This window comes from Pyrus communis, chromosome 7, assembly GCF_963583255.1.
Source record: "Pyrus communis chromosome 7, drPyrComm1.1, whole genome shotgun sequence".
Lineage (NCBI taxonomy): Eukaryota > Viridiplantae > Streptophyta > Magnoliopsida > Rosales > Rosaceae > Pyrus > Pyrus communis.
This window is the reverse complement of record NC_084809.1, coordinates 7,637,319-7,740,993: the sequence shown is the minus strand read 5'-3', so window position 1 is coordinate 7,740,993 and position 103,675 is coordinate 7,637,319. Positions and strand designations below refer to the sequence as shown.

At 35.8% G+C, this 103,675-nt stretch overlaps 10 protein-coding genes, 1 long non-coding RNA gene and 1 other non-coding gene across 12 annotated transcripts; 9 read left to right on the top strand and 3 right to left on the bottom strand.

Annotated features, from left to right (window-relative positions):
- The first annotated feature begins 2,500 nt into the window (after nt 1-2,500).
- Nucleotides 2,501-3,727, top strand: LOC137740466 (ankyrin repeat-containing protein NPR4-like). Its single transcript, XM_068480326.1, has 2 exons — nt 2,501-2,842; nt 3,122-3,727. The coding sequence occupies exons 1-2, from the start codon at nt 2,501-2,503 to the stop codon at nt 3,725-3,727; spliced, it is 948 nt and encodes a 315-aa protein (XP_068336427.1).
- Nucleotides 3,728-7,417: 3,690 nt separating this feature from the next.
- Nucleotides 7,418-8,622, bottom strand: LOC137738810 (uncharacterized). The gene has a single exon (XM_068478282.1). It carries the CDS (start codon nt 8,348-8,350, stop codon nt 7,418-7,420), a length of 933 nt encoding a protein of 310 aa, XP_068334383.1. The 5' UTR covers nt 8,351-8,622.
- Nucleotides 8,623-17,977: 9,355 nt separating this feature from the next.
- Nucleotides 17,978-19,486, top strand: LOC137738835 (uncharacterized). Its single transcript, XR_011069062.1, has 3 exons — nt 17,978-18,245; nt 18,973-19,141; nt 19,246-19,486. It is a non-coding gene; the product is annotated as an uncharacterized lncRNA (long non-coding RNA).
- An 11,865-nt stretch (nt 19,487-31,351) lies between these two features.
- On the top strand, nt 31,352-36,383 carry LOC137740906 (uncharacterized protein At4g26485-like). The gene is made up of 4 exons (XM_068480709.1): nt 31,352-32,212; nt 32,314-32,518; nt 34,387-34,932; nt 36,086-36,383. The coding sequence occupies exons 1-4, from the start codon at nt 32,062-32,064 to the stop codon at nt 36,135-36,137; spliced, it is 954 nt and encodes a 317-aa protein (XP_068336810.1). The 5' UTR covers nt 31,352-32,061; the 3' UTR covers nt 36,138-36,383.
- Nucleotides 36,384-50,738: 14,355 nt separating this feature from the next.
- LOC137741148 (heavy metal-associated isoprenylated plant protein 16-like) lies at nt 50,739-52,263 on the top strand. Its single transcript, XM_068480950.1, has 3 exons — nt 50,739-50,851; nt 50,965-51,043; nt 51,166-52,263. The coding sequence occupies exons 1-3, from the start codon at nt 50,846-50,848 to the stop codon at nt 51,453-51,455; spliced, it is 375 nt and encodes a 124-aa protein (XP_068337051.1). The 5' UTR covers nt 50,739-50,845; the 3' UTR covers nt 51,456-52,263.
- Nucleotides 52,264-55,808: 3,545 nt separating this feature from the next.
- Nucleotides 55,809-56,624, top strand: LOC137740465 (heavy metal-associated isoprenylated plant protein 16-like). The gene is made up of 3 exons (XM_068480325.1): nt 55,809-55,814; nt 55,928-56,006; nt 56,125-56,624. Exons 1-3 carry the CDS (start codon nt 55,809-55,811, stop codon nt 56,418-56,420), a joined length of 381 nt encoding a protein of 126 aa, XP_068336426.1. The 3' UTR covers nt 56,421-56,624.
- Nucleotides 56,625-68,816: 12,192 nt separating this feature from the next.
- Nucleotides 68,817-76,593, top strand: LOC137738912 (subtilisin-like protease SBT5.3). The gene is made up of 11 exons (XM_068478381.1): nt 68,817-68,968; nt 69,107-69,216; nt 69,310-69,407; nt 69,512-69,676; nt 71,788-71,896; nt 74,046-74,580; nt 74,843-74,940; nt 75,028-75,273; nt 75,409-75,523; nt 75,621-75,834; nt 75,944-76,593. Exons 1-11 carry the CDS (start codon nt 68,882-68,884, stop codon nt 76,480-76,482), a joined length of 2,316 nt encoding a protein of 771 aa, XP_068334482.1. The 5' UTR covers nt 68,817-68,881; the 3' UTR covers nt 76,483-76,593.
- Nucleotides 76,594-78,812: 2,219 nt separating this feature from the next.
- Nucleotides 78,813-82,210, top strand: LOC137740869 (uncharacterized). Its single transcript, XM_068480673.1, has 3 exons — nt 78,813-79,299; nt 79,593-80,305; nt 81,159-82,210. The coding sequence occupies exons 1-3, from the start codon at nt 78,927-78,929 to the stop codon at nt 81,897-81,899; spliced, it is 1,827 nt and encodes a 608-aa protein (XP_068336774.1). The 5' UTR covers nt 78,813-78,926; the 3' UTR covers nt 81,900-82,210.
- Nucleotides 82,211-82,448: 238 nt separating this feature from the next.
- LOC137740868 (uncharacterized) lies at nt 82,449-86,803 on the top strand. The gene is made up of 13 exons (XM_068480672.1): nt 82,449-83,192; nt 83,306-83,377; nt 83,511-83,591; nt 83,731-83,762; nt 83,863-83,950; nt 84,051-84,203; nt 84,785-84,976; nt 85,055-85,134; nt 85,239-85,311; nt 85,380-85,487; nt 85,660-85,765; nt 85,872-85,959; nt 86,331-86,803. The coding sequence occupies exons 1-13, from the start codon at nt 82,494-82,496 to the stop codon at nt 86,503-86,505; spliced, it is 1,947 nt and encodes a 648-aa protein (XP_068336773.1). The 5' UTR covers nt 82,449-82,493; the 3' UTR covers nt 86,506-86,803.
- A 3,946-nt stretch (nt 86,804-90,749) lies between these two features.
- On the top strand, nt 90,750-94,475 carry LOC137739464 (zinc finger protein CONSTANS-LIKE 9-like). The gene is made up of 6 exons (XM_068479036.1): nt 90,750-90,971; nt 91,605-92,318; nt 92,456-92,674; nt 92,913-93,217; nt 93,542-93,677; nt 93,778-94,475. Exons 2-5 carry the CDS (start codon nt 91,731-91,733, stop codon nt 93,675-93,677), a joined length of 1,248 nt encoding a protein of 415 aa, XP_068335137.1. The 5' UTR covers nt 90,750-90,971; nt 91,605-91,730; the 3' UTR covers nt 93,778-94,475.
- Nucleotides 94,476-94,928: 453 nt separating this feature from the next.
- LOC137739465 (uncharacterized) lies at nt 94,929-97,723 on the bottom strand. The gene is made up of 8 exons (XM_068479037.1): nt 97,107-97,723; nt 96,914-97,015; nt 96,728-96,809; nt 96,581-96,600; nt 96,409-96,469; nt 95,731-95,789; nt 95,306-95,413; nt 94,929-95,165 (listed from the first exon to the last, which is right to left on the bottom strand). Exons 1-8 carry the CDS (start codon nt 97,575-97,577, stop codon nt 95,106-95,108), a joined length of 963 nt encoding a protein of 320 aa, XP_068335138.1. The 5' UTR covers nt 97,578-97,723; the 3' UTR covers nt 94,929-95,105.
- LOC137741244 (small nucleolar RNA U19) lies at nt 96,036-96,145 on the bottom strand. The gene has a single exon (XR_011069271.1). It is a non-coding gene; the product is annotated as a small nucleolar RNA U19 (small nucleolar RNA).
- Nucleotides 97,724-103,675: the final 5,952 nt, after the last annotated feature.

Genomic DNA, 103,675 nt, shown 5'->3' with positions numbered 1-103,675 from the left:
CCTCACAATCTTCATAGCAAGGAGCCTTGATCGAGTAATTGAAGACGTCTTCGAGGAAGAAAAGATCCCGCATGAACGATCTTTGTGTTGTAATTTCATCATCCTCAATATTTTCGTGTAGCTTTGAAGGTTGACGGTAGCTGCTTTGCCCCCTTTCCGATTGGTGCACTTGCGGAGAAGACATATGTTTCTCGTGCAGTTTCTTCGGAGTGACATGAGTCCATCCTTCAATTTCACTTGACTTGGAGCATGCCCCCAACAATCGAGGTGAAGATTTTGAGTCGAAAGAGCCAGAAGTGACATCTTTCTTAGGGATTTCATCTTCTGTGCCGTTCTCTTGGGTTTGTTGGCATGAAGATTTGTCAGTGTGGACGATGATGCGCCTCTTTACCTTCAGTGGTCCTTTTGTGTCGACCTCCAGGATTGCTTGGCGCTTCATCCTTGAAGGAATCAAGCTTCGAACGTCGCCTTTTTCTGCTAACCCATCGAGCTTTTCTTCCTTTGGTGTTGTCTTCCTCTTTCCAAAAGGCTTCTCATTATCTTCAAATCTTTCCGAAGCTGATCGTCGCAGAGCAGAGATAGCTGTGTTGCTTTGTTTTTTAGGCTTTAACAACCTTTCAAAAACAGAGCTTTGGGATGTTGGCGCGTTAAGCCTCTTGAAGACGGAAGTTCGGTCTTGCCCACCAATACGATCAAGTGCCGAAATTCTGGGTTTTGAATGATTCAGCCTATCGAAGACTGACACTCGAATAGAAGGTTTAGGCTCCTCTTGATTTTGTTCAATGCTCACGCTGATGTGTTGAGCGCTAGCGTTTTTCGCTTTGCTTGAAATCTTCACGAGTGCATTTGGTGTGAAGCCAAGTCCAGCTTTGTTGTTGTCAACTCCGTAATCATGCTCCTTCAACTTCTTTTGAGTCTCGGTGAGGTCACGATCTTTGTCATTGACGGTGTTTGAAACCTTCTTTCCAAGATTTGAAGAGGAAGCAAAGTCATGCCTAGCCTTTGACATAAATTCGTAGGCATTTGGGTTAAAGCCTTCTTCGGTCTTCTTAGTTGGAAGAGAGCTTGGTTTCACTTTGACGCCATGCTGTGCCTCCAGACGGTTGATGAGTCCGGCGGTTTGCAAGTTTTTCTCCTCTGCAGTCTTTATCAGCCTTGCAACTGTTTCCTTCATCTGAACCAGCTGTTTTTCAATGGAGGTAGTGCCGATAGTCATGACTTGTTCTTTGTTTGAAGCCATGGACTGTGCTTGAATATCTTGAACGGAGACAGAGATGAGAGGTAGAGATGGTCCCACTGGGCGTGCCAAATTTGTGAACACGAAAGATTCCTTGAAACAAGAAACCAGAATAACGTGTACAAAATAATATTTTTGTGTTTATGATTTTGGGGTTACGATCTCTCTCTAATTTGGTCCTCTGATTCTATCTTCGTAGGGTGTAGGTTTGTGGATGAGTTGTTGATCCAAAGGGCCGTCGGGGCTTGATCTAAGGATGAACAATTGATGAACGGTTGAACACTTTCTTCAAGGGCCGTCGGGGCTTGATCTTGAATAATGGTTGTGTGGATTTCTTCAAGGGCTTTTGGGCTTGATCTTGAAGGTTGATGGATGAGCGGATCTTCAAGGGCTTTTGGGCTTAGTCTTGAAGAACGATTGGATGTGTGGATTTGTTTGTGCTGTTGATCCAAGGGGCCGTTGGGGCTTGATCTTAGGATGAACGATGAACACTTTCTTCAAGGGCCGTCGGGGCTTGATCTTGAGTTGGTGGAAGTTCTTCAAGGGCCGTTGGGGCTTGATCTTGAAGGAGGATTTGACGAAGAACGAAGAGTGCTTTCTTGATCCTTCGGAATTCTTGGGAATTTGGATGCTTGAGAGCTTTGGAGTTTCAAAGCTTCAAGGATTTGGGGAATTCTCTTCCAATTTGGGAGTAGAGAAATGTATTTGTGAATTCCTTGATGCTTGATACCTTGATGGAGAAGCCTATTTATAGGCTTTGAGAATGAATCACCACCACAAAATATTTTTTTCCTTTCCAAGCACCATTGCCTAATTTTCCCACTTAATGCAATATTGAAATTGAAGTGGTGTAACTTATGGCCTAATTTCCCACTTAATGCAATATTGAAATTGAAGTGGTGTAACTTATGGCCTAATTTCCCACTTAATACCATTTTAAACTTGAAGTGGTCTAACTTATGGCCTAATTTCCCACTTAACACCATTTTAAACTTGAAATGTGTATGCTTTGTCATTGCCCAAAATGAGAAAAACTTGTTTTGATCCTCAATGGATTGAAATGTACTTGCCTTGTCATTGCCCAAAATGAGAAGAAAAACTTGTTTAGTCCTTCAAGGGTATTTCTTCCTATTTTGTTGAGTCACACGCCATGTGTACAATTTGTACAACACGTGGCGTATGCCATGTATGCCTTGACACGTCAAAACTTTAATGCATTGGTGAGCATTTGTTTTACTGAAATTTCGATGTCTACAGTTGGACATGGATCAACAGCTGCTGAGCACTGTGGCTTCGGCAATGCTCCGAGCTGTTGATAAAGGGAACGTCGAGTTTATTACTAAGATATGTAAAGCAAATCCAGAACTTCAGTTCGTCTGGAATAATGAAAAGTCAAAGATCTTATTTCACTATGCCGTCCAATGTCGTCAAGAAAAGATTTATAACCTTTTGCATGGGATCTCTGCAAAAGATTGGTTCATAGCTCTTACCGACAACGATAAAAATAACATGCTACATATGGCAGGGTTGCTTGCCCCATTTACACAACTTAATTGTATTCCGGGTGCAGCTTTGCAGATGCAGCGTGAACTACAATGGTACAAGGTTAGAATTTCCCACTCAGCATAAATAATTCAAAATTACTTGCCCTAATCATAACATAAACTGGAAGAATCAAATTAACTCTCTGGAAATTCTGAGTGAGATCGAACTCAGGACCACAGGTTGTCCTTCTTAAGTTGTTTAGGCAACTATACAACCCCGATGTATAATTTTTTTTTTAAAACCATCCCCAAGCCTTGGAGTGTAAATTGCAAAACGGTATTATATCAAAATATATTTTATGCTCACATGTCTCAATACTTTTTGTTTGATACAATGTAGGAGGTAGAGGAGGTTGTACCTCCCAAGTTTCTTGACTCTACGAACAAGGATAATTTGACACCAAGGGATCTATTTACAAAGAGTCACAGTGAATTGCTACAGAAAGGTGAAAAATGGATGAAAGAGACAGCAACTTCTTATACTGTTGTAGGTGCTCTTATTATTACCATGATGTTTGCTGCTGCGATTACAGTTCCTGGAGGAAATAAAGATACCGGCTTTCCCGCATTCATCAATGAAAAATTGTTTATGGTGTTTATAGCTTCAGATGCTATATCACTCTTTTCTTCCACTACTGCAACTTTAACGTTTCTTGGAATTCTCACGTCACGTTATGCAGAAGACGATTTCCTGAAATCCTTACCCACAAAGATGATAATAGGGCTTGCCACTCTTTTTTTTGCTATTGCAACCATGATGATTGCTTTTTCTAGTGCCCTTCTAATTATAAATCGTGGACATTCCTGGATTGTGATTCCGGTCATACTTCTTTCAAGTGTTCCAGTCACTTTATTTGCTTGGATGGAATTCCCCCTCCTAGTTAGAATTACCATTTCTACTTACGGTAAAGGAAAATTTAATAGGAATGTGAAACGTTGGTTGTAAAGGTACTTCAGTAATTTACATTTATTACTGTATATATTTATGTGGGTGTTGTAAGTACTATTAATTATGTGGCCGTCCACTTCGGGGCAATGTGTAACATCTTGCGGGCCAGTCACTTTGTTTTTTCATCCCTATCTCTCAATTCTCTCTGTCTCTATATATTTCATAGTTTATTTCCAACACCTTGTTAGCACGTTATTTTATTTTCTTCATCTGAGCTAGAGTGATTGCGTGGTTTAAAATTTTTCTATACTCAATCATTAAACTTCATCATGCTCTTAATTTCTTTTTCTTCTCTTGAGTATCTAAATTATATATACATATATATATATATATATATATTTTTTTTTTGGTCCAAAGTCATTGTATTGAAGAAAAACCAACAGGGAATAAAAGAGGCCAGATCAAACCCAGAAGAAAATATAAAGACCTAGGAAAGTCGATACCGTCTAGGCAACTGAAAAGTCATCATAGAAATCTGACAAACGACCCCACTACTTTTAGAAACAATTGTCACCATTTTTAGATAGTGACACTTTTTTAATAAATACTGGTCAATATTTCTAAAAACAATAACACTATTTTTAAACAGTGGTCACTATTTTTAGAATGGGAGATTATATTCACACACATCTCAAATTACTTATCTTACACTTTTTTAATTTTTTAATATTTTTCTATCAAGTGTTAGTGTTGTGTAGAAAATATTAAAAAATTAAAAGAGTGTGGGAAAAGTAATTTGGGATGTGTAAATATAATCTCTCTTTTAGAAATAGGGACCATTTCTAAAAACAGTGTTAGTATTTCTGGAAATAGTGGTCACCATTTCTAAACAGTGACACTATTTTTATAAAAATAATTTACAAAATTGTACTTTTTCAAAAAAAATTAAAAAACAAGTAAGTGTTTTTCATGAATAAAAATTCATAAAAAATAATTTAAGATGTGTGTGTGTGTGTGTGTGTGTGGAGAGAGAGAGAGAGAGGGAGCCTTTAAGGGAATGGATCTCTATTTTTTTATAAAAATGGATTAGTTGTATGGTCCACACCACTTCGAATTTTAACGATTCGAACAATTCATTTTTCAAGTTGTACCTCATAGATCATCCTTACAAAATATTAGCCAAATCGGAAATATTTAAGACATCTAATTGGGTTCAAATAAATGAATGAATACTTTGTTATATAAGAAAAAAAATGAAATTTGATCTTAATTATTAAATAAACAAATGGTTTCGGATTGAATTGAATTTTTGTAAGGATGATCTATGAATCGAGACTAACGTAACAAAATAGACGGTTCGGATCGTTGAAATTTGATGTGAAATGGGCCCCACACCTAATCCTCATTTTTTTTTTTCAAAAAATGGGGATCCCTTTGTATAAAGGGTCTGTGTACGTGTGTGTGTGTGTGTGTAGGAAGCCTTTAAGGGAAGGAATACTCTTTTTTTTTTTAAATGGGAATTAATTGTGGGGTTCACACCACATCGAACTTTAATGATCTGAACGTTTATTTTTCAAGTTACACCTCATAGATCATCTTTGCAAAATATTATCTAAATCAAAAATATTTAAGACATTTAATTGGGTTAAAAAAAAATAATGAATATTTTGTCATATAAGAAACAATGAAATTTTATCTTGATAATTAAATAGGCAAACGGTTTCGGATTAAATTGAAATTTTGTAAGGATGATCTATGAATCGAGACTTACAAAGTATATGGTTCAGATTATTGAAGTTTGATGCGGAATGGACCCCACACCTAATCCTCAATTTTTTTTAAAAAAAATGGATTCCCTTTGCATAAAGGAAAGAGAGAGGAAGTGGCAGAGGAAAGAAGAGAGATTATGAAGAGAAAAAATATTTTTGGGTTTTTTAATTATTATATTAAGCTTTTTTTTTTTATTTAGTAAAATTAAAATCATATTTATTAAATAAAGTTAATAGGTTGTTTTTGGTTAAGAAAAAGTTTAGAGAAGTCCTTTTTATTAACAATAATGATATTCATACTATGTTTTCGTATCACATTTCATACCACCTTAGGTGACATTTGATGTGGACAGCTACATCATTTGAATTAATCAGATTTTTAAATTTAGTTCATTATTTAGTAAACTAATAATTAAGAAAAACTAGTTAATTAAATTATGATTGTGGTATACGAGGAGTCTTTCTCCTTCATTTTCTTGGGTTTTGCAAAATTTTCAAATGATATAGTTGTCCACATCAGATGCCACCTAAGGTGGTATAAAAATGTGATATAAAAAAATGGTATGAATAACATTACTCTTTTATTAAAGCTCCATGCCTATTTAACATTGAATTTTGTCTAAACTATTAAATAAAGTTACTAGGATGCTTTTGGTTAAATATTCAAAGTTCGAAACCATTTTCATTAGTTTTTTTTTTTTTTAAATCAATGGCTCATTAGTTTTCTTTTAAATCAATGGTATCTGTTTTTTCCTTCTTCTTGGGGTATGGTTTATGACTTGCCTTTGATTATTCATTTACCTCTAAAACAACACTCGAGTCTCACGTTTTCATTCGAAACAAAAAATTATTCTTGGAAGTCACATGATCTAACTTACTGGGATGGCAGATGGAGAAGATGAAAGGAAGACAAATTGAGATAGAATTTAACTTTCAATGGGTTAAGGGTCGATTTTTCAATAATAGGAAGTAAAGTGAGAGTCAAATCTTGTTTCAGGCGGCAGATGAGTAGAAAGAATAAATTTCTCTATCAAAGCAAGTGTAGAATTAATGAATAAATTTCTCTACTCTTTTTACTTGATTTGGGCTACAATTAACCTCCAACATGTGTTCCTTTAGCGTCGTGATGCCTGATACTTAAGCATTGACTTGAGACATTTTCTCTACCCTTTCTTATTTTAAAAATAAAGGGCGCACCGCATCTTTGAATCGACAAATATGTTTCGGCTACCCTAACTTCCTTTGTCCATCGGAGCCAACAAAGGGTACTTCGGGGTCGTGCAATGACGAAACAAGGTGGTAAATAAGAAGGTTCAGTGTTGGTGTGATTAGGGATATCATGACTTGGTTAGTAAAATGGCGTATAAACCCTATATATTGGGACATCATTTTCTTTCTGCTCTTTTTCATCGATCTTGTTGATTTTTTTCACGTCAACGGATTTAACACCAGTAAATAAGAAAATTAGGAGCAAGTGGATTAATCTATCAAAACAAGGGTAGAATGAATCAATTCCTCTACTCCTTTTTCATGGTTTGGGCTACAATTAAACTCTAGAACATGTTCCTCATCGTCGTGGCGCTTGATATTGATACTAACTTCATTCATTTTGTTTACCTTTCTTACCCTGAAAAATTAAGAGCAATATCGGTCCTTAAACCCTAGCCGTATCCACATTATACCAATACCCTCTCCAATTTTCTACATACAGAAAGTAAAAATGGCAAGAATAATAATTAATCCACTTGAAAAATGGCAAGAATAAGTAGGAGATCATGGAATAGCATTTCTAGACCTTAATTTTCTTTCCTGCATATATAATATGAATAAAGTTTAATTTACAAATTATCAAATGAGTACTAAAGTACCCATAATTAATCCTACTACCATAATTTACAATTTTACAACCATTTTCCTTTTCTTTTTTTTTTATTATTATTTTTTATTTTATTTTGCGTGTTTTCTGCAAGCTAGTCCCTTACTCAATCTTATAAGCATGAAGAAACATGCAGAAGTCAGAAGATGTTGAGTTATTACTTGTTTGAATTGAATAATAAGCACTGCTATTATCACTATTTATGCTGCCGTTGCCATCTCTGTCGTGATCGCTCTCTGATTCCGGTGCCCCTGGCTTGAAAATAAACAGCCCGTGCCCCGTCCCAGGGCTGCTGAAAAGCCAATCGTGCACGTCCCAGAAAACTTGCACCGGTTGCATGTTCACCTGCACGGTCTGATTCCCTCTGAATTTCCACTGCAAATTCTTGACATGAATCAACACGATCCCGTCTACACTGATCCACATTTCTGGGTCTTTCAGGCCGGACGTTGAGCTCTCCACGACAATGTCATGCTCTTTTCTCTTCTCATCAAACTTCACTCTTGTGGCAAAACTTTTCTTGGCAAACACGTTTTCTTTTTTGTAGTATAAAAGTGCCTCCACAAGGGCTGGTCTGGATTTTGTTCTCTTGTATGCCTTTTTCTTCATGTCTCCCAATAACAACACAACCTCCTCATCGCAAACAAGAGCAACATAAAAGTCGGAACACGGTTCTGGGCTGCCGCCAAATTTTGCAGACCGAAGATCCCAATAAACCTCCACTTGATTCCCTTCGAACTCGAATGACTTGTACCCTTTTTTGCTCCAAAAATGCCATGGCTTTAGGTCGAATTTGCACGTATAATGAAACTCGCCGTCTAAGCTATCAATCCGAATGCTTAGGGAATGGTTCATGAGGTTCTTACACCATATGATCGTCACCTTCCGCCAAAATGTCGCAATATTGGCAAGGAAGACGCAAGTCACCGTGCTTTGTGCGGTTTTTGTTGTCACAGGGTCGTCTGTGATCTTCTCTGCAAATGGTGGAGACTCATGAAATGATTTACCTCGCATCGATCGACTCAAAGACTGCATCTTTGCAAAATTTGTAAAATTGTTGGGTTAGCAATCATTGAATAGGTATGGGTAAAAAGTTTCACATTGATTTTTTTTTCTTTCAATTGTTTGAAATCTAATGCTAATGAGAATGAAGGGTTGGAAATTTGGAACTTACAACTTAGCCTCTTGGGATATTTGGGAATCTTGGTGCCTTTGGAAATGGCCTATTGACATGGATGGAGATTGATGAGAAACTGGTTTGAGAGAGAGAAGAGAGAGGTGTTGGTGAAGAGAGAGAGAGAGAGAGAGAGAGAATGCAAGAGGCTATGACAGTTTGTTCCGTGGAGAAAAAACTCTCCTTTTTAGAGGCTACAATCTAAGAGGTTGCCGAAACAGAAGGGTTAACAAAAACACATTTCAACAAGCGTTTTACTATTTACAGCTTCCTTCTTGTCAATTTGCTCACTTGGAGACAGTTGACATTGAATTTAAAAAAATCAATGGAAGTCAGAACTGCCAACCATGAAATCTGAACTGCCTTTTGTATATTGGCATTTGATATTTGTACCTTTACAATTGTTCTATCGTACATCGTCTTTCTATCTCAAATTTGAGATCCTTGTTTGCTTTCTGTTTTTTGGTTTTTCTACGGAGGAAACTAAGAAAAGTAAAATTTTTTTTGGCAGGAAAAGTAAATTAATTAAGAAATTATATTTTTATTGGACAAACGATCTACATAAATTTATTTAGTCATAATTTCAATATATTTTTTAAGTGATTTATTGACACCCTATAATTTGTCGAATAAACTCCACTGAACTTTTAATATCAAATGACTTAACTCTACATACTAAGGGAGAGGAGAAAAGTGGCAAATCATTTATAATACCAAATTTTGTCCTTCCTTATTTGGAACCTCAAAACATTAAAATTGATTAGTCAAGGTTAAACTAGTAATTTCATAAACCCACTTAGTGGGTAGTTACTTTCATTTGTTATTTTTAATTAAAAAATAGATCCAACAAAAAATAAATAAAGACAAATTGGAAAACGCGTAGACTATATTTGATGTTTCTTGAAGTGTTTTCTGCAAGAAACATATATTTTATATTTGCTTTAAAAAGCACTTTAAGTTCTTTTGAAAGAAAATTAGTTTCACTAAAAGCGTTTTCAGTCATTTTAAACACCCTTCCAAACGAGTCATTAGTACTTTTTTTTTTTTTTACAAACGATATTATCTATACTAAGGGGGTGGGGGAGTAGGCTAAGCCTCACAATGGGTTAGCAATAATGTGGTTCAAATTTGCCTCTGGCGATAATTGAATTTAAGACATCCCACTTACCAGTAAAGAGAAATACCATTAGACTATAATATTAAGTGTCAACAAGCCATTACAGCTTATAGTCTACTTTTCATGTGGGCGTACTCTTTGTCCATTTTCATCTAAAATTTTGTGGAGAAGTATGCATTTGGTCAAAATTTTAAACTAAATCATGTGTCAACAATAGGAAATAAGTACGTTAATCAACGTTTAAGTAATAATCCAGTTATCAACAACCACATCATTTGGTTTGCACATTTAGTTTAAAAAATTTGATCTCCCTAACATTACCCTTAGCCGTCACATTTGACCCAATAAATTAGACAAAATGATTGAGACCGTTATATCAAATCCAAAATTTGTGGAGAAGTATTATACTCTTTGTCGGGTAATACTAGGGAGACCAAAATTTTAAACCAAAATTGCAAACCAAATGTGTGTCAATAATAGGAAATAAGTACGTAAATCAATGTTTAAATAATAATCCAGTCATCAACAACCACATCATTTGGTTTGCACAGTTGGTTTAAAAAATTTGGTCTCCTTAACATTACCCTTAACCGTCACATTTGATCCAATAAATTAGACAAAATGATTGAGACTGTTATATCAAATCCAACTTTTCAATATGTTTTAGCACCGAGTGCCCGCAAGCAAAGCCATCTCTGAGCTTTTGGGAGCCGTGTGCAAAATTTATAAGGAGGCCCTTCTTAAAACAGTATTCCAAAAAAAATTGAACAAAGTATTGATGCTAAAATACAATAGCTAAAACTGAAACACACTTAAAAACTCACACTAATTATTAGTTTTCAAATATCATTAAATGTAAAGAATGTTACAAAAATAACCATATTACTAAATAATCAATAATTAGTTTAACTTAAGAAACCAAATGGACAGCAGGTGGCCCTTTACTATAGTGATGGAGATGAGTGTTGCCCTTGCACCATGGTGTGGGTTCAAACCCCATCGGCTGTCTAGTCTAACATCTAATCAAACAATTAAACCTTCATAATTAATTTTGTCTAAAAAGTTACCTTCAATCGATATCAAAGCTAGCCCATTTAACCTTTCCTGCAACATGATTTATCGCAAATATGATTTTAATAACTTTAACTTTGAGAACAAATCAACCCGTAGGAGCATCCTCATGATTATGATTTTCATCAAGGTCGTCAACAATTTCATCATGGCCTAAATCACCAACTAATTCCTCATTGTCATTGTGTAGTTCATTAGCTAAATCCTCCATTCTCCCTTTGAATTTCAGTACAACCACCTCCACCCTATCTTCCTATTCCTCATAGACGAACAACGACGACAACCCAGATTTCCAAATCGAAAAATAACCAATTCCAATTGGAATAAAAACCCATTTGGAGCAATCTACCTCTGTATTAGAGAGCAATCTCCCTCGTGTTTCTCTCTCTTCTTTTACCGTGCTTCTCTCTTTTTCCACCTTCTGTTTCTCACTCTTTCCTAAGGAGATGCCACCAAGCAACTGTCAAAGGTTTTGGTTTTTGATGGGGGGTGGAAGGAGATTCTGCCATTCTGGTGCAAGCTAGGGTAGGCAATTAAGGAAACATGCTGGTTTTCTTTAAAAACATATTAATATTTCTTTGAAAAAAAAAAACATTACAGGTTATTTTAGGAATAATGATAGGTGGAGAAATAACATTTTAATTTTTTATGGCAGGTGAAATTATAACATGAGTGTAAAAATAGAACAATGAAATGGATTTATTAGGATTCTTATTAAATTGCTTAAAAGAAAAAAAGTGGGTAAGCTTTTTTGAGAAAAAAAAGTGAGAAAGTTGGAAAAGAGGCAATCGTATTTGTAAGTCCCACTTGAACTTTTTTTGTTGGGGTCCCCTTTTGCGGTCGAACACTTTGCTCCCCAAAAGACGCCTCTGCTCACAAGTCCTCAACAAAAATCGACACACATGACACCGCTTTAATGGGCCTTATGGCGTTACTTTCGGGAACAAACTGAAAGGACCAACATACCAAAAGGCTCAACAGATCCGTAAGCCCAAATCTCTCTTCTATAAAACAAATAAATAACTGTTGCACTCTCTGTAAGGGTGTCTGCTCCCTCATGGGGTTTTGATCACTGGGGAGTCCTCCTTCTTTCCACTAACATTGACCTTGTTTTACTTGAAATCTGCAACTAAGCAAAGATGGAGAGGTGGATTGAGCACTACAACAGCTCTCAAGAGATACTGCTTGTTGGGGAAGGTGACTTCTCGTTTTCTGCTTGCTTGGCTCGAGCTTTTGGGTCTGCTACTAACATGGTGGCCACTTCTCTTGAATCCCAAGGTAACATTTCTCAAACCCTAATCTTTTATGCATATGGGTACTCATTAGATGTAACTTTATGCAATTTATAATTTTGGGTTTCTTGAGTTTTCTGTTTTTCTGTGATTTATTTGATGAAAGTTTCTATCTTTAGGTACAATTTTCAAATGGGTACTCATCGGATGTGTATAAAATTGTTCCTCTGCATTTTTTGGCAATAAATTAAATTTTGGGTTTGTTTGATTTTCTTGACATGTTTTCCGTCGATGATTTGGTACAAGATTGATCGATTCGACTCGATGTTTTAGGTTCTTTGTTGGCAAAACACTGGAGTAGTTGGTCACATTTGGAAGAGTTGAGGAGGATGGGGTGCTTGGTGCTGCATGGAGTTGATGTGCATAAGATGGACCTCCATCCTGTCCTCAAATGGAGGGAATTTGATGTCATCATCTTCAACTTTCCTCATTCAGGTCATTACTCTTGGTTACGTGAAAAGGACTATGAGCTTATTCAGTAAGTCACTAATTCAATTAACATTTCTTTTTTTTTTTTTTTTTGTCCATCCTTTTAATGTCACACTAGGTAATTTTATTTGCATTCATCATTTATGTAGTCTAATTCATCATAGTATTCAATTCATGGGGAGTAAGGCCTTGGATTCGCTGACAAATACGAAAACATTCTTTGGTTACAATTCAGGAAGATGTCCAAAGTTCGAACCCTATCCTCCAATTGCATAATACACAAGTTCCCCTTTCTTGCGAAACAATGATGAATTGATTGTGTTATATAGGAACCAACCTTTTGCTCTTTTAAGACAAACGATATTGGGGAAGGGGAATCGAGTTTGGGACTATAGATGTTGGGGCTCTTAACTAACCGAGTTACAAGCCTCTCACATGTGTGAACTAACTATATATATGGTAGAATATTGCACATTGTTTTCAGCTAGTTGAATTTGGCATTTTATTGGAAAAGAAAAAAGAGAAGTGTTGAGTGCTATCATCCAAGGCATGCTATAGTTCCAAATTTTTATGAAGTATTTCAGGCATGGTTAATCAATTTTGTGTAACGGGCTGCAGGGAGATAAGTATGGTAGCTCTATAAACCGCAGATTCTTTAAGCTTTCGCCTATTCATATCATTAAATTTCATATACCATCATTAATGCACTAATTAGTTACCTAATTGCTCTTCCCTTGATGTTTATGGATTTTGGGGTTCAATGGATGTAGAATGCACAGGGAGTTGCTGAAAGGATTTTTCGAAAGTGCCCGTTGCATGCTTAGCTATGGTGGGGAAATTCATGTTACAACCCGGGATGACTACCCCTATCACAGATGGAATGTGGAAGGACTTGCAGAGGAAGCTGGCCTGATCTTGAGTGATAAAGTGATCTTCAATAAATCGGACTACCCTGGCTACCAGAATAAGAGAGGCGGCGACATCAAGGGCAACAAAACATTTCGTCTCCGAAATTGTTACACCTTCATATTTTCTGTGCCAGATGGGAGCACTTCTGATCAAATGTCTCTTTGCAGTGAAATAACCAGCAGTGGCAGTTATTATATGAACATGTGAAGTGTTGGTAAGCAGAATGTGGTGCCATTAGGCCTATGGAGAGGATCATCTTATATCTTTTTGGTAACTGTACTTTTGGAATTCTGAATAGTTTCAGCTTTGTGCATATGGCTTTGTAAAAGATTTGATCCTTAACCTTTAGAAGTATGCAAGCTCTGTGCCTGTAAAAAAAACCTTTTTTTGATCATTAGTGTGCCTTGCCAACAAGTCCGTTGCTACGATTTTGCTTTTTAATGTAGTAGTTAAGCTTGTAGAAATTCCCTGTGCAGGATGTTCGACAAGATTTTGTATTAATAACACCTTGATTAACATAACTCCTTGAAGTAAATTTATACTTAATTGGATCATAACTCCATAATCTCCAAACACAAAGGAAATGAAAACATTGAAAGTTATTACTAGTAAGCCTCATAGAATGACAACAACAAAACTAACGGCACCCTTAAGTAAGAGTAATGGGAATAAAAATAAAAAAAAGGAATTGAATTCCGATTACAGATTACACCGATGTTTACTAACGTGAGAGGAATCAAAAATCGTGTGGGACCCAAATGAATTCCGGAATTTCCCGGAGTCGGATTCTCTAGTAACAGGTGGTAATTGAATTCCTTGAATTGGTGTCCTCCAAATGGGAGGCAGTGGCAGGGTCTGTGGTTATGTGAATCGAGACTTCTGCTCCTGCTCCCGCTCCCTCAGTATTATGAAGGGCCGCCCGTACTCATCGAATGCCAGCGCCATTGCTGCACCAACACCCTCTTCGCAAATCGAACCGCAATGCTTCTCGATTCACTTATTCCCCTCACTCTCACTTCTCTTCTTCCCTCTTCGGACTAGGTCTAGGCCCTTCTCTGTTTAAAGCATCTGCTTTTATATGGGAGTGCTCTGGAAGTCGGTGAAGAAAAGATGGGGATGAGAGGATTGGGGGGAGAAAAGATAAAAGTTTGTAAAGATAAATTTAATTTTATATACATAAACTTAATTTTCAATGATTATAACATTAAAATAATTTATTTTTAATAAGGACAATTTAGTAATCAAGTTAGTTTTAATTTCTATTCCAATGAATTAGTAAACAATCTACATGGAACTAATATCATTTGTATTCCGATTCCAGTTTAGTTTAGTAAACAATTTTAACAAGAATCTAATTGTTAAATTATTGTTAAATTATTAATTAATGTACTTATTTTTTATTTGTGATATATTATTTATGTTATAAAATATAATCCAATTTATTCGACCTAGGTTTACTCTTCTTGCATAAGCCAGTCTACTACAATCCTTGAAGCCATCTGCAAATACATCCGCTGGCAGGCATGAAGCCGACGAACACAATGATGTCTCCATTTTATCTTTTTCTTTTTCTACTGCTTTCCCTTTTCTTTTTCCTTTTGCTTTTGGTGTTCTCTGATTTTCTTGAGATTATCTTCAACTTTTAAATTAAAATCTAAAACTTTAAGTTTTAAATTAGTTTTAAACTAATGGTTGGGTTTAAAATAAATTTGAATTAAAACCTAAAATTTAGACAAATTTAATCCAAAATTTAGGTCAGGGTTAAAAGGCTGGCCCATCAAAAGTTAGATTTTAAACTAACACAATCTTTCTCTAATTGTTGGGTTTAAAAATAAGTTCTGAGTTAAAACAGAAAATTTGGGCAATTTTAAAAATTCATATACATTAAATCCAACGGCTAAGATTGAATATGATCAAATTTAATAAAAACAATAATCTATCGACTCAAAATTAAATCTAACAATTAAAACAATTAAAAAATATTTAAATAAAAATTCATCTAAAAACTCTATAAATACATGTTTCATAGGGTTTGTTTAGTGAATTTTCAACTTTTCTCGGAATTTAAATATTTTTAAAATGTTTATAAAAATAAATTATGATATTTTACAACTATTAGAGCAAAAGCATAGTTTTGTTTTAAAGTTTAAATGTTTTAGATTAAAAATTTTAGATTTTAATCAAAAAGTTAGAGATTTTATGATTAACAAGACTCTAGTTTTCCTCCTCTCCGCAAGGAATGGTCTTTCATAATTCAAAGTGGGAAATGTTTGCAATCTCATGATCACGTCTGGGTGTGATGTCATTGCCTACATAGGCGCGATAGTTTTCAGGCTGACTGTCGGTTGTTAGAAGTGTAAAAAGAAGGGTAATGTTAGAAAAGACTACATTTACAAGCGTAATGATATTCATACTATATTTTTGTAATATATTTTAGATGATTTTAGGTGGTATTTGATGTGGACAGCCATATTGTTTGAATTAATCAAAATTTTAAATTTAGTTCATTATTTAATAAACTAATAATTAAGAAAAACTAGTTAATTAAATAATGATTGTTGCTGTTCACATCAGATGTCATCTAAAGTGATATAGAAATGTGGTATAAAAACATGGTATAAATAACATTACTCAATTTAGAAAAAAAAATTTAAAAACTAAAGGACATAGAAATTAATGATTGGTTTATTACTTAAACGTTGATAAATGTGTTTATTCCTATTAATGACACATCATTTAATTTACAAATTTAATCTTTAAATTTAATCTTTATAGCAATACTTGAAAAAGAAATATCTGATTTACGAGTTTTGTTGTTTGTGGGATTGTTTTCTACGAAGCAAAGCTTTCACTCTTTGGGAGAGGAATCCTCTTCGGATTCCTTCTATTTAATTCATCAAATAATTTGAACTTTTAAAATTTGATGCAACAGTAAAGTTATTATAATTTTTAAAATAGACTCCTGTTTTTAATCCTTAAATTTCAAGAATTCAGATTATTTGATGAAAAGAATTAAGTAAAAGAATCCGGATAAGATCAGTTTCCCACTCTTTGGGGTAAGGTCACACTCATCCAATCAAAAGGCTTCACGCCTTCTCTCCCTCTATTAGAGCAATCCCAGCGTTGGGTTTTGCTCGGGGGACAGGGGAGAAACCAAGGGCCCGAGGGCCAGGGGATGAGGTCTAGCGTAGCCCAGCCCGATGGAAGGGGGAGGCCCGAGCTCCGGGCCCGTGGGGGATTGCCAACCCTTGAGCCCGAGGTGGGGGTGACGTAAGGCTGACGCCAGGGTGGCATCAGCGCAATATTTAAATTTTTTTGTGTCAGGCGCGTGCACCACACCCGTGCGTGGGGGCGCGTCGCCGACACAAAAATCAGAAAAAACAGAATCCGTCAGTTACCGTTGGGAAGCCACGTGGCTTCCCACGGTGCGTTAGATCTTAACGGTCATTTAATGTGGACCGTTCGATCTCAACGATAAAAAAAAAAAATTTAAGTCAGATTTAATATCTATCGTTCGATCTGAGATCAACGGTGGATATTAAAATGCTTTATAAATTGAAAAATAAATGAAAAAATAGTTTTAAAAATCTGAAAAGTTACCGTTGTGACACGTGGCACAATCTGGAGTGTTGGAATTCAAATTTTTTTATATCCAACGGCAGAGATTAATTAATTGAATAAAAATTTAAAAAAAATTGTAAAAAATTCAAAAAAATATTTGAAAAATCTGAAAAAAAATTGTAAAAAAAATTGTTTTTTACTTTTCTATAAATACCTTCTCATTATCATCTACCTTACACAACAATTTCATATTTTCTCAACTATTTTCAACCTCTCATTTGACGCTCCTCATCCTCTTCCCTCTCATTTCTTACCCCCTGGTGATTGAACATTGCTTCTGATTCGTTAAACAATTATTCCTCTTCCTGATTGAATTCCCACATCATCCTTGAGGAAGAAGAAGACATTGAAAGAAAGAAACAGAAACTATGAATAATGATACAGATTTTTGTGAATAAGGAAGCAAAAACTATGAATAATGATAGAGATCTTGAGAATTTTGGTGTGAGATTTGTGAGGATAGATGGTGGATTATATAGAGGATTCAGAAAGGATTAGGTTGTGCATAATGCCACGTGACATGCTGTCATTCGTTACAAATCTAATGGAAATCTATCCTCAAAGATTGTGAACAGATTATGACACGTGGCATGCCGTCATTCGTTAAAAATCTGATGGAAATCTATCCTCAAAGATTGTGAACAGATTATGACACGTAGCGCGACGTGATTGGTTAATAATCTTATCAGAAATCCATCACCAATAATTGTATTATTTTGTATTATTTAATAATACTTCGGATAATGACACGTGGCGCAACGAGAACGATTAAAAATCTTATCCGATATTACAATTAAAATTATTTTGTATTATTTTATAAATAAAAAAATACTAATATTTTATTACCTATTGCCAGGGCTATTGAAGTGTAACGGTGGATATGCAAATTCTATTACCAGAGTTACTTACTGTTCATTAAGAGCAGTTACTGTTCATTATCTGGATTGAATAGTGTACTACCAGGGCGGAGGGCCCAACGCTGGATTTGCTCTTAGAAGCTTCTCTCTCCGTGTCCGTTCTCTCTCCTCCCTCTCGTCGTGTCTCTCTCTCCCCGTTATCTCCCTCTTCTCTCTGCAACGCAGAGAATAGCCGTCTCTCCGACGAGCCAACATCCCTCAATCACCACATCTCCACCCCTTCACCGCCTGAACTCAACTGAGTTTTGTTTCTCTGGAAAACCAGAGAATCCGAGAGCCGAGTTCGGTTCGAAATCCAAAGGTATCCGACGGTTTTCCCGACGATCTCGACGGCGACTTGCCTCTGGGTTGCCACGAATCGGCTTCCCGTCAACACAAGTAACTTCTAGACCCCTTGCAGGTGAGTATCCACTTCGTTTTAGTGTGTTTCGAATGAGTTTTTAACGGATCTGTTTCCGGCTAGTTTTGCAGTGAACCAAACTATCTTTCCACCCATGCTACGTCTTTTTGGACGAGTTTGAGGTCGTAGTTCAACTCCCGAACCTCCCGAAGCCCAGTTAATAGCCGGTGCTTGAAACCATGATGGAAAATCGGACTGAGTCTCCTCCGTTTGAGTTCGAGGCTTTCCAGCCACCTTTTGACCAAAACCAAGATGATTGTCGAACTCTATGCCCTCTCCTCAAATTAGCCTAGGGTGTAAATTTTGGCAAATATAGCCTACATGTACATCCCTTCAAAAGAGAGATGGTTTTCTCCTTCAACAACTTAGGTTTTACAGCTCCCTGGTACAAATACGTATTGATCAAAAACTGAAAAAGAACAAGGTTTTAATCAAAGATCTCTAGCAAGCAAGGATCGGATACAAAGTGTCCCCTTATTATAATCACCGATCAACCACCATAATTAAAATACTCTGCAACTTCCCAAAAGACCACATTTTCCCGAAACCACCAGCTGTCCTGTCCATATTAATTCAGTGTGAGAGTAAATTTGAATTTACTTCAAATTCTTATTCCAACAAGAGCTTTTACTTTTCTTTCTTCGTTCGTCTATGTCTCTGTTATCACCTTTAATCTATATATATATATAGTGAAATAGTTCAAAGAGAATACATATAATTTTTAAAGGAACTTGAGCAGAAATCAAGAATGGGTAAAAAACAGAGACGGATAGGACACTACTCTAGCTCGCAGAAAATGCTCTTGGTTGGTGAGAGAGACTTCTCATTTTCTGCCTGTTTGGCTAAAGCATTTCGCTCTGCCACGAACATGGTTGCTACGACTGTCAACTCCCAAGGTAAAATTTGTGGACTCCATGGATGTTTACAAACAGAAATTCATTATCTTGATCTTTTTGAATTTGTTTTACTTTAATTAATAAATTTTCTTGAAAACTTTCAGATACTTTATTGACAGAGCATAGGAGCAGTGAGAAGCATTTGGAGGAGTTAAAAAAAAAACGAGGGTGCTTGGTGTTGTATGAAGTCAATGTATATGTCATGGACCGTCATACGCCACTTATGTCCATGAAATTTGATGAAATATTAGGCTCCTATTGCCATTAGTGGAAAGATAGTTGTTATTGACATTCCAAAACAGTTGTCATGTACTTCACTTTAGTGAAAGAAAAGTGGAGGAATGAGTGTAGGATGAGTATTTGCAGTGTTTATAGCAAATATATAATGATGTAATTAGTAAATATTTTGATGGACGTTAAATTTAACTAACATGACCGTTGTTACAAGTTTTCAGCTAAGCAGTGACGGGTAACTTATCATTACTTTGTGAATGATAAACAATAATGAAATTCATGTTTCACACATGTTAGACTACCCTTATGATCAATGGAAGTTGAAGGAGCTTGCTGAGAAAGCAGGCCTGTTTTTGAAAGAGAAAGTGCGGTTCAACAAGTCAGACTACCCTGCTTACAACAGTAAGAGGGGTGCGGCATCCAGAGCAACAAAATGTTTCGTCCGAATAAAAAAACATGTTACACATTCAAATTTTCTCTGAAACAAACAAGTTCTCAACTTTCAGTTTGTAATCCCACAACCAGCATTGTTAGTGATGGCCCTTCACCACCTGGCTATCAGGGTTACCTTTGTCCTCCAGCTCCCCCAAGCCCCACACCCTCTCCCCGCCTAGACGATTATTACCCCCTTCCTTCCAAGAGGATGATGACCCTCTAGCTCCCCCGACCCCACCTTCACGCCAAGTTGATGAAGACATCGGCTGCTACTCAGTCCTTTGATGCTGGTATGTGCATGCTGTCCTTCTCCTGCTACCCTTACGAGCTTTCAATTGCAATTGATTTACAAAAGTACCTTACGTACTATACCTGTTCCATATTCTGTTAGCTATGATGGGTTATTAACTTATTAGCTCCTGATATGTCTTTTGTCGAACTCCTTTTGCACAACTGAAATTAGTGACCAGTGTCAATTACCCAAGTTTTCTTATAATTCTCCTTATGCTTTGATTTTCATGTTCGACATGAACTGGGTATTGTGTGTTTTACTGTTTGTTGTTTTCTTTCTGTCTTTTTTAGGACAAATTTTTAAGAATAATACTTGAGTTTCCCCCATTGGGAATGCACATATCCCATATTTTGCTAACGTATCTTTTTTTTATTTTTTATTTTAATAAACTCCATAATTGGGATCATCCAATTTTTTAATCATTATTCGAATATAATGTTATTTAGTCATCTTAATGTATCATATAAATGAACGGTTCATTATGAATATTTTACTTGGTGCTCACATCGGTGATTTGTTCCATGCTTTTGGATGACAATTTGAATAATTTTTTGTAGAGATGATTTTTAAATGAAGACTAGTTAAAATGGTTTTGATTATAAAATCTGTATGATAAATATACGTTATTCAAAAGAAATGGAGTAGATAAAGTGGAGGATCCATTTTTTTCTTCTTCTATTAAAACTAATATAAGAGACCTTAGAATGACTAAATTTAAATATTGAGATGTCTCTTAATAATAACATAAATATCAACCTAGAATCAATTCCGTAAGGCGTGACAATATCACTGTACTCTTCTATGTACTCTTTCCTTTTTTTTTTTGTTGGCAAAGTACTGTTCGATGTACTTAGATTAAGCGTAAACACAGTGAACAGGATGAAATGATTGTCCAATTGAAACTAAGATTTGTTGCAATTGAATTATTTTTAAATGCCTTGTAATACTATAGGACAACTAAAATTGCATTTTGGTTTCCGTTTTTCTTCCACTGCTTCACTGACCCCAGCGATCTCTTGTTTAATTTTGCAGTTTGTGTGCAATTTTTCGCTGCTGGCCGGATATTGGACTTTCGCTGCTTTAGTCCATTAGATACATTTGCTCTTTTATGAACGGTGCTACTGTGTGGTGTTCGGTTATAATTTTTTAATGGTTGAGATGTCATGTTTCATGTTTCTTGCTTAGATTTTAAAGAATGTAGCATTGTATTTGGTGTAGGCAAGATTTTGGGGCAGCTGGATAGGTGTAAATAGTCCAAGAAAAAACGGTTATGAGAATATGAAATCAGGGCCCTGGTCTCTGGTTTGAGCTTACACGGCAAAACAGAGTAATCTCACCACTTTGTCATCATTTAAATTTTAAACTTTTAGCCCATCTTTAAAAATATTTCATAATTTTTTTATGGGTGATTTTGTGAAAAATCAATAAAAAGTTACAATATTAAAAATAGATCAACAATATTTATGTTAATTATAAATAGGTCAATCATGTATTGTGATATTTAAATGTATTTAAAATAAACAAAAATTACAAAATATGCCACTACAGCTGTCATCCACTTCAACCAACACTCCCTTTCTCATGGTTTTATATTGGCAATAAGTCAATACGGATCAGACATTGCATTGCAGTGTGTTTCCTTATTCCATTTTTAGCATTTGAATTTAGACACTGTGTTGCAGTGTCCATTTATTGGTTTCGTTTTTTCATCACTCACATGCATCCTACATGTTCTTTTGTACATTTGAATTTAGACACTGCAATACAATGTCATTTTCCTGGTTCTGTTTTTTACTTTTGGATTCAAACTCTGTGTTGCAGTGTTCGTTTTCTGGTTTTATTTTTTCTATCACTCACACATCTCCTACACTTCACTTCTCACGCAACTCCTGATTTTTACATTCAGATTTAGACATTGTAATGTAGTGTTCGTTTCCTGGCTCTGTTTTTTACATTTGGATTTGGACACTGCAATTTCCTGGTTCGCTTTTTTTTTAGTTGCGCAGACTCCTCCATGTAAACAAGAGGCGAGAGAGAGTGATAGAATATATATGTTCTAACTATTTATAGGATTCAGATCATCTCAAGATCACTTCCATAGGAATAGAAATCTAATGGCCAAAGCCTCTTCCTCCGCCTCTCTTCCCCGTCAACTCCTTCTTTTCCCTTGTACCCCCACACCCCTACTGTTGTTAACAAACCCCAAATTCAATTGCAGGTCATCTATGCTTTAAGTCTGATTTATTTTTTTCACTATCCCTTATTGTTTTAGCTTTTTATTTGTCATCTCTTCCTTTTACTTCTTCATCTTTGAGATTTCTTTCTATATAATTCTTTCATAGTTATGAAAAAGATCTCTGCAACCAAAAGACATTGGTTTGCACGACCCCTCTCTTTGTTGTTTCATTAACATCGGCTGAGATTTTAAGGTCGAGGGACTTGCAATTGAGGGATAAGGCGATGCGTATAAGGCTATGCTTAGGCTGATTTTGGAGAGGGTAAAGTGAGGGATCTGCAATTGGTGGTTGTGGATTGGGCGGGTTGTGATTGTGTTGGGGCCGATTTTGAGATGGGGTTGAATTTAATTTGTAATTTGGGGAGTTGGTGGTTCAAGGTTGAGAGCTTCGAAGTGAGGGAGAAAGAGAAGAGTTGAGGGGAAAAGAGGAAAGATAAGGGATTTTGCCCATTGGATCCATTGGTCTGGAGGATCTCCACAAAATTGATACAGAGAGGATCTAAATCCATATTTATAATAGCTTAAACCCATATAACATTCATAGAGAGAGAGAAACAGAGAGAATGATAGAAGAGTCAAATTCTAACTATTTATAATGACTTAAAGCCTATATGATACTCATCATTGACCTATGCCTAATTAATAAAAATAGATCATTGACTAAATCCAAAACAAAAATATGTCGTTGATATATGGCTTAATAGTAAACTTTTTATTGACTTTTGGCTAAATTACCTTTTTTATTTTTTATTTTTAGGGTTAAGTACAAACAACTATCCAACATTTAAAGGTTACATTAATTGACCTCAATCTTTTAAAACACTTTTTTTTTTTTTTTTTTTTTTTTCTTTTTGGGACCAAAATTACGTTGTCATAGAACAAAATTGGCAAACTAATATAAATCTAGTTACGATTGGCACAATCCGGGAGGGAAAACACGAGCATTCTCTCTGTTAATACACCACTTTTCCTCCCACGTCTCAGTCTTTTCCTCAAGAGAACAAAAGACACAACATAAACAATAACCCAAAACATTCTGCGCAAACAAGGCCTTGTAAATTTAACGCAGACGTAAATCACTCGGCCACCCCTAGCCACTTTGTAAAGTTGTCAAACTCGGTGTAGTCACTGTCTGAGATCATAGTTTTAAAACATTTCAAATTACGTAACTTTTTGAAAAATGAACACTCGTTAGATAACTAGCATTAAGTGAAGACCTAGACAAGTATTGAAGCGAGACCCCGCTTCTGTATTATTTATAGATCTTTAAATCTCTAAATTGATCCCTTTTAACTAGACAATGTTAGTGTTTAACTTGACTAATAGGGCTCCATTTGGTTTCAGAACTCTATAAATGACGTGTTAGTGAAAATCAGCTTCATTATTTGTTCACACCATTACCAAACATTAATGACACCATCAATTAACATAGTGATGTCATCACTCAAAGTTGGTAACCTAACGAGTGCATGCCTATTTCTCAAAATGTTAGGTAGTTATTTGGAATGTTGAGATCAATTCGGAAATACTCCTAAAGGTTGATTAGTTATTTATACTTAACCCTTACTTTTAATTTGAAACTAGGTCTTTGTACGAGTATTTAAACATCTTTTATGGTTGCTACTTGTTATCGCTACAATAGAGTTTTTGAGTTCTCTCGTATTCTCTCTTGTTTTAGGACTTATCGTTGAATAATAAACTCTATTGTTATTTTTTCATGCTTTCGCCTTGCCTTAGTATTGTCTTATAAGTGTGTATCAGATTCTTTTAAGTAGGATTCAATGCATGAAGTAAAGGCATCTACCCAGACATCTATTTTCTTGCCTGGTCCACTTATCAGATCCCTACTTATCAGGTGTGTAGATTCTTAGTACTGAAGAAAATTACTACTGTGCGTAGATGAATCTGAACACTAATTGTTGCGAGGCCAATACCGTTGAGGTGCGAAACTCGTGTTTTAATAATTTATGAAGTTTACAATTAGGGAATTATTATTGGCACTCCAAAATTCTCATTCTACATTCCAAACTTTCTATATTTAGAAAGAAAAATGTGTTTGTGAGAAGTGTAGAATGAAATTTTTGAAGTGCCAATAACACTTCCCTACAATTAAATGCATATTTCACATTAATTAATAATAGATGATCATTAGATGATAGTTGTATGAAATATATGTACACAAACGATAGTATCTATACTGAGTGTGGGAGTGGGTTAGGCTTTACAATGGGTTTGTCATAATAATGTGGTTCAACTTTTCATTTGGTGAGAATCGAACCTAAGATATCTCACTTATAAGTGAAGAGGAATAGGTATTCTACACCGTAATACTCGGCGGCTTCTCCTTAATTTGTTTAAGTGCACAAAATTTATTACAACAATCCTTCGTGTTCATTCCAAAAATTCCATGTCGGTTACCAGTTGTTAATTAGAAGATGCCAGCTTATGCTGCTGTTATGAGTGACAACATTTTTCAAGCTCTCTGGATACTTATTCTATTCCAGTATACACCTTCATATTTTCTGTGCCAGATGGGAACACTTCTGATCAAATGTCTCTTTGCAGTGAAACAACCAGCAGTGACAGTTATTTTATGAACATGTGAAGTGTTGGTAAGCAGAATGTGGTGCCATTAGGCCTATGGAGAGGATCATCTTATATCTTTTTGTGAACTGTACTTTGGAGTTCTGAATAGTTCCAGCTGTGTGCATATGGCTTTGTAAAAGATTTGATCCTGAACCATTAGAAGTATGCAAGCTCTGCCTGTAAAAAAAAACCTATTTTTGATCATTAGTGTATGCGTTGCCAACAAGTCCATCGCTACGACCTTACTTTTAAATGCAGTAGTTAAGTCTATAAAAATTCTCTGTATAGGATGTTCGACAAAATTTTATAGCAATAACACCTTGATTCACATCACTTCTTGAAGTAAATTTATACTTAAATTGGATCATAACTCCATAATCTCCACACACAATGAAAACATTGAAAGTTATTACTAGTAAGCCCCATAGAATGACAACAGCTACAAAACTAAAAGTAACAATAGCACGATGTTACGAAAAGAGCAACCTAAAATGATAAAAAATAAAAGACCTTAAGCTGACAAGGCTCAAAGTTTTACGAGAGTCGGAGGAATGTCTAGTCTATAGTACACAGTTTTACCCATGCTTAACAAACTAAAATGATTTTGACTTCAAATATTTGTTCGACTTCCAGTTATAAGGGAACTTCAAGCCAACAAAGCTCACTGCTTTATGAGGGTCGGGGAGAACGTCTAATCTATCGTACACAACTTTACCCTTACTTAACAAATTAAAATGATAATGACTTCAAATATTTGTTCGGCTTCCAATTATTGGTGAAACTAAAGTCTACGAACATATCTACTCTATCACACTCAATGAGATAAGAGTTAGAAATGTCAAGAACAGTCCTTAATGCCTTTTCTTTTGGATCATATAACACAAAGTGTGTCGACCAACGAAAATAAAATCCTCCTAAAATGTGTTTTTGCCTCAAAGTCATAAAAACTTCACCATTCTCGAAAATGCAACTCACCTTCAGCTGTGGATCAATCCTTTCGGCTAGAACGTCCAGAGGAATTTCTGCAAGTTTTGTCCATGATTACTTCATCTCCCATATTTCAAACTTGCGTCTCTTGATCGCATGGGTGTATAGGAAGAGAGAATTTCCATTAGTCCAGATGCTATCATATCTATAACATTTTCCGCCGTCATCGACGACAGCATTGGGTAATGGAACGAGCTCCGGGTTAAATTTCTCCTCTAAATCGAAAGAGACGATTCTTGGTTTTGAAGAAAATCCCAAATTTCCATAATCATCGCGTTCAAGCTCTAGCCAATGAAGATCTCCATTTAATAAGCACCCCGCCGGCCCAAATATTAGACAGAAATTGGTGTCTTCGACTGTCCTCCAGTAACCGGTTTTTAGTGCATAGACGACCACAACGACTTCTGTTTGAGATTTCGCGCACGATACGACCTTGTAATCTTGAGTGGTGGAATCATAACCCATGAAATGTCCGCTGCCAACTGAAATCGATACAACTAGGTATGAACGGAAACTTGTTGATGCCATTTGTACAAGGGTTCCATAAGATGAAGTGTGGTCTGATGAATGAAAACATATAAGCCCATTGCACGAACCCACAAATTGCAAATGAGAGGAAATACGCCTAGGGTTTGTTCTCGCAACAACACCGTCGCCATCCTTGTGGTGTAATAGTGCATTATTGTCTAGGTATCGGAGAGGATTGACTGAATAAAGGATGTTTAAGGCAGTGTTGGTGTTGATGCCTTTCAGTGATGAGCGACTACAATGCTTCGTAATAAAATAGGAACTGGAGATTAAAGCACGCCATGACTTGCAGACACAGCAGAATCGTAATAAAGATTTGGCTGGTAGTTTTGATAGTATGTCGGCAAGGATGTCGTCTTCCATGTTAGGCAGTTGGCTAGTTTTCCTTCTCGGGTTACGAGCGTGGAGAGATTTTTCAATCGAAACACAGAATGATACATTATATGTTATTATATAAATTATGGGATATATATGTTAAAAAGTTAATAACTTAAATATTAAAATTTTCCACCATTTATATAAAAACACATGGTATACCACTCGTGTCATATCCCGGCCCGGGACGGAACCACTTCCCGGGCCCGCTCCACCACCGTAGCACGGTATTGTCCGCTTTGGGCCCCGATCACGCCCTCACGGTTTTGTTTTTGGGAACTCACGAGCAACTTCCTAGTGGGTCACCCATCATGGGATTGCTCTAGCCCCCTTCTCGCTTAACTTCGAAGTTCCTACGGAACCCGAAGCCAGTGAGTTCTCAAAAGGCATCGTGCTAAGTAGGGATGAGAATATACATTTAAGGATCACTCCTCAGGGCGATGTGGGATGTCACAATCCACTCCCCTTAGGGGCCCTACGTCCTCGTCGGCACACATGCGGCTAGGGTTAGGCTCTGATACCAATTTGCCATATCCCGGCCCGGGACGGAACCACTTCCCGGGCCCGCTCCACCACCGTAGCACGATATTGTCCGCTTTGGGCCCCGATCACGCCCTCACGGTTTTGTTTTTGGGAACTCACGAGCAACTTCTCAGTGGGTCACCCATCATGGGATTGCTCTAGCCCCCTTCTCGCTTAACTTCGAAGTTCCAACGGAACCCGAAGCCAGTGAGTTCTCAAAAGGCCTCGTGCTAAGTAGGGATGGGAATATACATTTAAGGATCACTCCCCAGGGCGATGTGGGATGTCACAACTCGTGTTTCGGTTACAATGAAAAATTTCTCATGAGCGTGAGGGCTAGGTTTTTTTTTTTTGACAGACGATAGAATAATCTAGGATTTAGACTATGAAACGTACTAGGTTGGATAGGAAAACCTATCAATATCCACCACCCAGAGAAATATTTTTAGGGTGACAGGAGCACGCTATATCAAGTGTCATAATATATTGGATGAATTTTTTTCTTCAAGTTTCCAACTAATCAATCTTGGTACCATTATACTAAATATAATAATATAATTAGTTGGAAACTTGAAGAAAAAAATTCATCCAATATATTATGACACTTGATATAGCGTGCTCCTGTCACCATAAAAATATTTCTCTGGGTGGTGGATATTGATAGGTTTTCCTATCCAACCTAGTACGTTTCATAGTCTAAATCCTAGATTATTCTATCGTCTGTCAAAAAAAAAAAACCTAGCCCTCACGTTATATCAATCTTAGTACTATTCACTTTACCCTTTATTTTGTCCTTATCGTTAAAACTCAAAGTTTTCAAGTCATTTTCATTAGTTTTTCTTATTAAAAAATCTCTCGACCACTTAAGTTGGATTTTCTAAGAGTCGTACAACTTCCTTACTATGAAGGGAAACGAATTAGTCGATTGGGAATTTCATTTTAATTAAGGGTTGGTTTAGAAATGCATTTAAAACGACTGAAGCATTTTTAGTGAAAATGTTTTTTATTTATTTCAAAAGTACTTGAAGTGTTTCCTGCAAGAAGCACCAGTTATGCGTTGGAGAAAGTACTGTAAGAGCTTTTCCAGGATTCATTACATTTTTTTATTAAGAAATAATTCTAAAAGCACTTACTTTAAAAGTGCGCTCATTCATTTTAAAATGACTTCTAAACAAGTTATTTTCAGGATTCACTACTTTTAAAATGCTACGTAGATATGTCTCTAACCTAACATGTGATCCAACCCTAGCCTTTGGAGATTAACCAGCATCTGACTTAGGATGAGGTAACAATGATAGACTAGAAGCGAGTTGAGCTCCCAATCCATGTTTGTTCTTTTGATTGTATTCTTTTGTAATGAAGAAATTTTGGAGACGAATTTTTCTTAAGCAGGATAGGTTGTAACAACCCGTTCCTAAATTGTTGTAATTTCTTTTCTTAAAATTGTAAAATGACAAAAAAAAAACTCCTATATTGGGTAAATTTGAAATCCTACGTGGACATTTGAACTCAGTTTATAATTTGTCTCAATTCTTACTATATTTGAATAGTGCTCGACAACACGTACGCGTGAGCGCAAACTGGACCCAAATCGAACTTGAACGAAGTTTTATGCTCGTTTAAAGTTCAATAACAAATTGGTAAATGTTGGAACAGATTTTTCACAGGTTATACGAAATATGTATGCAGTTTGTAAAGTAAATAAGACATGAAATTTAACGAAGTTCGACAAATTATGCTTACGTCCTTGATCATTAGCAATTTCTCATGATATGAACTGTAATTAGAGGGAGGGAAAGGACTGGGGAGGATTTTTTTTGTATAACCGTGGGTTTTCTCTGACTAAAATTGTGCTTAGTCTTCTCCTTTTCTCTCTTGGTTTTTAGATGTTCCTTTCCTCTTCTTCCGATGTTTCTTATATGGTCAATGCTAGTGAGATTAATTGTGTAGGCTAAATTTTATAAAGTAAATGATATGGAGTTAATGGTTAGATTATTACTTGCATATTGATTAACGTGCTTATTTTTTATTTGTGACACATCATTTAGATTGTAAAATATAATTTACCAATTTATTATAAGGAAAACTAATGAAAAGTCCTCAAAAACTTTAATTTTAATGAAAATGACAAAATAAAGGTGTAAGTGAATAGTATCAAAAGTGGTTTTTCAAGATAAAAATGTCCTTAACGTTAAAAGTAAACAGTACCAAAAGTGTTTCGTTCAGATTCTATTTATTCTACCTAGGTTTACTCTTCTTACATAGGTCAGTCTACTAACTATAATCCTTGGGAAAATGATCCTCGTTGGATCTTATTCCTGGGGATCGAGGAGATCTCGTAATCGTGTCCGTTCATTATACATTATGCGATAAAAAATTATTTATAATTTATAATTAAATATAAATAATATTTATTGAAAATTGACCGCATGATGTACGATGAACGGACATGATACAAGATCCTCGAATCCCAGAAAAAGAATCTTTTTCCAATCCTTGAAGCAATCTGCAAATACATCCGCTGGTAGGCATGAAGACGATGAACACAATGATGTCTCCTTTTTATCCTTTTCTTTTTCTTTTGCTTTCGCTTTTCTTTTTTCTTTTGCTTTTGGTGTGCTCTGATTTTCTTAAAATTATCTTCAACCCTTATATTAAAATCTAAAACTTTAAGTTTTAAATTAGTTTTAAACTAATGATTGGGTCTAAAATAAATTTGAATTAAAATCTAAAATTTGGATAAATTTAACCCAAAATTAAGGTCAAGGTTAAAAGACGAGCCCACCAAAAGTTAGATTTTAAACTAACTCAATCTTTCTCTAATAGTTGGGTCTAAAAATGAGTTCTGAGTTAAAACAGAAATTTTGGGCAATTTTAAATTTTTAAATATATTAAATCTAACAGTTAAAATTGAATATGATCAAATTTAATATAAAAAAATAATCTATCAACTCAAAATTAAATCTAACAACTAAAACAATTAAAAAAATATTTAAATAAAAATTCATCCAAAAACTCTATAAATACATGTTTCATAGGGTCTGTTTAGTGAATTTTCAACTTTTCTCGAAATCTAGATATTTTTATGTTAAAATGTTCATAAAAATAAATTAGGATATTTACATATATTTTATTTTGAACAAGAAAAATATAGTCCAAATTCTTTTTTTAGTAATTTCGAACTAAAATGTTAGGTCAGAAGTATTAAAGCAAAAGTATAGTTTTGTTTTAAAATTTAAATATTTTAAATTTTAAATTTTAACAAAAAGTTAGAGATGATATGATTAACAAAACTCTGGTTTTCCTCCTCTCCGTAAGGAATGGTCTTTCGTAATTCAAAGTGGGAAATGTTTGCAATCTCATGATCACGTCTGGGTGTGATGTCCTTGCCTACATAGTTTTCAGGCTGACTGTCGGTTGGTCGTGCTGACAAAGAAATACGTGATTTATGGGTTTTGTTGTTTGTGGGATTGTTTTCTTCGAAACAAAGTTTTAGGATGCGCTTCCTACTTTTTACCGTCTCTATCTATCATCTATTCTCACGGTCTTCTTTTTGCTTTATTTTACATATTAAAAGAAAAATATTATTAGCATTTTAAAAAAAAATTTCTATATTTTATATATTTTTCTTTCTAAATATGGAAAATTTAGAATGCAGAATGAGAAATTTGAAGTGTCAAAAATAATTTATTATTAAAAACTCAAAACAAAATGTATATATGGTGTAATCGCAGCCGTTTAAATATGAGAAGATAAGAGGGGAAATAGATTATGAGGAAAGATGAGAGATTTTTCAATGTAACCAGTACACGGAGTGATATATTACTATATAAATGATGAGATATGTGTACTAAAAATTAATAATTTAAAAAATAAAACTTTTCATTACTCCTATTAAAATACATTATGTACAATTTATATTCCTATTGCAACTAAAAATTTCCGGAGGGAAGATAATCTATCTTCCTTCACTCTTTGGAGTAAGGTCACACTCATCCAATCAAAAGGCTTCATGCCTTCTCTCCCTCAAGTAGAAGCTTCTCTCTCCGTGTCCCTTCTCTCTCCTCCCTCTCGTCGTGTCTCTCTCCCCGTTATCTCCCTCTTCTCTCTGCAACGCAGAGAATAGCCGTCTCTCCGACGAACCAACATCCCTCAATCACCACATCTCCACCCCTTCACCGCCTGAACTCAACTGAGTTTTGTTTCTCTGGAAAACCAGAGAATCCGAGAGCGGAGATCGGTTCGAAATCCAAAGGCATCCGACGGTTTTTCCGACGATCTCGACGGCGACTTGCCTCTGGGTTGCTACGAATCGGCTTCCCGTCAACACAAGTAACTTCTAGACCCCTTGCAGGTGAGTATCCACTTCGTTTTAGTGTGTTTCGAACGAGTTTTTAACGGATCTTTTTCCGGCTAGTTTTGCAGTGAACCAAACGATGTTTCCGTCCATGCTACGTCTTTTTGGACGAGTTTGAGGTCGTAGTTCAACTCCCGAACCTCCCGAAGCCCAGTTAATAGCCGGTGCTTGAAACCATATTACAATCACCGATCAACCACCATAATTAAAATACGCTACAACTTCCCAAAAGACCACATTTTCCCGAAGCCACCAGCTGTCTATATATATATATATATATATATATGTATATATATATATATATGTATAATGAAATAGTTCAAAGAGAATACTTATAATTTTTAAAGGAACTTGAGCAGAAATCAAGAATGGGTAAAAAAAAACAGAGACGGATAGGACACTACTCTAGCTCGCAGAAAATACTCTTGGTTGGTGAGGGAGACTTCTCATTTTCTGCCTGTTTGGCTAAAGCATTTCGCTCTGCCACGAACATGGTTGCTACGACTCTCAAATCCCAAGGTAATATAGACTCCACGGATGTTTACAAACAGAAAATCATTATCTTGATCTTTTTTGAATTTGTTTTACATGAATTAATAAATTTTCTTGAAAACTTTCAGATACTTTGTTGACAGAGCATAGGAGCTGTGAGGAGCATTTGGAGGAGTTGAAAAAAAGAGGGTGCTTGGTGTTGTATGAAGTCAATGTATATGTCATGGACCGTCATCCCACACTTAAGTCCATGAAATTTGATGTTATCATATTCAACTTTCCTCATGCAGGACATTACCATCGGCTGTGCGAAAAAGACGAGGAGCTCATAGAGTAAGTGACAAAATTTTCCTTGATCTTTTGCACCATGCTTTGTTCCAACATGCTCTCCACTGATGCCTATGTATGAACTTGGCGCTGTACTGATTGATGAAATATTAGGGTCCTATTAATATTAGTGGAAAGATAATTGTTATTGACACTCTAAAATAGTTGTCACGTACTTCGCATTAGTGAAAGAAAAGTGAAGGAATGAGTATTTGGAGTGTTTATAACAAATATATAAAGACGTAATTAGTAAATATTTTAGGGGTTAATTACACTAAATTAGTTTTTTGAGTTTTAACAAAACCCTCTCAAGTTTGGAACATTACACAAACACCCCTTCAGGTTTTAATTCACTTTCACAAATACCCCTTGGTCGAAAATCTAACTATAAAAAGACAAATTTACCCTATAATTAATTACTTAACAAAATAAAAAACTTTTATAAATAAATAAAAAAATCAAATCAAATTAAAAGTTATACAAAACATTAAAAAAAAATTAATTGGAAAACCTTCCTTGCTATGAGGGATTGAGGAGGACTAGGAACCTGCCTCTATAGGAAAACCAAGAGTTGATTCACTTTTCTCATATACCATCTGCAACACACACAATGAGATCGAGAGGGAGAAAGTTTGATCACTTCTTCTCCGTCTCCGATCAAACACACCTTCATTTTTATATTTTTACACTTTCACATTTGAATTTAATTATTCATTGCGTTCCAATTTGAAATCTTTACTACAAGATCATTGTTTTTGTCAAATTGCGTGCAAAAATTCCTATGACTCTCGATTTTTCATTCGACTATTGAATATCAGCAAACGGGTCACTTCAAAGCCTGCCAACTACGACGACAACAATGTGGACTCGGTTAATTATTCATCTCTTCTCCTGCACCTCCAAGCATAACCCTAGATCGAGCCTCTTAATCTTCGCCTCAATCGCCATTGCACTAGCTCTCACAATATGCTACTTTCTCGTTTTCGCACAAATTCGAGAAATTTTGGTACTAAACGGTGTTGGATTGTCATCAACGGTGGGAGTACGGACAGCCAGATACTCGTATTTAAGTACGAAGTCTGAAAACGGTAATGGCATTGTGTTTGATTTTGAAAATGACTGGTTTGGCATTGATGCGAGTCAATGCCGTGTTTGATATATAATTTGATATTCTTTTTATTTATTTATAAATTTTTTTTTTTAAGTAATTAATTAAAAGGGTATATTTGTCTTTTTATAGTCATATTATCAACCGAAGGGGTATTTGTGAAAGTGAATTAAAACTTCAAGGGGTGTTAGTGTAATGTTTCAAACCTAAGAGGGTTTTGTGAAAACTCAAAAAACATCAGGAGGTGTTAATGTAATTAACCCAATATTTTGATGGATGTTAAATTTAATTAATTTCACCGTTGTCACAAGTATTCATCTGAGCAATGACCAGTTACTTATCATTACTTTGTGAATGATAGACAATAATTATGTAATTCCTGATTTGTGGAGATATTTCGTGATCTCTTATTGATTCCCAAATCATTTAGATTAGCCTTCCTTTTATGTATTTATTGTATGTATTGAATGAGAATTCAACCCTCAAACCTTTCGCAGGATTCAAGGACAAACCTTTTATGTTAGTCTCGACTGCTTAATCCTTTAGTGAAGTCTTGCATGGTTAATCAATTTTGTGTTTTTTTTTTTTTTTTTTACACAATCAGTTTTGTTTACGCAATGGTGAGGATGCAGGACCAGTTATATAGCAAAATGCAGATTCTTAAAGCTCTCTCTACCCATATCATCAATTCTCATATGGTATTATAACTATTAGTTACTGAATTACTTTGTCATAAGTGATTAATATGGAGCTTCAATGGAGCTAGATTGCACAGGCATTTGTCAAAGGCCTTCTTCAAAAGCGCCCGCGGGATGCTCAGCAAAGGTGGTGAAATTCATGTTTCACACATGGTAGGCTACCCGTATGATCAATGGAAGTTGAAGGAGCTTGCTGAGAAAGCAGGCCTGTTTTTGAAAGAGAAGGTGTGGTTCAACAAGTCAGACTACCCTGGTTACCACAGTAAGAGGGCTGGCGGCATCCAGAGCAACAAAATGTTTCGTCCGAATAAAAAAACATGTTACACCTTCAAATTTTCTCTGAATCATACAAGTTCTGAACTTTCTGTTTGTAATCCCACAACCAGCATTGTAAGTGATGGCCCTTCACCACCTGGCTATCAGGGTTACCTTTGTCCTCCAGCTCCCCCAAGCCCCACACCCTCTCCCCGCCTAGACGATTATGAACCTCCGGCTGCTCCAAGCCCACCCTTACCCCCTTCCTGCCAAGACGATGATGACCCTCCAGCTGCCCCGACCCCGCCTTCACGCCAAGTTGATGAAGACATCGGCTGCTACTCAGTCCTTAGAGGCTGGTATGTGCATGCTGTCCTTCTTTTACTACCCTTACTAGCTTTCAATTGCAATTGATTTACAAAAGTACCTCACGTACTATACCCGTTCCATATTCTATTAGCTATGATGGGTTATTAACTTATTAGCTTCTGATATGTTTTTTGTCGAACTCCTTTTGCACAACTGATATTAGTGACCATTGTCAATTACCCAAGTTTTCTTATAATGCTCCTTATGTTTTGATTTTCATATTCGACATGAATTGGGTATTGTTTGTTGTTTTCTTTCTGTATTTTTTAGGACAAATTTTTAAGAATAATACTTGAGTTTCCCCATTGGGAATGCACGTATCCCACTTTTAATGACGTATCTTTTCTTTTTCTTTTTTTAATTAACTCCAGAATTGGAATTATCTATTGTGGCCTATATTCAACTGACAGGAGAGAGGGCCGGCGGCACAGAGGAAATATAGAGAGAGATGTGTTTGTAGGGTTATGTAGAGGATACCCTTATTTATAGTAATAATAGGGAGAAGAAATCCTTCTCCTCCAAGGAATACAAGTCTTAAACGGAAGAATAGCTATAATCAAATCTAATATAAAATTTACACAATCACACTTAAATAAGAAGTTTATAACATCATCCAATTTTTTAATCATTATTCGAACAGAAGGTCATTTAGTCATCTTAATGTATCATATGGTGTTCATGCTTTTGGATGATGATTTGGATAATATTTTGTAAGTATAATCTTTAAATGAAAACTAAAAAGTTAAAACGGTTTTGATTGTAAAATCTGTATGGTAAATATACTTTATTCGAAAGAAGTGGAGTATGTGCATTTTCACGAGAGAACACAAGTATTAATTTAATTTCTTGATGATTATCAGCTGTAACTGTAGAATTTTAGAATTAATAGCATTTAATAGCCAATATGAGCCTAGAATCAATTCCATAAGGCGTGACAATATCACTGTACTCTTCGATGTACTTAGATTAAGCATAAACACAGTGAACAGGATGAAATGATTGTCCAATTGAAACTAAGATTTGTTGCAATTGAATTATTTTTAAATGCCTTATAATACTATAGGACAACTAAAATTGCTTTTTGGTTTCCGTTTTTCTTCCACTGCTTCACTGACCCCAGTGATCTCGTGTTTAATTTTGCAGTTTGTGTGCAATTTTTCGCTGCTGGCCGGATATTGGACGCTCGCTGCTTTAGTCCATTAGATACATTTGCTCTTTTATGAACGGTGCTACTGTGTGGTGTTTGGTAATAATTTTTTAATGGTTGAGATGTCATGTTTCATGTTTCCTGCATTAGATTTTAAAGAATGCAGCATTGTATTTGGTATAGACAAGATTTCGGGGCAGCTGGATATGTGTAAGTAGTCAGGTAAAAACGGTTAAGAGAATGTGAAATCGGGCCCTGGTCTCTGGTTTGAGCTTATACGGCAAAACAAACTAATCTCACCACTTTGCCATCATTTAAATTTTAAATTTTAGCCCATCTTTATAAATATTTCATAATTTTTTTATTTTATTTTAGGGTTAAGTACAAACAACTATCCAACATTTAAAGGTTACATTAACTGACCTCAATCATTTAAAAAATTTAAAATTACGTAGCTTTTTGGAAAAATGAACACTCGTTAGATAACTAGCATTAAGTGAAAACCCAGACAAATATTGAAGCGGTACATTGCTTTTGTGTCGTTTATAGATCTTTAAATCTTTGATCCCTTATAACTAGACAGTGTTAGTGTTTAACTTGACTAATAGGGCTCCATTTGGTGATTCAAAACTCTATAAATGACGTGTTAGTGAAAATCAGCTTCATTATTTGTTCACACCATTACCAAACATTAATGACACCATCAATTAACAGTAGTGATTCAAAAACACTTGGAAGCGTTTCCTACAAGAATTGGTGTTTTTTGTAGAAAGTACTTTAAGTATTTTTCTAAAATTTACTTACATTTTTATCAAAAGTTGATTCTAAAAGCACTCTTTTTAAAAGTGACTAGTCTTAAGCTTGAGAGATATGACAAAAATAAAGTCTTAAGGAAGTACATTTCAATAGGTTCACACTTGAGCCAAAATTTCTACTAATTCAACCTGCCCGACTGGCCTAAACATATCATTGTCCATAGATGACCCCAAAAGGAAGTAGAAACAATTATTAATTTGCAGTTCTTATTTCCAACTTCTTTTTCCTTGAGAAGGAGTGGTTGTGGAGGCTGAGGAGCGAAGCTGGTCGAGGCGGGAGAGGGTGTTGAGAGGGAAGGAGCCACAGAGGGAGAAGGACGGGAGGATGAAGTGGACGATGAAGAGGTTTGGAGATGCAGAAATTAAAAATATTTGAAGGATAGGAGGTGTGGAGGTTTGGAGGCGACAGTGGGAATGGAAGGGAAGTCCATGGGTGGAGATGCAGAAATTAAACCCCAAAGCTCAGTTGCTCAACCTGCAGCACAAACTCTCAGCTCACTCTCTCTCTCTCTCTTCTGGTTTTATTGGAGGAGGACGATGAGGATAACAATTTGGTTCACTCATCGTTCGTATTTTAATAATAATAATATTATTTTATTTTATTAAAAAGTCAGAAAATAAAAGTCAAGTTATTATTTTATAATAAAAATTAATAATATTTTAATAAAATTGACTAGGCTATTTAGTTTTAGGGGTGGAGATGCATTTGGCCTATTACTATCCATTGGGGTCTATTACTGTTCACTGAATGGATAAATGCGCTAGGTGCTAGCGCATTTGTGTTAGAGGTGGAACTGCTCTAACAGGACTGCACCCCTTGCTATGTCATGTATTTTTGTGAGAAAAAAAAAATGTAGTTTCATGAGAAAATGATGAAGATTGTGTATTTTGATACATTAGTAACAATGTAATGAAAAATGTGATGTTTGCTGATTAATTAATCTCTCACACGGCCGAAGTTTTCTTAACGTGGTCAAAGAGATTGACCTACCGTCCATTAAGTCATTGGCATATATAATTAACAGAATTTACTTATCGTTAGTTTAAATTTTAAATGGGTTTAGAAATTTTTTTTTTTTTTTTTTTTTTTTTTTTTTGGAGGAAAATGTATGCGGGACTCTAGATGCATCATCAGAAGATGACTTGATTACATCAAGTCCTACGTGAGCTTTCATAATCATAATATATAGTATAACAAAGAGTGTGATGTTGTTAGGACTCTGCTTTCATATTAGATATTCATATGCTTACTTTTCTTCATATTGAATGAATTAATCCTATTGGTTATAGGAATGAAGAGAAATTTTGGCTTTTCAATGATGGAGGAGGACTCCTCAAAATATTTATTCACATAATTTTGTATTTATAGTCGAAATGCATATTAAAGCTAAGATTGTTTAGTCGTCGAGATATATAAAAAATAGATGATAAAAGTCTTACAACCCGTTTATCTATTTGTATTTAACCAAAAACGATCTTAGTTTTAATTAACTTCTTGCAAAATGATCTCTACAAGGTAATTTTAAAAATGAACAGTTCGAATTAACCACAAAGTTTTGTAAATAGACCATAAAAGTATTTGCCGATGATCTTCTCCTCGTTGGTTGTGAATTTTAAAATAACTTGACACATTCATTCCTCTTTTCTGCTTTTCCTTTTTCTTTAATTTTATAATTAACTAGGAGCTGGTTGGTCCATTTGTATATTGATTTTTGCCTTCCTTGGTTTTTGTTATTTCAGATAAATAATGAAATTTTGAATAGGATTTTTTTTTTTTCGTGAGCAAATAATATTATATACACTAAAAGAGAGTTAGGTGGAAAGAAGAATACAACTAGGTCATAATACTAAGAGACTGAATAAGTGAGGATTAGAAACTTCAATAATTCCAAATTCCTTTTTATTTTTTTACAAATGATAGATTTGTTTAATTAGATGTTAGATTAAGAAGCCGACAGGATTTGAACCTAAGTTGTGATGCAAGGTCAACCCTCATCTCCACCACTATAATAAAAGGCCACTTGCAATTTCAAATTCCAACTGTAGACAACTTCAATCAAGTTGGGAATTAAAGTAGTTGATTTTTTATCGTCCGATTTTATCTTTATATATAAAGGCAACAACTCCTTTTACGGTCATAAGTTTCACCAAAAATATTTAGACAAAAATTACCCCAAAACAAAAAATTTAAAAAGCAACCCAAAATAATGCACCAAATATGGCAAGGGTATTTTCATATTTTTAACAGTGTTTTTTGAATAATTAATTTTTTGTACAGTTTTTTTTTTTTCTAAATTAGTACCTCACAATAGTGTGACATCCCATATCGTCCAGGAGAGTGATCCTTATATGTATATTCTCATCCCTACCTAGCACGAGGCCTTTTGGGAGCTCACTGGTTTCGGGTTCCGTAGGAACTTCGAAGTTAAGCGAGAAGGGGGCTAGAGCAATCCCATGATGGGTGACCCACTGGGAAGTTGCTCGTGAGTTCCCAAAAACAAAACCCTGAGGGAATGGTAAGCCCAAAGCGGACAATATCGTGCTACGGTGGTGGAACGGGCCCGGGAAGTGATCCGCCCCGGACCGGGATGTGACAATAGACTAGCATGTGATTCAATCAGTTGTTCATTAAATATTATTTTCTCTATTTTTAAACATGTTCAAAGCATCTTAAGAAGCATGTAATGCCGATTATAAAAAAGGTCTTTCGCACGCACATAATAATGTGATTAAATTAATTGTCAAATCATTTTTTTTTTTTTAACAAACGATATTATCTATACTAAGGAGGAAGGAGTGGACTTAGCCTCACAATGGACTAGCAATAGTGTGATTCAATCAGTTGTTTATTAAATAGTACTTTCTCTATTCTTAATGTAAATTCAATAGAATGTAAATGGAAATTGAAAGACCGATTTTATTATGTGAATTCATCTACTTTGATTGGTTTGTGAGGCTTTTTCTAGCATGATCCAAGATTATTCATCTACTTCAAATATTTGACTTTCCTTTTATAAATTCGCGCATATAAATACATTTAAAACATGTAAGTCACATGTAGCATGTCGTGATTCAAAAAATGTCTTCTGCAAGCTGGTGAGCGCGTGCATGAATGCTAGTGAAACCCTTAAATGAGATATGATGTGTGGTCATTTGATATGATTTCACAAAACAATATTGTCCTTTTAACGAGTGAACTAGGTCAATAGTTCATCACAATGCACAACTGATTAAGCACCTCTTTGAGTAGGATTATGGGAGCGCTCACTGCGTGGGTGTCTCGGTCACCCTTATTTTTCGTTGATCTTGTTGTTGCGTTGGTTTGTTCTCTTGGTGCTAGTGGTGGCTTTGCGATGGAGGCGCATCTAGTGGTTGCTAGTTTCTATTCCAGTCTTAGGTTTTCTTGTTGTTGTTCAACTGGCCACTTTTGGGCATAGCTAATGTATTTTCTTATTGCTATTGCGCTTATATTTAAATGGTAAGCTGCCTTTTCCTTGTTCTTGCCTTTTTATATAATGGAAGTATTTTAGTTTGACCAAAAAAAAAAAAAAAAACAAAAGAAATGTTAATGAGAATAGGAAAAATGCTGCATTACTATCAACGACAAAAATGAAAATAAACAAAAGGTTGTAGTTGTTGTGACATATGTTCTAATACATATTGTGATTATGTAAATCCTAAGTAGAGATAGACTAGGAATCCTTTGGGATCTAGAAGATATTTCCTAATAGACTTTATATTACTTGGAGAGACAGTTTCTCTCCTCTTTATTACTATAAATAAAGGCATAAGGACTGCGGAATTAACACACAATTCCTCAAGCCTATTCTCCATTCTCTTTCTCTACATGTTGCACCCCTCAGTTAAATATATGTCACAACATGTTATTAGCGCACTCTGCACGCTGTACCAAAGAGAATTTATTCGTCTTCAATTAGGGGAGTATTACGTTTCAATTATTTTTAATTGATTAAATTTTGATTTTATTGAATTCATATGCTTTTATTGATTCTATTTATTTATTTTCCTTATATTGAACGTGATACAAGCTTGAAGATAAAAGCCGAAATTGAAGAAAGAATTTTTGTAGACTTATTCACAATATTCATCACGCAATCCAGGTTCTTCTAAAACAACAGTATTTATCTCGATATTTTTTCAGTCTTGAATGCATGAACCTTCACCATAATGTATGACCCAACTTTACGATTTACGAATTTTAGATTTTACGTAAATTGTTTATGCATTACAATCATGATGTTGCTATTATGTGAATTAAATATGTGTGGATATAGGAAGAAAAAGAAAAGGGCTTAGATGCCCTAGTCTACTTTAGATAGGGCCTGATCTACAACTCCCCAACTTGAGCATGCAGCTCGCGTAGAAGCCGCTGAGCCGAAGCTCGCGTTATGCCAAACACAAGGGTCCCGAACGACTTGTCGTTCATGTCATCTTCTCCATCCACCTCATAACTTTTGTGCGATTTTCCATCGAGATATATGATCTCTGACAACATAGACGAACTGCAGTCGTTTCCAGGTGAGGCCCACGTTTTTTTGATGACCTAAAGTCATCACAATGGTGAAAGCTGACGACTAGATGTCGTCCGATCTCCTTCTCGAGATTAAGGCTTCGAGTTTTCCTTCGAAATCTCCACGGAGTTCGAGATTTCTCACTCCTCAAATGTTTGCTAGGGTGTCCATAACCCGACTCAAAGCCTTAGGCCTCCTCTCGATGCTCAGCCCAATTTCCCAGCCCACTGTCTTGGGCTTAAATAGACTGTCTTTCAGTTTTTGTGGCCTCTATTTTGGGCCATTCTTTTCTGGAAGACAAATGTCCTCAGCCCTGTTTTTTGGCTTATAATTTCTTTGGGCTTTTTTTAGTTTTTCCCCCAGTTTTCCTTTATGTACCTGCAGTCTACAAAGCGAAATTTTTTTTTCTTTCGAGCATATTTACTTTAGTCCATGAAAAACTGCCCTATTTAATGGGAGTTATTTTTCACTTTTTCTTTCTTAGCCCATATTTGGGCCTTGGGTTCTATTAACCCAAAGTCAATTAAAATAATAATTTTTGGACTCGAAGCTCCATATTTTTTTTTAGGGCTTAAACTTTCACACGAACGGTTTCGAAGCTACCCACTATTAATATATTTGTTTTCTTTTGCCTTATATATTATGTCTTGTATATATTGCATTTGTTTGCAAGTGTATGAACCTGAAGTTTAGACTTCTGAACTCGAAGTTTATGAAAAATGTCATAGAAACTTGAAGTTTCTTAACTCGCAACACTCATGCTGAGACCCGAAGTTCCCCAAGTTTAAATCCGTTTAAATCAAACCATGTCTTAGAACATGAATGTTTTAACTTTCATGTTTATGGAAATTCTATTTCCCAAATCACCGATTACATTCTTGTTTCCGTCATTCAACGTATTGTCGAATCGTAACAATTTTGATTTCATTGATTTAGAAGTTTCGAACAAGAAACTGCTTTATGTGAATACAAGACATGACACCCTTCTTGACTATGACTAGTTGCGAAGTCATGGTAGCCAGTTATGGTGTGAAAGAGCTGAATAAGCCTCCGCCATGATCTTCATTCGAAGACTCATGCTTAAAGCATATCAAATGAAAGTACCTCACTGTCAAGGATTTCATGGCTCTTTGACTCGCTATGGACAATTTCAAATCATGCAAAGATGAATTCTTGCCCGAAGCAAAACATGATTGAAACCTTTTTACGTCCATGTATAGGTACAATTCTGAAGTTTATATCCGATCAAATTTTGACTGGAAGAAAATCTTTCTCATCCTTTTATATTTATATTGCTCCTGAAGTAGCAGTATAGAGAGTGGAAGTTTACCAAACTCTTGGATTTCCTTACTACCACACATGTGAGAGAAAGCTACCCAACAATTCAACTGAGAGGTATCGAACAGTATGGACCCAGCTTTGGCTAGAGTTTACCGAATGGTAGTGCCCTACTTCAGCAGGGATGCACCAACTTGCATGCTTTGATTCGGCAAACGTGCACCGAATAGTATTGCTCTGCTTTGGCAGAGGTTACCGAACAGACCCCTCCAGTTTTGGCTGGAGCTTACCAAACCCAAGTCTAGGTCTGTCTCTCTCACACAATCTAATTTCGAGTTTGTTTTGCAACCTGTGGTAGAATCTGGGCTACCAAGAAGTGGTATCATGCCCAAAGCATGATCCTTGGCACCAAAGACCTAAAAACTTCAAGAATACAAGATAGTATTCCTGAACCTCAACCCTGCAGAATCTAACTCCGTTTTGACGGAATAGATCATTGGTTATGCATTTTTCTATGTTTTTACCAATGTTGTTCAGGAGTACCATTTCCTTAGTTAATTTGTGAGACTAATTTTGCTCCATCTAACACATTTGGCAAGTGATAATTTGACATAGAAGGCTTATTGGGCGAACCCCCTTGTATATTTGTTTACTTTGTGAACAATTTATTTTGTTCTTGGATTTAAGATTGGTGTTTGGATGTCACTATTATTCTCGAATAAAAGTTAATTAACGAAAATTACCACATGTGACTAATACAATTAACTCATGCTTAGGTATGTTTGTGAGGAAGTTAGCAATCTGGTTATATGCGAAATTCATACCTAATCATCCCCTGACAACCTTTCAAGCTGATCCAACCTGATTGTGGGGCATAGCACTGTCTTATATTGTCCAATGGTACTAATTTTACCATAAAGGGAAGCCTTATACTCACTTGTTCCGGAAGAATGGTTTTTGAGATTTAAGGGTATTCAATAACATTATTACATATTGAAACCAATGAAGAAAATAGAGTAAAATTCCTTAGCAAATTACCGTGTTGCACTTCTTATGAGTATGGCTAAAAGTGTATTCTAGAAAACATAGAACACTTAACGAGTGTATTACACCCATTCATGCCCATTATGTGGCCGGCTAAAAGCCCGCGATTTCAAAGCAACTTTCATTGTGGATGTATATTTGGGATATCTAGGATGATCCATGATGCACCGTTTTGAGCATCCTCTTTACCAAAAGTAAAGACATCATACCTGGAAGCGTATTATGCCTTAACACCTTCCATCTTTTCTACAAAGGATTCAATGGGACATTTGTGGACTGATTTAACCACCATGCAGACCATTTATATAATTTATGGTATTGGTTGATGCTTCTACACGTTGGTAACACGTGTGGCTATTGTCCACAAGCTGCATTCTCTACACTGGTGGCTCATATTAACAAGCTTAGGGTTCACCACCATGATTATCTGATTAAACCTATTTGTTTGGATAAGTTGGAGAATTTACATCAAAAACTTTCGATGGATATTGCATGTCAGTTAGGTTTTTGAAGTTGAACATCCAATACCCCATGTTTATACCTAGAATGACCTAGCAGAAGCATTCATTAAACGCCTTCAAATGATTGCGTGATCGATTGGTCATACATACCAAATTCTCGATCTCTGCTTAGGCCATGCAATATTGCAAGCAACTATGTTGGTCCGCCTGAGGCCCTTCACGACCCAACCTTATAAGCGTGTGTTAGTTGGTTACTAGATACGAACCTCATATATCGCAAATGTGCATCTTTAGTTGTGCGATCTATGTGCCATTTGTGTCATCCTTACGTACAAATAAAATGGGTCTTCAGAGAATGATGGAAATCTGTATCGGTTATGATTCTCTTTTTATTATTCTTTACGTAGAACCTTTGATAGACGATCTCTTTACTACTCATTTTGCGGATTGTCATTTTTATGAGGCAGTCTTCCCGTCGTTAGGGGGATATATGAACGTCAAGGTTCCTAAAAGAACGACACGAATGATCGTGGACGTCCCTACTATGTCTCATCTCGATCCTAATCTAGATCGTCAGTATAACCATAAACTTCCTCTGATCTAGCAAAAGTGACAACATCACATATACCAGGTGTAAATGTGCCTGCAAAGATGAATGTACCAAATGTACAACAGACCTTCGTCTAAAAGCAGGAACGTCACTACTGTGGCTGACCCTCGTACATTGGTGACTAGCCAATCAATCTGTTCTGTGCCAGAAACGTGGCAAATCACTCGGTTCGAGGATTCACTTCCCCAAAACTGAAGGAACATGGCACGAACGAATCTACCCATCGATCGTTGTCTCAATTTTTTTCATCTCATGAGATTAAATCCGGATTATTCCCAAGACCTGAAGTTCTTGGTCCAGTATACTAGTTTGGATGAGATATAAAATTGGAATGAGATTATCATAAATGATGTTTCATTTATATGGTAACTATCGACATAATGAAAAGCGACGATAACGAACCACATTCCATTGATTAATGTTGACGTAGAATTGATTGGTCAACTAGAAAAATCAATTGATGACAAATGAAATGAATGAAATAGTACAATATGACACCTTGTGGCGCAAGGTTTCTCTCATAGGCCATGTGATTGATTGCAGCATTACAAACGTGGTTGTAGTATCTCTGGGATCCTGATACGAAACCTACATGGAATTTCCAAAGGACTTACATGTACTGATTCAAATAGTTCCAGACCACAAGACACCTTCTCGGTTCTCAAGAGGCCTTCACTTTGCGGATGCAGAACTATCCGGGCGGATGTGGTATACCCGTCTAAGTGAATATTTGATCAATTAAAAACGTATGCCCATGCGTGTACAAAATTCGAAATTGCTAGAGTTGAGAAAACTAGCTCACACCTAAAGTCGGATTTTTAAGTTGAATGATTTTGGGAAAACTCGACATTACCTCGACCTGAAGTTTCGAGCTAGTTTTAATGGTATTCTGATCCACTACTTGAACTAGACCTAGAAGGTGTTACTTTCGAGTATACCATAATCATCTATATGCTAGATGCAAATGAGACCTTTATGGAGGATATGGAGCATAAGGTTCCATATTGGAATGTGAGGCAACCATATCTAAGTACCCTTGGCGTTTGTTGTACTTAGCTCAATGCACTAGATTGGACATCTTATGTGCTGATAATCTTTTGGCATAAAGCAGCACTGTGCCTACACGCCATCACCAAATTGGTGTTAAAGACATTTTTTTTGTTACTATGTATTTGGGTTTATATATCCCTATGCATCTCAGAATAGATCACACCATCTTGATCTTCGGAATGATGCCTACCTTGTGGGGTTCACTGAATCAGACCATCTGTTTGACCGCACAAGGTACATTCCCTAATGGTTAAGTCTTTACCATTAAGGAACATTGCAATATCTTGGAGGTCTGTGATATAGACCTTTAGTTGCAAAACCTTTGAATCGTTCCAAAACTCACTTTATCTCATCACGTGAGAGATATGGTTGAGAAATCTTGTTAAGCATATTCGAACTCTTTGTGATTTTCATCCATCGTTGAGCCTAACAACAATCCATGAAGATAACGTTGTATGTATCAACCAGATCATAATACATCCAACAAGTCAACGCCAAACATATTATGTCTACATCAGCATGAGCATTAAAAGATTGAAGTCAAGCAGTCTAATCCCAGACAACCTTACCGACCTCTACACGACTTCATTGCCGAAGTCTACCTTCTAAAAACTTGTCCAAGGAATTGGTATGCGTAACTTTCTCGTTTGCGATGCTTGTAGTTTCATCTGAAAGTTTTGTCAAACTCAAGAGGAGTATCCAGAAGTATACCCACTTGACCTTAATGTACTCTTTTCCCTATGATTATGAGTATTTTTCCCTCTGGATTTTTGCTACCTAACTAGGTTTTGATAAGGCACCCATCCTAGGTTGGTTGTACCTTTGTGTGCATTTTACTTGCGTCCCGAAGACGTATAGTTTTTACTTAAAGCAACTTCTCATTTTTCTCCTTTGACTATGGGCTTTTGTCCCATATTGGGTTTTGTCGTAGCGAGGTTTTGTGAGTTTTACCACCCATGCATTCTTCTGTTTGTTTTGAGACTAGCATTCGCTACTTGTGCTGACTAAATGAGACGACTTCATCAACTGCTTCTACATTTGCCTGAAGATTTGATGCGCCATCTACTTGAGTATTTGCACACTCAAGGGGGAGTGTTGTGACATATGTTCTAATACATATTGTGATTGTGTAAATCCTAAGTAGAGATAGACTAGGAATCCTTTGGGATCTATAAGATCTTTCCTAATTGACTTTGTATTACTTGGAAAGCAAGTTTCTCCCCTCCTTATTACTATAAATAAAGGCACAAGGACTAGGGAATTAATACACAATTCCTCAAGCCTATTCTCCACTCTCTTTCTCTCCATGCCTCACCCCTCAGTTAAATATATGCCACAACAGTGGTTTCCTTGTCTGTTGCTTTTTTAAGGTCATTTTCACTGTAAAAAAACCTTAATAACTTTACACATCCAATTTCATCCAATAATATTCAAACCAATTAATTACAAGGCACCCAAAAAAAATTGAGATTGTGTGATTTTGAAAATTAGGATCCTCTTCTTATTGAATTCATGAACCTTTGTTCATATGAAATTTTCCGACAACGGTGAAAATTTTGAAATAGGTCCCTCTCTCTTTTTCATACACGAAAAGAAAAAAAAAAGCAAAAAAATCAGAAGATGAGAAGGGGAGTGAATGATTGATAGAGAGATGAAGAAAGGAAGATGATGTGGAGGAAGACGGAAGGTTTCATGTGAGAAATTATTTTTTATTTAATCATTTCACAAAATTATTGTGTTTTGGTGTAACTGTGATTATTTAAGTTGATAGCTTAATCTACCATAAGATTAATCTGAGGGCTCATTTAAAAAGGACCTCACAAGTCCTCAATATGAGGACCTTAGAAGAGCAGTTATGTAGTTTTCTTTAGGCACATAGTCAGTGGAAAATGACAAATTGAGTGAGGTAAACCACAAGTTAGTAGACAACGTACAATGAGTTCAAATTTGGGCTAATTAAGGTGGTGGCTTTATCTTTCACTAGTCCCTTACCACGCGCTAACATGTGTGGCAATTAATTCTTTTATATTTTATTCTTGTTTATAATGGTTTTTTAACTTTTTGAAAAATAAGTCAGTAACCACTTCTCTATGTGGAGTGGTTTATTATGAATTCTTTTCATTTCAAAATTTTTAACGTCCCTTCTTGATTAAGTTGTCTTATTCAAATGTTGCAAGGAGGGGCATTAGAAATATTCGTATGTTTCACTACTTTGGTGTGTTCTTGATTAAGTTGTCTTATTCAAATGTTGCAAGGAGGGGCATTAGAAATATTTTTATGTTTCACTACTTTGGTGTGTTCTCTTTATATATAGAGATGAACATCAAAAATAATTTCACTAGTTGACAATTGATGATGGATAATAGGAGGTGTTATTCATACACTTCATTTTATCTTTCACATACTCTTATTAATTTTTATCTTTTAATCATCTTTAATGCATTTGAATTGACAGTCAAAAATTGAGAAATGCATACAGAAATTAAAACGAAATGTGTGCAGCCATAAATAATTAGTGCTGTCTGGAAAATTGTTTTATTCTAGAGTCAATAATTCACACTTTACTTTTCAAAATTCTCTCTGTAGAAATTGGAAGTTAAGTGTGAATGTATAAGCCGTGTTAGTCCATGACCATGAATCATATTGACCTGCATCATTGACCATTACATCACTTTCCCATTCCAAATTTAGTTGAGCAGCCTCTCAACTTGACCTTATTATTCATTACTCATTAACCACAATTAATCCCGAAACCGCGTTGAAACTAGTTTTGAGTCCTTTTATTAGACAGGTCTGAACATGATCCATATTTTCTATTCTAATTTTAGGGACATTTCAAAATTATTACATTAATTTAGAAAAAAAATATATCTCATACCCGAGACGCATGAGTAGAAACCGTTAATAAGATATTGAGCAATAATCATTCCGTACGTTCACCATAAAAAGTTGTGTCATAACTTCTACTTCTTCTAAATAATAAGGTTAAATGGAATCAAATCTCATGTTAGTTTCATTTCATCTGTGTAAACAAATTGTATTTAGAAATGCGATTAAGAAATATAATACAAGGAATTGCACTTGTATAAATTTAATTTGTAAGAGAAATATGATAATTAAATTGAAACCAATGAGTATGCAGCGGTATTGAATTGACTCTGATATAATTTTCAATTTGTGGTTGCAGTTTCTTAGTCCATCACAAACCATTGGTTGGTTTATTTCCTATATATATTACATAAATCAGTGAGCGAGACTTTCGAACTTCTATCTATATAGATAATATCCTTGCGAATTAACAAGACTGAGTCTTCCCCCACTGGCCACTGTACCTACCTAGAACCACAAATGTTACATGTGTGTATATAGATGTGTGTGTGTATGTGTGTGTATCTTTTCATATACGTAACGTCATTAAGAAAATTGATATGAAACTTTACGCAAATTCTGTCTCTATCTCAGTCATCACAAGTTTTTCTCACAACAACTAGGCACCAACACCCATTTCAATGTCATATCTAGCTTACATTTGCATCTATTGGGCAGGAGATTTTGAGTGTAATGATCCTCACCCTTTCGAGGGAGGATAGGTTCCTCGCACATAACCATTGTCGAAGAGCTAATCTCGTCTAATCTTTCTCCATTTGAAAAATAATAATAATAATAATAATAATTGGACATATTATATAGGACTAATCATGTGATGGAATCATGTTTTACAAGCACTTTTGATGACAATTATATATGTAATATTCTCCTCGCAGAAGGTTTGGGCAAAGATGTACCCATGAACTTTCCCAATTCATGGGCATGAGTAAACCACGTTGAGTTACTTAGGTGATAAGTAACAGCTCGCTAGTTTTCTATAGATGTGATGAGTTCTTAGAACGAAGGGCCTTGATGCAGATTTTTCAATAGAAAATGAGGTGACAACTGTGTTTAGAAATTCATAAATGGTATTGTATGCATATATACATCACATGAATTATTAGTCATATATTGACAAGTCAAGTCCTTCATTTGGGTGACTGACTTCATCAAAAGTCCATAATACACGTTGATTACCATTTAAATTTAAAGGGACCACAGCAATTATACAAAATGGTCACACGCACTAAACATTAAAAAAACCTTTATTTAAAATTTTCAGCCACTTTCTTTCTCCCACTTTTTGCTTCTCTCTACCACAATAATTTCCTCCAAAGCACATGGTGTGCATGTGTGAAAGCTACTAATATAAATAACTTGAAGGTGAATAGGAAAATAAAATGGTTATGTAACTATGTATTGTGCATCATGATAGTATGAGTCGTTACTAAATCTTATTCGATATGGTTATTATTTTCAACATAATAGTCTTAATTAATTATGAAAATTTACAATAGATATGTCTGTGTGTGAGTTTTATCTCAAATGACAATAACATTGTTAATAGTAAACTACGAAACTTTAACTTGTAAAGTATTTGTGTTTATTTTCATTGTTAAGATTATGTTGGTCAAAACAATAGCCCGTTTAAAAATGTAAATAATTGGCAATAACGTCGTAAAGGCGCACTATCCAAGTACACATGCTCCAAACCTGTTGCAGTCATACTAAAGGGAAATAAAACTATATAACCCTCTTCAAAATAAAGAAAAACAAATGCAAACAAAATAATATCTCACATTTAGGATAGAGATGATTTCTATGTCATGACGTGGTCGATAAGTTTTCGACCAAAAAAAAAAAAAAATGGAAAAAACATGACCAAGAGGCACTAGTTCTCATTTTTCATCAGAAAAGCACTTGGCCCACCGAAGACTCCCAAGAGGCCTATAAATATCAAAAACCCTTCTCACACTCTTCAGCAAATTTTCAAACACAACATATTAATACACACCCTCTCCTTCTCCACCATCAATCTCTCCAAGCCGGTTGAAGACCTTCGGTTCGTCTTTGTCGTTGTTAATCAAGAACCAGGGTCATGAAGGTATGTCTGAGATTTGAGGTCCATGCAAGAACATGCATTGGAAACAGAAAAGGCAAATTATTTGATTCAAAATTTGTGTTATATGCTAATTGAGCGCTGCTTTTGGTTTGCAGCAAAAGGTGGTGATCAAGTTGTCTGTGCATGATGAAAGGGCCAGGGCCAAAGCTATGAAGACTGCAGTTGGGGTCGATGGTAATTTAATTCTTAACTGTGTTCTACAATAAATTTAATCAAATTCCAGAAATTAACTCTAATCCCAATCAAGCAGCTCTAGGTCTAAGTTATAACTAATAAAAGATTAATAATTAATGCAGGCGTAAACTCAGCAAGTTATCAGCAAGATAAGAACCAAATGGAGGTAATGGGGGAAGGGATTGATGTGGTTCTGCTCACAACTTCGCTTAGAAAAAGAAAAAGCTTGAAGTATGCTGAGGTGGTGAGTGTGAACCCTGTGGAGGAAAAAAAGAAAGAGGAAAAGAAAGAGGAAAAGAAAGAGGAGAAGAAGAGCGAGCCTGCACAGCTACAGTATGTCATGGGTTGCCCTCAATATGTGGTGACTTATCCTTCGTATGAAGAACCCCCCAATATATGCACCATTCTGTGATTAATAACTAATTATAAGTTCCAGCCTCTCCACACACTCGGTTCCGCGTTATCCATAGTAGTATTTTGAGAGAAAAACAAAACCAGTAATAATTTCTTACCCTTTCGTTTCATTTTCCACACCATCATTTAGAGTACTGCATAATATATATGTTTAAATTTCTGTCAAGGTCAACGGTGAAAATGAATATTGCATAGTTTCTTTTCTGCTATGAGTATTTAATTATATAAGGAAATTGGTATTTTCTTTTGTCTTCAATTATTCTGTAGAACTAGCTATACTGTTCTTCAATTTGTGGTTTCCTCTTAATCTTTGCTTTTATGCTGTGTACCTGTTGTTTGAATGTTCTTTACTGCACATGCTCCATGGTTTAATGTTTCACGAATTGTGGGCGGGTACTTGCTAGTCCATCTCTAATGCACAAACTTAAATTTTAAGATTTCGCCAATGCACCACACATTCGAAAGTTAAAAACTCGTTTTAACTTCAACCCAAACTCAAACCCATATATTAATGAGCTTCAACTTAAAACCCCAAATGATCAGCCCGAAGAGAAAAATGAAAAGGAAAGTTGCAGTCACAACCATCTAAATTAAACTCCAAACATTTGATTTATGTGCATTGGAGAGAAATAATAAGCATTGGAGATTGCCATAGGTTGCAAGTGTAGTTGAGTAATAAAGGGGTAAGTTTAAAATTACGAAATAAAGACACCAGCAAGGCATTGCCATTGTGTGTAGGATATGTAGCTTTCAACATAACTGGTTATAGTCAAATTAAGATGGCGACAGCCTATCCACTATACCAAGACCCAAGGGCGGATCCATTAAGGGACCAAGGTGATCCTAAGACCATCCGAAAGTCCGAATAGTTGGCTGTGAGGACCATCTAAATTTAGGCATTTGGTGGTAGCGTCCGCGGGGAAAGAATACCAGAAGGGGCAGCCTGAGGAGAAGGAAGAAGGAAAACAGCTCTTTTAAACTTTTTACGCTCGACAATACAAGAAATTTTTAGTTATGAAGGGAACACGGATGATACACCATATGTTTTTATGTAAGTGGTGGAAAATTTTAATTTTTAAGTTATTAATCTTTTAACACACATATCTTACTATTTATATAGAAGTAAGTGGTGTACCGTCTCGTGTGATGGTCACATTAAAAAAATGTTTCCGACAATATATACGGCATCATTTTATCCCGTCATTTAATAAGTATTTGCTTTATGGCCTTTTGTTTTTGGGCCAAGGCGTTTTCTAGCTTTTAGAAAATTAAGCCACGTCACTTTATTTTACTTCTTTGCTTTTCTTTTCTTTTTATTTTTTTGGTTGAAATTATATCCTTTTGTTCTCTACCGCTTCCTCATTCTTCCTTTCTTTTTTTGATCTATTTTTTTAATTGCTATCAATTTCATCTTGTTTGTGTCTATGTTCTTCTTTTTGTTTTATTCATTTTTTATTATTTTCATTTGTTTGCGTCTTTTTCTAATTACAGCAGACAATTTATATCCTTATTTTACAATAAAAGAAGAAAGAAGGTTTGAATTCTAGACGCCGCGGTTGAATAGGAAAGCTCTAACCACCAGAACAGTGCATCACATGCATTGTTTGCTTCGTTTTAAACCAGTCATAAAAACTAAAAATAAAAACATTTAGGTGTAAAATGCTGAAATTGAAACCTTGTGGTTCATTTTGGAAATGATCCTAAGTTGTAGTATGTAGTGTGTAAATGAAAAGTTAGCAGTTCATCATTTAACTTTTCAAGGGTTTTCGTCTAATTTTTTTTCAAAGCTTCTAAATTGGGACCACCCGATATTAGAATCCTGGATCTACCACTACCAAGATCTCCTGTAATTGCACTATTCTATAATTGTTACTTAATTATGTGTATAAAGCTATATATAGTGTATGTACAGTGACAATTTCATAATTTATTTTCTTCTATGAGTATATAATTATATATATGGAAAATTGACATTTTCAGTCGGCAATTTTATACTCCACACTACTAACCCAATTCTTTAATTTGTGTGATTTGCTCTTTAACTCTGTGCTGTGATGTACTTATGTTTAAGTGTTGTTACTGTACATATTTCATAGTTTAATGTGTTACAAGTTAGGGCGGAAATTTTGATGTCACAAGGTGCACATTTTTCCGTGCCTAAAATCACTTAATAAGAGTCACGCTCAAGCATACACTTAGTAACATGACATTACTCTGCATGAATTATTTATGTCTACTAGCTCATGTTCCTTTCTTCATAATTAGTTAAATTACAAATCAAGACGACGATAAAGAGTAATGCTACTCTTATCATAATTTTATACCATATTTTAATACCATTTTAGGTGGTGTATGAGTTGGACATGCAACATCACCTTAATTGAATTTTTAAATTTAGTATGTTTTTAATTAAAAACCTAAATTGAAATAAAATTGATTGCATTTTTTTTGTATGTTTCCTTCTCCCACTCTCTCTTCATATCTCCCTTCCCGTTTAACAATCACCTCTCCTATCTTCACGAGCATTCCATCCAAACTTCAATGGCATAGAAAACTGTAAAAAAAATTATATATAGAGAGCCTGGAACCATGACTTTTAATATCTTGTAATTTTTTGTCGTCTTGCCGACAATTTTGTTTTCAATTTTTTCTGTAGTTTAAAATTAGAGAATTGACAAGATGGAGGGAGGAACATACATCGCAAACACGTAAAATTTACTGTTTGATTGATTTTTTTTTTTTTTTTTAACAAATGATATTATGTGCACAAGAAGGAGGAGATAAGTTGAGTCTTATAATAGGTTAGCAATAATGTAGTTCAAATTCGTTTTTGACGAGAATCGAACATAAGACCTCTCACTTACAAGTGATAAGTAATACCACTAGACTGTAGTACTAAATTGCAAAATTGTGATATATTTAAGTGATAAGAATAACATTACTAAGCAATAAATGACAACTTGAACAGCAATTAACCTTGGCTTACTCTTGATAAAAAAAATAATAAAAAAAAAAATTAGAAAAACAAGAACATGAGTGACATAGCAAGAAAATCAGAAAACGGAGAGAGGATTTTACTAGTGGATCAACAAAAAATGCACACTTCCATGTAGCTGTGTACTTACACTGTAGGAGATGATTGACTTTGAAGTTTAAACTTCACATCATGATGAGGGTTGATCGGACGGTAAGTCTAACAGCTCGACACGCACAGCTCTCTGAATACCAACCAAGAAAAATTTCGTGACGGTGAATGTTTATTTTATATCGTGTAATCAGAAATTATTTTAAAATTTAAAATTTAAAATTAAATATAAATAATACCTAACGAAAACTGATCTCACGATATATGATGAACAATCACGATAGTCGGATCACTTATATTTCTAAGAAAAATATCCGGCGGGTATCTTTTTCCAAGAAAAATCAGCATTCTTATTGACACTTTGCTTAGATGGCATCCAGGGAGCCAGGCACGTCATGCTTCTTGACTGGCGGTCCGGATAGGTTGATCCTTAATCCTCATGCATCTCATCATAATACTGGCCTGCAAAATAATAAGAAGCTCAATAAACTAAAAATCGAACCCATTTATCCAAGGACCAAATGTAAAAGCCTCATGCTCATAATTAGAAATCATGAAAATAAAATGGTTATGTAATTATGTATTGTACAACATAATAGTATGAGTCGCTACTAAATCTTATTTGATATGATTATTATTTTCAACATAATAGTCTTAATTAATTACGAAAATTTACAATAGATATGTCTGTGCGTGAGTTTTATCTCAAATGACAATAGCATTGTTAGTAGTAAACTACGAAACTTTAACTTGTAAATTATTTGTGTTTATTTTCATTGTTAAGATTATGTTGGTCAAAACAATAGCATGTGTATGAATGTAAATAATTGGAAATAACGTCGTCAAGGTGCACTGTCCAAGTGTGCATGCTCCAGACGTTTTGCAGTCATACTAAAGGGAAATAAAACTACATGAAACTCTTCAAAATAAAGAAAAACAAATGCAAACAAAATAATATCTCTCATTTAGGATAGAGACGATTTCTCTGTCATGACGTAATCGATAAGTTTTCGACCAAAAAAAAAATTAAAAAACATGACCAACAGGCACTAGTTCTCTTTTTTCATCAGAAAAGCACTTGGCTCACCCAAGACTCCCAAAGGCCTATAAATATCAAAAACCCTTCTCACACTCTTCACCAAATTTTCAAACACAACATATTAATACACACCCCTCTCTTTCTCCACCATCAATCTCTCAAAGCCGGTTGAAGACCTTCAAAGACCTTCGGTTCGTCTTTGTCGTCGTTAATGAAGAACCAGGGTCATGAAGGTACGTCTGAGATTTGAGGTCCATGCAAGAACATGCATTGGAGACAGAAGAGGCAAATTATTTGATTCAAAATTTGTGTTTTATTCTAATTGAGCGCTGTTTTTGGTTTGCAGCAAAAGGTGGTGATCAAGTTGTCTGTGCATGATGAAAGGGCCAGGGCCAAAGCTATGAAGACTGCAGTTGGGGTCGATGGTAATTTACTTCTTAACTGTGTTCTACAATAAATTTAATCAAATTCCAGAAATTAACTCTAATCCCAATTAGGCAGCTCTAGGTCTAAGTAATAACTAATAAAAGATTAATAATGCAGGTGTAAACTCAGCAAGTTATCGTTATCAGCAAGACAAGAACCAAACGGAGGTAATGGGGGAAGGGATTGATGTGGTTCTGCTCACAACTTCGCTTAGAAAAAGCTTGAAGTATGCTGAGGTGGTGAGTGTCCCTGTGGAGGAAAAAAAGAAAGAGGAAAAGAAAGAGGAAGAGAAAGAGGAAAAGGAGGAGAAGAAAAGCGAGCCTGCACAGCTACAGTATGTCATGGGTTGCCCTCAATATGTGATGGCTTATCCTTCGTATGAAGAACCCCCCAATATATGCAACATTCTGTGATTAATAACTAATTATAAGATCCAGCCTCTCCACACACTCGGTTCCGCGTTATCCATAGTAGTATTATGAGAGAAAAACAAAACCAGTAATAATTTCTTACCCTTTAGTTTCATTTTCCACACCATCATTTAGAGTACTGCATAATATATATGTTTAGTTTTCTGTCAAGGTCAACGGTGAAAATGAAAATTGCATAGTTTCTTTTCTGCTATGAGTATTTAATTATATAAGGAAATTGGTATTTTCTTTGGTCTTCAATTATTCTGTAGAACTAGCTATAATGTTCTTCAATTTGTGGTTTCCTATTAATCTTTGCTTTTGTGCTGTGTGCCTGTTGTTTGAATGTTCTTTACTGTACATGCTCCGTGGTTTAATGTTTCACGAGTTCTGGGCGGGTACTTCGCTAGTCCATCTTTAATGCACAAACTTAAATTTTAAGATTTCGCCAATGCACCACACGTTCAAAAGTTATAAACTCGTTTTAACTTCATCCCAAATTCAAACCCATATATTAATTGGCTTCAACTTAGAACCCCAAATGATCAGCCCGAAGAGAAAAAGGAAATGGAAAGTTGCAGTTACAACCATCTAAATTAAACTCCAAACAGTTGATTTATGTGCATTGGAGAGAAATAATAAGCATTGGAGATTGCCATAGGTTGCAAGTGTAGTTGAGTAATAAAGGGATAAGTTTAAAATTACGAAATAAAGACACGAGTAAGGCATTGCCATTGTGTGTAGGATAAGTTGAATATTGGAGTGCAGGACAAATAAGGCTACAAAGTAATAAGAATATTATTAAACAAACTCGTCAAAACGGCTACAAAACTTCAAAAGATTACATCGTGACTAGCTTATTCACAACCGAATAACAAACACGCTAGTTATAATAAACTAACCCTAACCTTAATGCTAACAGACTAAGCTCAATAAACCAAACATTAAAGTAAATCTAAATACTAATAGTTGCCAACACCCCCGTCAAACTCATGGCGGTATACGACATGGGTTTGCAAATGCGAATTGGCTTTATTAAGCAAACTAACAGGCATGCAAACTTGACTTGACTTAACTAGACTGGCGAAATTAACTTAACTTGACTTGACTGGAGATTTTCATATCTCAATTGTAGCAACGAACGAACAAACACAAACATTATCACTCAAATGATCACAATTTCAAGCACTCGAGTGACAGTCACAAAACAATCTCAAACAAGCCTACGCAACAATTCCTGCGGGCCTAAAACAAACTTAACCATTTTTTTATTCTTTGGCCGTTTGGGCCTAAAACAAACAGCCAAGAATAATTTCTTTTTCTTTTTCTTTCTCTTCCTTTGCTTTTATTTTTTTTTCTTTCTGGACTGACAAACTGAAGGTGTATGGTGCATTGGTGCGGCGGCGGTGCGAACAAACAGCAACAAGAGGGTGGTTCTAAGGCAGCGGGCACAGCAGTGGTGTGGTGGATCGGTCAGATGGTCGGGTTGGCGTTGCAGGCAACAGTCTGGTGCGGGTCGAAGGCAGTGCGTAGGTGGTGGTCTGGTGCATCAATGGGCGAATTTTGGTGACAGGACGTGATCGATCAGGCAACAGTAGCGCGGGCTGGGATCTGGGTTGCAGGTTCCTTCAGTGCTGGGGTTTCAGGTATGCGGGATGGATGCAAGCAATTTGACAATGGCGTTTTCAGATGGTGGTGCTAGACGGGACGGAACTGGGTTGGTCAGGACGTTCAAGACAGGCGCGAGATTGTGGTGGATTCGTCTGATCACCGTGCCGGTGATTTGCGGAAGGAACAGGAACAAACGCAGCGGTGGGCGACAGCAGGGGCAGCGGCTGGTGGCCCGGCGCGACTCGGCCTTCAGACTTTAACAGATTCTTTTCTCTTTTCTTTTTTTTTTTTTTTTTTTTTTAGTAACGACAATCAAAAATCAGAAAACGAAAAAAGTTTCACGGAACGCAACTGGACAAAAACAAACAGGGAAGATACAGGCAAACTGCTACGAACAAACAGAAGCAGAATCGATCCCGAAGAATCAAACCTGCTATGGTACCGAGTTGAACATTAGAATATGCGACAAACAAGCCTACGTAATAAGAATATTATTAGACAAACTCATCAAAACAGCTACAAAACTTCACAATGTTACATTATGACTAACATATTCAAAACCGAATAACAAGCACGTTATTTATAATAAATTAACCCTAATCCTAATACTAAAGGACTAAATTCAATGAACCAAACATTAAAGTAAATCTAAATACTAATAGTTTCAAACAGGATAAGTACCTTTCAACATAACTATTTATAGTCAAATTAAGATGGCGACAGCCTATCCACTATACCAAGACACTTCTGTAATTGCACTATTTTATAATTGTTATTGTTACTATATATATATATGTATGTATGTATGTATGTATAGTGACAATTTCATAGTTTCTTTTCTTCTATGAGTATATAATTATATATGGAAAGTTGACATTTTCATTCTGCAATCCACACTGCTAACCCAATTCTTTAATTTGTGTGATTTGCTCTTTAACTATGTGTTGTGATGTGCCTTATGTTTAAGTGTTGTTACTGTACATGTTTCATAGTTTAATATGTTACGAGTTAAGACGGAAATTTTGATGCCATAAGGTGCATATTTCCACGGCTAAATTCACTTAATAAGAGTCACACTCATGCATACACTTAGTAACATGACATTACTCTTCATGAATTATTTAGGTCTTCTGGCTCATGTACATTTCACCATAATTGGTTAAATTACAAATCAAGATGGCGATAAAAAGTAATGATGCTCTTACCATAATTTTATACAACATTTTAATATCATCTTAGTGTATGAGTTGGATATACCACATCACCTTAATTGAATTTTTAATTTTAGTATATTTTTAATTAAACACCTAACTTGAAATAAAATTGATTGCATTTTTTATGTATGTTTCCTTCTCCCACTCTCTCTTCCTATCTCCAGCAGCCCCAATCACATCCCTCATTCCCCTTTAACTACCCCCTCTCCTATCTTCACTAGCACTCCATCCAAACTCCAATGGCATAGAAAACTGGGAAAAAAAATATAGAGAGCCTGGAACCATGACTTTTAATCTCTTGTAATTTTTTGTCGTCTTGCCGACAATCTTGTTTTCAATTTTTTTGGTTTAAAATTAGAGAATCAAAAAAAAGAAATCCAAGAGTTTGAATAATTTCAACAATAAAAGACGATGACAAGAGGAGGGAGGAAGATACATCGCTGACACGTAAAATTTAAAGCTTGTTTAGTATTCTATTTGAGTTCAAAATTTTTAACTCAAAAACTGTTTCTTAATTCATAACTCAAAAACTAGCCTAAAATCTGAGAACAACATAAGTCTGTTTTTACTTCTTTTTTTTTTTACTTCTTCAAGACATCTGCAGGGCCTTAGCATCGAGGCCAGCGACACCAAACATCAACTGAGAGTAATTGGTGGTAATGAGAGATATATTTCCGGCGACTGAGAGAGATATTTCGACGACCGTGACATGGATCTTTCCAATGACTGAGATATTTTCTTCCCATCATCCCTGACCCACCCTCCTCTCACTCTAATCACCCGTAAGCCCCAACCTCACTTCTCCGCCATTACCAAAGCTTTATTTCAAACTCAATTTGCTAAACTTCAATGGCAACATTTGAAATTAGCAACCCACCACCATATATGTGAACAAAACTCATCCGAATACAACATGACTTCATAGTATGAAGTGTGAAATTGAGAATTCTAAATCAAGTCGTCAAGATATTGGGTCTTACTGAGTATTTTCCGGGTCGCTTCTCGGATCCCGACCTGACCTTACTATCCTCCCTTAGCCATTGCCACCTAATGGTTTTGTACACAAAAGTTTTTGGGTTATATAGCCTAAATCCTTGAAGATTTAAAATAGTTTCCAGGTTAGATACCAAACAAGTTTTTGGGTTGTAAAAAAAAACTATTCTTGAGAGAAGTTCATCCAAATTGTTTTTAAGAATTATAATTTTTTTTTTAGTACGATACCAAACAGGTCCTTAGGGTTTGATTGATTTTTTTTTTTTTTTTAACAAATGATATTATGTACACAAGAGGGAGGGGGTAAGCTTAGCCTCACAATGGGCTCAAATTTAGGGTTTGATTATTTTATTTTATTTTTTGAACAAATGATATTATGTACACAAGAGAGAGAAGATAGGTTTAACCTCACAATTGGCTAGCAATAATATGGTTTAAATTTGCTTTTGACGAGAATCGAACCTAAAACCTCTCACTTACAAGTGAAGAAGAATATATAAATCGTAGTACTAAGTGATGAAATTGTGATATATTTAAATGGTAAGAATAACATTACTAAGCAATAAATGACAACTTGAACAGCAATTACCCTTGGCTTACTTTTGATAAAAACAAGAAAAAAATAGATAAACAAGAACAAGAGGGACAAAGCAAGAAAAACAGAAAATGGAGAGAAGGTTTTAGTGGATCAACAAAAAAAACACACTTCCACGTAACTGTGTACTTACTGTAGGAGATGATTGACTTTAAACTTCACATCATGATGAGGGTTGATCGGACGGCAAGTCTAACAGCTAGACATGCACGGCTCCCTGAATACCAACTAAGAAAAATCAGCATTCTTTATTGACAATTTGCTTAGATGGCATCCAGGGAGCCAGGCACGTCATGCTTCTTGACTGGCAGATAGGTGATCCGTAGTCCTTGTGCATCATGCATCTCTTCGTAATACTGGCCTACAAAATAATAAGAAGCTCGATAAACTAAAATATTGAACCCATTTATCCAAGGACCAAATGTAAAAGCCCCATGCTTATAATTAGAAATTATGAAAATTATAATTTTGCAAGAAAAGAAGACATCCAGCTGAGAAATTTATCAGAAATCATTTTTTACCTAGTTCTGATTGTATATGAGATAGCTAATAACCCGAAAAAAACGCAAAATACATGAAATAAGCTAACAATGTATACGAATTTAATTACATTACTTTCCAACAAGTAAATAAGATTTTGATACTATATACATAGACAACCTTAATTTTGAAAGTGTAAGCGTAGGAAATAAGCCAACAATGAATAGGAATCAAACTATACTTTTGAAAGCGTAACAACAACAGGAGATAAGTCGACAACGTATAAGAAGCTAAACCACGTTACTTACCCAATAGTTAGAGTACTGAATTTGAATCTTAAGCAAAACTACGACAAAGAAATTGGAAGAAGTTATTAGCAAATATATAGCAATTGTATTCAACTCTAGCCTTGATCTCTCTTGCTCGAACTTGCTTGACTGCATGAGAAGTGTGCAGAGAAGTGGTATTTGTAAGGAAAGATGGAAGTGATAGAAGTAGGCAAAGACAACAGAAAATCCAACTGCAGATATGAGAGATTAGATAGCACTGCTCCTTCTCAAACAGCAGACGGCAGAAACAGTTTTATTCTTCAACATTATTTCTCACTCACTATTTTTCTCCAGCAAAATTTACACATGTTTTGTCAGATGTCAGTAGATGATATAGTATGTTTACCATTACAATGTTATTAGCAGCTGAATAATGCCAAAAACGGCGGCCTTGAGCTTTGCTCTGCAGGAATGTGGAAAGTTTGGATGTTTCTGGCGTTGGATATGGTGACCTATTATTCCCATCACCCATAAAGTTTTAAAAAAAATTCGTGGTATGTGGGCAGCTTTTGATAGGAGAGAGCCAACTGCCTTGTTTGACCGGTATTAGACGGTGCCAGAGTCACTGCATGAGACAAATCACAGCCTTGCTTTAGGTGGTTTAACGTACTGTCTTACGGCCGTTTGTGGGACATTTGTTACCAGTACTTACAAGGTAGGAGGTAGGAGATGCGGCACATGTTACAGTTAGGGTGTATAATTCTAAAATTAATTGGTAATAGAAAATAGAAAGAGAGATTTGAAAATTATATATCGGAAGACAAAATTTTATATGTTTTTTTTTTGCGTTATGACTTAATCTAATTACGTGAATAACTTGTAACAAATATATTGATAATTCGATGTACGTCTATTGTACACCACAATAACTAGAAGCTTATATTGTGTATCATATTTACAAATGACATTACATGTTTTATATATATCTGATGTGCATAAATGAGCTTTTTTTTTTTTTTTTTTTTTTCTTCTTCTAAATTCAATCAATAGTTGAGGGAAAAGGGAGCATGACATCGTGCGCAGGTGAGAAGACATTTTACTACTTAAGTTACAAGTCATTTTATCTTATTTTTAATTTAACAATTAATCAGTAAACATGATTTATCAGAAGAAAGTTATCAAGCATTCGTTTGTTGTAAAATGTAAAGGAGAAATTGAACTTGAAGAATGGCATGATGACTTTTTTGAAATGCTGATAACAGTTTCTTAAACAAAAATATTATTATTACCATTTATTTGTACAATTTCTCTAATAGAGATAATACCCACTGCATTGGCAGACTCTACTTCTATTATAAAAATTAAGTGTAGCATTACTCTTTCGTAAGAATAAATGCTAGTACATATAGTATTTGGGCCATGTATCATAGGTGCTGATCGGTTAGCAGTTGGATTTTGTGGTACATGATTATAGTTGGGTTAGCCCAGAATGAGCCAGACCCAAATCTGACATAGGTTTAGGTTGAATCTGAAACAAGCTCAGCCCATTATAAACTTGGGTAGGGGAAGTTATCTGTAGCCCCCAGATAGGAAACTTGGAAAGTTTGGTTATGCCAAGACACTCTAGTGGCACCACCACTCCATAGTGACACCTAGTCCTATTACCAACTTATTGTCCTTTTAAAGATCACTAGAGTTGTCATTAGTTGTATAGTATAATGGTATTCTTCTCCATATGTAGATGTTGTGGATGTAAATTTTTGTCAATAATAGATTGACAAAAATCATACCTGCAAAACAATAACACCATTAGGCTAATGGATGAAGACTCAAGAAAAAAGGGAGGGTGCAAAGCCTAAATCAGAAATAGTTTGAGAGAAATTGAACTTGAGAGAGTTCTGAGTAGTATATGATGATTACTGATCTCCTTTTTTACCTTGCTATTTATAGGAGAGACTCCACGTAAGCAGCCAGCTAGCAGTATTGCAGGCCATGCTAGGCAGACATGTGTTATGTGAGTATGGTGTAGACAACACTGCTGGCCCGCCGGGATAGTCTCTAGCGGACAACAACCGAAGGGAGACTTTGAAGAGTTGTGGCCCCTGCCTCCTTGGGGGCGAAGTAGGGATATCATAGTCTTGGAATGAACACCATGATATGGACTGGAATCCAAAGGCCCAAGAATGAACACCATGCAAATGCTTAGCCCACTATGGTTTCGTGTGTAGTCTGCTCACAACGTAAGTGTAAATCTGTCATATTAAGCTCATAATTTATGTGTTGTTCTCTTATTTGATGTGGTTAACTTATGTCTCTACGTGAGGTATCAGATTTAACTTTCATAAATAACGAGTTTGATACTAAATTATAATTGACATATTGTGTCACCCATGACGAACGACAAGGACAACATTCAATGCACCAAGTCCAAATGCCTTGCATCAATTTTTTCATAGCCCTCCACCCAACGTTCAATGCACCAGATCCGACCGTTTGTGTAATCAACCATGTTTTTCACATAAAACTCTACAATCTTCAATTTTTTTTCAACTCAAATGTTGCATATTCATTCAAGTCAATAATAAAAGGTCAAAATTAAATTTAAATATGACAGACATTTTGGAAGAATAACTAGGTAAATAGAATAGATACTTTGGATGCGGTCCCTAATTCTTAACATTCTTTGATTAAAACCTTAATAGTATTTAAAGTTTGATCAAGGTCCCTTGACTTTGTACACCTCATTATATTACTATTAGTATTTTTATTTTTATAGTTTTGACATTAATTGTTTGATATTTATGAGATTTATAATCCTATACATTTAAAATCCCTCATTATAATACTATTAGAAACGGTTACAATAAAAAAATTCAAACATTTTGATTGAATAAATGGATAAAAACTAGGTAAAAATAAGAAAGAATAAATGGCAAAAGAATGTATCCATAGTGTTAAAAAAAAAAAGGGTAAATTTCACATATAACAAAGTGGTACAGCAGTAATTGTGACAGCCGGTTCCGAAAATTTTAAAATGTACGCGTGAAAAGACGATTTTGCCCCTCGTGTGAATTTTCGTTGTGTAGTTGTTTTTGAGCTTGGTGTGGCTGGTTTTGCACCACACACTTTCCCCCACACATTTCCTTCACCCTTTCCCTGTCCCTGCACCTGTTCGGTGCCATTTCCCTTCCCCATTTCACTTCCATTTGTACGGACATACCCCAAAACCCTTGTAATCTTCACAGATCGAAGAAACAAAGTACATATCCATGCTCGTGAGGTCCGTAGAAGTTCAACCATACCCATTTCAGGTAAGGATACCTTCGTTTTCATGTCGAACTTGGGATACCCGATTTTTGTCACTGTTCATGCACACGTAAATTCTTATGTTTTTGGGAATTTCAAGCTTGTAGGAAGCTTGGTGAGGTCCTTAGGAGGCTCAGGGTGGTTCGTTTGAAGGTTTTGGACGTCGGGATCTTGAGTTTCGAGGTTGGCCGGAGTTGGGGGTATTTTCCCGGCGAGATTCCGTGGATTTTAGCACTTGAAAGTGGTATGATTTTGTTCATCTAGTTGTAAGCTTCATTTTGGTACCAATTTTGTGAAATTTGGTTGAAAAACGAAGAAGATAGGACGATTTGAAATTTTCCCGATTTTCCGGTGCCGGAGCCTCGCCGGAGAAGACGACGGAATATTCCGTCAGTTTGGACGGAATATTCCTAACGCCGTTGATGGAATCCGTTAAAGTTAACGGAATATTCCTGACGCCGTCAGCGTGCCAGGCACGTGCCTGCGCGTGGCCGACGCGTGGGGGCGCGTGCGACGGTGAAATTTTTTTCTAAAAATATGGGGATGTTCCTGAGGTTGAGTAGATCACGTTGGTGTATTCATACACCTCATTTGAGCATTGTATGAGAAGTTATTTCTTAAGGTTGGTTATGTGCTTTAAAATTAACGTTTTTATAGTTGTTTCGCATATAGGTGATACCTATCCCGAGGACGAGCGTGGTCACTCGAGGCAGGGGGGTTACGACCCTTCCACATACCAGTGAGTGGGCTTTTGGTTTTCCGTATACACGTATATACTTATGTTTTTCCCATAAATTTATTTGAAACGTTTATTCGTTTATATCCCATGCTTATAGTTTGTCCTTTACTTACGCATTATGAGTTGCATATATATATATATATATATATATATGTGTGTGTGTGTATTGGTGTTGTGGACGCAGAGGTAAGTGTCAGGTGAGTATGATTTATGTTTATGTTCAGTAGTGTTTGGGATGCATGGAGAGCTCATAACCTGCACCCCCGGTGTTAGTGCTCCCGCCCAGAGTTGGGCGCAGTCCTTCACGTGATGTTCACCTCCCACACCACACGCTTATCTTGGATCCAAGTTAGGTGCATAATCTTGTTGTACAGACCACTTTAGGTGGTTCCGACTCGTAGGTGACCCGCGATTATTTGCCCAGCCTTCACGTGATCGTAGCACTTGAGCGTACTTATATTACACCCAGGCTTGTCGTACAGACCACTTTAGGTGGTTCCGACTCGTGTGCAGGTCTAGTTAGTGAGACAGAGATTTGAGCTCTAGATTCAGCCGTACAGGTCACGTTAGGTGACTCCGGCTGACAGATTATATGGCATTGATGTGATATTACCTGAGCACTTGCATTCTACTTTGAGGTTTTGGCATAGCATACTTTCCGAGCATGATTGATATATATGTATATTATATTTTCTGGGAAGTATACAGGTTTTACGGCGAGGGGTTAGAACTTATTTATTAAATAGTTTTCGAAAAGCTTTGTTTTTGCCCACTCACGCTTTTGTTTTGCGCCCCTCCAGGTTCTAGTTGGCTTGCACATTTGGTGGTTTCCCTGAGGAATTCCCCGGCATATCTGATAGACTATCACCTGTGTAAGACCACCTTCGGGTGTGCTTTTGTTGTGTCGTTGTCTCCCGGACTGCATTAGGTTTTCGTGCTCTGAACTTAGTGTTCACACTTACGCTTGCACTTGTTCGTTATTACCTTGTGTAAAGCTGGTTTTTATTTATTCGTACTATTTATATTATTATTTTATTAGCTTCCGCACTGTGCACATGGTTACGTCACTTCCACGTGACGGCCAACATGCCCTGATCTCGATCGGGGTGTGTCAGTAATAAAGAAGAATGGGTACATTATAAATAAATTAGGGTCCATATAAAAGATTAAAAATTATGAGTACAAATGAATTTTTAAAAATATAGGTGCTAAAAGAAATTAATACATGGGTACAAAATAAAACTAAAAAGAAAATACTACAAATTTAAAAAAAAAATGTTGCAAATTAAAAGTGGGTACAAACTAAAAATATAAATATATGATTCAAAGTTTAGGCATAAAACATAAATATACCATATGTAATTTTTCTATCATTGATTAAATATACAATGTCACGTGACGTACACACATGGGCACAAACACAAATAAAACTTTAAAAAATATGGGCACAAAAAGAAACTAATATATGGGTACAAATTAAAAATGAAAAGAAAATTGGTACAAATTAAAAAATATTTGCAAATTAAAAATAGGTACAAACTAAAAATAAAAATATATGACAAAAAATTTAGTCATAAATATAAATATACTAATTGCAACATTTTTAACACTAAAGGAATATATTTAAAAATAAAAATATTTTATTATTCAAACAATTAATGATGTTATTAATACCCAAGGACCTTGATCAAAAATTCAAAATGAATAGAATTTTAATCAATGGAGTAACAAAAAGAAGAATGTGAACCTAATTTTCCCTAAATAGAATAAGAAGTTAAAATTCTCAAGTTTTGTTGGATGTCAAAAGATTACGGGGCAGGAGGGACAAAAATTGGGGTATAAGTACAAAGTTCTTTTTTTTTTCTACACCTAAGATTCTGTCTTGGTTACAACTTACTGTAGAGAATTTTTCTTGTTAGGAAACCTAGGATTTAATATTTCTTTTTAAAGACGTGTAAATGTTAATGATGGATACATTAATCTAACAAAAAGAGAGGTTGTAACAAGGTCAAACTTATTAGCTTTGGTGAGGGCTCAAAGAAGGTCCCCTCCCTTTCTAAGAACATTAGGCAATAAAGGGGCTAAAATTTGAGAACTTAGCCTCGTATTTTCAACTGTTCACCTAAGGGACCTACAATTTTCATCCCTAACTTTATAATTTGTTAAACTTTTGTATTTCATTGAATATTTTTTTACTAATATTTTTGTATTATCTATATTGTTTTATTTTCACGAATATTTTGATGTAAAAAAAAATTCAAATTCCAAAAGAAAAAAAAATTGTTGAGAAAATTGAATGACTTTATGGATTAGTGAACGAATGGATGTGTATTTATAGATTTTTGGAGGAGTTTTGCTATTATATTTGATTTGGATTAATTAATATTTTGATTGTTACATTTAAATGTGAGCTGTTAGATGTTTTTTTATTACTGTTAATTTTTTTTATTTTTTTTTGTCAAACGATATATTTTGTGATAAAGAGCCACTTATCCATCACTATTAAAATTGATTAAATCGAATTTGAGCATTTGGATTTGAAAATGAATGTGGCTGGGCATTTCATCAGCCGGCATTGGACTGGCCTATGGAATTTTGGAAGTGCATCCAGCCTCTTGTATACGTGTAGGCTTCTCATTTGTAAATTTCACTGTGTTATCTCCTTAGCCACGGCATAAGGTTCAAAACTCAGATTCCCCCTTTCGATCCACCAACCCCCTTCTCTTTGTCTTCATCTCCAGACATTAAATTCTTATAATTGGAGGGTCCACAGCCTACTATATAGTCCAAGTCAAATTAATATATTTTGGCAACTTGTTATTAGTCTTAAAGATATAACAGAACTTTTTGATTCGATCAACACAGTCATATAGTATTATAAATTAGTAATTATGTCATAGTATGTGTGTCTAACTTTTAATATTATATTACAAATTTATGACATATTAGTTATGTTGTTCATTCATATTACAATACTTAATAATAATACCGTGTAATGACGGGGCGTTAAGATGTATCTGAAACTCATTGACCTTGTGCCCTCCTTTCAAATACGACAACTCCTCATTTTTCTCAATATATCTATACATGTTAAATTTACATTCTCCAGTTAGGCTAATACCATACCGTATCGGGCATTGCATATCTCAAGTTGGCCAGCTTCTTTCTCCAACATCTATTGGAACTTTGGAAGTCTCTGAAAAAAAACCATAAAAACCAAAGTTTGTGTTCCACAAGAGGCAGGAGAACAAGGGTCAATGAGGCCACCAACCACAGCCCTTTACCTCCTCTCCTTCCTCCTCTCCTCTCTAGTACTCCATACCCCCACCTTTGCCATAAAAAAGGTAAGCATTCATTCTCGTCTTCCTCCATTAAAAACTGCAACAACAAAAAAGCAAAGTAGCTTCCTTTGCATTTCACTAGTACTTGTGATGATTTTTCTTTTTTTTTTTTTTTTTGGGTACTTTCTGCTGTTTCTGCAGTCATATGTGGTATACCTGGGATCACACTCACATCCCCCAAACTTGTCAGAACGTGAACTAAACCAAGTCACAGACAATCACCATGAGTTTCTTGGTTCCTTCTTGGGCAGGTACTTAAACACATATTTCCAACTAAAATACATAAACACCATCTTCCGCCGATCAAATGTTTCATGTTTGAACTTTTTTCTGCAAAAATGCAGCCATGAAGTTGCAAAAGAATCCATGTTTTACTCATACACAAGGCACATCAATGGCTTTGCTGCTACACTAGAAGAAGAAGAGGCAGCTCAGATTGCTAGTGAGAATTTTATTTCTGCTATCTTCTCTTTATCCTAAGTTTTCTCTTTGTTTTTCTTTTTCCTCAGTTTTCTCTTTTCTTATGCTGCCATTGAAACACTGTAGATCATCCAAAGGTAGTCTCAGTATTCTTGAACCAGGGAAGAAAATTACACACAACTCGATCGTGGGATTTCTTGGGACTTGAGCAAGATGATGTTGTTTCACCCAATTCAATCTGGAAGAAGGCAAGATACGGTGAAGATTCAATCATAGGAAACCTTGATACTGGTAAGTTTTTCTTGTTCTTTGTGTGTGTGTGTTTTTTTTTTTTTTTTATTTTTTTTTTTTTAAAACAAATTTCTTCACTTCCAAGTCATATTCATGCACTAAAATGTTTTAGAAAAAGCATCAATCAGCTCATGCCATGTGCCCAATAGTTTGGATAACTTCCAAGTCATATTCAAGCACCAAAATATTTTAGAAAAAGCATCAATCAGCTCATGCCATGTGCCCAATAGTTTTGATCTGGATCGTTGAATCGTTAATTGGTTATTGTCACTCATTTCAATAATAGTACTTTTCAACATTCAATGTTCAAAATTTGATTTTCATGTTTTCGTATCCATTAGTTTCGTGCTGACATATTTGATCAATTTACTGTCCACTAATACACGTACATGTATATGACAAAACATTTAGGGAGGCAATTCTTCTAAAATTAATTAGGGAAAATTAAAATCTCTTATATTTTTTTTATATAATTTAGATTAAACATTTGTGTCTTTTTAAAATTTGATTAAAGTACTTTGACCAATAATCACCTTTATTTTTTAAAATTAAAATAAATTTTAAATTTATCATTTTATTTGCAGGATGTACTTTTCCTTATTTAGTGGAGATTTTAGTAATTCAACTATATTTTCTCTTCTTCCAAATATGTTTTTTTTATGCAAACATTTAATATTATTTCTTTTTTCAATTTTTTTGTGAAATTATATATAATGTTTTTGCTGTTTTTTTTTTAAGTATAGTTGTTGACGAATTATTATTAGGTACAATATATTACGTATATAATTATTATTAGGTACAATATATTACATATATATTATCTGCGGGTACATTTGAATTTACAAAATTCATTAATTGGTACGTTTATTTTCAATTTTGGTACGTTTGATTTGATACATATTGTTAATATTGGTACATTATTTTTATTTTGGTACGTTTTATTTTGTACACATTGTGTATTTGTATATTTATACTATTCTCAATCCTATTTTCTCTTAACGTACTAAAAGAAAAACTCATTTCGGTTTTAAAAATATTTTAAACTATTTGGAAAGAAAATATCTTCAATCATAGATAATTATTGTTAAATTGTAGCATTATTGTAAAAATAAATTGAATCTAACCAACTTTTTTTTTTTTTTTTTAACAATTATCTCTAACGGAGGAGAGTGTAATCAAAAGGCTAGATTATAGGAAATTTGTTACAATATAATGTGCATATAGCACCAAAATTATGACAAAAAAAAGTTTAATCAAATCACTAATAGGCATGAATGTTTGATCTAGAAAATTCAAAATTGAGGCGCCTATATTGAAAGATCTCAATTAATTATTAGCTAGTATTATTAATGTGGTTTAAATTCGTCTTTAGCAAGAATCAAGCCTATAATCTATCACTTACAAATGAAGAGGAATACCACTAGAGCGCATTATCGAATAGCAATATAATTCTTTTTTAAAACAAAGCTAGTTTATATTGTGTAAGGCTTCTCTCAAGACGGTTTAACTCTAATTTATGGTCTTTTTGTAGTTTTGGTCATTTAGACCACCATTAATATAATTTTAAGAGCTTGTGCAATTGTATTTATTTTCACTCGTACACAATGATTTCGATATCAATTTTTTTTCACATTAATATAATTATGGTCATTTTTTGTAAAAATATTGTTGTATAAAAACTAGCTAAATTCTTAGTATTCGCCTAGCTCCCTCTTAATTTATTAACGTATCGTTTTCACAATTAAGTACCTAAAAACCCCAATATATAGGAGAAATATTTTGGTGTGTTCAAAATACGAGACAGTACAGCACATGTAATTATACAATTGGAATGTAGTTTTTTTTTAAGTGTCTCTTCGATTGTCTAATAATATGATGTATTGCTCCATATTCCGGATTCACTGAAAAATCTTCCTATTTATAGTCAGAGACTTTCAAATTTCTCATTTGAAGAAAAAAAAAAAACCCTAGACTTGCACTCGACTGTCCTTATTGCAATATTGGTACGTTTTTTTAGCTGGATTTTAAAAATATTTCACACAAAAAAAGAGTTTCGATTGTTTTGTAAGGAGCATTGCTGATGACCCTAGTGTTCTTGAATGGGGTTGTAGGCGCATGGCCAGAATCCAAGAGCTTTAGTGATGAAGGGTATGGACCGATTCCATCCAAGTGGAAAGGAATCTGCCAAAATGAGACAGATTCTGAATTTCACTGTAATAGGTACCCACTATTTTATGACTATTTTCTAATTGAGATTAGTTTACTTTCTGTTTCCTTTTCTACGAATGATATCCTCTCTAGACCCGCTTTGTGAGGATTATGATGATTTTTAAATCGTGTTCATTCATTATATATCGTGCAATCAGTTTTTTTCATGTACTATTTATATTTAATTTTAAATAAAAGTATTTAAAATGATTTATAATCACACGATGTACAATGAACGGATATGATTTAAGAATTCTAAGGATCCTCACAAAGAGAATCCAGAGAGGATCCTCATTCATTTTCTACAACATTCAAAAATCAAATGTTAAAAAAGTATCTTGGTATAAGTTAAACAAGATACGCTCGTTGCTAAAATCCGCGTGTTAAAATTGGAATAAAAGCCAAGAGATATTCTTCTTTGTTCTGTGTAGTCAGTCCCAGTTTTATCCAAACTTGGATGGTCCAATCCAACCAAGGTGATCCCCTTCAGTAGTGGAGAAAATGGCATCTATAAAGCAGGATTCGTACGAAACTTTCTCATAAAGTTGCGGCCATTCTTATTCTAGAAACATAGAACCGCAAATAAATTGAGATGCATGTAATTAGATTAGAATTTGATTCATTTTTTGTTAATTATTTTCATATTTGAAAACTACTTTTAAATTTCTAATCAATTATCTTATTTAAAAGCTTACCAAATCCCGCACAGGCATGTAGTCTTATGATACTCGTTTAGAGGAGGTCTACGATGGTTAGCTCAATTACTATGATGTAGTTTTATTGTGGCATAGTGGATTATAAAAATATTTGTGAATATTATATTATTGGTAGTAGGAAAACGGGTAGTGCTATTCACACACATTTTTTATCTCTCACACATCTTTGTTAATTTTGTTAATTAATCTTCTATAATTCACTCGATCCACCGAAAATTGAGAGAGATATGTGAGAGGTAAAACTAGATGTGTGGGTAACAATACCTTACTTATACCTTCCCAATTGAACTTGCTTAATATTTGAAAAAGACATCTTCTCTAGGGCAAGAAATTAACCAAGCTATTGTAGTCAAACTCTTTGTCCAAAGCTATTATAGTAAAAAACTTCATCAAAAATCCAACTTCTAGTCACTATTCTATTACACTCTTTCACAATCCCTTTCCATCTAATCATCCTCATCAAATAATATGGGGTTTTAAAATTTGATCCAACGGCTAAAAACATGGGCCCACTTTAAAAGTTATAATAACTTTAGCTGTTGGATCAAATTTCAAGGACCCAGATTGTTTGATGAGAATGATTAGGTGGAAAGGATTTAGAGATGATCCATTTCCCTCTTTCATTGCTTGTAGTCCAAAGAAAGATAGTAAAAGAAAACATATATATATATATATATATATATATATTATAAGAGTAATGTTCGATAGACTAAATTTGCAAATTAAATGATGTGTCATCAATATGAAATAAGTACGTTAATCAACACTTAAGTAATAATCTCATCATCAACTTTGACGTCATTTAGTTTACAAAATTTAGCCCCTACATTTAGTCTCTCTAATATTATCCATATTATACAACGATTTCTTTAGATTAAGCAAACAAATTATGTTTTAATAACGGGAGAAGCACTCTTTTTCCCTATTTGTAAGTGGTGAGCAAGTTGGTTTTTTTGGAGGTTTTTAATGAGGTTTCCCTTTGCTCCCCCAAAACTCTTGTACTCTGTTTGTTTAACGGTATGAAAATTTCAGCTATGATAAAAAATAATAATAATGGGAGAGAAGACAGGTCCTGAATATGACTGTTGTCTTGATGTAGTTTATGATCTGCATGTATGCAGTAGTCCTCAGTTCATCTACAATACCCTAATAAGTGTATTTTGCTGGCAGTTCACTATTAATCAATACTGGTATATTCTTTAGCAATTCATTATTAATCAATACTGATATAATCTTTAATTTAATTACTTATACGTACTAATGGGTATGATATTTTATGCAAAAATATCGATGCTATTAGTAGTGGAATCACTCATTGTAAGTTGCATTTTATCTATAAAACTTTGCGATGGGGGATTTTATTATTCTTCAACACATTTGTCATATTGTAAATTAAGGGTGGTAACTTTGTAACTCATTTGGTTACAAACTTTTTGGCATGAAAGGAAGCTTGTTGGAGCACGATACTTCAACAAGGGCTATGCTGCAGCTGCTGGTCCCCTCAACTCCTCCTTCGATTCGCCACGTGACGACGATGGCCATGGCTCCCACACCTTGTCAACCGCTGGTGGCAATTTTGTAACCGGTGCGAGCGTGTTCGGATTTGGAAATGGAACAGCAAAGGGTGGATCACCAAAAGCCAGGGTTGCAGCCTATAAGGTGTGCTGGTCTCCAGTGAATGGAAGTGAGTGCTTTCATGCAGATATATTGGCTGCATTTGATGTGGCCATCGATGACGGTGTTGATGTGTTGTCCGTTTCACTGGGTGGAGATCCTACTACATTCTTCAATGACAGTGTTTCAATTGGTGCTTTTCATGCTGTTAAGCATGGCATTGTTGTGGTTTGCTCAGCGGGGAATTCTGGTCCGGCTGAAGGTACTGTCTCGAATATATCGCCATGGCAGATCATAGTCGGCGCCAGTACTATGGATAGGGAGTTTCCAAGTTATGTCACCCTAGGCAACTGGAAGCACCTCAAGGTTAGTTATAGTCCATTTTCCGACTAATGATTTTAACACTCCTCGTTTAGTCTTTGTACTTCACCTGTGACTGCTGAAACAATAAATTATAAAATATTCAATTCGGAGTGCAGATAGACAGAAGAGGAGTGCCAAAATCGTTAGCCATCCCTTTTTATCGTATACATAATAAGACATGTTAGGGTGTTTTATGGGAACTTATGTTATATATCCTGCAAAGCTACTCAAATCCATGGTAAGTTTTATCTACTTTGTTCTCAAGGGACAAAGCTTATCGTCTGCTGCCTTGCGGAGCAAGAAATTTTACCAACTTATTAGTGCTGCGGATGCTAAAGCAGCTAATGCATCAGCTAAAGAAGCGTAAGGATAGGCAACATCAATCTTCCGATTTTCATTATACTAAAATTATATTCAAGTTCTTAGTAATCTGCTTATATGATGCTGCAGTCTGCTATGCAAGGCTGGCACGCTTGATCCTAAAAAAGTGAAGGGAAAGATCTTGGCCTGCCTGCGAGGGGACAATGCAAGAGTGGACAAGGGTGAGCAAGCCTTACTGGCTGGCGCCGTGGGAATGATTCTTGCTAACAATGCTCTTAACGGGAATGAAATTGTTTCTGATCCACATGTCCTCCCTGCTTCACATATCAATTTCACCGACGGCATCCTAGTCTTTGCTTATATCAATTCAACTAAGTAAGATGGACGAAGTACCTCCAAATTGCCTGTTTTAGACTGCGTCGGTTTCATGTGTTAGGCTGCTTCACCGCAGTGTCAGCAATATCAAGTTTTTGGTAAAATTACTAGTTAAGAACTTGCATATTTTGACAGGTCTCCGCGGGCTTACATAAAGCGTGCAATAACGAAACTGGGAACAAAGCCATCTCCATTCATGGCAGCATTTTCATCAAAAGGACCCAACACCATTACACCAGGCATCCTTAAGGTTTTTTATTAGCAAACACAATTTCTGTTCATTAAACAGACTCCACATATTTTTGTTGATTTAAGTATTCAGTAAATGTCGTTGTACATTAATTCAGCCTGATATCACTGCACCTGGAGTGAGTGTCATAGCAGCCTACACTGAAGCACAAGGGCCAACAAATCAAATGTTTGACAAACGGCGAATTCCATTCAACTCAGTGTCAGGCACATCAATGTCATGTCCACATATTTCCGGCATTTGTGGCCTTCTTAAAACCCTCTATCCTCATTGGAGTCCTGCAGCCATTAAATCTGCAATCATGACCACCGGTAATAAGTCCCTGTGCCCAGTCGTTTATGTATTCGCTTCACATTAACGTCTGTCAAGAGACCATTACTTGTCTTTCTGATATTTTCTTTCAAATCTTGTGTTACACAGCGATAACACGAGATAACAGCATGGAACCATTGCTCAATGCTTCTTTCTATGAGGCAACACCATTTAGTTACGGCGCAGGACATGTTAACCCAAACAGTGCTGTGGATCCTGGATTGGTATACGATTTATCCCTTAACGATTACTTGAACTTCCTGTGCGCAATGGGCTACAACGAAACACAAATTGAAATGTTTTCAGAGGATATGTATGAGTGCCCCAAACCAGCTATTAGTCCCACTAACCTCAACTACCCCTCAATCACTGTCCCTAAACTCTCTGGATCCCTTGAGGTGACTAGAACAGTGAAAAATGTTGGCTCTCCAGGAACATATAAGGCGTATATCCAAAGCCCGGATGGGGTATCGGTTTCTGTTGAGCCAAAGAAGTTGAAGTTCAAGAAAATTGGTGAAGAGAAGAGCTTTAAGGTACTCCTGCAGGTTAAAGAAGAAAAACAAGCTAAAAACTATGTGTTCGGGAAGTTGATATGGTCAGATGGTAAACACTATGTGAGGAGTCCAATTGTAGTCAAGGCTTCCTAAGCAAGAAGTAGGCAAATTGCTTCGGCTTATTTTACTTCACCTCAATTTGTTCCACGTTCTTGAGCACTAAGCTAATGATTTACGAAAAATTAGTGTCAATGAAAATTAAGATAAACCTGTTGAAATGTTCCACATCGACCATATCAATGAGAAAATAAGAGTTTAAATATCATAATCTCAATCCAACTAATACCGAGGCCTTTTGTGAGAAAACCCCACACTTGACGGATTGTGCAAGTGGTAATTACCAAGTTGGAGACAATATCGGTGCTGTTGGAAGTGGGCCGTATAGCCCGTCTCTGATAATTCTACATGATATCAGAGTCAGGGAGTGGGTCCGTACCATACTGCCACGTGATGGGTGGGTCCCCTTGGCCCCATGCGATGATGGTGGGCCCCTTGGCCCCGCGTGTAGGGTGAGTCTCCTTGGCTCCACATGGTTGTCGATGTGTGGATCTCACACGTGTGACCCGCTAATTGGTTCCCATGTGAGGGGGCGTGTTGAAATGTCCCACATTGACCAGATTAATGAGAAAATAAGAGTTTAAATATCATAATCCCACTCCAACTAATACATAAGCCTTTTGTGAGAAAACCTCACACCTGACAGATTGTGCAGGTGGTAATTACCAAGTTGGGGACAATATCGGTGTTGTTGGAAGTGGGCCGTATGGCCCGTCTCTGATAATTCTACACAACCAAGTGGGCCGTATGGCCCGTCTCTGATAATTCTACACAACCAATCACTTATATATGAATACTACTGTTATTACTCATTTGAATTTATGTTGAACGAAATCAGTGTTTTAAAAAACGTGGCTCGGGGCGCGGAAACGCCTCTGCCCAGTGGGAGAAGGCTTAAACTCGCCTAAATGTGGTCAAGGTGCGCCTAGGGGCTAAGCCATGCCGGAGTTATAAATAGAGAAAATGAGTTTCTCTCTCCAACTCCCACCGGACAAAGTCAAAGACCAACTCTAACCTTTTTTTTTGGTAGTTGTTACCCATTCAGACTGCGCCACCTAGTATTTTAATTAACAAAGAGCAATAAATATGGAACATTGCCACATGTTGATTAATTAGTAACACTATGGGTTGGTATAACTGTCAAATTAAAGTACTTTTCGTGTGGGAACACAACACATTTCATGGACAACAATGTAAGTGGAAAATCCGCACATCGACGTCGAGAGGGTTGTAAGTGTAAACAACTCCTTCACATTAAACTTCAAGGACGTTATTACAATAATCACTACTTCTGCATGAATTATATGAGTTCCAACTCCGACATGTTCACCAACTTTGAATCCAGGAACGTTTTTCGGACCGACCTCGGCAATCTCATGTCTGTAATTTGTACATTAATCAGTAGTTAATTAAGAACTAATCATATGATGAAAATAAAATCATGAGTTAATGGATGAACATATATACGTACCCAAGCACTAAAGGGTAGGTGGCATCTCCATCTTTGTTCCTTGTCCAAACCACTTCAGCATAGCAAACTCCACAGTATGTTATTTTTGTGGAAAAATCACCACTCCCAAGAGTCCCAACAGCCCTAGATTCATTAACAAATTAATCGCTAATTAAGCATTACATTTAGCATGCAAATTGTTAATTAGTTGATATTAATCGAAATCGAGCCCATCCCAGGCAATCCTCCCCCTTATTTGCATTTTCTGAGCTCATTACTTGCATATATACTTGCAGCGGCTTGGGAGGAAGTAACGACGATGCAAGGCGGGCATGATATATGACTGATCTTACATACCATCCCATTTACATAGCACGAAATTTATGTCGTTGACTCACTTTTAAAACATTGGCTTTGATGGTAGTCATTTCTTTCTATTGAGGTGGCTTTTACTCATTTATCAATATCTAATGACTCGATCATATGCTAATGTATAATGCCACTCACTTAGTCCAACTTATAAGTCATCATTTTTGTAGAGCCTGGTTTAGTCGTGTGATGCCAAGTTGGATTTTGGAGGAATTTAACTCAAGTCGCATAATGGGCCAGCAATAATAATTAGATATCGAATTCACTATCTATATGAGTTAAAGTTAAAACCGCACACTTGCAAGTGAAAAATTATGCCATTAAATTATGTAAACTAATTATGAACATGAGATTCCTTCTATCATTGGAAATTTGGAAGAAAGAATTACCACTAAATCAAGACAAATTAAAACAAAATGCTTTCGAGGGACAACATTGCAATTATCCAAAAGCTAGAAAAATGAAAATTCAAAACAGAAACTTATCGTAAATAAATAAACATTTTTAAACCATTAAAATAATTTTCCCTCCATTCTCTCCCTCTCTCTCCCGCTCCAGAGTCCCACAATGACTGACTGACACACACAGCGCATTACTCCGTCCTAAATCAAACTGCAAACCCTAATTTCCCCGATCTCCCTCTCTGATTCCTCCATGTCCGATGGCCTCCAACGCCCCCAATGAGCCCTGCAACTCCGAGACCGAACCGGAAACAATAGCCCTAAGAATAAAGGAGAAGCGCTCCCGCCGCGTGAGCTTCGCCGACACCGAGATCACCTCCGTCCACATCTTCAACCGCGACGAGGACTACGACACACCTCCTGACCCCAAGCCCCAAGCCAGCTCTCAAAAAGACTTCGAACAGGCCGAGAACCCGGTGATAGGGTTTTTTAGGGACTTGGGCGGTGACAGTGACGATTTTAGGGATTCCGATGACGATGACGAAAACGACGACGAGAGAAAGTCGTTTTTCAGGCCAATTGGATCGCCCTCTCCTGGGAGTAGTGTTCCGGGCTCTGCTACCTCTAATGACGGTAAGCTATAAATTTTATCTTATTTTTGATTAATTAGTAATGAATACACAATTAGGAAAGTAAAGGAAGATTCTTTAGAGGATGTTAGTACTTAATGGCTTATGTAATTGGTGCTTTATATTACCAGCTTACATTATACTGTACTTTAAATTACTCGGAAAGGATGCCGGTAATTGAATTTGTAACTGCATAGCTTATCTTGTTGTTTGTGTTAGGTAGTAATTTCGCTGAGTGTGTAAATTTCATATGTCTTAGTCGAAAATTATACCACATTTTAGGGTTTGTTTTTGCAGAAGACAATTTCTTTGGCCCTGTATCGGCCAATTTCATTAGACCAGGACGGTTATCTGATTCCGCAGCCTCAGATGACATTCATGAAGCTACATTAGATACTACAGCATTTTCAATGCATTACCATAGTCTTGCAAGGTCAGACTCCGGAGGAGATCTCAAGACCCCAACGGCGGTTCGCCTTGCCTTTGAAGAGAAGACACCAACCCATAATACCAATGTTACTGATTCTGGAAGCCTCATGTCTTTAACAAAACCGAAGATGGTTACCCTTCAGTCTTCTGTCCCTGCTGATAGAGTCAGAAGTGGGGAAGATTCAAATGACATGAGTATCATAGAAGAAAATCCACATAAGTATGATTATGGTAGATTATCTCCAATATTAGATGCACTTCTTGCAGGGGGCAGCAAGGATATGCATGCTCACTCAGTTGCCGTCTCTGCCACTTCAATGGCACTGAATGGGGCTGAGGTATCTGCATCAGATGAAAATGGAATTGGCCACATGAGAAATGGTAGAACTACTGAAATGGGCAATTTCGGCACCAATGACTTGTCTACTGAGGCAGAATCTGTTTCTCGTATCAAGTTGAGTGAGTCAAATGGTGGTTATCTTCATCAGACTGCGTACGATGCCTCATCTAACGGAGACCATAATCCAGCTGCTGGTGATTCTGGTGATGGCCAAGTCCAGACCCAGAATCAATTAAACAATGTAAGAATGTCTCTTGCAATCAAGATTTTGATAGAACTGTTGCCAGTGTGGTTTGATCTCATACATTCGGTGTTTTACATTAGTAGATTTGATGATGCACGTTTTAGTTGTTGTTCTGAGGGTGGTTGCATTGTTGTATGCCCTTGAACCAAAAGGGTTCTGCCAGTGCATATGATTTTATGTATTTCAAAAATTAATTCTCTTAATGGCTCAAACATCTTATTGTTTTTGTTGTTTACTGAAATGGATTTTGTGGTTGTGGTAAACAGACACTGAAAATTTCTATGGTTGGGTTCTTTAATAAAATGGGATGTGAGAATGAAGGTAATGACAGTGGAAAATTAGGAACTTGGATATTGGATTGTACAACAGAAGCTGAAATTTTAGTTTTCAGTCTTCTGGTCGACCATGATAGTTTGGTCGAATACCTGGAGTAAATGGCCACGGCTTTGTTGGAGACTATTATGGTAGTCTCATTGCCACAAATACTCGTCTAGTAGTCTAGTTATTACATTATGTACATTTTTAATTTTAAGACATTATTTTGTGGTTGCATGTCCATAATCAACTTGTTCCATACTGAAATATACAATTCAACGTTATTCCATTGGATCCAGATCAAAAAAATGTCTTTTATTATGCTTGACAGTTAATGACTGGTCCTATTCTTGCCAACTGTTTAGTATGCATAATTGATGCAATATTTGTGCTTGCATTCTAGTTGAAACTTGAAATACTTATTCTCTTAATTACATGTTTATGTAACTGCACCAATGAATAAACCGTAAGGTGCTTAATAAAATAATCGTGAGTTTTTTCTTATCGGTGAACTGATGCACAGGTTTTCTTGCAGGTGAATAAGGAACTTAGTCCTGAAGATGCATCTCCAAGGGGTATGAAAAAATTGGAGTTAACTGCTGTTAATGGCAATGTCCTACCAAAAGTCAATAGTGAAGCACTTCAGTATGATGTGTTTGTCCAGCATGGACCTGATTATCGACATTCGAGTCAAGGCTTGGTACAAGAACATTCTCTTAAGGAGAAAATATATAATGTTAATAGCAATCAACATTTGGACCAACATTATAGATCACCGATGGAGGGGTCCATATTCTTGTTATCGAATCTTAATTTGGAAAGACACTCAGGGATAGTGACTCCATCCTCAAAACAACCAGGTTCCTTTTTAAGTGCAGAACACACAAAACATAATGAGTGGGTTTCATCAATTCAGAAAAGCATTTCTAGGTTCACACTTCCTGAGCCTTCTCCCTGTGCTTCTAGCGTCAAAGATGGAATTGAAAAATTAAAATGTAGATTATCAAGTTACTCATCTGTGAATTCTCCCTTAATGAATGTTATGGCTGACATTGACAGAGATCTCCAATGCAAATTTTCCAATTCTCCTACTGCTTGTTTAGAGAAGCAAACAGCTATGCCTGATCTCAACGGAGGACAGAAAAGCTTATTTAACATGAATAGCAATGGAAATGAGAACTCAATAAACACCAGTATGTTGAGCCAGGTTAACGAGACCACGACCTTGATAAAGTTGAAGAGCCTCAGCATAGCATGTTTACATACACTCCTTTGAAGGATGCATACAGTACACCAAGAAACGCAGTGGTTTCACCCTCTCAGCTGTCATTATCAGGAAGCAAAATGACACAGCATCTCATGTCAGAAACTCCCACAGAAGGAGCATTAATTTGTTCTGGGACTGATTCCCTATTGGCAGGTGAGCAAGAAGATAATCCTCCCCATCTGCAAATTGAATCCGAAAAGAACTTCCAATCACCTTCAAGAGGTGCAGTCATTCTGAACAGCCCGGATAAAAGCATTCAAGGTGGAGCAGAACCAATGCATTCTAAACCATATGTCTGCAGCAGCACAACTGAACCATACCTTCAGGTCAGTCTCCGTATATTTGCTCAATTTTTAAAAGAACATGGATGCTGGGCCTATGTTTTATACCATACAACTTTGCTTCGCTTGTGCATTCCATGCCCTTTTTAAACACAGTAGGCTGGGTGTTGGGCTAATGTTTGCTCAAATTTGAAAACATCTTTATATACAGTTTTGCATCCATTTGTTGGCTGCCATTAAATACTAGGCTTTTCTATTTAGAAATATGATTAATTGTTCTGTTGTTGCATAGAGATTTGACATTTTGTTCGGGAAATGGTCAATGCAGAGCCCTTCCAGTAAAGAGTCAGCTGAGAACCCCTCCATGAAAGGGCCAATTCAGAGTCCACCCCAGGAGAATCCAACCCTCAATTCTACCGGGAGAAAGGCAATTCAGAGTTCCCTCAGTAAAGCGCCAAGTCAGAGTCCCCGCAGGAAAGAATCAACTCTGAGTCCTCCCAGAAAAGAACTTACTCAGAGTCGTGGAAAAGAACCAATTCGAAGTCCTATCGTGAGAGACCCAATTCAAAGTCCTACTGTGAAAGAACCAATTCGCAGTCCCTTCATAAAAGATATGAATCGGATTCCCTCAAGAAAAGAGTCAACAAATAGCCCCTCCAGACTGGATTCATCTTGTGCAGCAGACACTGAGAATGTGCGACCCTTTGCTGGGAAGGACCTAGTATCTCATGAGTCCAATTCAAATAGTCATCCTAGTGATGGTTGTTATCAGGGACTGCATATTTCACAAAATCCGTTTACAGGGAAAGATTCAGAGAATTCTGTTGGACAGAAACGACGAAACCTAGGAATAATTTCTGAGGATGGATACTGTACAGATACAATCCCCAGAATCCAGAAAAGTCCAAAAGTTCCCAGAATTGAGAACTGCAATCCAGAGTTCATGCTGCATCAGTCAAATATAGGTTACGATGACAGACAGAAGTGTGGGGGTGATCCAACATGGCAGTGCTGGACTGATGTGTGTACTATTTCCTGTTTTGTGTTAGTCCACTTGAATAGCCAGGTTCTCTGGCAGATATCCTAGGTATTTTGTTTTCATACATTTTCTTACTTCAGATTTCCTTCTTGCAGATTTTAGTAAAATTCTCAGGAGATACAGAACAACTGCTTTCTCCATTGGCAAACAAACTAAATTTAAGAGCGGTATATTCCTTTCTTTTATTATTACTTTCTCCCAAGAAAAATCTAATCTGGGTGATAGAATTAACCATGTTATGCTTAAGTTTGTTATCTGTATCATGTTGGTTCACATTGCTGTTTTATCATGATCAAGTAGATTGGTGTGCTGGAAGATATGCTGGTCCACCTATTGAAGGCTAAAAAATATGGGATGCTGTGTTCTGAAGTCCAGTCTCAGGTTTGCTGAATTAAATGATCAATCAGGGTCTGTTACGGACATGTTTACATAGTATAGTCGGACCACATTGCATTCTTTAAATCTATAGAGCATCTATACTTTCAATTTTTATACTGACACTGGTATTTAATGCGTACAGAAGTTCGACTGCCTCAATGTTGGGCATAAAAGGTGGTGTCTTTCATCATGCCTGTTATGATTATGTAGTTTAGATTCTTACATGTCCAAGAATGTGGTTTAGCTTAATAAGCATTGACATTAACCTTTGCAGAGTAGCTGAAGCAAGACTGCTGCTTTATAAAATAGTGTATGAAAAGGCAAAATTGCAGTTAATGCAAGTGAAGCGTGATAAATTACAGGTTTGTATTTAAAAAAAATATTAATTAAGGTTGGCTCGCTTATGTTTTTCATCTCTGGATATGCATACAGTTTGTCAATTGGACTTATACTTGCCTGCAGAGTAGAGTACAGCTCTTAAGCTCTGCAATTCAGAAGTCTCAGATGCTGAAATCAAATTACATCTGTTGTCCGTCTGAACCTAGTGAACGGGAGACTCATGTTGATGATAGTCATCGTCAATCCTCTTTAGTTAATTCTGAGGGTGAACAAGAGGTAATCATCAATTCTAAGATTGGAGATCCATTTACCATTGGCCTGTCCCTGCAATCATAGCTTCAGTAATTGTTCTTGCCAAGTTATCTGTCTGGTTTTCCTCTAATTTTTAACAAAAGGATTTTAAACACTTGAGAAAACTGTTACAAAGATTGTAAACTAGAGAAATCTGTTGTAACTACAAAGCAAGGTGAATGATTCTTTTTTTTTTTTTCTTTCAAAAAATTACATGAGATTGTGTATTTGCCATAGAAATGCGATTTTATTTACTAGGCAGACCCTACCTACTCTATTGGGAATATATTAATCAGAGTTTACTATTCTTTAAACTTTTCCTGCGAACCAAATTCCAAGAAAGATGCACTAAATAAAATTATTAGTAGAATTTCAAAACAGGTGACAGGTTTCTGTTGTAAACGCTCCAGGGGATTGTATAAGATGAATACAGCATAAGAAAACAGTTCTTCCTTTGCCTTTCTCAAACAACCAGTTCAGCTTATAGATATTACAAAAAATAATTATGTGAAGATAACCCAGTTTCAGGTCATGATTTTTGTTTATATATTCCTTTTTATTGTCAGGCTTCCTGTGATAATGTAAGCACAATGAGGCAGGAGCTTAAAGCTTTGGACAGAGATGTAAAAAGCTTAAGCAATATCTTTCACAGCCACTGCAAGTTGAAAGGAGAACCAAGTTGCGCTGATACTATTTCTTTAGTTCAACATCATCTCAAGACAAGAACATGTTGCAGGATTATTTGTCATGATTTGCAGGTTATTTTTATTCATGATATGACTTTTCAGGCACGAAACAAATGTCTTATGTCACTAAGAGACCTGTGATTTCAACAGCTACGGAAAGTTGATCATTTTGAGATTAAGAATGGCCATTACAAAATTCTTCTCAGTTATCATGGTTACCTCTTGCAAAGGTTTTTTCTTCTTCTCGTTGGCTGTTCTTTTGGCTGAGTCGCGTATTTTCTTTCTTACCACCAAATTCAAGTATGACATGTGATATCATGTTGATGAGACACAGGTTTACGGGTACTGTGGGCCCAGCATCAAACATAGTCATCTCACACAGTTTCAATTATATAAAAATCACAAAGGTACTGAAGTCAATAAGTTGTTTATTTTGTTAGTTCTTTTCTGAATGGTTAAATTTTTTGGACATCAGGAATTCCCAAACATGGATGTTCAAGTTGCATTTGGTTTTGTGCTAAATGCTGAGGCCACCAAGAAAAGTTCTGATTTGAGATGTTTTCCTTTGGCACAAGAAACACAAGTATGTTAACATTTAAGTGAATGGAATTTTTTACGTGCATTAGTTATAGGAATTGTGGTACTGGGTTTCAATTCCTATAGGTTGTGGACTATGTATGACTGTCAAAGTGGGTAATATGTTTCTAACTCCACATTCTAGACTGCTCTTTCACTTCAGTCCATATATAATGTAGGTAACACGTTCACTGCTAAGAAATCTGCTAGACGTGGTTGAGGAAGTGCACCTGGCTCGGTTTGAGATTGTAAATTTGATTCAAACAACTTTTCAAACTCCATCTGGTAACAAATATACTGAAAATGTGATGATCAATTTGTTTATCCAAACTTTCACCGAATCAGTTTGTTTATCTGTACTAAAATCTGGTTATATGTTCTTGTTCTATAGCTGAGCAGCTTGATCTGAAGCTTTGTTTCCTCAACTTTAAGAGCGGTAGACAGGTGGCAGTGACTCTTGACATGACCTGTTTGAAAAGGTAGAGTCCTATCCAATTTCATTGATTATCTTTTTGCTCATCTGATGTAGAATTTTATTCCAATATTGATTGGCTGGATACAATCCAGCGACTCCCGTATAATGAGTATTTAAGCATTGTATGTCGCTGCTGCAAATTACTATTGTCCTTTTAGGATTGTCTATTTAACGATGGGAAACTACTTGTGAGATTATACGCAAATGTTTGTTGTTACTAGTCTGTCAGTATCCTCTATTGAGATAATATGCAAATGTTCGTCGTTACTTAATCAGCCAGAATCGTCTATGCCTTCCATACCACAATGTGCTTTATACGTATATATACCTTAGTGCTTTGAATAAGTAGTGACTTGTTTGTTGGATTCTGGACAGTGGGGTTTATCCCTCGGAGATTCTTCCGCATCAGATACAGGCTTCCTCCGAATCTGCAGTGGAAAAGGCGCTGCCCGAGTCACTATTAGCTGAAATGAGAGCTGCAGCTGAGATTCTTGAATCTGGATATACGAGAATAAAGAGGCTCTGTAAGTGTATCTCCAATGTGGTGTAACTTCACACACACGTATTTCCAAGGGAGGTGAAGCGTGTCGCCAATAAGTCGTTGGAATTTACCTTAGGTTACCGTAGTCGTATGTATATGTATATTTTTTTTATTTTGAGAAGAGCGTAGTCGTATATATAGCTAAAGATGGTTCGATAACTCGGATTTTTCTTACCCAAATCCTAGAGGGCGGTTTTTTTTTTTTAATCAAGTTCTATCGCACGAGCCGTGCAAGGTCACTAACATATTGAACTTGTTGAGGTTGAGCACACATTCTTCTCTTTGTTGTAAGTTCAACAATTATATAACCAGCAATTCATTCATATTTTTGCTATTACGACAACAAAGCCTTATCTTACCAAGTGAGGTTGGCTGTATGAATTTTAAAACGTCACTACCTTTGGTTTTGCGCTAAGATTTCTGTTTGCTTCAAGTACTTTTTGCTATTGACCGAAACAAAAAAAAACGAATCGTTAGTAGGGTAGAAGGGGGATTTTATTTATTTTTTAAGACCAAAAGAAAAGTGGAAAAGGGATATTTTGTTGGTGCAATGTCGACTAGACTTTTGTGAAAAATTAGAATCTCCCGTATAAATCGACAGTTGGATGTGTCATGGGCTAGACTTGCGGAAGCTATCGTAGGCTTGTAAGGGAGAAGATATTATTTGTCCAAAAGAAAAAGTGCGAGATATTTTCTTGGTCTAATCTTTAGAAAAAATCTGGGTTGAATGGTCAAATGGCACCCAACCTGTTTTCATACGGGCGGTTGCCTCAGTGGACAATTATCCTTAATCGTTACGAAATGTAATTTCTGGTTTGCAAAATTTGTATCTGGACTTGGATTTTGATGGGACAGGTGGAGATTTTTCACTTAGAGCAAAACAGTAATATGCCAAGAGTTTGTCCAATCGACAACTCATAACTGTTTACATGACCTACTTTAGATTTGAGGAATGCTAATAATAATCGTCTTTTAATGCTTATTGACGTTGATAATCACTCATGCGAGCAAAATGATAATAGGCAAGAGTTTGTCCAATGGATGACTCAATTGTTGGCGACGGTGTGCCGTATGTTGAGTTTGAAAAACGTTAGTGATAGGTTTTTTTACGCACATTAACGGTTGACAATCACTTACATGGGTTAGCAAGTGTTGACGTGCCGCATTTAGATTTGAAACCATCAACAATTAATAATCACTCACGTGCAATGATTTTCCTCGCCCCGTGTTTGAAAATGCAAATGGCAATCGCCCACTCTTGACATTACTGGATTTGTGAGTCCACAATCACATCTAATTGTCCCACGCACGAGCTTTCCTTACTACTGTTCATGGGTGACTTTCATATATATCTTTAACTTCCACTCGAGCAAGCTACCCTTCCTACGTGCAAGATTAGCAGATATTTAATTAATAATTATAAATCATGGAGAACCCAAGAATATTCTGGAATGCAAAACTTAGGTCAACTTCTTAATTTTCTTTCTTTTTGCTGGACTTCAATGATACGCTTGCTAATAACCCAAATTATTTGGTATCTTTTGTCCTTTATCAATGGCATGGGTAGTCACTGGTTGCATTGCCTTGTCCACCAGGAAGTCCACCAAGGTTTAGATATGAGAGGATATCACGGGGGCACGTGGCATGATCTGAAGGGGTCAAATTATGCAGAAGAAGGTTACTTTGGTAAATACACATTAACATAGTATTAAAATTAAAAGATATGGAAAAAGGGAAGCACTTTTTGTGAAAGTGCGGTTTGTAAGTTGAATCTCACATTTCTTTTTAGTATATAAATTGGGTAAATCTTGTATATATTCTCCACTAACCACAATACATAATACATAGTTTACCTTAATACATCTGATTAAGCTCATCTAATATACTTAGCTTCCTATCACCTCCCCACTTTTTTTTGTTGCTTCCAACTCCTTTGGGGTTTGGCCATTTGTATGATTTTGGTATGATAAACAACTACCCTAGCTTTTGCGATATATTGGGGTTAACTCTAACTTTGGGAAGCAACTTACTTGCAATTAGAGGTAGCAAATTAACTTGTTGGATTGTTAATGGCTCTCCGTTATGACCTGTTTAATATCAACGTAATATAGAGGTGGAATTGGTAATAATGATGAGGGTGTAAGGTGAATTCAAATTTAATGGGTATTAGCCACCTCTAATTGTAACGCGTTGTATTTCTTTTACTATTTGCTTCTCTCATTGCAGGATAAGTCACGTGGTCATTTGAGGAGAGAACGAAGACGTAACATTGTACATTCGTTGCATGTAAGTTCTCTTCTAATTAACCTTAGGGATATAATAGGTATAAATCGTCATTAACAAACATGAAACAAATGAATATACATACACCTTATTGCATGTAAATTTCTTTTCTAATTAGCTCAGATGTTATTATAGGTAAAGAATCGTCATTAAGAAAAAACAACAAAAATGAAGAAGTATACACATAGTTACATGCAAGTCTCTTTCACAATCAATTCCGATGCCATAATAGGTATGGAATCTATCATTTTTAGAAAGGTAAGAAAAGGTACATTCATACACAATAACCTTATCCTTATGATGTGTTATGGTTTTATCCAATTTAATCATGTACGACGGACATGTTCGATTCTAATCAGATTGTGTAATAAGCAATGCATGTAAAGTATAAGGTGAGATGGATGCACCGTAGTTATGGTAGGCCTTAGGAAGTAAAATGTGCAATTGTAGGGTGTAGTAGGTCCCATGACATATGACTCATGAGAGGACCTATTATTTTTGAATGTCAAATTAATATATTGCACATTTGAGACTTTATTTTCACTTTTTGGAGAGTCTTGTTCATGTCAAGTTGCCTCGTCCACACTCATATGAAGGTTTCTAGAGCTTAAAGGATTGGATTTATGGGGATGTAGCAGCTAGGGGAGGGTACAAAAGAAAAGTACCCTAAGATTGGATTGGATGGCCGTCTAAGGCATCACAATCAAATGAAAACTAAAATCAAATCAGATGCGAAATAAGTCGGTTAACGAGTGCGTTATTTTATTATTAATCGAATCTCTTATTTCGTAAATTAAAGTGTTATTTTATCACAATCTTAAAAGGAAGACAAATTTAATTGTAGCCAGTTGTTTAGTACATTGTATTTGTTCACTTACATTTGAAATCAAATCTTCCTCCCTGTAAAATAGATTAGTGGTTTATTAAGTTCAAATAAAACTTTTACATCAGCATCTAAGGTATTAAAAGTTCAAATAGCTCTATATGATATGATTCTATCTTAAGATTCATTTGGAAGTGCTTTTAAAATGACTGAAAGAGTTTTTTGGAGAAAACGTTTTTTGGCTCTAAAAGCACTTATAATGCTTCATGCAAGAAGCACATAACCGGTGCTTCTTGCTTGAAGCACATAACCGGTGCTTCTTGCTTGAAGCACATAACCGGTGCTTCTTGCTTGAAGCACATAACCAGTGCTTCTTGCTTGAAGCACATAACCAGTGCTTCTTGCTTGAAGCATTTTAAGTGCTTTTCAAAGATTCACTTGCATTTTTACTAAAGATTAGCACCAAAAATATTTTTCTCAAAATACTTTCAGACATTTTAAAAACACTTACAAACTAGCCCTTCAACTATTATAGAACATTACTTTGTAAGAAGAAAAAAATAACAAAGGAAAAAATCAGACCAAGGGAAACAAATAAACAAAAAATCTAGAGACAGATGGTGAGATAAGAGACTAGGACATGTGACATGCCAGCATCATGTGGAATTCGTCCATAGAAAGGGATCCTCTGGATCTTTTTCTATCTAATCATCTTTATCAAACAATTCAAATCTTTAAAATTTGATTTAACGATTAAAAATAAAGATTTACTCTAAAAGTTATAATAATTTTAGTCGTTAAATCAAATTTTAAAGATTCTAATTATTTGATTAAGAAAATTAGATAAAAATAATCCGAAAAAGATGAGAACGCACTTTTAAACCGCTCTCCCACCTTATTTCCACACAAAAAAAGGAAAATAGAATTCCCAAATAAAATGAAAAACAGAGAACCAGAGAGAGAGTTAGCTTGGAAAATTAAATATGAATTTATATGATGGAGGGACCTAGAAAAGGGAAGGGCCTAACTTTTTCCTTTCACTATGAAAGGGACAGGGACCCACACCAAGTAATGCACTTTTGATCAACTTTGCTGAAGTCACCATCTTTGGAGCCCCTCTGACACCTTCACACCCACCCCTCCCCTTCTTCCCCAACCCAATCTTTCTATCCTTCTCATCTCCACACAAGAAGAGCAAGAAAATTTGGGAAACCCCCCTTCTCCCAACCAAAAAAAAAAAAATCCCAGAAAACCCAAAAAAGTTCACACCTTTAGGGTTCCCTCAGAAGCTTGTAGATTTGTATTTCTTTTGTAATAAAAAGAAAATTCAAAAGCTGCCTGTACACCGATCTTATCCTCCTCTCTCTTGGTAAAGTTTCCTGAATGCTCTCTGTATGTTGGCTTTTTGTTTCTGTTACTAATTTTCAGGCTTATTTGTAGTTCAAAGTTTTATTGGGTGTTTGTAGTAGATTTACTTTGATTTTTCCTCTGTTGGTGGGTCTGACAATTCTCATCTGAAAATTCAGATGGTGTGAAATAATATGTAGGGCCTAATTGAGTTACCCTTTTATTCATTTTTTTGTTTTGAGGAAATATTTGAAGCCAAAATCTTTGCTGAAAAGCTTGTTTAATCTGTCTGTTCACCCAAAAGGTTGTACTTTTTGTGTTTTTGGTGATGCAAGATTGTTAAATTTATTTACTTTTTTTACTTGCTGGTTATATTTTCTTGATATCTGCAAATTTGGTTTTTTGTATGAATTTGATGTTGTGAAGCCCTTGTTTGAAATGATATTTTGGATTTAGGATCCAATTTTTTTCAGATTAGTACTTGGAGCATCTCCTAGACAAGTGAAAAATGATCTGAAAGTTTTTATGTATTTGATAATTGACATAGTAAGTTCCTTGTTTCGATTTCGTTCTCTACGAAAACTTGTTCATGTTCTTCCTGTAAGATCTTTTGACAGCAATAATACTGAATTTCTGTTTATGATGTTGTTTGAAGGTTGTGGTCAGATATATTCAGCAGAATTGTTGGCTTTCTGAGAAGCTGGTTTTGGTTAGATTCGTATATAGTTTGGATACAATTTGGAAATTTTTGACTGGAAGAGGAGAGAAAAAAAGTTGAAACATGGGTTACATGTGTGATTTCTGCGGGAATCAAAGGTCCATGGTGTACTGCCGGTCTGATGATGCATGCTTGTGTTTATCGTGTGATAGAAATGTTCACTCTGCAAATGCCCTCTCTAGGCGTCACTCGAGAATACTTATTTGCGATAGATGCAATTCGCAACCCGCATTTGTAAGATGCACAGAAGAGAGAATGTCTCTTTGTCAGAATTGTGATTGGATGGGTCACGAAGCATCTACCTCAGCTTCCATGCATAAGAGGCAGACACTTAATTGTTACTCTGGCTGCCCATCATCTGCCGAACTGTCGTCTATCTGGTCATTTGTATCAGAATTACCTTCTAACGGAGAATCTGCTTGCGAGCAGGAAATGGGATTGATGAGCATCGCTGACAACAGCACCGCAACTGATTGGAACCAAAGTGAAAGTAACACTAGGCAAAATGCATCCGGTGCAGATGAAGTGAATGCTACGCATTCCATGCATAAGTCTGGTGTTCTGGTTGGTTCCCCTTCGTTGCCTGAACGTAATCATGCTCGTCATGTTGTTGGCCAGCTGTCTGGATCTGTAAATGCTTCATTGCCCAAGGTAATTTTCTTTTCCAAAATTATGATCTCAATACAACACTGGGTACAATCTATTCTCTAAATCCTTGTGTGTGATTTTGTTCTAAGTTTAAAATTCTTCATCAATGACGTTTGCAATTTCGTGTTATGATTATACAGCTGTACTCTCATGGGCCCAAAGGTTCTGGACTCCCTGAAGATGATGACCTTTGTGATGGTTTCGATATGGATGAAATGGATTTGAATCTTGAAAATTATGACGAACTGTTTGGTGTATCTTTCAATCACTCTGAAGAGCTTTTCAAGAATGGTGGGATTGATAGCTTGTTTGGGGCAAGGAACATGTCCAGGGATTATCAAGATGCGGTTGCTGCTGAGGTAATTTTGTCTCCTTACTTTCGTGCTTTACGATCGAACTTTCTTGATCTCTATTTGTTCATTGGCTGGGCTGTTGTCTTTAGACTATACTGTGTAACTAAAAATTTGCTTTATTTTTATCTTACAAGTAGCCATTCTCAACTTTTGGGTTTTTCTTTCTTAATTTAGTTGGTAAGCATGTCCATATTTGAGTTTATAAAGTGTACTTGTGGTTAACTATTAGTGTTTTTTTATTCAGGGGTCTTCAGTTGGACTGGGAAATACACCGCAGCCAGTGTGCAGTAACGCGGCATCTGCTGATTCTGTAATGAGTACAAAAACTGACCCAATTATTTGCTTTCCGGTAAAACAAGCACATTCAAACCTTTCATTTTCGGGCGTTACTGGAGAGAGCAGTGCTGGTGATTGTCAAGATTGTGGGGCTTCCTCAATGCTTCTCATGGGAGAGCCGCCATGGTGTTCTCCTTGCCCTGAGAGTTCCATGCAATCGGCTAACCGTAGTAATGCTGTTATGCGTTACAAGGAAAAGAAGAAGGCACGCAAGTAAGTGTACTCCAAAAAGTAAATATATTAGCAAGCACGCACGCGCACGGGCACACTGCTACTTGTTTATCATTCATTTATTCAGCCAGCAATTTTTTTCTAGTTTCTTCACCTCTTTGTATGACCACTTCTCGGAGTAGTCTTATGTTTTTTTCTTATTATTCGCCGTTTATAGAAGATTTAACTATATAGGGTGTCTTGATTTCTTTCTGTACTTTCTTCTGGTTGAAGTGGTTACACTTTCACGGAAGTCTTATTTGGTCATGAAATTTTGCGCTGTTCCTCTCAACTGAACATCCATATTTTCTGTCGTCTTTTTGATAGGTTTGAGAAAAGGGTGAGGTATGCTTCTCGCAAAGCAAGGGCGGATGTAAGAAAGCGTGTGAAGGGCCGCTTCATTAAAGCTGGTGAAGCTTATGATTACGACCCCTTGAACCAGGCCAGAACTAGAAGCTATTGAGTACAATTTTTAACCAATTTTTTATAAAACAAAAGAAACGATTGCTGTTTGATTGTTATTACGTTACGGGAGAAGAAACTGATGCATCTCTCTTGTGCAGTGAAAAGATGTATGATTGGACCACAGGGCCTTGGTTTCGTCCGGAGATAAGAATTGATGCAAACGGCCAGGTTCTGATGCTTCGCTAATAAAGTGGAGGAGCAACTTTCGATTCTACATCACGATGACAGATTGATTGATCATGACACTATCCAGAGCGTTTGGTTCCCCTTATGTTTCTCTGGGAGAAGTTCATCAGTTCAATTGTTCTCCCGGGAGGATTCACATTGGTCTTCCAAACCATTACTATGCTTGATGTCTCGATTGTCCTGTTATTATATTTTTTCGCCCTCCTGCTCCGATAAAAGTGGCTGCCACGGCATCTTGGTGGCTGAACACATGTAGTTTCCAGACCATTAGATTAGCTGCGATTGTTCTTTTTTTTCCCTTTTTTCTGTTCATTTGACATACACAGGATCTGTACGTATGCCGTTGAGAGTTATGAGCTCTGACACAAGACTTCGTAAGGTAAGACGTTGAACTCGAACTTGTAAATTTTTCGGTTTCATTTTTGTTGGCCTGGGTAGACAAGAACAGGATGGTTTACATATGCAGTTAGTTTGTAGTCATGCCGAGGGAGATGTTATTCGCTTTTGTTGTCATAAAATGTATAAGTATCTGAACTGGACTTCAGTTCACCTTGTAATTTTAGTGTTATCGTATTCGAAACTGAATGTATTGTCAATTTTGCGTTTTTTCTGTTGAATCAAACACGTATTCAGTTTCACAAGCGATCTGAAGATCTTCGGAAACGTTTCCGTTCAACGATAACAATTCAGCGATGGCAACCATCATCTTCTGTAGCATTTCAATGCTCTGCTCTCAAATCAAGCAGCTCAACCCTCAAAACCAAATGTCATGGAAGAGTCAGGAGGATCCTCTTTGTGAGGATCTTCAAATTGTGTTTGTTTATCGTATATCATGCGATCAGTTTTTATCAGGTATAGTAGAAAGGCTAAAAAGTGTGGAATCAGAATTGAGGTCAAGCAAAACCGAAAAAACAAAGTGTTTGTTTATCGTATATCGTGCAGTCAGTTTTTATCAGGTATAATAGAAAGGCTAAAAAGTGTGGAATCGGAATTGAGATCAAGCAAAACCGAAAACAAGGTAAAAGAAAATTTTGCACAGAATGAAGAGCAAGAAAAGAGAAACTGAAAGCAGAAGAGGTTGATCATATACATATTTTCGCCAATCGCATCATAAAACACTCATTTATAACGACCAGTAGAAATCGAAAACAAAATTCCTCCTATGCAGTAGCAACAAGGATAACATAAGTTTACAAAAAGTGTGCAATCAGCACAGAGCTGTTTGTTCGGTTCCACAGCATCAATCATCATCGGAACTATCTCCAGCCACCCTTCCAATGTCATCTTCCGCAACGGTATCCTGTATGAAAATTGCAGAGCACATGTCACTGGAATCAATAATAGCAGCTAGAAGTGTATCGTGTCACGTGTTTAGGTGAGTGCCGGAGAGTGTCTTTGACAAGTGAAATACTTAACCAAGATGTGATTACAGATGCTTACCGGCATCTTATCCCAGTCTTTCAATTTGGGATTTGTGAGCATGTAATTATCTCTTAATGGTGCCCAGGCAGGCCCTTCACCATCCACTGCGCCTTTAGACGTGTGAGCCTGCATGTTAAATCACTCTCAGTAAACATTGGCCTTTGGCACTGCCAACAATGTTATGGAACCAAGTGGTAGGAAGATAGTTACATATCAGGAAAGGACCTTCAACATCAGATATCGATCCTCCAAACAAATTTTTGAATATACGAACAAAGAATGTCTACAACCATATATGGTACATAACATATATGATTGTTCAAATTTTTGAATATAAGAAACAAGAATGTCTACAACCACTCCTTCCACCAGTGACCGAACAGCAAGATGGTAAAATGCTGTGGGAGAATGGAAAGGAACTGATAAAGGAAAAAGTAGCTAACCTTCAAAGATGTTTTGCCCAACTCGGAAAAGAATGCTTCTTTCCTCCGCTTTTTTATCACTGAAATTATTTAAACAACAATAGGTAGATTAAACACATATATTGAACAGAGGTTTCCACACTTTAAACAAACAAGTGCTCTATGGGTCTCACCAACAAAAATAACTAAGCATAAAATAATTCCCCCCTCCCAAAAAAAACCTGAGCAAGGATCATAAGTATATATGGCATAACAATGCAATTATCATGGAAGGTGACTCGGTGAGTAAAGTAAGACAGTGGAAAAAGATCTTTCGGTTAGTTAGAGACTGTGTGAGGCTGCTTGGAGGACAATTGATGAGGAAGAGACAAAGAGTCCCCTCAAAAGGCCTCACCGCATACACTGAATTAATATATGCCTCCTAACTAAGCCAATATGAAATCCAAATCAATTCATATGGCTACTCAAAGAGGCAGTAAATAAATTTAAAAAAAAAGCATCACAAAACAACTATTACTAACAGAGACTAGAGACTACTGCAGGTTCGTTCAACCCTGTATACGATATGATCGCAACATATTGCTTTTACTTCAGTGTAAAATTTTAGAACTAACTCAAGCAGAGTTAATATCTGAAACTTAACAACGTAATTGGCAAGAATGAGGGTGTCAAATTGTAGCCGCAGTACTAAGAACACACCTTTGGCATCTTTAAACTTGGAAGGATTCAATCCTTTCTGAGCATTTTGTGCCTTGTTGACCTGCAATAGACATAAAAAGGAGCTCATGATTCAATGTGGCACAACGGAAACAATCTTATTATCATAAAATTAAGAACAAGCAAACAATTAGATTCGCGTAAAGCAACTTACAGCATTGAACAACTTCACCACTAAACATCCAGCATTGCACACGGTAAATGTGAGCCAAGTCAGTATGAGAAACAAATTTGATAACTCCCATAAGACAAGTAACACTCGATCACATATATCTTAACCAAGTGGGAAAAATTTCGGTACCTCCTTTAGTAGCAACACCGATTAGAAACTTTTCGTGTGTGTCTAAATAGTTGGCCGGCATCACATGCCCCTTTTCTATCACCTATCAAATCAAAACGATCTACACAAATAAGCATTAAACCTCTCAAGGAAAATGTTGGATGCATACACATTACAATTAAAAACAAAATCGAAGTTGTGAACTACCGTGTGCTTTTCCTTCTTAGCCTCGCCCTTTGCCTTGCGCTCGGTCTGCTCCTCGGCAAGCTTTTCTGCAACAAGCTTCTTGTGCGCCGACATCACGGGTCCCTGCAAAGCAATCAAACATTTTCCTTTAACACACAACAAACTCCCAAAAACTAAAGAATTAGACATAGCAGCTCAATTCTATATAACTCACCACTGCATCCTGAGAAACAGACTTCTTGATTATACTCCTGAATGCCAACCTAAATGCCTTGCAACCCTCCGAAAACTTCATGATTCCGGGCAGAATCTCGCCGTGCTCCTCGTCATCCGAAAAGCCATCATCCCTATTGCGACCACCAACACCTTCCTCCGCCTCTTCCCCTGAAGACGACCCACCACCGCCACTCGGCTCCTCCTCATTGTTTCCCAACGGTTGCTGATGCGGTTTCGGTTTCACATGTTCCTGTTTGGACTCCTCCTCCTCCTCCGAATCGTACTCCCGGGCTCGTTTAAGAAACAGTTTCTTCATTTTCTTGTTAATCTTCTTCGGCTTCATGGCTCTGATTTCCTCCGACGAATGTAACATTTTCGCCCTCTTCTTTGCCTTGGAGCCCTTCTTCTTCCCTATTTTCCGCTTCCTCGGCTCTGCTGCTTCTTCTGGAAGATGGTTTTCTTCAGCCATGGCGTCCTGTGCTCCAGACCAAATCAAGGTTGAATATTTGGCCACCGCCGCTGCTGCTTCAGCCGATAACTGGCTGGGAACAAAGAATAATTAATACCAGAGAAGGAACTGTGACCCGGCGGCACTACTCGCGAAGAAGGAGATGGTTTGCCCTATTCTTGTCATTTTAATATTTCTTTAGACGATGTCGTTTTACTAAAGGGTTTTTTTTTTTTTTTTTTTTTTTTTTGAACTTTAATGAAAAACTTCCGGTATTATGCACTTTAACGAAAAATCATATTTTTATACTAAAAAGTCAATTCTGGTACTATTCACTTTATCTTTTATTTTATCTTTATCGTTAAAACTCAAAATTTTCAAGCTATTTTCATTAGTTTTTTTTTTTTTTCAATTGTAGCACTTGATGCAGTATTTGAGAGGCGAAAAGTAAATTATGTTTGTGGATTCTGATGCAAGTTTGATCTTTATCGATTTTGTCACGAACAATTTAGGTTCTTACTTGTTGAAAACTTAAACAGTTTCTGTTGATACCTATTCACTTTTTAAAACAATTTCAATTGTAATAAACCGAAAGCTTTATCGCAGTATGACTGCTAATATGTGCATCACATAAAATTCATGCACGATGAAAAATATGAAGCCATACTTAAGTAGAGCCATCAAATAGTCGATTAGTGTTCTATTCGTCATAAATAAGGTTTTTTAATCTACGTGTGTGATTATCTTTGCTCTTAGTAATTAAGGTTTACTTTGTTCTATACCGAACAGAGTAAATCTGAAATCTTGAAGGAAATGATTTTTTCGATGTAAGGTTATCTTTATACATGCATCGTTACAGAGGCGGTATGCTCTTGGAGAGAAAAATCATGCATGCAAAAAACGTCTTTCAATCTTTACCTGTTCTTATTTTTGTGAGCACTGTTTTACGCAGTTGGTCATCGTCCGATTAATCTTTAGGTGTTTGAAAATTAAGAAATGATGTCTAAACCTGCTTAAGCTTCTGTTCAGACTTGCCTAGGAGCTCGTCTAGGTCGCAACTCTAACTTTGATAGAAAATAGATAACTTTCATTTTGCATTTTATTTTTTGGATAAATTATAAGAGACTTGTTAAATACTTAGATGACCATATATTATATACTTGTTCCCCATATTTTTATTATATTTTAATACTTTATAATCTATATGTTATTCTATTTCATAATATGTGTATCATAGTGCAATTATGTATTTTTTTTAAATATAAGCAAGCATTTGTTTATACAATATACAACAAATTTGTTCAAATCCGCCTAGGTCACCGTCCAGCCATCTAAGCACTAGGCCATAATCCACTGCCCGGCTAACTTCTAACGTTTTTTAAAACCTTAATTTTGAGAGCCTTTTGCAAGAGAGAAAATGAAAGACATTACAATGAGATGGGGGGAACGGGCTTGGGCGACCAACTTGGGCTTGATGATTGGCTTTTTGGTCTCGCCCTAGTGTTGGTGAACCACTATTACCACTACTACTACTTTTTTTGTCGAAACTACTACTTCAATTGGCTAAATTTGCATACGTTTGGCAACCGAATGGATAATTTATGAATTCATTTGAAAGACACGGAAGAGGATTTAAATTTGGATGCAAAGGATCAAGCATATTGTTATAGTTAACATGACTAAGACCTGGTTTGGTACTGAGGTGATTCTGAAAAAAGCTGCTATCAAAAAAAACTGGGAGCTGTTTTTGTGTTTGGTAAACACTCAGCTTCAGCTTTTTTTCACAGTTTTGGGTGAAAAAAAACCAAAAACAAGAAGCTGCAAAACCCAGCTTTGAAAAACGGGCTTTTTTCACATCTGTTTTACATAAAAGTTTACCAAACACTCTAATACTGCTTTTTTTTTTCAAAAGCACTTTTACAAAAAAGTTTACCAAACACTCTGCTGCTTTATTTCACAGCTGCTTATTCTCACAGCACAGCAGAAACAGCTTTTTTTTCAAAGCACAACAATACCAAACCAGCCCTAAATCTATAGGATAGTCCTATTCATACATTTTTTTTTTTTATCTTTTACACACTCCTCTCAATTTTTGGTTGTCGAATCGAATAATTGAAGGGATTAAAAAATAGAAATTAATGAGTGTATAGAAGATAAAAAAAGATGTGTAAACAGTACCATCCATCAATATGCAAATAACTCGAATTTTAAGCTCCAAAATGTGATGATATGATGAGATATATATACTTGACACATCCCGACCCGGAATGTCCACTAGAACCCCAAATCGAGCTGTGCTAGCCGACACCTGGAAGGTGACGATGCCATAAAGTGTGATAGTGTATAAAATGTGAATAAATTAAAATCTAAAAGTGCTTAAGTACACGAGTGCGCGATGAGCGGGTTTGGACCCATTTCACGCGTGATACAGAGCATAGGTATAGTACAGTAAGGTAAGATAATGATTACACCATCATAAGAAGACATTTGTACTGAAAAGTGTCACGAATCTTCGTCGATACGAAACTCTGCTGCTAGAACTTGGAGGGGTGCAAAAAATAGAAAATGTGAGTGAGCGAAATAAAACTTTTCAAATCAATTTCAATTACCAAAGGCAGTAACTCCTTGCTATAACACCTGTATAATTTCCTAAATTGTCACATCCCTGCCTGGATCCCATCACATCCCGGACCAGGATGTGACATACTTCTAGTGGTGAGCTATCTACTTCTTTTGTTTATATCTTTCACGTGCACATGTTGATGTGTTTTTGAAAGAGAGAACAAACAAATCTATAAAAAATTGACAAGCTAGAATGACTTTCTAGCAATTCTAGGCAAAATTTAGCTAAAAATGGGTACCTTTGGAAATACTCTACTTCTACAGGAGAGATTTTTTAAAGTAATAAATTGTATACAATTATATGTCTGTTTTTTTTTCTCATATATCTACTAATGAAATATAAAAATATGGTTGTATTCTATCAATGAGACCAACTTCAATCCTTGGGTTAAAACCTAAAATATTTAGGTTTTTAACCTAGAAACAGTTTTTCTGCTCTAACCTTTTGGGATCAATTTTTAGCCAAGATTATTAAAGAATGAATTTAAAATTAATTTTTTCTTACAGTAACATTTTAGAAAAATATAAATTATGTAGGCTATCCTAATTTAATTTTATGAACATTTTTACCAAAATATATTTAGATTCCGATAAATATTGAAAGTCACTAAACTGGCACTATGAAACTCGTGGAACAATACTATAGAATATCAAACACATGAATTTAATATATATATATATATATATTTTAGCCGTTGGATTTAAATTTGGACCTTTAAATTATTATTATTTTTTATTGTTAGCTTTGATTATATTAAATCTTAATCGTCGGATTCAATAAATTTAAAAATATAAAACTAAAAAAAGGGTCAGCCCACTAACCTAAGGAGAATTATGGGCTAATTTGTCCAAAAAATGAATTTTGGGTTAAAATTCATATTTGGTCTAAGAATTAAAATAAATTAAGATAAATTTAAAATATAAATTTTGAGTTTTACTTTAAAAGTTAAAGTAAATCTAATAAAATAGATGTTCTTAAAAATCCAAACTTATTACATGAAGGGGAATGTCTATTTTACAAATAACTTGCATTGAGTGAACTCGTGAATTTTGTTCAAGAAAAAGGACAAATAATGTGAGAGAAAAAATAATATAAAAAAATCGATGTCAATGGGCACGCACTCAAGATGGTAACGAGAGGTAGGGTTTGCAAATTGACAAGACAAGTTCAGTCAGATAAGAGATGGATGAGCACGTGAAATTCACCTGATACCACATCATTGTCAGGCTTTTCCTATCAGCTGGTTTTGGCTGAAGTTCAGCGAACTTCTATGGCACTACACGGCTCCTCTCTCCTTTTAAAACAAAACAATGATACCGTATGCCGACACGAACGTAATTGTATTGACTAAAATATACATGTGCGCACTCAAAAGGAAATGTATTTTTTTCGTAATTTAGATACTTTGACGAATGTCGTTTATTACTAAAAGCACATGAAGATTTCACTCACAAATAATAACATGCATATTTTAGACAGTCCTTGAAAGTATGAGAATGTTGGTAATCTGTTGTTTCGAGTTTAGAGTTTAGGGTTTAAAGATGCCGATTTGCTGTAAATTCCGGAATGCTAATTTGTGAAGAGATTAGGAGAGCCATTGGAGGAGGAGAAAGAGGCATCCAGAATCTAGGGTTTTCATTAGGGATGGGCAAAATACATGCAGTTATCTGCTTATTTAAACATCACGGTTACGATTATGGGTATAACCGTTTACTCGTGAAATTTAAATGGGTGATTATGGGTATTAACCGCAGTTATAAACAGGTAACCGTTTATACATTTATTTTATATATATAAAATTAACACAAACTATGTTCTCGGTCCAATAATACTTAGCACCTAATAAATAAGCAAGGAATTCATCGATCCTTCTCTCAATAACACTGCTGCAGGAATGATAATTCTCATCCACAAGGAATTCGCCAAATTAATTTAAATTCCTTGCAGGTAACCGTGAAATTGACTGAAATGACTTCGAAACAATTTTCGGAACCCAATAATACTTAGCAAATATTATATTACCTTCATTGGTTACAATTAAAAATATCGTTCGTAAACTATTATTTCAATTATTGGAATGGTATAAGGACTTAAAAAATTAAAATATAGAGATGTATGATGAATGTACCTATAACGGTCTTTAATTGTCAAAAAAAAAAAATTATGACAATTTTTTTTTTAATTTTCAAGTTGTTAAAAAAGATGACGGGAGAAAAAGGGGTAAAGGTAAAAAAAAAAATTGGATAAACAGGTTAAAAAGGGTAAATAGGTATTAAACGGTTATGGTTAAATGAATATGCGGTTATGGGTATGGTTAACCGTTTATAAACAATTATGAGTATGGATATAACTGTTTAGGCAATTGCTCAACAGGTAAACAGTTATGCAGGTATAAACATAAATAATTATGAATAAATAATCACAGTTAATTATGAATAAATAATCACGTTTACCCATCTGCTATAATCGTTGCCTATCCCTACTTTCCACTCCTTTATTTTTTTTTTATATATATATATTATATTTTATATATTTCATCATCAAATTTGTGCTTGATGCATGTCGGATCTGTATTATTGCATCCACAACCGTCTGAACTTGTCAGGCTTTAAAATATTTTCCAGGTTACACATCAAACTGTGCATGTGCAGGTCCATGTCCATATGTGCGTGCACCAGCTGACAGCCAGTGGAGTCACCAACAATAATGTTGGTCTAGTCCACGTCCATTAACTATTACCATGCATGTATAGTAATATTACGTCATAAGTCATTTCTTGAAGGGTAATATAAATGAAGAATAATACCAGACATCGAGTGTCTAAATAAACATTATTAACTACGAAAACTTCTAACTCTTTGCTCATGTATCGATCACTAAAATGTCTTATTGTACCAGGCTACTTATTATGATTCGAAGAAAAAATCATAGTACATTTCACATATCATTATCAATCACAAATTGGAAGGTAGGCATTCTCAAAGATGGAAGTTATCTACATGATTAGGATGAAAGTTTGGAAGAATCAGATATGTTTTGATATTATACTCAATCTTTATCGCAATCAAGTTGGGAACTAAAGTTCGGCATGGTAATCCAAAATCAACCTCATACAAATTAAAGTCAAATAATGTGTAACGTTGTAAGAGTTTACGTATAGCTTTAGTGTTAGAACATTTTACGTCATGCATATATAGGTTTAATTTTCTTAGGAGAAATTAAGTTCTCATCTTTTCTTTGGCTATTCCATTGATTAAAATCCTATTCCTTTTTAAATTTTGATCAAGGTTCTTGGGTATTAATAACATAATTAATTATTTCAATAATAAAATATTTTTTTATTTCTAAATATATTCATTTAATGTTAAAAATGTTACAATTAGTATATTTATATTTATGACTAAATTTTTTTATCATATTTTTTAGTTTTAGTTTGTACCCATTTTTAATTTATAATTCTTTTTTAATTTGTACCAATTTTCCTTTCAGTTTTAAC

Bases quoted from the DNA above. Each gene is read 5' to 3' on its own strand.
- LOC137740466 (XM_068480326.1), top strand. From the start codon at position 2,501: ATGGATCAACAGCTGCTGAGCACTGTGGCTTCGGCAATGCTCCGAGCT. The intron at 2,843-3,121 runs GTTAGAATTTCC...GATACAATGTAG, and splicing joins GTGAACTACAATGGTACAAG to GAGGTAGAGGAGGTTGTACC.
- LOC137738810 (XM_068478282.1), bottom strand. From the start codon at position 8,350: ATGCAGTCTTTGAGTCGATCGATGCGAGGTAAATCATTTCATGAGTCT.
- LOC137740906 (XM_068480709.1), top strand. From the start codon at position 32,062: ATGGGTAAAAAAAAACAGAGACGGATAGGACACTACTCTAGCTCGCAG. The intron at 32,213-32,313 runs GTAATATAGACT...GAAAACTTTCAG, and splicing joins TACGACTCTCAAATCCCAAG to ATACTTTGTTGACAGAGCAT. The intron at 32,519-34,386 runs GTAAGTGACAAA...CAATGGAGCTAG, and splicing joins AAAGACGAGGAGCTCATAGA to ATTGCACAGGCATTTGTCAA.
- LOC137741148 (XM_068480950.1), top strand. The intron at 51,044-51,165 runs GTAATTTAATTC...TAATTAATGCAG, and splicing joins GACTGCAGTTGGGGTCGATG to GCGTAAACTCAGCAAGTTAT.
- LOC137740465 (XM_068480325.1), top strand. The intron at 56,007-56,124 runs GTAATTTACTTC...TTAATAATGCAG, and splicing joins GACTGCAGTTGGGGTCGATG to GTGTAAACTCAGCAAGTTAT.
- LOC137738912 (XM_068478381.1), top strand. From the start codon at position 68,882: ATGAGGCCACCAACCACAGCCCTTTACCTCCTCTCCTTCCTCCTCTCC. The intron at 69,408-69,511 runs GTGAGAATTTTA...GAAACACTGTAG, and splicing joins AGAGGCAGCTCAGATTGCTA to ATCATCCAAAGGTAGTCTCA. The intron at 75,835-75,943 runs GTAATAAGTCCC...TGTGTTACACAG, and splicing joins ATCTGCAATCATGACCACCG to CGATAACACGAGATAACAGC.
- LOC137740869 (XM_068480673.1), top strand. From the start codon at position 78,927: ATGGCCTCCAACGCCCCCAATGAGCCCTGCAACTCCGAGACCGAACCG. The intron at 79,300-79,592 runs GTAAGCTATAAA...TTGTTTTTGCAG, and splicing joins CTCTGCTACCTCTAATGACG to AAGACAATTTCTTTGGCCCT. The intron at 80,306-81,158 runs GTAAGAATGTCT...GTTTTCTTGCAG, and splicing joins CCCAGAATCAATTAAACAAT to GTGAATAAGGAACTTAGTCC.
- LOC137740868 (XM_068480672.1), top strand. From the start codon at position 82,494: ATGCAGAGCCCTTCCAGTAAAGAGTCAGCTGAGAACCCCTCCATGAAA. The intron at 83,193-83,305 runs GTGTGTACTATT...TCCTTCTTGCAG, and splicing joins CATGGCAGTGCTGGACTGAT to ATTTTAGTAAAATTCTCAGG. The intron at 85,488-85,659 runs GTATGTTAACAT...TATATAATGTAG, and splicing joins CTTTGGCACAAGAAACACAA to GTAACACGTTCACTGCTAAG.
- LOC137739464 (XM_068479036.1), top strand. From the start codon at position 91,731: ATGGGTTACATGTGTGATTTCTGCGGGAATCAAAGGTCCATGGTGTAC. The intron at 92,675-92,912 runs GTAATTTTGTCT...TTTTTTATTCAG, and splicing joins AAGATGCGGTTGCTGCTGAG to GGGTCTTCAGTTGGACTGGG. The intron at 93,218-93,541 runs GTAAGTGTACTC...TCTTTTTGATAG, and splicing joins GAAAAGAAGAAGGCACGCAA to GTTTGAGAAAAGGGTGAGGT.
- LOC137739465 (XM_068479037.1), bottom strand. From the start codon at position 97,577: ATGGCTGAAGAAAACCATCTTCCAGAAGAAGCAGCAGAGCCGAGGAAG. The intron at 96,470-96,580 runs GTAAGTTGCTTT...TGTCTATTGCAG, and splicing joins TGGTGAAGTTGTTCAATGCT to GTCAACAAGGCACAAAATGC. The intron at 95,166-95,305 runs GTAAGCATCTGT...ATTTTCATACAG, and splicing joins AAGACTGGGATAAGATGCCG to GATACCGTTGCGGAAGATGA.